Source organism: Microtus oregoni, unplaced genomic scaffold (assembly GCF_018167655.1).
Source record: "Microtus oregoni isolate MIOR12 unplaced genomic scaffold, Mior012 000048F_ref0000485, whole genome shotgun sequence".
NCBI lineage: Eukaryota > Metazoa > Chordata > Mammalia > Rodentia > Cricetidae > Microtus > Microtus oregoni.
This window is the reverse complement of record NW_024543222.1, coordinates 10581087-10725265: the sequence shown is the minus strand read 5'-3', so window position 1 is coordinate 10725265 and position 144179 is coordinate 10581087. Positions and strand designations below refer to the sequence as shown.

The 144179-nt window shown below is 47.0% G+C and overlaps 1 protein-coding gene and 1 pseudogene across 2 annotated transcripts; one reads left to right on the top strand and one right to left on the bottom strand.

The window, feature by feature from the left end:
* Positions 1-55315: 55315 nt before the first annotated feature.
* On the bottom strand, positions 55316-119576 carry Rgs9 (regulator of G protein signaling 9). 2 transcript variants are annotated; one of them, XM_041636142.1, is made up of 19 exons: positions 119385-119576; positions 107864-107960; positions 103429-103479; positions 102535-102641; positions 102299-102350; positions 101993-102051; positions 100191-100267; positions 96616-96697; positions 88272-88343; positions 80925-80954; positions 79944-80005; positions 79061-79174; positions 77372-77487; positions 72643-72730; positions 70327-70465; positions 68207-68292; positions 65291-65408; positions 56983-57467; positions 55316-55703 (listed from the first exon to the last, which is right to left on the bottom strand). In XM_041636142.1, the coding sequence occupies exons 1-19, from the start codon at positions 119439-119441 to the stop codon at positions 55553-55555; spliced, it is 2043 nt and encodes a 680-aa protein (XP_041492076.1). In that variant the 5' UTR covers positions 119442-119576; the 3' UTR covers positions 55316-55552. The 2 variants fall into 2 exon arrangements, with proteins under 2 accessions (XP_041492076.1, XP_041492077.1); XM_041636143.1 differs by having other exon boundaries at positions 88281-88343.
* Positions 108696-108951, top strand: LOC121436308 (annotated as a pseudogene).
* Positions 119577-144179: the final 24603 nt, after the last annotated feature.

Genomic DNA, 144179 nt, shown 5'->3' with positions numbered 1-144179 from the left:
AAAGGTAGGAGCTTTAGAGTAAGGACTGACCCGGAATGAAGATGTGTTGGCCGCTACCGCTTGCTCCGCTTCTGTGGGCTTCCATTTATTCCCAGGTAAAACAGGATACTTTGGAAGCTGCCAACCCTCAAGTAAAGTACTTGGTCCCCATAGCACCTGCCAAAGATGAGAACCATTGTTAAGGTGTACTCAGACCATACTCTTGATGGGCAGAAATCAGAGACATTGCAACTGCTCTGAGCCAAGACTCATAAGCTAAGTAAGACCTATGGTGCCCTCCCAATGTTGCTTCCCTGCTAGAAACCAGCATTCTACAAAGGGTCATATCTGAAAGCTCTTCAGAGCCCCTCACATCTAGGGGTACTTTCTTCTTCCTCCACATGGGGATCCAGGGCTAAGTCCATAGAACTTAATCCCCAGTTTTTGTTAATATATTGCTAAATTTTATATACTAAAATAGAGATCTGATTACAAAAGCCTGATTCCACACATCCCCTCCTCTGACAATAGCCATCGTGTTCTCTGATCTATAGGAATGTTCAAGATGGGGTAGATATATGTTTCCACTCTCTGGTCTACCCTTTTAGTCCCTGATGGGGCTGGTTGAGCTTTTCCAGACAGGCTCTTCAAGAGTGCCTTGCCAGGTTCTCTGTTGTTGGTTCTGGGAAAGGTGCTCAAGGGTCCCAGGTTTGGATCTTGTCCTTACACCCCTAGGTAATTAAGAAGCTTGTAGATTGCTTGAGGCTTCCCTGGCAAGCCAACAAGGGCTGGGTGCTTTTAACTTCAGAAACAGACTGTCTTATCGCTCTAGGGCTAGAAGTTCAATGTCAAGCCTGGGCAAGGCTGGTTTCTTCTGAGGCCTTACTCCTGGGTTTAGCTGTCCATCCTCCCTTTCTGCCTTCAAGCAGTCTTTGTGAGGGTCCCCATGCCCTAATGTACTTTTCTTTTCTTACAGAGATACCTGTCACACCCAGTGAGGACCCAACCCAGGGACCACCACTAAATGCCTCTTCAAAGACTTCCTCTTCAAATACAGTTATAACTTGGGGACTCAGAGGTTAAGACTTCAGTATATGAATGGCGACAGGTGATGGAACCCAGCTCAAAACCCTGATAGGATACGGGGGTGGGGAGGAGGTAGCCATATGCTATTACATAGGATGAACTATTGAAATTAAGTCTGGTGTGGGTCAGGGTCTTTGTCATTCAGCAAGCTCTCAAGCCAGACGTGGTGGCACACACTTGTAATCCCAGCACTTGAGAGGTAGAGGCAGGAGAATCAGGAGTTCAAGGCCATCCTTGACTATGGCAAATACAAGGTCAGCCAGGGCTACCTGTCTCCAAAAATTGAAAACAAAACAAAACAAAAGTTCTATTAATGACATCCTCAGGGGTCATTCAGTGCACCAGGAGATGAGAAAGGCTTTTCAAGGACTTGGTCCCATGAAGGACATTTACTATGGAGCTATGGCTGAAATACCTTGAAGACTACCTAAGCTAGAAGCCCTGCCTACCACCTGTAAGTGATGAACTCCAGCAATGGCCTAACTCCCGTGTTAGACCGCAGCTCCTTCATACAAAAGGCAGGAAAGTTACAAGCCCGCTTCTACAGAAAGTACAATCCATGCAATCTATTGTTTACTTTCGGATGACTTCTGGCCAGGTCACAGCTGGACTGCAGGCCTGCGTTAAGTAGATATGTTCTTCAACTTGGGTATTCCTTATTCAGACTTTCCCTATGTTTTTCTTCCCAAGGCAGAATAATTCTCATTCCTTCAGCCTTTCTACATGGACGGGGCCCAGTTTCCATCTCTTTGAGTGTGTCTGTGGCTCTTGCCTGGATCCACTCCAGCTTCTTCAAGCCTTTTCAGAAGGGGGTGACACAGACTCCACTCGGCATTGTAATGAGGAGCTAACTGACATGGGACCGGCGAAGGGGATGACTTGGGTCTCGTGGCACATCGTGGCCCTTTCATGTGTGCGGAATCCAGCTAGCTTTGAAGCAGGCAAGGCGCTTCGTTGACTACCACCAGATGCCCCGGATTGTCTAGGACAGGCTTCCCGGGGCTGGTTCAGATTTTAAGTATCTACTTGACTGACGCCATAAACCAGTAAAGCGTCCCAGAAGTTCTAACTTTTCTGCCCCACACTGGAGGTCCCAAAGTACCGCCGACACATGAATGAGACACTACATGTTCTCCTACCCTGACAAGGAGCAGATGACATCCTAACATGGTAAGGTCACACAATGGCAGTCCTGGAACAGGAAGGCTGCTCTGTTTCAGGGCTCTTTTCCCTAAACGAACTGAAAGTCATGCCTCATACAAGACTATTCTAGTGGGCTCCAGAATATTCTAGTTAGTTTTCAAACTCAGAAATGAGGCTCCCTCGCATAATCTTGCTCATCTGTCCTCAGCATGTGGTCACGATCTTCACCAGTCTCTTTAGGGTGACTCTGCCAAATTTTGGCACAGAATCTGGGAGGGACTCACCTGCTGGTTGCTGACCGATCATTGGAAGCTGGACCTGTTTTCATCCCTGACATATGGTGGCTGCTTTTAGCTGTATGTCACCTTATAATTGTCCTATTGAATTTCATCCGGTTTCTGTAGGGCCATGTTTTCAATTTGTCACGGTTGTTTTGAATTTTATTCTTGGCTCACTGAGTGTGAGCCACCCCACCAAATTTAGTATCGTGTGAAGATCTGATGAGCACATCCCCCATCCTTTTGTTTTAAGGCATTAGACGGGCCCAGCAGCTAATCCCCAGAGAAGAAGCACTCTTTCAAGTAGATGTTTCATCACCGATTACGCAATAAGAGTGATCTCCTCGGGAGTGTAGACATGTGTGTTCATTGGGAACAGTGCTGAGTGCAGATAAGCCCAAGCAGGAAGTAAAAATCATTTGTGTTCCCACCAGGCAGATGTAAGAACTGTCATTTGGTGTGGATCTATGTTAAATATGTATAGATTAATCAGCATGGCTTAAGGGGCATGTATTGTACTGACAGGGTTATTTATGAACCTGATAACGTAGCATGTCCAGATAGCTAGTTACTCACGCTTGACTACCATGCAGATATCCCAAGTGAAAACTTTCTTTCATATAATGTTTGTATTGGCAACTCAAACTACATTCCCCAACTGCTAGCTCTGGGAAGCATCTAAGAAAACAAGGAGGGCACAGTTAGTTTCTACAAGAATAGCAGTGCAGGTGGAGTGTGGTGGTGCACACCTTCAGTTCCAGCACTTGGGGGGCAGAGACAGATAGATCTCTGTGGGTTCAAAGCCAGCCTGCTCTACACAAAGAGCTCCAGGCCACTGAGGGCCTCACAGTGAGACCCCATCTCCAAAACAACAAAATAGAAGGACTTCTCAGAACGAGGAGACGGCTCAGGAAGTAAAGTCACTTGCCACCAAGCCTGACAATAGGAGTGTGGTCCCCAGGATCCATATGGTGTAAGGTGAGGAACAACTCCTATAGGTTTTCCTCTAGCCTCCACTCAAGGTGTGTCATAGCAATGCCCACCTGTTCACACACACGTGCACACACACACACACACACACACACACACACAATGTAACTTAAAGGTTTTTGAGTTTTCACTACACTGGCCTTCATGAGCACCACCAAACCTATAAACTAGTCATAGCTCTCATCATTTCCACAGTAAAATAATAATGATTAATAGATGAAAAAAAACCCTCTGGTCGGTTTCTGATTCAACACTTCCCAAATTTAGTTATCTATAAAATTCTGTTTCTAGAATCCAGGTCCATTCCTTTGACAACTGTTTGGAGAAATTCTATAGGGGATTATATCAGAATAGAGTGACAATGATTTTTAAATTTTTATTTCATTTAGTATTATTGTTGTTGCTGGTGTGTGTGTGTGTGTGTGTGTGTTCATGGTGGGCAGAGGGTGTGTGTCATGGTGTATAGAGGACAACTTGATGTGGTTGTCTCTCCATCTTTACGTGGAGGCTGGGGAGCTGACTCAGGCAACCAGTCTTTACCCACTGTCTTGAGCTATGATAATTTTTAGAAATATTTGACTTAAAGTCAAGAGATAAGTCTCTACCTTCTCCTACTCCCCATGAGTAATAACTCTGAGGAAGGTGGTGGTGGTTGGTTGGTGGTGATAGTGGGTGGTAGTGGGGGTGGGGGTGGTAGTGGGTGGTAGTGGGGGTGTTAGTGGGTGGTAGTGGGGGTGGTGGTGATAGTGGGTGGTAGTGGGGGTGGTGGTGGTAGTGGATGGTAGTGGGGGTGGGGGTGGTAGTGGATGGTAGTGGGGGTGGGGGTGGTAGTGGATGGTAGTGGGGGTGGGGGTGGTAGTGGGTGGTAGTGGGGGTGGGGGTGGTAGTGGGTGGTAGTGGGGGTGGGGGTGGTAGTGGGTGGTAGTGGGGGTGGTGGTGGTAGTGGGTGGTAGTGGGGGTGGGGGTGGTAGTGGATGGTAGTGGGGGTGGGGGTGGTAGTGGGTGGTAGTGGGGGTGGGGGTGGTAGTGGGTGGTAGTGGGGGTGGGGGTGGTAGTGGGTGGTAGTGGGGGTGGTGGTGATAGTGGGTGGTAGTGGGGGTGGAGGTGGTAGTGGATGGTAGTGGGGGTGGGGGTGGTAGTGGATGGTAGTGGGGGTGGGGGTGGTAGTGGATGGTAGTGGGGGTGGGGGTGGTAGTGGATGGTAGTGGGGGTGGTGGTGATAGTGGGTGGTAGTGGGGGTGGTGGTGGTAGTGGATGGTAGTGGGGGTGGGGGTGGTAGTGGGTGGTAGTGGGGGTGGGGGTGGTAGTGGGTGGTAGTGGGGGTGGGGGTGGTAGTGGATGGTAGTGGGGGTGGTGGTGATAGTGGGTGGTAGTGGGGGTGGGGGTGGTAGTGGATGGTAGTGGGGGTGGGGGTGGTAGTGGATGGTAGTGGGGGTGGGGGTGGTAGTGGATGGTAGTGGGGGTGGGGGTGGTAGTGGATGGTAGTGGGGGTGGGGGTGGTAGTGGATGGTAGTGGGGGTGGGGGTGGTAGTGGGTGGTAGTGGGGGTGGGGGTGGTAGTGGGTGGTAGTGGGGGTGGGGGTGGTAGTGGGTGGTAGTGGGGGTGGTGGTGGTAGTGGGTGGTAGTGGGGGTGGGGGTGGTAGTGGATGGTAGTGGGGGTGGGGGTGGTAGTGGGTGGTAGTGGGGGTGGGGGTGGTAGTGGGTGGTAGTGGGGGTGGGGGTGGTAGTGGGTGGTAGTGGGGGTGGTGGTGATAGTGGGTGGTAGTGGGGTGGGGGTGGTAGTGGATGGTAGTGGGGGTGGGGGTGGTAGTAGTTGGTGGTGGGTGGTGGTAGGTAGTGGTGGTAGTGGGGGCGTGGGAGGGGTTGGGTGGTGGTGGTGGTGGTAATGGTGGTAGTGGGTGGTAGTGGGGGTCATGGTAGTTGGTGGGTGGTGGTAGATAGTGGTCGTGGTAGTGCTGGTGGGAGGTGGTAGTGGTGGTGGTGGTGGTGGTGGTGATGGTAGGGGTGGTGATGCTGGTGTGCATGTGAATTAAACTCCTTTCCTAGTTTTGACCTGCTGTGACCTCCCTGAAAATGAAGGTAAATTAAAATGAACTTGGTTGTGATAATGAGATCTTAACAAGGCTTTTCACTTCCTTCCTCCTGTCTCATGGTGATGTCATGCTCCACTTGGCACTACCCAAGCTGACTCACCCATGGCTTATAACTTTTTCATGGCAAACAGTAAGCATTAAAGGGGTTAATGTCACTTGCCCTACAGTCACGTAGCCAGTGGCATGGTTAGGGTTCATATGCTAAGGCCCCTGTGCTCCCCTGGAGGATGCTCCCACCCACACATCTTGCCAGGAGGAGAACTTGCCTTCAGAGTTCCCCAGTGTCTTTTTTAGTGAGTGGTGGAGGCCACACAGGTTTGTAGCCCGTGTCTCCTGATGACCTGGTCCCCTGCGTATGAAGTAACCAAGTTCCCGTGGTCACAGGATACACGTTATAGCACAGTGCACTCTGCTTCGTCCATGTGGATTAATGTTCAACAAGGTTCCATAGCAAGTGACAGTTCTACCATCTGTATGGTGGGAGGTACGGGTCTCCTGGACTAGCGTTTAAGTGACCCAACAACCCTGTGATGGCATTAGACGTTCAGTTCACAGACTAAGAAGGAAGTGGAGAGACTGCTGCCTTCCCCAGCGTCCCACAGATAGTGCAGTTAGGATGGGGATGGAGACCCAGACCCTGCCATCCTGAGACCTGTGCTTTCCTCTGTGCCTTTGCCCTTCCCCAGTTCCATACGGAAACGGCCTTCTCTTGGGACCTCCTTAACTTGCTGGCTCTCCTCCACTGTGCACTCCTGTTCGTCCCTCTGTCCTTCCACACTTCGCCGGTCTTCACTGTTCCTCTGATCTCTAAAATGTCCCTCCTGTCTTCTCCCAAGAAGGCAGAAGGAGCCCCCCAAACAGTGCTCAGGCAGCCCGGGACAGGTTTCAGAGCCTGCCTCCTGCCTGGTTCATGTCACCTGACTGTGTAACAGAGCCACCTACTGGCTATCCTAAGCAGAGAACCCCGAAGACCGTGGAACCTACGGAGGTCCTTTAACCCTGGTACAGAGAGCGATTTTATAAACCTTCTTCTTTGTTCTTCCCTGTTCTTCACCCAAGCTAAGAAGACCTTTGTCTTTCCTCCCATCCTGCCCTAAAGACAAAAGTCAAAGGAATGGGATAGCTTTGATGACAAAGCACCAACCACTGTATGAAGTTGATCATAGCTTGGCCCAAAATGTCCAGAAGGCCCTGAGCAGAACCATTTACAGCCAGATGAACAAAGAATGACTTTTCTGGAATGCAGATGGAGGAACAAGATGGTTCAGGGCAGGTCGACCTGATGTAGGCTGTGCTCTGAATGGGAAGACCAATCTTCCAGGGCCTGCTGTCTGTCTCCTTCCCCTTGATGACAGTTTATAGCTTTTTCGTCCTGTGCCTCTGATGCAGAGAAGTGAGCCTCGCCGTTCCAGTTAACTGATGTCCCATCATTCTGGTTAACTGATGTCCCACTGTTCTGGTTAACTGATAAGATTTGGCAGTTTGAATACTGAACTATCGGGAAAAGGGGAACAACCACATCCTAGGAACCAAACTCACTTTAAAACAAAATAGACAAGAAGGTAGTCTCCCGGATGCCTTGACAAAGAACAAATACCCCACCCCCATAGCCCCATTATTCCTCTCTATCCTCAGAGGAAGACATCAGAGCCAAGGCAGGTTATTCTCAAGGGTGATAGACTACTATGTCTAAAGAGAATCCACCCTCTGCCTAGCCATCTTGAACCACCTCCAATCTGATTCATTCTTCTTCCTGGGGCTCCATTATTCATTCATCCAACTGGTAACCATCATGGCTCCCAGCAGTACCATGGGCAGTGCTGAGAAGTAATGACAAGCTAAGAATCAGGATGGCCACCACTGTCTGAGCAGCCTGTCTAGTGGTGGGAAATGTAGCCATAGACATCAATCAGTCCCATTGAAAAGATCTTCACCACCCAAAGAAAAACATATAGGCATCCTCCTGAATATTAACCTTCATCAGGCGATGAAAGGAGACAGAGACAGAGACCCACATTGGAGCACTGGGCTGAAATCTCAAGGTCCAAATGAGGAGCAGAAGGAGAGAGAGCACAAGCAGGGAACTCAGGACCGCGAGGGGTGTACCCACACACTGAGACAATGGGGATGTTCTATCGGGATCTCACCAAGGCCAGCTGGCCCGGGTCTGAAAAAGCATGGGATAAAACCGGACTCGCTGAACATAGCGGACAATGAGGACTGCTGAGAAGTCAAGAACAATGGCACTGGGTTTTGATCCTACTGCAGGTACTGGCTTTGTGGGAGCCTAGGCAGTTTGGATGCTCACCTTACTAGACCTGGATGGAGGTGGGTGGTCCTTGGACTTCCCACAGGTCAGGGAACCCTGATTGCTCTTCAGGCTGATGAGGGAGGGGGACTTGATCAGGGGAGGGGGAGGGAAATGGGAGGCAGTGGCGGGGAGGAAGCAGAAATCTTTAATAAATAAATAAATTTAAAAAATATTTAAAAAATTAAAAAAAAAAAGAAAAGATCTTCACCAACCCCACACCAGACAGAGGTCTGATCTCCAAAATATACAAAGAACTCAAGAAATTGGTCATCAAAAGAACAAATAATCTAATGATAAATGGGGTATAGACCTAAACAGAGAACTTTCAACAAAGGAATCTAAAATGACTGAAACAGCCGGGCGGTGGTGGCGCACGCCTTTAATCCCAGCACTTGGGAGGCAGAGACAGGAGGATCTTTGTGAGTTCGAGGCCAGCCTGGTCTACAAGAGCTAGTTCCAGGATGGGCACCAAAAACTACAGAGAAACCCTGTCTCGAAAATCAAAATAAATAAATAAATAAAATGACTGAAAGACACTTAAGGAAATGCTCAACATCCTTAGTCATCAGAGAAATGAAAATCAAAACAACTCTGAGATTCCATCTTACACCTGTAAGAATGGCCAAGATCAAAAACACTGATGACAACTTATGCTGGGGAGGAACACTCTTGCATTTCTGGTGGGAGTACAAGCTGGTACAACCCCTTTGGATATCAGTATGGTGATTTCTCAGAAAATTAAGAAACAAACTTCCTCAAGACCCAGTAATACCACTTTTGGGTATATATCCAAAGGATGCTCAATCGTGCCACAGGACATGTGCTCAACTATGTTCATAGCAGTATTGTTTGTCATAGCCAGAACCTGGAAACAACCTAAATGCTCCTCAACTGAAGAATGGATAAGGAAAATGTGGTACATTTACACAATAGAGAACTACACAGCAGAAAAAAAATAATGACATCTTGAAATTTGCAGGCAAATGAATGGAGCTAGAAAACATCATATTGAGTGAGGTAACCCAGACACAGAAAGATAATGATCATATATACTCAATCATAAGTGGTTTTTAAACATAAAATAAAGAAAACCAGCCTACAAATCACAACCCCAGAGAACCTAGACAACAAAGAGGACCCTAAGAGAGACATACATAAATCTAATCTACATGGGAAGTAGAAAAGGACAAGATCTCCTGAGTAAATTGAGAGCATGGGAACCATAGGAGAGGACTGAAGGGGACGGGAGAGGCAGGGAGAGGAGCAGAGAAAAATGTAAAGCTCAATAAAATCAATAAAAAATAAATCAGTGCCATTACTGAGACTTTGCACAGCTCTTCATAGATCTAGAACACAGAAAGACCCTTCACAAAGACATGGGGAGCAAAGGAAAGCCAGCACTCATGATTTTCCTCAAGACATTCTCAATTACAGTTGTCTAAGTCACCATGGCAACTGGAAAGGCTTCTAGGAGGAGGAGAGATTTTGGTTTTTTATTGAAAAAAAATATTTTATGCAATTTATTTTGATCATGTGTTTTCCCTCTCCCAGCTTCTCCAGGATCCTCCCCTTCTCCCTACCCACCAAACCTTACGCTCTTTTTCTGTGTTTATATTTAAAACCAACCAACAAATAAACAAAAACAAGAAACAAACACACACAACAAAAACAGAAATCAAAATAAACAAGTGCAAGACCAAAGACAAAAAAAAATCCCAAACAAAGCAAAATGAGACAAAAAGTCTACAAAAATATAATTTTTTTGCTACCTGGAGGGATAGCTATGGGTGCTGGGAACCGAACTCTTATATGTTTGGTTGTGAGCCTAGCCTTTAACGGCTGAGCCATCCCTCCAGGCCTACAAAAAAATCATTTTGTCTTGGCCACATACTCCCTGCCATGGGGCCTGCCTTGGGCTATGGTTAATATTGTCCACTGAGACTCCATTTGAGAAAACTGGTTTTCCCATAATCCAGAGGTATCAATTGCATTTAGCTTCTCGGGTAGAGCTGGGAATCCATGTTCACATCCCCCACTCAGTGTTGGGACGTCGACTACGCAGGCCTTGTACATACTGCCACAGTCTCCATGAGTTTATATGAATGTCAGTCTTATGTTTGGAAGACACTGCTCATCCATCGTCTCTGGGTCTTACAATCTTTCTGCCTCTGAGGAGGAACTTTAAAAGGCCTTCGTGGGTTTGACAGTTAGAAATGAGAGAATGGGTGGGACAATGAGAGAATAGGGACCCGTATGATTGGAAGAGGAGGTGAAGTTAGGTCTCCAAATGCCACAGCCCTGGCTGTAGGCTGCTTGTACTAAGTGGTGAGGACCCAACCGGGCTTCCTTGGTGCATCAGGAGAGCGCAATGGATGCCTCTTTTCGATGGAGGTTTAATGGAATCCGAGCATCAAACCCAGAGTTTTCCAGAGGAAGAGACAGAAGCCAAGAGCAGGGCCGAACACCTCATGGGGGCAGCTCTAGGGAAGTCACACAGTAGGACTGTGTAACCAGCTGTCACAGAAATTTGGGTGCCCATAGGGTGGGCCTACATGGTGTCCAATCAGTTCGGAGGGAAAGGCCTGTTGACTGCTCCTCCCTGGTGTTTTGAATAGGATAAAATTTCAAACGTGAGGTACTTCTGAAAGGAAAACGGGGACTAAGGTTTGTCAGTGGAGTGCTGCCGGAAAGACACGGAGTGCTCAGAGGCTGAATGGAAGCGGGGACACAACAACCTGTCCATCAAGGCTATTGTTCACCATGTAGGAGCATGGAGGTGTCATCTGAACCTTCTGGTGCCACATTAAAACGAAGTAAAAAAGAATTGGAAGGATGCCTCAATGAAGTGTCGTCTTGAAAGAATGAGGACACAGGTTCCATACCCAAGACCTACAGAGAAACGAAAGTCTAGGCATGATGGTATGGGCTTACAATCCAGTCCTGCTGAGACAGAGGCAGGCTGATTTCCAGTGTGTGATGAGTCACACACACGCACGCACACACACATACGCACACACACACACGTGCACATATGCACTCATGCACATACACCGCACATGTGCACACATGCATACATTCACACACATGCACACATACACGCACACAAGCACACGCATGCATGCACACACCCTCACATACACACTTTCATAAGGATAACCTTCTGCTCTTTCTCTTCCATATGATGTTTTGAGCCAATGAGAGACCCTGACTCAAAAGGGTAAAATGACAAGGTGGGATTGAAGCGATTACACAATGGTAACAATCATGTCCTGCTCTTGCAGAGGACCTGAGCTCAGTTCCTCACACCCGCATAAGTTTGGTTCCCACCAACCATGTGGAGCAGTTGTAGTTCATAAATGCCACTGACTCCAGCTCCAGGGAATCCAACTCTGGCCTCCTCAGGTGTGCACAGGTGCATGCAAGCACATACACACACACAAAGGAACACGCATGCCCACACATCCCCACCTAAATACACCTCAACACACAAAACCATAGAAAGATATAGATAAAATGAGCGTTGTAGAATACTTGAATTAGTCCAGTAGATGCAAAAATAGTGTCTCAATAAGGAATCAATGCTTTAACATTGTCTCTGAGTTGTATTACATATATCTTCAGACTGACTGACCAAAGTCTGTGTGTGTTTTGTTCTTAGAACACCCATCTCAGGTTGGACCAGATCTGACCCACGTGTGACTACTGGCCACAGAGCAGAGGGTGCTAACCTCTATGGCATTGTCTTTCACGCCTGAACAGCTTCAGCCCCTGGGAACCGTGGGGACAGTTAGGGTGCTCATACTTCAGAGTGAACGGTGCTATTGGCCTCTTGTGGGTAGAGATGAGGTGTGCACAGGACAGACACTCCACAAGGAGTGATAAGGGTTATCCATGTCACCAGGGAAGTCAATGCTCCCCACCACGCTAGAGGATGATCAGGGCCCTGTAGCCAGGGCGATGCCTCTGCAGACACTCCCTCAAGAACCCGCCTCAGACAAGGCAGGCTTCCAGGCGCCACTGTCAGAACTTCCTGGTGCTTCGTGATATGGCACAGGGCTACACCCAGAGCCACTCAGATAAGCCAGATTGTGTCCGTAATGATTACAGTCCTGCAATTACCCTCACACCACCCCACCCAACTTCAACTTGGCAATTGCCGTACACTCTGGCTCCTGTGCAGGGCAACCGTTTGATGGAGAGCGATGGGAACAGGACAGCCTGCGGTTGGAAAGCCCGCAGCCTATATAACTGTGCACAGCAGCTACACTCCGGGAGATAAGGCGCCATGTTTTCTCGTCACATCGTCATTCTTGGCCGTGGCTGCATTCAGAAGTCAAGCAGCTGACGACCAGACATGTACCAGAAAAGAGTCTCTCACTTTCAACTGGGGAGCACAACCAAGAAAGGGTTATATTGTTAAGATGAGGGGCCAGGTGGCTCGGCAGGTAAGAGCACTTTGTCATGACAGCCTGACCTCCTGAATTGGGTCCCTGAATCCTACATGGTGGCAGGAGACTCCTGACTGGCTAACACTCCGTAAAGTTGTCCTGTGACCTCGGCAGGAGGGTATGATACTAGAGTGCCAGGATTCACACACCACACACACACACACACACACACACACACACACACACACACACAAACTGTTCCCTCCTCTCATTCCTGCAAATATTGATCATAATGTAAAATTGTTAGCTCATAAAGCAATCGGGTAAACAAAGGCAGAAAGATCAATGCCTGTTGTACGGCCAGCTCTGCAAGAAACTGAGATAAACTTAGAACAAACCATTTCCAATAGAGCCAACTCAGTCGATATTAACAGGTGACCCGATTTAAAGCAACCATCATAAAAAAGGGCATTTCCGAGGTCAAGTGGGGTGCTCACTAGCTGAGTCTGAAGCCAGACTCGCAGATTAGATGCTCTCTTCCCTTACACTGTAGCACACGCCTGTCATCCCAGCCCTCAGGAGAAAGGCTCAAGCAGAAAGACCCCGAGCTGAGCTCTCATTGTGAGATCTTTTCTCAATAAAAATAAAGAAGCCCCCAACCCTTGCTCTCTGTGTCACAAGTTACTGAGGAACCCTGTGACTCAGTTTCCCTGCTTGCAAAGTGGAAAAACAGCCATTCTTACCCCAGATGATTATAGGGGGAGTTTTTAACAAAGCCGGTATGTGTTAGGAGCCCAGGATCATACTTTCTAGAGTGAGCATTCAATGAATGTTTGTCTGTGCTGTGTTTAAAGATAGGTTTGAGTTTTGTTTCCCAGTGCAGAATTTCTCAGAGCCTTCAACAAGGCTAAGTTCACTGTGACCCCCTCCTTCCAAGCAGGGAGTAGGGGAAAAGCTCATTGGTTGCTAATCTCACTTGACCACTATTTTAGACGAGGCCTTCTAGAAAGCAAAGTCTGCAGTTCAGTTCCCACTGAACACCTCATGGAAACTTCAGGAATGTTCCTGGAGATGAACTTTCTTCAACAAGCTGCAGAAGAATCTCTGTTCCTGTCTCCAGTTGAGTGGCTGAAGTCTCCTTATCTGTGGTGCTCCTGCCCTCCCCCCATGCTCCCTAAACACAGAAGAAAATGCTGATACTTTGTTGGTGAGATGCAGGCTCAGGACAGCACAGGGAAGAGAAGGGAACCCAGAAATGGGTGCTATGCCTTTTCAGTCAGGTTGCCCAGCAGTGTGCCCACTGACAATACAGAATCTGTCCAGAACGGCTCCAACCTGAGAAGACTTCAGAGTAGAGGCAAGATCTGAACTCAGGTCTGGGCACGAATGTACAGAGAAAGTGAGACAGACATTCCAGCTGGGCATGAAGGGGCGAGTTGTCCGCTGGTCCTGACTTCTTCCTTTCTCTGGTGGAGTGCCAAGCTACACTGGATGGACTCAGAAACTCACGATGGGGGTCCTGAGGTCTGAGAGCAGACCCACCCATAATGAGAAAATGACTACAGGCCTAAGAGATGAACCAATTGCCCCTGAGGTTGGACTAGAATATACTGAGCCACAATCCTGTGGCTTCTTACTGAAGACATCTCTAGAAGGAACCCTCCCTCCCACTGAACACCTCATGGAAACTTCAGGAATGTTCCTGGAGATGAACTTTCTTCAACAAGCTGCAGAAGAATCTCTGTTCCTGTCTCCAGTTGAGTGGCTGAAGTCTCCTTATCTGTGGTGCTCCTGCCCTCCCCCCATGCTCCCTAAACACAGAAGTGGGCGCTTTTGCCCCTCCCTCCATAGTGCTCCCTAAACACAGAGGTGGGCATCCCTGCCCATTCCTGCCCCGTGCTCCCTAAACACAGAGGTGGGTGCACAGAAGACAGCTTTGCTGCAGAATGCTGGGGTCGGGAACTTGGAGAAAGAATGTCAAATATGAGCAGGCTCTGCCGACAGGATTTAAGATGTGGGTGCCCGCGAGCCACAGGGGATTTTAGCTGAAAAGGGTTTCTGAAGACACTTCCTCAAGGTCAGTGACAGGAGGGTCTGGGCACATCTCATGACGCTTGCCGAGAATTCCAGAGGGCAAGACCCCCTTCTGGCAGCCAAGGTGGGAGCAATTCTCATGGAGACCCTTGATGGGGGGGCAAATTCCATCTCTACCCATATTTTCCTCTCCTAGAAATCAAAGTTCAAGGACACCCCAGCTTGAGGTGGTGAAAACGGGGCTCTGGCTCCCCATTATAAACCATGTGGTCAGGGGCAACCGTCTCTGAGCCCACTTCTCCAGCTGTAAAGGTGAATGAGGAGAGGGACACGGGTACTGTGTCACAATGTATGTGTAGTTGATGCCCACGGTCGCCTCCCCCTTAGTCTCCACTGGCAGGGCATCCGGCAAGACCTCGCATGGCTGTGCTTTGCTAAACACCTGTTAAATCACTTCCTCAAAAAAAGGACCAGGGATAACTATATGTTTTTCCTTGGGTTCCCCTTCTTACTTAGCTTCTTTAGATTCACCTATTGTAGACTCCGTGACCCTTATTTATGGCTAGAAACCAATTATGAGTGAGTACATCCCATGTTCATCTTTTTGGGTCTGGGATACCTCACTCAGGATAGTGTTTTCTATTTCCATCCATTTGCATGCAAAATTCGAGAAGTCATTGTTTTTTACCGCAGCGTAGTACTCTAGTGTATAGATATTCCATACTTTCTTCATCCATTCTTCCATTGAAGGGCATCTAGGTTGTTTCCAGGTTCTGGCTATTACAAATAATACTGCTATGAACATAGTTGAACAAATGCTTTTGTCATATGATAGGGCATCTCTTGGGTATATTCCCAAGAGTGGTATTGCTGGGTCCTGGGGTAGGTTGATCCCGAATTTCCTGAGAAACTGAAACACTGACTTCCATAGTGGTTGCACAAGATTGCATTCCCACCAGCAATGGATGAGGGTACCCCTTCCTCCACAGCCTCTCCAGCAAAGATTATCGTTGGTGTTTTTGACTTTAGCCATTCTGACAGGTGTAAGATGATATCTCAAAGTTGTTTTGATTTGCATTTCCCTGATTGCTAAGGAAGTTGAGCATGACCTTAAGTGTCTTTTGGCCATTTGAACTTCATCTTGCATATCATCATAGAATCGTCAACTGGTGATGGATGGAGATAGAGACAGAGACCCACACTGGAGCACTGGACTGAGCTCCCAAGGTCCCAATGAGGAGCAGAAGGAGGGAGAACATGAGCAAAGAAGTCGGGACCACGAGGGATGCACCCACCCACTGAGACAGTGGAGCTGATCTATTGGGAGCTCACCAAGACCAGCTGGACTGTGACTGAAAAAGCATGGGATAAAACCGGACTCTCTGAACATGGCGAACAATGAGGGCTGATGAGACGCAAAGGACAATGGCACGGGGTTTTGATCCTATGTAATGTGATGGCTTTGTGGGAGCCTAGCCAGTTTGGATGTTCACCTTCCTAGATATGGACGGAGGGGGGAGGTCCTAGGTCTTACCACAGGGCAGAAAACCCTGACTGCTCTTTGGACTGGAGAGGGAGGGGGAAAGGAGTGGGGGGAGGGGGAGAAGGGTGGGAGGAGGGGGCGTAGGGTGGGAGGAGGGGGAGGGAAATGGGCGGCTGGGAGGAGGTGGAAACTTTTTTTTTTCTCCTTTTCTCAATAAAAAAAAAGAAAGAAAAAGGACCAGGGAGGTGCAAAGTACTAGTCTTTGGACCAGGACCTGAGTTCAATATCTGGAACCCACATTGGCGTGGTGGCATGCGTTGAATCCAAGCATTGGGCAAGTGGAGGCAAGTGGATCCTGAGGCCCACTCCACAGCCAGTTTAGTCTAGTGGGTGAGCCCCATGTAAATGAGAAATCTATCTTTAAAAAAAAAAACAGCAAAGATAGATGGCACCTGAGGATGGTACTCAAGGTTGACCTCTCACCTACATCTACATTGACACATTTGTGCACCTGCACATACATGACTATGCACACACACGGGGGTGAGGGGTGATAAGACATCATTGTAGATATAGACCTCACTACCAAGTGGACTAGATCAATAAGATTCCTTCCTTCCTTCCTTCCTTCAACCAACAAAAAGTTATCAAAATAACCTCTATCTGCTGGTCAGTATTGCAGGCTTGAAAGATTGGGTGATGAGCCACCGTCCCAGGGAGCTTGTGTCCTAAAGGAAGGAGACATGAATAAATAATCAGATAGATAAACATATGTATCAATGATGAGTCTTAAGACAAAGATGATTCATGGAGCCGAAAGAAACATAAAAGGACAAAGGTGGCCTTTTAAGTAGGGATAGCATGAAAAGTCTCAAATGGAGCAATCTTTAAGAGAAGAGAATAAACTGAGCAGCAGGACAGGCAGAGATGCCCAGGGGAGCTGGCCAAGTAAAGAAAACCATAGTTGAAAGTCCATGGGCACAAGCAGGCACCACCAAGAAACCAGAGTGGCTGAAATTTGAAGAGCGAATGGGCCAGGGGTAAAATCTGAGCTTACAAGGCTGTGGGCCCATAGACAGAGGTGTTGTTACCATAGAAAGTGCCATGTGTGGCCTAGGACCAATTGTAGATGTTGATAAATAATGTTAATTGGGTTATTGCTGGGTATTGGATGAAGGGCTTCACATAGACTTAAGTCTGACAGAGCCTTGTAGGAAGATCATTGCTGTCTTCCATTTATACATAGGGAAGCTTAAGTATAAGAAGGAGGATTAACTGGCCTGGACCACCACCCACAAGCTCTGGACTCAAAGTCTTTCTTCCACTTTAGATCACCTTTCCATCGAGCCCCCAGTGGTCCAACTTCCTTCATTATTGTCAAAGATCATGAAAAGGCTCGTGTTTAGACAGAGAAAGGGATTATCAAAATGCCTCTATGAGCCAATGCGCAAGGGCCAGTGGTCAGCAGAGGCTTGGAGAGATGTGTGGAACAGAGTCTCCTTGGTTTAATTTGCCAGTGCTTTGATTTTTGGGCATCTGGCCTCCAGAGCACTGAAAGAATAAATTCTTGTTGGTTTAAGCCTTGTGGTGGTTTGTTATGGCGGGCCAAGGAAATGAATACAAACTTGTATAAAGTAATGGAACCAGCCCTCTACCTAGAATCAAATGACTCAAATTTGTAGCCTGGCCATAGACTTCCTTGCTGCGGGTCCTTACACAGCTCCCTTATCCTCAGCAACCCTTAGCGTCTCCCTCCATAGAGAAATAGTGTGTACTATTGCCCGGCTCTCTGTGTTGTAGAGAGAATGAGATGGAGTCCGAAGGTAGCAATAACACAGGTTAAGCCATCTGGAAGAGTTGGCAGAACTACTACACAGAGGGTGGATTTGAGGGAGGAGGCAACAAGCTGGAAACCCCAGTGCTCTCAGAAGAGGGGTTGGAAGTAACAACCCCCAAGCATTGGCTTCGGAAGGCACCAGTGTGGAGTTGGCAGAATGGCTCATCCTGACATCACCCCCTGCAGAGGGAGAGTCCAGCTCCTGGCCAGGCAGAAGTAACCATTTGGAGAATGAATCAAGGAGCCCTGGTACTTGAATATTGAGTCATTACTTCCTGCCAGGAGTCTGGGTGTGTGTCTAGGAGGGAGTCTTGTGCCAAGGGAGTCTTTGGGCTTCAAAGCCAAAGCAAAGGCAATTAACTTTATGATGGAATTAGTCAGGAAACTGTAAACCCAGGACATCGCCCCTGTACAGTAGATTCTTTTCAACACCATCTTAGAACATACTGAACCGTCTGGGCCATGCTTCCAAATTTGTCTCTTAAAATCTATATTTAGAGTCTAGACAAGCTCACCATGATTTCTTTGCCACCCTGGGTCTTCACCACGTTAGGGCACATGTCTGGTGATAACCCATGATATCTCACATCCTGGACCCCTAACTCTCACTCTAGCTGCCTAAGCAGTGGCCTCTACTAACTCCATCCTTGGGGAAAGCACAGGGTGTAGAAGGGAGATGGTAGGTTGCAGAGTCCATCAGAGTAGACTGGGTACCGCTGTCACTTAACCTCCCACAATGACTCAGACTCATCCGCGTCACCTGTCATCTCAATGATCAAAGCAGACATAGGCAACCAGAATGATGTCTTATAAGCCATAAACCAGGGACAACATGACCATTTTTTAATGATAAAAGGATCAACTACTATCCCAAGAAGATATAACAATTCAGAACATTTATTCTCCTAATAACAGAGATTCAAAATACACGAAGCAAAATCTAACAGAAGTATAAAAAGAAAATGCACAAATCATCATTGTAATCAGAGATTCAATACCTCTTTTGCAAACATTGATCAATTGTAGTTATGGTTTAAATGAAAAATGTCTCCCACAGCCCTATGTGTTTGAGCAACCAGTTGGTTGAGCTACTGGGGAGATTGTGAACCTTTAGGAGGTGGGGTCAAGCTGGAGGAAGCAGTTGATATAAAGTAAGCCTTGTGAATTATGATCCAGCCCTGGTTCCAACCTAGACTCCCTGATGTTCTGGCTACTAGCTTCATGTAACCAGCTGCCACATGTTCCTAACACCACTAAACTACCCACCACTACCCCTCCCTCCCTGATGAAATATACTCCGTACATCCTTCCTCCATGACAAGAAAACTAATAGCCCCCAAATGATACTGAGAATGGAGGTAGTTGCTAGGATACACCTCGCCATGTGGTTCCTGGGCCGTTGGAACTGTTTTTGGGCAAGAATGCAGAAGAGTTTGGAGACGAAGGCTAGTGAAGTCCTAATACGCTAGAAGCAGAGCTCGCTGAGTCACTCCGGTGGGAGTGTGGAGGACTAGCATGTCAAGAGAAATGCAGGAAGCGAAGGCCAAGCTCAGGAGGTTTCAAAGGAAAACCAGGACTCTGTCAGGGATTTGCACTACTGGCCATTTGTGCCACATTCTGGGAAAACAATCTGGCAATGTTCTGCACATATCCTTAAAGTCTGGGTAAAGCTGAAATAAAATACAATAGGAAAAGTCATTTGGCAGAAGAAATTTCAACACAGCGTAACATCCAGGCAGTGGCATGGTTACTGCTCAGCGAATTTAATGAATTTTATGTATAGTGAGAATTCAAATGAGAACGTAGACCAGAGAGATGTGAAAATTGGGCAGTTTGATGAGGAAAAATGTGTGAACAAGGTTAAAGTTGCAGGCACAATGCTGGTTCAAGCGAAGCAGCATAATTGTTAAAATTAGTGCAATTAATTTTTCATCTCACACTCTGCACTGGGATATAGGAAAAAGAAAGACCTCATCCACCGAAAGTTCCAGGTATAAATCACTTGAAAAAAATTACCTTCATTTACAAAAAGAATACTTAAACAGACAGCACCTTCAGTTTGTTTTGTTCAAGCAGGAAATGTTTTCTCCCAGGAAGAGTCTCAAAGGCTGCTACAACTGTCTTCCAAGGGACCAACCAAGCTGCATCTCAAGCTGGCAGCAGATCTTGATGGCATCCACCAGGTACTGGCTTTGGAGGCATGCAAGATGCAAGAGCAAGGAGACTTGGGTCATGGCTTCAGAAAGTCAATGTGTCAGAGTCCATTTCTCTGCATGGAGCCCCTGTGTGTAAAACTGTAAAGGTGAAACCTGGCTTTCAACAGAGTCTCCAGAACAGAGGTGCTGTATTCAGGAAACCTGACTCAGATGAAAAGGGAATGAAGAAATGACAGAGACACACAGAAAAACTGGGATTCTGTGGGTTGTGCAGCTTGAAAACTTTAGAAGGTAAATACTTGATTATTCTGACTAGTATATTGAGTTCTCAAATATGGATGGATGGATGGATAGATAGATAGATAGATAGAGTTAATACATTGAGTTTTATGGCACACACGCTTGCATAAGTGCACTCATAAGGTATACATTGTCAAAATTTGTCTAATTGTAGACTTTATGTATAGTTTATTGTATATAAATTATTCCTCAAAAAAGTCATTTTTAAAAATGTCTTTAGACTCTAAATAGAATGATAAGAGAAAAATCACCCTTCAGAACCTTGCCTTGGAGGTCGTATAATTTATCCGGCGTCCAAATTCTCATTTCCTACTCTGAGATATCAGCCATCAAATGCAAAGGTCTAAAATCTTGGCTCAGAGTCAGTTTCTCTGGGGCAGGTAAATGTCAAGGGTCTTGAGTAAAACCACCTTCCAAGAAAGAATGGAGAGTTTGCAAGCAAGCGCAAAGATCGTATTGGGACAGAGTGACAGCAGGCTTCAGATACTCACATCGTCTGGATGTTCAGTGACCTCCCTCACCACATGGCCCCACCTGGGATGATAGAAGAACTAAGGCCCTCAACTAAGGGTCAACTTGAAACGGAGGGGCTGGGCCCCTGAAGACTCGGTCAGTCTTGTTGGAGAAATTCAGCCAGAGGAGTTAGACTTCGTTCTGGGTCCTGAGGACCAGGTGAGTGGTCCTGGATAGAGTACGCCACTCAAGAGCCCCAGGTAATACATGGCCACTGAGAAGCAGAACGCTTGCTTGTTTAGTGTTTTAAGGCATTGGGGGTAGGGGTGTCTTACCATGTAGCCTAGGCTAGCCTCAAACCTACACTATTCTTGCCTCAGCATTCTGAGTACTGTGATTACATGTCTCTATCACAACCAGCGAGGCATATTTTTAGTGAGCTGAAGAAAACCTCACCCCCTGACACTAAAGCTTGTGTTCTACACCGTTCACTGCTTTTATTTCCTACACAGGCTCTGAAGATCACTGACCTTGGGCTGACTCCAGCCCACTGCCATCTTTTGTAAATAAATTTTTATTGTTATGCAGCCCTACCCGTTCATTTGCATATACTCCAGAGTAACTACGTTGCCACACTGCAGTTGCTCAGTTGTTTGACTACCACAGAAGCCAAACCGTCTGTGAAACTTAAAGTATTTACTACCTGGTCCTTAAAGATAAGATTATGGATTCCAAGCCTATATTACAGCATTAATAAAGCATTTAATTAAGTAAACAACAATATATTTCATTAAAAAAAGATAAGCAAGGCATGGCAGGTTATTCCTATAGTCCAAGCTTGTTTGGAACCTTGGGCAGAAGGACTGCTGTGACTTTGAAATCAGCTTGGGCTATTTAGTGAGTTTGAGGCCACCCTGAGTGAGTTACAGAGTAGGACTCTGTCTCAAAACTATAAAAGAAAGAAAGAATTGAGTGGCTACCAAAATAAGACACAGACACACGGTGGGATACTACTCAGCCTCGAACAGAAAGAAAATCCAGACACAGGCTACAACATGGATAAATATTGAAGACATTCTGCTGAATGAAATAAGCCAGTCACAAAAAAGACGAGTCTGACCCTATGCACACGAGATCCGTGCAGTCTGATTCTAATAGACAAAGAGGAGAAGAGAGTGGTGGCTACCGGAGGGCTTAGCATGGGGAGGTAGGAACGCAGGGGCCAGTGTTTACTGGGCACAGAGCGTCCGTTATGCAGGATGAGGAGACTTCTGTGGGTAGGTGAGGGAGGTGTGTGTATAATGACATGTATGTGCTTACCACTGTGGAATTGCACAGCCATGAATGGTTACAATGGCGAGGGTTCCACCATGTGTATTTTACTACAATTAAAAGAAAGCGAAGATGCCTTAGACTGAATATAATTTTCCACACTTTTTAAAAATTACATTTTATTTAGTTATTTATAGTGTACTCCATCCACATGAACCCTGGCACATTTGTTGCAGTCAGAGGATAACTTTGGGGAGTTTGTTCTCTCCTTTGACCATGTGGGACCTGGGGACTGGACTCAAGTCATCAGCTCTGGTGACCGTTGCCTTTGCCGGCTGAATCATCTTGTTGATCCTCCACAAACATTTGACAGTAAAATGTCACATATCGAGGAATCTTCGGACACCCTCCCCCTACTCCATATGAAAGGCAAACAGATGGAAGCTTCTAGAAGCACCAAGACATAGAACCAAGTGGCAAGTGGCAACCTTCCTGTGTATTCTAAAGGGTAATCATTTGACCACCTTTCTGTCTGCCAAAGACAAGTTCCCTCCCTTCCGGGTTTAAATGAAAGTCATGAAGCCTAGTGTGGGGGTGGGGTGGGGATGGGGAACAGGGGTAGCTGAAGGAGGGACTCCCTGAAGGGAGCTGCCTAAAATGGTTGATATTCAGGTCCAGGGTCTCTCCTGCTCATGCCAGTAGGGATCTGTTGGAAGAAATTAAAAAGACAACAGCAGTAGAAGTACATAGGGAAAATCCTTTTTTATTTTATTATTTTATTTTTTTAAAAAAGCATTTATGGGGGCTGGATATTTCTCCAGCCTCTGAGGGTCCATCTGTTTGTGCAGGTGGGGCAGATTCACCAGCGTGGGCCAGGGTTCAGCGAGCCTCCGAGCAGGCCACCTCTCTGCCACCTGCTGCTTTGGTGACCTTTGGCAAGGCCTGCCATCGATCTGCGCCTGTTTCCTGTGTGTAACTGAGACGCACCGGAGTACCTCCAGGGTCGTCACGACAAATCAGGGCAGTGTTGTATAAAGTTCCCCATGTCAACCAAAGCCGGTGTTCTGTCCCCAGCATCTGCTCAGGACCTCCCAGGCCCGCTAGCTGGTGCATGACAGGCAGGTAGCATACTTCCCTACAGACCACTCCAAAGACTGACCTATCATCCCTCAAAACCAGGGAGGGGGCTCTTTACCAGGAGGGTGGTCTGAGAGGGGTTAGCGGACACCTGCTCAGAGTGCCAGGATGCCGGCATCTGTGTAAACGCGCCCCCATCCTATGCCCATGGCCCGGCAGGGTGATGAGTGAACCCATTTCAAGACATCTCACAGTTCGGCTGACTTCTAAGTCAAAAAGGCCTGGGTGGCGCAGCCTAGGGCAGAGTTGATTATTGTGGCAAACTGATCTGCAGGCTGTCAGGGAGCAAATGCCACACATTTGTCAGGATGGAGTCGGTCCAGCCAAGAGAAGACAGGAGAGCCTCTAAGAAGACAAGCTACCCAACTGCATGGACTTCCGCAGCACAAGACACCCCCCTCCTGGCGTCTGGAGGGACTGCGGCCTACGCAGCAGCCTCAGAGCTCCCAGGCCTGAAGGGGTCCCTGGCGAATGTTCCTTTCATAGAAGCCCTGACTCCATTGCAAATAGAATGAAAAGATAGAGCTCGGGGCCAAGTACTTTAACCATTATCCACTGCATTTGTGATTTCTCCTTTGTCCGTGAAGGGGTCCATTCACCACTCCTTTGTAGCTAAGAACGGAGACGCCTCATTCTTGCAAGATTTACGGGACCTGGCTGTAATGAGGTTCCCTTCCGGTGGAAGCTGGAGTGAGATAACATTGGGCTACTAAGTTGGATGGGAGAGATGGAGAGAGACAAGAAAAGCCCCTCCTTGGGCATGCTTCTGTGTTAGGAAATGAAGAACCCTTAGTCTTCATCCAGGGTGTATGAGGGTCCTTCATGTTGGAGCTAGAGAGATGGTTTTGGGTAAAACACTTTCTGTGCAAAAGTGAGGATCCGAGTTCAAGTCCCAAGAGCCCACTTAAAGTTGGTGTGGCTCCCCAGAACCCACAAAGCTGGGTGTGATACCCTGCAACTAGAATTCCAATACTTCTATGGTAATATGGGGACAAGTTTAGGGGACTTCCCCAGAAGCATGCAAGCCCTCTAGCCTGTCATACAATGTCAAACTGTCTCAAAGTCGACTGACTTTCAAAATTATCCTCTGACCTCCACAGATGTATGGTGGTATGTACATGCCCACATTCACACACCACACACACCACACACACACACGCACACACACACTTCATTTTGATCTGCTTAGGCAAAGCAGAAATCACAGATGCAATGGGTAAAGTACTTGGCCCTGAGCTACATCTTCCCATCCCATTTACAATAGAGCCCGGGCATCTATGGAATTCGCTTTCCTCTCTCTCAATACAGTTACGTTGTCACGTGACACTTCACTGACAATCTTAAAACCCAGAGGTCACCCGAACCCGGCTTAAAAGCAGAAGACATTACTTTGTCTCTGAGCAGTACATATTTGGAATATTAACATGAATTATTTGGTGACAGATTTGCCTTCTTGGCAAAGGCAGACAGAGTGTTTGAAGGGAGGTCTCACTTTACCTCTTGACAAGTGTTAAGAAGAGTTACTCTGCATTTGAGAGACCAAAAGAATACAAGTCAGCTTGTAGGTCAGAGCAAGGAGAGAGGACAAAGAGACAAGACTAAATTCTGGAAGAAAGTGTCTCACTTGATTTCTGCCTCTGCTAAGTTCTCTCTCTCTCTCTCTCTCTCTCTCTCTCTCTCTCTCTCTCTGTCTCTCTCTCTCTCTCCCTGAACAAGGAAGGAGTGTCAGGGAAGTCCCCAGATAATTCAAGTGACACCCACACATTGATTGACACCCAGGAGTCTTGCAAGCAATTCTCACTTCAAGGAGAAGGAAAGGTAACAGGGTGGGGGATACCTGAACACCTGCCGTTACCTGGCATGAGGGTTGGCTTTTCAGCATCAACTTGACTCAACCTAGAAGCAATTGAAAAGAAAGCCATCTTTCTAGATCAAGCTGTCGGTAGGGGATCGTCTTGATTTTTAATTGATGTGGGAAGACCCAGCCCACTGTGGGCACACCATTCCCTAAGCAAGGGTCTTGAACTGTGCCAGGGAGGAGAGAGCAAGCAAACACAGGGCCTTCACACATTTATCTTTGCTTTTGGTGGTTTATGTGAGGCAATTGGTTACTTGCGGCTTCTGCCGTTGACTTCTCTGCTGTGATAGATGAAAACCTGGAGTTGTTAGCCAGATGTGGTAGTTTGCATGTGATTGATCTCCATAATCTCACAGGGAATGGCACTGTTAGAAGCTGTGACCTTGTTGAAGTAGGTGTAAGCCTTGCTGGAGAAAGTGTGTCTCTGTGGGGATAGTCTTTGAGGCCTCTTGCTCAAGTTTCCCTCAATGTGACTTCCAGACCATTTCCTGTTGCCTGCAAGATGTAGGACTCTCTCCAGCTCCAGCACCATGTCTGCTTGCACTCGGCCACGTCCCAACACGATGATGATGGACCAAACCTTCACACTGTAAGCAAGCCATCCCAATTAAATGTTTTCCTTTATAAGAGTCGCCATGGTCATGGTGTCTCTCCACAGCAGTAGAAACCCTCACTTATACACCAGATAAGCCCTTTTCTCTCCTAGGTTGCCTTTGCTCTGAGGGTTTTACCACAGCAATAGGACTGAAACTAGAAAAGCCGGCTTGGAAAACCCACAGAGGACTGTCAGCAGGCCGAATCTAGACCCAAGGGATCTGGCTGTAACCACACTCTGAGTGAGGGAGTGGAGGAGATGAATGCTACGTCTTCAAGCAGCTTTCCCTGATACCCATGTTCTCTCATGGACTCCAGACTCTCACCACCCGGAAGAAAAGGAGGAGAGAAAAGCAAGGCGCTAACAGGGCACAGGTGCCACCTGCCTGGAACTTGGCACTGAGTCCTCCCCCGACCGTTGTCACAGGTGTGGATAGGGGAGTTCAGGAGAGCAAAGTCCTCTGGTGAACAGAGAGGACCTAAATCCAGCCAGAGCTTCTGGGACTCGCATTCTTTCTCCTCACACAGAAAAAGCAGAATGTGTTCTTCTGGCAAAATGGGGGGAAGAAACAGGAAGCTAGCCTGGCATACACGGTAGTGAACAGGAGACCCTGTCTGGTCCGGCAAGCGTAGAAGACAAGGACTGACACGGGAGGTTGTCCTCTGTGTCGTGGCATGGGTGCACTTGCATTCTAACACAAACATGTGCACTTGTGTGTGCGTGTGAGTGCACACATGCAAACGCGCATGCACGCACGCATGTGCGCGCGCGCGCGCACACACACACACACACACACAGAGAGAGAGAGAGAGAGACGGGGGTGAAGATTTCTCTATGAGATGTCTAGAAACACGAAAGCCACCCAGCCAGGAAAGAGATGACAAAGAATGAGTCTGGGCCAAGAACGCTATTGACAAATCTGTGCAGGTTCTGTCTAAATGGGATGATTAAGGAAGATGCTAGAGAGACCAAGACCAAGTCTTGATGCTTCTTAAGCTCTTCTTAGGCCCTGCTGATGGTCTAAAGCCACAGCCCAAATCCCTCTCCATGGCTTCTTAAAACCAATCCATAATTTACGTTCCATCTAATTCAGCTGTTGAAAGTGTACAGTTCCCTGTGGAGTGCATTCAGGAGGTTGTGAGATTTCTGATAATGACAGGACCTTTTTATTGCTCCCAAAAGACATCCCATATCTATTAGACATCATCCTACTTCATCCGCAACCCCACAGTCCTTGGAAACTACCAATCCCCTTTAAGTTCCCAGGGATTTGCCTACTCTTGACCTTCCCTATAAATGCAGTTGGTTGTGTCTGGTTTGTTTGTTTTTTTTAAAAAAACTTTTTATAATGTTTTCAAGGTTCACCAAGTAGTACAAAAGTACTCTTTCCCTCTCTCTGTCTCTGTCTCTGTCTCTGTCTCTCTCTCTCTCTCTCTCTCTCTCTGTGTGTGTGTGTGTGTGTGTGTGTGTACGCGCGCGCGCGCATGTTTGTGTTTGAGTGCTGGCATACACCTTCCATGGAGCAGAGGACAACCTCCAGGATAGTGTCAGTCCTTGCCTTTTTGACACAGAGTCTTTTGTTTACCACTGTTTACACCAGTCTAGCTTATAGGCTCATGAGCTTTGAGGGGTTCTCCTGGCTCCTCCCACACTCCCCATAGAGGCACAAGCTCTTTTATGTAAGTTCTGGGGATCTAAACCCAGGACTTCACATTCGAATGGCATGCATTTTACCCACTGAGCCATCTCCTCAGCCCTCATTTCTTTTTCTTTTTATGACTTAAATTCATTTCATTATAGATATTACTACATCTTTTTAATTCCGCAGTTGATGGATATTTGAAATTCAATTGTCCTGCAAGGCAATGGTCCCACAGAGGCTAATGAACACCAACAGGGCCCTGACTCACAGAGACTGGTGAATGGCATAAGTGCCTCTATGTGAGTCAACACAGTAGGTGAGCATTTTGTGCCTGTCTGACTTTATTACATAAGCACACGACGGTTTTCAAGTACAAGTAGATATAGTAATAAGTAAGTCCATCTACCAATCTGTAAGATGCCACGGGAACCTTCTGGTAATTCAAACCAGTTCTCATCTGGAGAAATATGGAAGACCACTGCTTTAGAGTCTTCCCATGGGAAAAGAATGGGAGAGAAAGGTATTAAATGTGGTCACTGGATAGTGGTTTGATATAAATCAAGCCTGCAGACAGAGGTTCTCTATACTGCATACTGGTTGGCATTCTGAGGTGTGATTCCCCTCTGTATACTATAAATATGTTTTATTACCATTGACTAATAAAGAAGCTGCTTTGACCTATGACAGGACAGAATATAGCAAAACGGGAAATCCAAGCAGATATAGAAGAGGAAAGAAGGCAGAGTCAGGGAGACAGATGAATAGAAATGGGTTAATTTAAGATGCAAGAGCTAGCTAGAAATACGCCTGAGTCATCGTCCAAGCAGTGTTGTAATTGACACAGTTTCCGTGTCATTATTCAGGTCTGAGAGGCTGGGAACAAGAGAGTAGTCTCCATTTACAGTGTTCAGTTCTTCTGCAACCAGGCAGACCTATTGCAGCTGTCTTGTGATATTCCTAGTGCAGCAGTTTAACCTGATCCCATGCTCATGGACCCCCAGAAATGAAGGGATAGCCTCCACTCTTACCTTAATTTCCTTTCCAGTGTGGTGATAAAAGACCCAAACGAGAGCAACTTAAAGGAGAAAGGGTTTATTTGGCCAAAGCTCCAGGTTACAGTCCTTCGTTGCAGGAAGGCGGGAACTTGAAGGCGCTAGTTGCATTACGTCCACAGTCAGCAGCAGAGAGCAATGCAGTCATCCATGCTTGCTTGTGCTCACCTCACTTTCTTCCTTCTCATACAGTTCAGGATGCCCTGCCTAGGGAATGTGCCACCCACAGTGGTTGGGTTTTCCCATCCCAATAAACACAATCAAGTTAATCCCCCAAAGACATGTCCACAGGCCAACCTGATCTATACAGTCCCTCATGGAGAATGTCTTTGCAGGTGATTCTAGACTGTTAAGCTGACAGTCAAAACTAACCATCATAGCTGCTGCCTTTTTCTGATCATGTAGAGAGCCAAAACTATTAACCCCTTCAAAATAACTACTTTAGGCCGGGCGATGGTGGCGCACGCCTTTAATCCCAGCACTCGGGAGGCAGAGGCAGGCGAATCTCTGTGAGTTCGAGACCAGCCTGGTCTACAGAGCTAGTTTCAGGACAGGCTCCAAAGCCACAGAGAAACCCTGTCTCTAAAAAGAAAAAAAAAAAAAATAACTACTTTAGTGATTGTGTTGATAGCAATTATTTTATGTGTTATGTGTAAGTGGTATGTATGTATGTGTGTTTGCATATGTGTGTGTGTGTGTGTGTGTGTGTGAGCATGCATGTGAACATGTGTATGGAGGCCAAAGGTTGATATCAGGTTTCTTTCTAAACTGTTCCCCATTTTAATCAATGAGACAAGGTCTTCAGTTGAAGCTGGAGCTCACAAATACAGCTAATCTGGCTAGCCCATCTTCTCTGGAGAACCCCGTCTCCAATTCCTGAGTGTTGGGATTATAGATAGGCCGCCATACCCACTTGGCATTATATGAACAACAAAACAAGAAAATAATCAATGGTTGCAACTTGGGGAACAACGGGTAAGTGACCGGACACCTTCCTGTTGGACATCTGAAGGGTACTCTCTGCCAAGTCTGGATGATGATTCCCAAAGATAAGTTCCGGCAGTGTCTCAGATCCCAGACCCCATGGCCACCTTGATCATGTGGGATCAGAAAACCAACACTTGTACACCCCCTCCCAGCCCCAACTGCAAAGCAAATCCTATACATCTGCCCCGGCAGAGCCCTGGCAAGCAGCTGGTAACAACAACAATAAAAATTAGCTGAGCAGTTACATTAGCCTGTTCATGTGAGTGAGCCTCAATGGGATTTGGTCACCAAACTTGGTTTTGAATGTCTGTATATTGTATGTTTTTAAGAAAGAAAGGAAAAGGGTTAGGGGTGGTATGGAAACACACACACAGGGGCGGGGGTCAGAATGCAAACATCTCATTATCTCATCTGTAGATGCTATCCTCAGGGTAAAAATCGCCCAGGGATCTTTCCCTCTGCCTCCTTTCCTTCACTCCCTCCTCTCCCCTCTTTTCCCACCACTTTGTTTTCTCCATGCACCCCTTGAGTCCACCTGGCCTGGGTCCCGCCCCTACAGCTGCCTGCAGAGCAGAGAGGGCCGACTCCATCCCATGTCACCCCCTGGGCAGTCCCTTGGCAGAGATTTGAAACATTTCTATTTAAATGACATTTGAACAAACGCGGAGGGGTTCAGCTCTACTTCAATCAAATGCCGTGGGATCCAGTTGGGAGCCGGTCCCTGTGGACAGTGTGCGGGGAGTTCCCTGTGTTTTCTGATTTGAATTGCTTTGTTCTCCTTCCAGCAAGGGGGAAAGAGGGGGATACATTTGGCCGAAAATGAAACATTTCCCTTTTAAGTCACAAACTTGAACATGGCTTGGAGGAGAGAGTTTAAGATCCATAATCCCTAGTCCTGAGCAGAGCAGAAACACGCCTGCCATTTCCTCTCTGGAAGGGAGAAGCCAGGGAAATAGCTCCTGGGTAGGGCAGCATGGGAGCACTCAGGGAAGCTGTATTTCACAAGCTGTGGGTGGGGGCATCTCTCAGAAACCACCACGTTCTGCAAGGCAGCTGGACCCGATTCCTTTAGAAGTCCACACAGAGCTGTGTTGTCTTTCCAACTGCTGGGAAATGGAAGAGAGAAAAGAGGGAGGAAGCAGGAGAGGCTAGGGAGAGATGGGGAAGATGGGGGGGAGAAGGAGGGAGGGAGAAAAAGGAAGAGGAACAATGGAAGCAGGGGAGGAAGCGAGAGTGTGGCAGAGCGGCAGAGACTGGATACTTTCTCATTATTACGTCACATTCCTGACAAAAATCAGCTTGAAGGAAGTGTAGGTTTGGGTTCATAGTTTGAGGGGATTCTCTCTATCCTGGCATCCTGGTGGGAAGGCATGGCTACAGGGGCAGTTGGCAGCTGGTCGCATTGCCTCTGTAGTCAGGAAACAGCCAGAGAGGAAAGCCGGTGCTCTGTTTGCTTTTTCCTTCCCGCACCCTTTATTCAGCACGAGGACCCCAGCCTATGAGGTAGCAGAGCACACATTCAGGTTCCATCTTCCCTCTTCAGTTAAGCCTCTCGGGGAAATATTCTCGTGGGCACACCCCCAGGTGTGTCTCCTAGGTAACTCTAAATCCATGCAAGTTGTTGAAGATTAGCTGTTGAGGATGGAAATCCCAGGCAGCTGTCCTGTGCCCTTTCACCTTTCTCCCTACTTCCCACACCTGAGTGGGCACCCAGAGTGCTCATTACCACACCAGCTCCTTCTGGTCTCAGTTACATCAGCTGCCTATACCTGGAGGCTCTGCCCATGATCCTCTTAGTCCAGGACCATCAGCCACCACAGCGCTAGTGATTCAGGTACCACCTCGAGAGTGTGATGGAGGTGGGTCATCTGTCTATCTGTTGCTTTCATTGGTTAACTAATAAAGGAAACTTCTTGGCCCTCTAATAGGGTAGAATTTAGATAGGCGGAGTAAACAGAACAGAATGCTGGGAGAAAGAAGCTGAGTCAAGGAGTCGTCATGATTCTCCCATCCGACACAGCCGCAGGTTAAGATCTTCCCTGGTAAGCCACCTCGTGGGCTACACAGATTATTAGAAATAGGTTAGATCAATATGTAAGAGCTAGCCAATAAGAGGCTGGAACTAATGGGCCAAGCAGTGTTTAAAAGAATACAGTTTCTGTGTAATTATTTTGGGTATAAAACTAGTCGTGCCGGCAGCTGGGCGCCAGGAACATAGCCCTGCCGCTCATACTTCAACAGGAGTGAAGAGAATGGCAGGTCTTTAAGAAAACCCCAAAGTTTGGATTTTTAGGGGACAATTGAACCAGGCCACTCTCTGCGGTTTTCTTCATTCTGAAACTGATTGGAATCATCAAGTAATGGTGTTCAAAGGAATGTGCTTCAGTAACTCAGCTGGATCCCATCACTTTGCGAACGATAAAGGGGGCACCTGGATGGACCTGATCTTCTAAACAGAAAAGTACTCTTTTAGCTTGACCTTGTAGCCTAACCCTGTTTCTTAGGAAACCTTATATTTAGCCCTTGGATGGATGGATGGATGGATGGATGGATGGATAGAAGAAAACACCGTTCAACTAGACAACTATTTTCTGTCCTTCCCGGGCTCGCAGTCTGCTAACCCTACCTTCCCATTCCCAATGGTGAACCTACCTACCAGCGTGCCTTAGTAGGCAGGGCCTTTGCGAAATGATTAGTGTTGAAGGAGGCCGCTAGTTAGTTCCTGGCCACCTAGCCCTGAAATAATCACACAGAAACTATATTAATTAAATCACTGCTTGGCTCATTAGCTCTCGCTTCTTATTGGCTGACTCTTACATATTAATTTAACCCATTTCTGTTCATCTGTGTATCATCACGTGGTTGTGGCTTACTGACTAAAGTTCTGGTGTCTGTCTCTGGTGGGGCTACATGGCTTCTCTTTCGTCTCTGCCTCCTTCCTCCCAGCATTCAGTTTAGTTTTCCCCACCTACCTAAGTTCTGCCTTGCTATAGGTCCAAAGCAGTTTCTTTATTCATTAATGGTAGTCACAGCATAAAGAGGGGCATCCCACATCAGATTAGATCATGAGTGTGGAGCCCTGCTGAATCCTCAAACAACAATTCTGCCCCTTCCGCTTCCACCATTGGAGGACAGACTTGAGACCACCATCCAGGAAGCAGACAGTAGGGTTGACAACTAATCTGCTGGTGCTACATTTGCATAGCATCCGGAACTGTGGGACATAGTGATATTTACAAGCCACAGTGTGCAGTATTTTCTTGCAGCAGCCTGAAATGCTCTAAGACAATGGAATGATAAAATTGGCCAGAAGTAACTGTCAGAAACGAAGCAGAATCAACCCAGAATGCACCATCTGAAGTCTCACTAAACCATAACTCTCTTTCTTTAGGGCCCAGTCTTGATTCACTTTGTGCACTCAGAGGAGGAACACTTTCTGCAAGGATTTCATGTGCTTAGAGCCTTGGAAAAAATTCCAAGGAGAACTTTGCAACTTCTGATTAGATGTCTTCACGTTCATGTTTATGTGTGCAACAAGGCGTATTAATCAGAACACTTTTGCTTATCAGAGACTAACAGCTTACCTGAAGCCCCGTAAGAATTTGTCACTATACATAAACCAAAAGCCCAGGGATAAATTTGGGTCTGTGTATAGCTGAAATAAAATCTATGAACAGCACAGAAGCTTAACTTTTTTAAAAACTGTATTTTATTTTGTGTATGTGCATGTTTTGCCCGCATTTAAATTTGTGTAGCCTTTAGAGGTCTGGAGCCCAAGGAGGTCAGAATACTGAAGGCATGGGATCCCCTAGAACTGGAATTACAGACAATTGTGGACACTATGTGGATGACCACATAGTGGTCAGGGATGGGTAGAAAAAGAATAAAAGAGTTTGACCAGTGCATGGTATTTGCATGTCTGGAACTATCCCACTGAAGTCGATTGGTGTGTACAACAAACACATGCTAATAAACAATTAAAGAGCAAACTCTGAGGGCTGGAGAAGCAGCCCACTGGTTAAAGGCACTGACTGCTCAGCCAGGGGAATTGGGTCTGATTCTCAGCACCCACATAGTGACCACAGTTGTCTGTAATTCCAGTTCTAGGGGAACCAATACCTTCAGCATTCTGACCTCCTTGGGCTCCAGACCTCCAAGGGCTACACTGATTTAAATGCAGGCAAAATACACACTTACACAAAATAAAATACAGTTTTTAAAAAAGTTAAAGAGAAAACTCTGTCTGCCCCTCCCCAAAGTTTGCTCCTCTCAGCGTGGCCTTCTCAGGTGTGGTGTTAAGCACACAGCCCTGAAAAGATGCTGCATAGCAAATAGCACTGAGCATTTGGTCCTCTCAGCCAATGACCGTGGTGAAAAGTATAGGAGTCTTTCTCAGTGGCTCTCAGCTGAAGTCTCACCACTGACTCTATAGGCCTGGCTTGTGTCAGGTGTCCATTCCTGAACCAATAACTACAAGAGAAAAAGTGGAAGGAGTATTCTGATTGGTTAGGTCAGATCAGTGGTGATGGTTGATCAAGGATGAACAGGGAGTAATGAACAGGATGAGAAAAGGAAGATGATGCACCATCCAGAAGGTGCATCACTTACATGTTCTACCTGTTTCTTTCCAATTCTCCCTGTGTATGTTCACCTTCACAAAAGCCATCAGGACTTAGGAGCACTGTGAGTGGAGAGAGCTGGGGCTCTAACTCAGTGGTAAAAGGATTCCTTAGCATACATGTGGCTTTGCCTTCAAATGCACACACACACACACACACACACACACACACACACACACACACAGAGTCTGCTAGGAAGGTGAAAAGTTCTATGTACTGAAAATTGACAGAGGAAGTTAGAGATGACACAGAGAAATAGAAAAACCGTCCATGTTGACAGCCTGGAACACTTAATATTGTTGCCACGTACATATTGCCACCTAAAGAAGTCTCTAGATCCAAGGCGCTCCCTGTCAAAATTCCAATAGCATTTTCCATAGAAATGGGGGGGGGGGGGAAGCAACTGTAGAATTTGATCGTAACCAGAAAAATCCTGACTAGTCAGAGCAATCTGGATTAAAAAGAGCAAAGCTGTTAATTCCATACTCATTGATCTCAGAATCTACTAGAAAACTACTGTAAGCAAACAGTATGCTTAGTGGCCCACAATCACGAGGTGACAAGGCCCTGTTGCTGAAGATAACGCACATTTTGGGTGGCAGGGCATAGAGGAATCAAGCTGGAACTGACCTGGAGACTTCTTCCCCACAGTGCCGGAGGTGCTATAAACCCTGGTAGGAAAGCTAAGTTATCAATGGTCGCATCCAGGGATGGTCCATTCTAGTTTTCTATATGTTGCTGCAATAAACACTGTGAGCAAAAGCAACCTGGACAGGAAAAGACAAATTACAGTCTATCTCTGAGGGATGTCGTGGCAGGAACCCAGCCGGAGTCAGGAACTGAAGTAGAGATATCTTAGTTATGTTTTCGTTGCTGTGATAAAATACTATGGTTTCATAGAAGGAAAAGTTTATTCTGGTTGACAGTTCCAGAGAGAGAGAGAGAGGGAGAAGGCCAGGGGGAGAGAGACAGGGGGGACAGGGAGATGGGGTCAGGGAGAAGGAGAGAATTAAGGGAGGGAGGGCATGGCAGCAGGCAGCTGGAGCAGGAAGATAACATCTTCACCTATATAACGAGAAACAGAGAGGGGACCTAGAAGTAGAGCAATGCTATAAACTTTTCAAGCTCTCCCGTGATGATGTGCTTCCTCCAGCAAGACCGGACCTTCTAAAGGTTCCATAACACCCCCAAGAGCATCACCAACCTGATGTTCAAAACCTGAGCCTATGGGTCACATTCCTCATCCAAACCACTACAAGAGACTGTGGAGGAACAGGGCTTACTGGCTTGCTAGCTCTAGCTCAATATATATATATATATATATATATATATATATATATATATACACACACACACACACACACACACACACACACATATCTATCTATCTCTTTAACTCAGAACACTTGCCTGAGGAATAGCTCCACCCACAGTGTGCTGGGCCCTCCACAATAATTATCTAAGACATTTCTCCATAGACAAGGCCACAAGCAATTCCGTAATTGAGATTCCCTCTTCCTAAATGGTGTTAGGTTGTATCAAGATGACAATAAAAACAAGTGCATGGACCTTGCATGCTACAATACCAACCTTCCAAGCAATGTGTGGCCAATTGATGCAATAATGGTGTGGTTGTTATGAGGATAACCAAATGGCTTCTGATTGATTCTGAGGCCTATTAGATAAGATAGGTGAGGCCTAGTATCTGGCTAACCAGCCATGACTAGTGAGGTCATAGTCCCTAGGGGAACACTTATTACTGTTGTTCTTATAAAAAAAAACTTGTCAAACTTCCTTTTAAATATGTATGTTTATGGGCTAGAGAAATGGCTCATTCATTAAGAGAATTTCCTTTTTCTTCCAAATGACCCAAGTTTTCTTTCCAGTACCCACATTGATCAGGTCACAAACACCTGTAACTCCAGCTCCCTCCTCTGGCCTGCACAGGAATGTACACATATGTAGCATACACTCCTAGAGACAAACTTGTGAATAAAAAAGCTAAGGAAGTAGACATGTATGGTCATACCAGTATATTAGTGCTTCCTCAATCACGGAGAGAGGAATTTCTTTTTGCTGCAGACAACAGCTAAAACAGACTCATAAATGGGAAGAGTTCTGAGAATAAGTGACTATTGAGTACTTAGTTCTAAATGAAACACATCAATACCCCCACTGCACCCCCAATACTCAGGGAACATCTTAGAAGAGGGGACAGAAAGAATGTAAGAGCCAGAGGATGAGGAGGAGTGCTGGGGAGTGCACTCTTAAACAGGGCAAGGTTGATGCACTTCATGAACTCGAAGCAGCTATGGATACCTGAATAAGACCCACATAAGATTAAGCCATCCACAGGAGACCACTTCCTAAATATAACCCCAGCAGCACAGACACTGAGAGAAACAATTAATAAATGGGAGCTCCTGAAACTGAAAAGCTTCTGTAAAGCAAAGGACATGGTCAACAAAACAAAACGACAGCCTATAGAATGGGAAAAGATCTTAACCTACCCCATATCAGACAGAGGTCTGATCTCCAAAATATACAAAGAACTCAAGAAATTGGTCATCAAAAGAACAAATAATCCAATAAAAAAAAATGGAATACAGACCTAAATAGAGAACTCTCAACAGAGGAATCTAAAATGGCTGAAAGACACTTAAGGAAATGTTCAATGTCCTTAGTCACCAGAGAAATGCAAATCAAAACAACTCTGAGATTCTATCTTATACCTGTAAGAATGGCCAAGATCAAAAACACTGATGACAACTTATGTTGGGGAGGATGTGGGGTAAGGGGAACACTCCTGCATTGCTGGTGGGAATGCAAGCTGGTACAGCCCCTTTGGACATCAGTGTGGCGATTTCTCAGAAAATTAGGAAACAACCTTCCTCAAGACCCAGTAATTCCACTTTTGGGTATATATCCAAAGGATGCTCAATCGTGCCACAAGGACATGTGATCAACTATGTTCATAGCAGCATTGTTTGTCATAGCCAGAACCTGGAAACAACCTAAATGCCCCTTGACCGAAGAATGGATAAGGAAACTGTGTTACATTTACACAATGGAGTTCTTACTACACAGCATAAAAAAATAATGACATCTTGAATTTTGCGGGCAAATGGATGGATCTAGAAAACATCACTTTGAGTGAGGTAACCCAGACCCAGAAAGACAATTATCGTATGTTCTCACTTGCAAGTGGTTTTTAAACATAAAGCAAAAACAAAACAAAACAAAAAAAACCTACAATTCACAATCCCAGAGAACCTAAACAACAATGATGATTCTAAGAGAGACAGACATGGATCTAATCTACATGGGAAGTAGAAAAAGACAAGATCTCCTGAGTATATTGGGAGCATGGGGACCTTGGGAGAGGGCTGAAGGGGAGGAGAGAGGCAGGGAGGGGAACAGAGAAAAATGTAGAGCTCAATAAAAATCAATTAAAAATATATTTAAAAAGGTTAAGCCATCAACATCCTAGCATAGATGGAAGAAGGGCTCTTGAGGCTGCCCCTCTATATGAGGAGATATTGGCAGCTGGTGGCTACTGAGGAAGGGAGAATAACCCCTCAGTTAGGTTTTCCTAGGGGAATGCTCCTGGTAGGTTATCCATGCCTTAGTAGAGAGTTCCATGTAGTAATAGGAGCGGCGGGCTGCAGCCTGGCTCCCAGCTAGCTTTACCCGAAATAATTATACAGAAACTGTATTCTTTTAAACACTGCCTGGCCCATTAGTTCCAGCCTCTTAATTGGCTAATTCTCACATCTTGACTAACCCATTTCTAATAATTTGTGTAGCACCACAAGGTGGTGGCTTACCAGAAAGGATCTTAACCTGCCTCCATCTTGGAGAGGAGAGCTATGGCGACTGCCTGGAGAGGAGAGGCATGGCGTCTGGCTCACTGCCTTCTTCCTCGCAGCATTCTGTCCTGTCTACTCCGCCTATCTAAGCTGCTGTCCCATTAAAAGGGTCAAGGCAGTTTCTTTATTAACCAATTAAAGTAACACATAAACAAATGACCCCCCTCCATCAGTTCCAGACCTCCGTGCAGGCAGGCAGCACTCACTGCAAAAGAGCACATGAAGGTGGGAGGCTTGTCAGGGGCATCTAGAGGGAGGGGGTTTAGGAGTGGGTACGATAAAGATACATGATACACATGAAGGAATTGTCAAAAAATAGATGAAAAAGGAAGCTTTAAACAAAGCAGCATGGTATTGACACAGAAGAAGATAACATGAGCTAGTGGACCAGAACAGGGGCACAGGAGCCAGTGCACGCATATGATTTTTTTTTTTCTTCATAGGTTCTGGAGAGCATTTTCTTGTTTTCTTTCTGAAACAGGGTTTCACACTGTAGCTCAGGCTGATCTGGAACTCACTATGTAGTTCTAGGCTGACCTTGAACTCATGATGATATGCTTGCCTCACCCTCCCAATTGATTTTTGACAAGTCTGCCAAGAACATACAGTGATAAAGTACAATATGCTGGTTGATTGGATATGCACATGCTCATTTACGGTTTTATACACTTGCTGAAATCGAGGCTTAAGAGAGAAATAGAAAGGTGTGACGGATGGGATGGGGGCTGCTATGGAAAGACACACAATGAGAGTGCTTGCCTCTTGCAAGAAGAGCAGACCTGAGAAATTGCTGCTACCAAGAAACCATGTGTAATGCTGTTATTTTGTTCTTCCCAAGCTGTCTCAGGCTTTATGCGGATGCAGTTGTCCACACTTTGGCACCATTCCGTAACATGAGGGCTGGGCTTGTTGGGGTTTATGTCCTACCCAGTTCCCACAGCCGGTAAGCCCTCAAAGAAAATCACACAGAGAGTCTATATTAATGATAAACTGATTGGCCCATTAGCTCAGGCTTCTCATTAACTCTTGTAACTTATATTAACCCATTGTTCTTATCTATGTTAGCCACATGGTTCAGTACCTTTTTCAGCTGGGCAGGTCACATCCTGCTTCTTCCGTGATCTGGGCAGGACTGGGAGGAATGGGCTTCCTTCTTCCCAGAATTCTCCTGTTCTCATCATCCCGCCTATACTTCCTGCCTGGCCAATCAGCATTTATTTAAAACATGATTGACAGAATACAGACAATTCTCCCACACCACTACTCTAAAGTATTAGACGTCAGGGTCATGGCTACTTTTTAAAGGGAAATATTATTGGCTGAGGACCCAAAAGAGCTGGGAGCTCCTTACAAGAGAGAGTTCTCTTTGTGGAGAACCCACCAAGCTGTACTCAGTTTGTTCTGTGCTCTCTCTCTCTCTCTCTCTCTCTCTCTCTCTCTCTTTAATCTATGTCAGATTTCAATTCAAATGTCCCTTTAAAAAATACTGCCTGTTCAGAAAGTACACTGAGCACATCAATGTTGCTGTGATTCGTGTGCCTTTGCCTTTTAATGACACTTCCGTTCTTTCAGAAAAAATGGTCCTTTCATTGCGACATCAATGTCAGCCATCAGGCACGGCTGTCTTTCCCGCCCTACAGACAGCTGTGTCCTCCAGCCTCACGCTGACCAGCCCTTTGTGTGCATTCTGTTGTTTATCGGCAGGGCCAGATCTGCTCATTTCCAGCCGCTAACCCCTTCCCCAGTTGCTTTGGCTAGTTTGTGCTTAGCAGATAAAGTTCGGCTGATAGACAGTGGATGAAACAGAAAGATCACAGGACTCCAAATCTCACACCTCCTGACTCTCCACCCTGGATCAGTTGTTTGACTTTTTTGAGTCTCCAGTTTTTTCTCCATAGAATACAGTAACGACCTTATCTATTCCACCCAGCAATGCATCATGGATCCATCCCTGTGTCATCCCAGAATCTTTACTAACTGCATACCCATGCCCTTCTGCAGAGACAGCGTTTACTTTGCTGTGCACGGTGTTGGAGAAATACTTGTTCCCAAAGGTCTATGGCTATAAACAACACATCAATAAACATCCCTGCTCCAGCCATTCAGAATGTCACTGGGCTTCGGTCTGAAAGAACTCAGTAAGATTGTATATGGAAAGTATCCAGAAAGAACATGATGGACCCAGGATGATGGAGATGGCTAAGGCAGAGAATAAAAGCAACAGAACCTGTTTTATTTTATTCTTGAGACAGAATTGGACCAGCTTATAGCCTTCAATTCACCACATTGCTGAGACTAGTTTTGAATGATTTCTTTATTCTACTGCCTCTACCTCCTGAATTCTGGGACAACAGGAGCGCACCACCGTTCCCAGGAGACAGCAGAACGTCTTATAAATACATGCTTTCCTCGAGATAAAACTTCACGTTTACACTTTGCAAACTTCTAGTCATCTGGTAAATAATTCACTTTGCCCTCAGCACCACCCGGCCCAGATCCCTTCTGTAGGCTGACACACCATCTCCCAGCTGTTGTGTGTGCTGTCTGTAAAAGGCTCAGGGCTTCCCCACTGTTGTCTTAAAAACTGTCATTGGCCTAAAGAATAGGTAGGACATATCTGGAATGTCACACATGCGTGCAAACATGCGTGCAGACATGCGTGCACACACACACACATGCACACACACACCAGCCCTAGTAACCACAGGCATCAGATGATTGGTACAGAGTACATAAGACAGCCCCCTTCCAAGGGGATCACCATTCATTGCAAAGCTCCCATGCAGCCAGGGAAAGATCTGACATCACTGGAGTCTTCTCTTAGTTGGGTCCTCTGTTTATTCAACTTCCTTCATGTCTATAGAGGTTTCTTGCCCAGAGTTGCTCTCAAACCATTTGCATGAAAATCCCTGTTTTGAGTGAGTGACTCCACCCTCAGAATATGAAGTGTATGAGGCTACAACGATGTCCCTTGTCCCTCGTGTCAAACAATACAGCCCAGCAGCTTGAGGACAAGATGCTATAACACGGAGTTATCGGTCCCACCACACCCTGCTTAAAACACCCTCAGATGCACAGGCTTCAGATATCTTCATCCAGCAAAATCGGAGCTTGGGAGGAAGCCACGAAATGACCGATAGTAATCCAATGCTGAAAGGGGAGTATGTCGATCCATGACCCAGCACAGAGAGAAGCCAAGCCACCTAAAGAGGCCCCGGGGAAGCCAGCGTGACTTGCAGGGCTGGCAGGTTGGAGGCAAACAGATATCATCAGGACAAAGTTCAGAGCAGGGCCAAGGTGAAAAGCGAACTGTCTGACCTGGTTCACGGGCATCAGCTGGACAAGGACACTCATTGATACGAGAGCCACCTGATGCTTGCCCGGTACAAATCATAATAATCAAAACACCTGGTACCGCCTTTGGGTGGAGAAGCCAATGTCTTTAATCTCCCCCCCCCCTTTCTTTCTCTTGCTTTTCCCCTTGATGACTGAAGTACCCACTCTGTGGGGCCTTCTGCTAGAGCCACACTGGTAATAGTGACAAGACTTTGATGTCCCCCTCATTCAACAGAATGTTGTTTAGTTCAAAGTGAGGAACAGAGGCAATTCTTTGCTTTTAAATTATTAGCTCCCTAAGTCTTCTGTAATGATATAGTTTGACTGAAGTGTACAGTTTATTAACTACATAAAGACGACATTATCAGAGCAGAGGAAGGCCGCTGTGAGTTTTGCCTTTCAGCCTAGCAGCAGGGGTTCCTGATACTTTGATCTCAATCAATGCTAAATGTCTTTGTGAGATAGAGGGAGCAGGCTGAAATTATCTTTGGCAGGGCGGCAGCATCAATTATTCAAGCCCTTTTCCTTATGAATTAAAGTGTTCTTCAACTTCTACCCCACTTGTGGGCTTGGGTGGTTTTTTTTTTATTGTTGTTTTTCCAGTTAGGAAAGGCACTTGGAATAAATCTCCGGGCAATCGCTAATCATACTCCGGCTGACCTTTGAAAGCCCACATCTCCTCCTCCTCCTCCCTAATTGCTCTCTCCGCCCTCAATCCCCGGCCCTGATCTTCTCCGAGGTGACCTAAAGGACTGTTCAGAGAAAAGAGCACCATTGTTTCCGCTGGGCTTCGTGCCAAAATGGTCAGCGGAGACCAGTGAAGCAGCCCCTTGACAAGAGTGTCAGTTTGAAACTCAATGAAGCAGCGGCGCCCACATGCCATGCCGCTGGAAGCCCTTCCGGCTGCCCTCAGCAGCTCGCTGTGGATCCCCGTCAACGGCTCCTCTCTCACATTGCCGGTGTGGGCCTGAGCGTGGTACCTTCTGGGCTGTCATCTTGAAACTACAGACAAACACCCCAGAGGGAATCTTTAAAACAAACTAGGAGGTTATGTTAGGGAAAAGAAGAAGGGGAGGAGAGGAAAGGGGAAGGAGAGGAGGGGAGGGGAGAAAGGGGAAAGGAAAGAGAGGCCAGAGTGCATTTGATGCTTAGCCATTCCTCAGTAGCTACAGGGACCTGCTCTTAGAAGCCACAGGATATCCAAATCTATGAATGTTCGAGTCCCATTTTTGTTTAAATTTGTAAGGACTCGTTCTGAGCCCTGCCCCCTAAATTAAGTAGTGTATTGTCAGAGCCTGCACACATCCTTCCAAAACCTGAAGCAAGCCTAACCCATCTCTAGGTAACTTGGTAAAATAGTGACTTATTTATTCTTTGTAAATTTCAGACAATGTACTTTGATCATATTTATTTCCCTCCCCAAATCTTCCCAGATCTTCCACCTCCTCTACCAACCTAAGTTTATTTGCTGTGTCCTTTTCTCTTTAAAAAAAAAAAAAATCCATAGGATCCAGTTTGTGTTGCCTGACTCCTCCAGAGAGCATGAGGCCTGACCTGGTGGGTGGTCACTGTATCCACTGTCTCTCCAATGAAGAGAACTGATTTTTCCCCTCTCCCAGCAGGTGTCGGTTGTGAACAGCTTCATGACTAGGGGGTGGGATTTCATAGCTCCCCTCCTTTCCCGATGCTAGGATTTCACCTGTCTTCAGCTTGTTCAGGTCTTGTGCATGCCGTCATGGTCTCTGTGAGTTCATCTGCCCTGCTATATCTGGAAAACAATGTTTTCACCCACACTTCTGGCCCTTACATCTTGGTTACTTCTATTACCCGATACAGTAGAAATACAGCGTGCATGCTTGTCCTCCATATTGTTTAGGGAGTAATGACCAGGAGAAGAATTCCACACATGTTCAATACAGGCACAGCTGTCTTCCGAGTGCTCTCCAGTTTGAGAGTGGTTGAATCTACAGACGCAGCATCGGCAGAGAGAGTTGCCTGAGCTCTGCTAAGTACGGGTCACTGACATTTTCACTCTGGATCATGAATCTTACCCTGTTTCCTGCCCTTTCAGGTGTGGGAAGAGGCCCCAGAAGATACTAAAGCGTGGCACGGGACTGGACGAGATGAGGCAAGAAGGGAGTAAAGGCAGCAGAGTGGGTACTGTTAGAGACGAGGCTCACCAGGGACCCTTTCTGAGACTGTGGGACGCGTGTCAGGACTGTCTCTTTGGAGGCGAGAAGGTTGAAGTATTGCTCCTCAAACTCCATCGTCTGTTGAGTCAAATCTAGTCTAGGTTCCAATGCTTGACATCGCAAAAACCAAATGTGCACACATGGCCAGAGACTTCCCTTGGGCAGGAAGACAGGGCCCAAAGCATCCCTGCCACAGTGCAGGGGAGTGTCTACCGAGGGGACACAGATGGGACACCCACAGCATTGTTGCTGTCACATGACTTCTTACCAAAGGTGGCAGGCAACAAACTCTCCCTCCTCTCTGAACTATGGATGTGACTAGCTGCTTCAAGTTCCTTCCACAGTGACTGCCCTGCCACAGTGGACTGTAACCTCGGACTTGGAACTAAAACAAGCCCTTTCTCCCCTTTCTCGCTTTCGTTGAGGCATTTTATCATAGCAGCTGATAAGACAACCTGTCAGTCACTTAGAAGCCATCCCCCAGCAATCACATGTGATGTCTAGGTTTTCCCAGTGCATGTAATTAAAGTACATTTCTATGCTCATCCACGTGAGGAGCCATTCGTTGAGAGTTCATGTTAGGTGTATGTATGCCCCCAAGCGGTCCTCACACCCACCTTGTTCGCTCTGGCTCCTGCTCACCTCTAAGACTCTACTACACCTCCTCTCTCCCCACGCCATCAGCCATTCTTCCTTTACACCTCCTCCCTGAGGAAATAGAACAGCGGAAAAGAGTTCTCCCGGGATGCTGCTATATGTTGCTCTATGCAGAGATGCCTGTGAGTTCTGCCTCCTCGATTTTCACGGAGATCAGTCTCTCTGGGCTCCAGCAAGGCCCACTTCCCCTTCTGCAGCAGCAGGTCTCATCCCCCTGCACACACTAAAGGACGTCACTACCCACTCTCTTTTTTTCTCCTGTATCTTCTTCTTATGCCTAATTATTGAGTCTTTCCCACCAAATTAAAAGCTTCTTGAAAGTTTTCTTGATGCACCATCTTCTGTTTCTCCCCCGCTCTCTTAAGAACAAAAGTCCTCTGGGCTATTTCATGTGTCTCCTGCTGCCACTGAACTACCATTATCAAGGTCACCAATGCCCTTTTCATCGCCAACCCATGGTGAATGGGTCTGTACCTTACCTGACCTATCAAAAGCACTGGACAGGCCTGATGGCATAGCTCAGTTGGTAGAATACCTATCCAGAATGAAGAGAGCCTTTGGGCCAATCTGTAACCGTGGTGGTTGCACACTCATAACTCCAACACATAGGAGGCCAGAGGATCAGAAATTCAAAGGCAGTGATTACGGAGTGAGTTGGAGGCCAACCTGGGATACATAAGACCCTGCCTTAAAAAATGAAAATAATTTTTTAAAAAAAGGAAGAGCCTTGAACACAACCTTCACTACCTCCTCTATGAAACACTACCTTCAGGAACTTCCAGCACACTGTTCTTGTGGCTCTCCTCCTCATCCACCATTGTCCCTTGCCAATATTGCTAGTGATCCCTGACCTCTGCAGAGTGTCTCAGGGCATCCTTGGAGACCCTTTGTCCAATCAATACTCACTTGGTGATCCTGTCTACATATGGGAAATTCCCAGGCTTTTAATTCAAGTGCAAAACACTCCTCTGAGCCCTGGCCTGACACTAACTCCCTTCCTGAGTGTCTACTGCAGACCCACATGTAACACAAAACTCCTGATCTCGTCTTCTTAATAAATGCTCTTTCTGACGCATCCCCACATGTCACAAAGGGCCAAGTCATGATGAGTGTGCTTCTGTGATCCTCCCCAAACTATGAAGTTACTCTTCAGCCTTCCTTGTGCTCGTATCCCATAGACAACTCACCAAGGGACAGCTTAGGATTTAACAACAAAATGAAGATCTGAGGTGCCAACTCAGTTGGTAAACGGCCCCAGCACATGCATGAAGAGTTCAATGTTGTTGAGTTCAATACCCTATAACCCGTGTAAAAAGCCCAGCGTGGTGATGCATGCTTGTAATCTCAGTGCTTGAGTGGAGGGGACAGGCAGATCCATAAGGAACCCTAGACAGGCAACCCAGCCTATTCAGTAAACTTCAAGCTGATGAGAGACCCTCTCTTAAAGAACAAGATGAGGGACAACTGAGAACTGAGCTTGAGGCTGTTCTCTGTCCTCCATACCCTTGTGGACACAGGTCCACATGGGTGCCCCCCCTCCCAGACATACCCTGCCCCTTCATTTGCCCGGCTGCCACCTCTCAGTTCTAACACACCATCGTTTCTCACTCTGGCATTTGGCTTGATCCCTGTTTCCACTCTGTCTTCACAGTCCAGTCTCTGCACGGCAGCCAGAGAGAGGGCAGCTTGCACGACTTTCCCCATGGCTTCCCTCTCCTCAGATCCAGAACATCTTTCCTCAAACGGGTCGTCTAGGAGATGTCTTCCCAGATCCGTCAACCAGAATAATCGTGCATGCCCCTATCTCTATCTCCCAGATCCCCTTCTGATATTTACTTTAAGTCAGTACTTGGTGTTCTGGAACTTGCAGAAGGGTCTTTTTTCTTGCCATGACCACATCTAATAGAGCAAAGGCATCCTGGGAAGGGGTACCATTTTTCACTTTGTACAAAGGCTGTGGGAGGAGACAGCAAGTTAAGTGACAGGAAGATTGAGTGTGCACAACCAGCCGCCTTTCTGATCTTCGCTCCCCTTGACTTCCTTCTCTACTGGAGATGAGTGTCCATGCAAGGAGTGGGCGGTTCTTGGAAGAATCTTTATGAGCTTCTAGAGTTCATCTCTTGTGTTCTTCACCCTTGCCTTCCCCATCGGCTTCTCCTAGGTCTGATTTCTATGTGTAGTCTCCTCTTTCCTATTACTCAGCTCCCCCACAACCTTCCAATGACTCCTCTATTCCTTATGTCCTTCAGTGTCCCTCAAGGCCCTCCCATCTCCAGCCCAGTTCCTTCCTGGAAACCAACTCAGCGTTCCCTAGCACAAGGCCATGAATGTGTCTCCCTAACATTTTTCTCCTCTGTAGTAATATTTATTTGTATTTAATACATAAAGTTTGCCTGAAGATCAGATAGTAAAACAGCCACCCTGGTGAGCCTTATAGACCAGGAGTGGTGACACACACCTTTAATCCCAGTAGCCACACTAGTTTGCCATAGAAACCTGGCCGTAGTGGTGCACGCCTTTAATCCCAGCCCTAGAGAGGATTTTAAAATGAGAGAAGACAGCCCTCACACAGTATCATTCTGAGGATTCCTGGAGGCAGGATGGCCATTTAGGACTAAGGTAGAGGTAAGAGCGAGTGGCTGGCTGTTCCGCTTTTCTGACCTTCAGGTTGAATCCCAGTATCTGTCTCTGGGTTCTTATTAATCATGCTATGCTCTTCTTTATTTTCTTCATCCCTTGGAATGGCAGCGCCACACTCCCTAATGGACCAGACCTCTGTCTTCCCTCTTTCCTGTGAGCCCTGTTGACAGATCCCACACTGTGGTCCCTGATCGCTGGCTTCTTCCCTTTCCAATTCCAAAGCTGTTGTGTCTTCCTAGTCCCTTCTGTCTTTGGTTCTACGGGGAGCTTTGAGTTTACTGCCTCTTCACATTTCAATCCAGCCCTCATTCTGCTGCTGCATCCTTCCCCTGAAGTCTGGCTCCAACCAGCCACTGTCTGGCTCAAAATCCCCCTTGTGGCTTCTTGTCATCTGTCAAACTCAGCCTCTTCAGTTCTGAGATCACCTCAATGACTGCATTCTCTCCTAGCATCCTGGTAACGCACTGGCTTCCGCGTGGTCTAGAACACATTCTGTTCTGTAGCTGACCACTGCCATGCCACACCTTTCTGTTCTGTGTAACTGGAATGCCTTCCTCTCTTCTCGATGCCATCTATGTTTCGACCTAAATGTGCCCGTGAAGACTCAGCCACACCAGAGCATTGCTTTCCCACTCTGAGTTGCTACATTTTCCTGCAAATGATCACAGTCTGCATGGTATCATTCCAGAACGTACTTTAGTTCCCTTGGCGACTAGGAAAGTCCTTGAGAGTTAGGGTTGGGGTCATGAGAGCCATTTGCATCTCCCACCATGATCACACGTGTGTGTGTGTGTGTGTGTGTGTGTGAGAGAGAGAGAGAGAGAGAGAGAGAGAGAGAGAGAGAGAGGTACTTGTATATGCGCATGTTCATTATGTGGAAACCGGAGGCTGACATGGGTTAGCTTCCTCGGTCTATCCACTTCCCCTTTGCCTCTTTCATGTAATTCACTGATTCTTCCAGACTGGCAGGCCAGCAAGCACCAGGGTCATACCTGTCTCTGCCTCCCCGTGTCTGTATTATGGACGCCATCTCACCCAGCTTTTTGCTGTGACTCTGAACCGAGCCGTCTCTCCACGGCGGGTCAACAATTAGTGATCCTGAGACTTGCTGAGCCAACCCACACGCATTTAGAAAGCCCTCCCTTCCTTCGCACTGCTCCTCAACCCACACAGACATCTCATCTGAGCTTGTCTCTCATCTGTGTGAGCACATCTCATTACAGAGCCATCTGACCTCCCTTCCTTCACCCTGATTTGCTTGCCCTCAAGGGTTTTGAGCTAACTCCTTCAGATTAGAATCTCAGGGCTGAGACACTTCTGAGGGTCTCCTCCGACTGCCCGTCCTCAGCTTTCTGCTTCTGAGACCGATCTTCAGGCTCTGGAGTAAAGGCACAAAGCTTGGTCCCAAGGCAGTGTCCCCTCAGAAGCAGCCAGAGAGCAAAAGAAACCCCCCCCCCTTTCCTGAGATCAAAGCTTCCTATGGCAGGATCGCTATGGCCGAATGTCATGCTGCCATGGCAACATGAATTTTAAGCAGTAACCAAAGGAACAGGTCCTTTCTATCTCAGCAGCCCTCAGAGCCAGCCTCTCCAGGTGGGACTCCCCACAAGAAGGGACAGGGTGGGCCCCAGGCATCTGAAGCATTTTCTGAGGGCAGGCCAGCTCACCTCGCGGCTGACATCTGAAGCCTGACTGGATAGGGGAAAGGTCTCTCCTTTATGTCTCCAGAGCCGCACCATTACTAGGGACGATACAGGGGCACCAGCAGTCTCAGAGGCAGGACCCCAATAAGGAGACTGATGATAGAGGTCCCACCTCTCTCCCCTCAAAAACAGGATCTTCTGTGTCTGTGGGGTCTTCAAAGTCTCTCACCTCAATGAGTCCACGCTCTCTCGAGGAGACGGACAATGTAACTGGCATAACAAAGATCCTCTGCCTGACTGTGGAGCTGGATACTGGGATCAAGGATGACAGTGACGCCTAACACTCACCCAGAGCCCCACCAAGACTGGGTCATCTCTGTGGGCTCAGATGCCCTTGTGATTGGAGTGCAAAATGTCCCCTACAGGCTCATGTGTTTGAACACTTGGCCCCCTGAGGGCAGCACCATGTAAGAAGCTGTTGTAAGCTTGAGGAGGTGGAGCCTTGCTGGAGGAAGTATGTCACTAGGGGTAGGTAGGCTGGGAGATTTTGTAGCCTGGCCCCAGTTCTTATTCACACCATTTCCCTGGGGGAATGAAATACAACCAGCCAGCTTCCTGCTGCAGCTGCCATACCTAGCCTGTCTGTTACCACGTCTTCTGTCCATGATGGAACGCTCTGTAAACCAATGAAACACCCTACTCCCCATCCCACCCCCACCTCACTCCCACTCTACCCCCATCCCTGCTAAGTCTCTTCTTGTATTTTGCCACCATAACAAAGAAGAAACTAATGCAGGGGCTCAGAGGATACACAGAGTCATATGGCCAAAAGTCTCTTAGGAGGACACTCGCTATGTCCTCCTAAGGCTAAGAATTGACAGGGGGACCAGGACCCCTAGCGTTGTTGGCTTCTACAGGGACATGCCCAAGCCCAGGTTTTTGCATGCTACAGTAGATGCTGGTACAATGTAGTAGTGACAGTTCTGACCAAGATGTAAGATACCAGTTCCCCTCACATCTGTCATTGGGAGAATGTTAGTATAGATTTCCAAAGAGGCAATTTGCCGTGGTGGCTTGATTAAAACAGGCAGGACTTTTGACAGCTGCTGATCCTTTTTCTTAGTTTCTATCCAGGGAAGACACAGAAGCGTGCACAGAGATGGTCATTGCAGCATTATTAGTTTCCAGGAAAACCTGGGGACGATTCAGCACTCGCCTTTGAGAGGATGATGAGTTGGTGCCACGAGAATATTGCATTCATCTCCCAGAAACACCCTAAGAAAGTGCCACATAGGAGGCAGCATAAAACAACAGGAAGTTATTCTGGAAGATGAGAGAAATCAAAGTGTCCATTGTGCACAGCCTCCTGGCCAGTGTGTGTCTCTGTCTTCCTCCCTCCAAACAAGGCTGCTGGCCTTAGCCTGATGACCCACCCTGATCCAAAATGGCTCACGGCTCACAACAGACCTTGGTCTGATGACTCACCCTAGTCTAATATGGCTCCTGGCTCATTACAATCACCATAGGAATTTTATTTTTTGAGATAGTGTCTTGCCCATGTAGCCCTGGCTTTGCTTAGTACTTGTTATGTAGCCCAGACTGGCCTCAAATTCATGGCAACCCTTCTGCCACGGTTTCCCAAGTGCTAGGAACGCAGGCATGGATCACAGTTAGAGGTAAGATTTCAGTGGCGCCCACTGAAATGTTTCGGGGATTAGGCAGGGGTCCACAGAAAGCAGTAGAACCGGAGGCGATTTAGGAAGGGAAGAGCACGTCCAATGAGGAAATGGCTTAAAGCTGAGAGAGAAAGTTCGAGGCTCAAGAGCACCCTTACCTCTCAGACTGTGACCTTTATGGCTCATTGGTATAGTGCCCTGGCCATTTCTGCACCTGCTCTGTTGCATGCCAGTCTTGGGTGGGGAGGGGTTTCCAGTTTTGTTTCTTTTATATGGGAGTTTTATCCTCACTTGAGCCTGTTTTTCTGTCATACCACCATGGTCAGCTTAGGGAATCGTTTTTTTTTTAAAAAAAAAGATTTGTTTTTATTTTATTTCTCTCCCCCTGCCTCTGTGTGTGTGTGTGTGTGTGTGTGTGTGTGTGTGTGTGTATACTCTATGTGTGCATGTAGCCTGAGAAGACAGCAGAGAGTGTTGGTTCCCCCGGAGCTGAGGTTACAGGTAGTTATAAACTTCCATTGGAGAATTTCTATGATGGGTGAGTAGAGAGGTCATGGCTGCAGCATAAGGCCATAGGGTGGTGATGCTGTTGTCTCATACTGTAATGAGAAATAAATGCATCTGCACAGGAATTCATGAGGGGCTTTTGCAATCAGCCTACAGGCTGTTTGGTCAGCTCCCTAACTCTCCAAGATCAAGTCCCCGCAGGACAAGACTGCTTGGGAATTCCCCACAGGTGGAAATGAGGGACTAGAAGCCAGAAGATGGGCTACTGACAACAGTTCTCTCCTACACATTCTGTGCTGACAGATGCTGTCATCTGCTCAGGACTGGACCACATAACGCCATGGTCACCTCAGCTGAATCCCAGGTCACCTCAGCATCTCCCTTGTTATCAGTGAGTTTCTAGACTCCCGACTCAGGCTCACCAAGTGCATGTTGGTGCCCAGCTTCATCAGCAAGAGTGACTGCTGTCTTTCAGGGTACTCTTGTCTCTTTAGAGAGCATATGAATCTTTCTCCTTTTACTGCTGCCTAGGGCTCTGCACAGCATCACTGCTGAAGCCAATACCAGCTAGGTTCACAGCCACAGCCTCCCACACAGGGGACACATCGGTACTCCATGTGTGCATAGACAAGAAAGCCAATGTACACAAGCCTCCCCTGTGTAGGGGCTTGGCAGGGGCTCTGAATTCTCCTCCTTAAGAACAGAATAAACCTGCACTCCCCAACCCTCTCTTATACAGGGAGTTCCTCCCATCTGCTGAGAACATGTTTTTCCACTGTTATTGCGCTATGCCGGCCTGGTTGCCTGACTATCCCAGTCCCCCGGCTTCCTTCTCAATAGAAGAACTCGCATAGCCCTCAGGCTGGGAAGTCAACCATGAAGGAGACTCTGTTGGTCTTCAGTCCAAGGCATTCAGGCTGGACACAAAGAAATGTTACCCATCTCTCCAAGGCTGGGCTGCTACTGGGGAAAGATGAAGGGAGTTTTCTTTCTGCTGGAGATTTTCCAGTCCTCCACTCTCATCCAGTGACACCAGGGATGGAGTCCCCCCCCCCCATACTCTATGTCCCAGTGGTAAGGAAGCCCTGCCGGGGCTGGACCAAAGCCCAACCAGCAGCTTCCTCTCATGGATTTCCCTCTGCAGCTGATGGCAAGGGCTCTAGTGAGGGAGGACAAAGATGACGGAGTACACTGCAGAGGTCATTGTCCCTCCTCTGAAGAGAACAGACAACTCTTCATCCCTCGTCCTCCATTTCCAGCACAGAACTCTGAACAGGAGAGGGGAAATCCCGACTACCTCTTTTCTGGAATCTGTGAGCCTGAGACTCCCTCTTCTGGTGAGCTGTGAAGATGGATACCACTATGGCAGGCTGGGCTTCTGAGTCAGAAGTTTTCAAGTGTCCCCAACCCCCTCACCCTCCCCAGACAACCCAGAGAACCTGAAACATGGCCACCACAGGCTCCCTGCATTCAGCTTATTTCTAGCAAACAAGGACACCATCCACTCAGCTCAAGGAATTCACGGTTTTATATGGACCATCCAAAGGTCCCATTCCCAGAAGGCAAAGGGACTATTGCTTTGGGGCCCCCTTGACAAACTTGCTGTGTTTGTAAGTTGTCAAGAGAGGGACAACAAGCATCTCTCTAGGGCTCTGGCACATGGGATTACATACTGAGCTCTTCCTCTGCCTCTCCTGCTGGGACCTGAAAACTAAGACCACACAGGAGGTGCCGGCAGCCACCTATCCCCTAATGCCAGTAGCCACTTGTCCCCTAATGAGCAGGCCTAGCCAAGACGGAAGTCTAGAGTTACTCACAAACTCATTCATGGAGAAAGAGGTGCATCACCCTCTCTTGTGTCTGCTGAGGAGACCATTTATATACCTCCCAGCAATCTTCTACACCTCCAAGCAATGCCAGTGACACACCACAGCTCACGAATGAGCAAGGTGAAGCAATGTCCCAAGCTGGAAAGAAGTCAGACCCCGTGCTTCATCAGAGACTCACAGGTTCCAGTTCCCCACCTGGCTCCAGAGCAAGGACAGAAACTGGGAGTACCCAGATGCGCGCTCTCTGCGCCATTCCTGCCGGACACAGAGGAAGTTGGACTCCCCATTCTTGAGGTGTGAGTTTCCCATTACAACCATTAAAAATATAATTGTTATTCTTAAGCTGGCCTGGTTATTTACCATATCGAGCTAACTCACTACAAGCAGTTCCAAGAGGGATCAGGGGGAGACCCTCGCTCAGGGTTTGGCATCCGACAAGTTTTTATGCAACCTAAGTTAGTTAAAAACCAGCTATGCTGGTCAGAATTTGTTAACTTGACACAAACTAGTGGTCCCTGAGTTTCTTCCCTTCCTTCGACTCTTCTTGCCCTCAAACTCCTGTCTTTGGGTAACCACATGTGTGAGATGGAAACTCTTTATACTTGAACCACCTCCTACTTCCTAAGGTCTGTATATGACTGAACTATATAGACCAGCCTATACTGGCCCAATCAGTAGATTCTGGAGCCTTCTGTCATTGGTTCTGGGAATCCGGATGAGCTTGGTTCTTTTCAGGATCATGAGGTCTTAAAAGTGTTGGCCTCTCCTCACAAATATCCAAACCCAGACTCGAGATTTCCCTTGTTTCTGGACACACCGGTTGGTGGTAGACTTTTGGTCTGCATTGGCCTCACCTGTAATCTCATTTTAAGGTAGTCCTGCAAATAAAGGCATCAAATAAAACTGGTCCTCGCCCCCTTTACCTTCAAAGGGACACCCAGACTATTCCAGAGACAGTAGATGATAAGTAACTGCCTCGTGGGCCTGGTGGTGTAGATTTAGTAGAATCCAAAATGAGAAACAGTCCCGAAGAGATGAAGCATTAATGGTTGCCCTACAAGGACTGGCAAGCCCAAGTTTTGCTCACACGCCGGCCCAATATTCATTTTTAAAAGTGTATGCATGGAGAGACTACTGAGCATTCCCAGTATTTATGCCCTACGTATAGTCAGTCAACTGTCAGAGGCTAAAAGCAAGTCAGGGGTGCGTCTCTGCTGACTGAATTCCAATGCACTTGAAGGTTAAAAGGGAAGAACATAAGAAGTGATTTGATAAACCACTGGAAGTTTCTTCTCCTTCAAGGACTTTCTATATGAGGTCAAGAGCTGCTCTATTCAGCACTTAGTTCTCAGTCTTTGTCCACCCCCCAATTTTTTTCTTTTCATTTTTTCTTTTGGTGAAAATCAGAAAAAGGAGATGTATTCAATATGGACACATTGGGAAGAGGGACAAAGAGATTGGGCTGTGGTGTCCCCTCCTCACCCCCCAATAAGACCCAAGGTGTGTCAGCAGTGGTGCCCCTGGTAATTTGGACAGATAGTCTTTTGTTAGGAGCGCTGAGCATTATGGGATACTAAGCAGCATCCCTGGCCTTTCCTTCACCTATTAGCTGTCAGTAGCAACGCCCGCTCCCTACTCCAATCTTGACCTTCAGAATTGTTTCTTGGCACTGTCCAACATCCAATGGAGTGAGGAGCAAAACTGACCTGGTTGGGCACCATCAGATGACTCCACAGAGCTGGTACGGTGCCAGGCACCTAGTAGGGACTTGGTTATAAGTACCTGCTGGGAGAGCACATGGAGGGAGAGGTGGGCTGAGCATACTAAGAGCCACACCTGTGGCCTGGTACAGTGGATGAGAAAAACTGAGTGTTTCACACTCTTTCTGCAAGGACTGGATGGTTGAAGACCTGTTGCTGCAGCATAGAACCCTCCAGCAACCCTGCAGCTTCCAGTCAAGGACCATGCACAGATGAGGACCAATACAGGACCATTCTTAGGCCCTACACAGCTTCTCTAACAAAGATTTTTGACTCGAGGATGCCCTACAGATGGCCTATCCAAAACAATTTTTTCTTTTTGTTTTTCAAGAGAGAGTTTCTCTGTGTAACATCCCTGGTTGTCCTGGAACTAACTCTTGTAGACCAGGCTGGCCTCAAACTCACAGAGATCCAACTGTCTCTGCCTCCTGAGTGATGGGATTAAAGGTGCGCACCACCACCTCCCAGCCCCAAAAACGTTCTTGAAATTGACCTTGTCCCTTGCATCAAGACCAGTAAACCTTCCCTTCTCCCCCATGGTTAACCTGCAATATCAACTTGATGGAAATGATGAGAGGATCCATGAGAGGAGCTCATGTTAAATAAATAAATAAATAAATAAATAAATAAATAAATAAATAGTTAAAGAAAGCTTAACTGAATGAGGAAGAGCAAGGGCAATGTTGCCCCATAGTCTGGGATCCCGGATTAAATAAAGAATGTGAGCTGAGTTCTGCCATCCAGATCTCTCTGCCTTTTGGTTCCCAGCTATAGACACGATGCAACCAGCTGCCTTAAACTCCTGCCACCACGATTTCTCCACCACGACCATTTGCATCCACAAACTATGAGACAAAATAAACCCTTCCTTCCTTCCTTAAGTTGCTTTGATCAAGTGTTTAGTTCAAAAAGGAGTAGCAATTATGGCCTATGGAGATGGCTCAATGGTAAGAGGCCTTGCTGCTCTCTCAGAGGACCCAAGTCTGGTTCCCAGCACTCATGTTAGACCGCTCACCAACACCCATAACTCCGGATACAGTGGATCCAGCGCCCTCTTCTGGGCTCCTCAGGCACGTGCACTCGTGTTAGCACATACACATGCAGAGTCCCACACACATATATACACATAATTTTAAGAAAGGAAGGGAGGAAGAAAGGGAGAGAAGGAGGTAGGGGGATGGAGGGAGGGAGGATGGGTTTATTACACCTGCTTTACCCTCCCTAAACAAACCCTATCTTGTGAACAGAATTCAGTGTTCCGTGTGACCCTTGTTCTTAGCTATTGTCCTTTCTATTCAGGGCCCCTCTGGGAGACGGCCATGGACCTTGATTAATGAAATTGTCATGTTCTATCCAGTTTAGACAGAGGGAAACCCTTTGAAGGGGCTCAGTGCCCCCTTGCCCCCAAAACTAAAGGCATGAGTTTAACTCACAAGTAATAGTTTAGGAATACTAACAAACCAGGCACATACCAGTACCTCAGCCCAAGAGAATCTTTCAAATGACCCTTTTATTGGTTTTAAGGCAGCAAGGGATATCTTCTGGCCCACATGCCTTTCTGGCCAAGCAAGGGAAAGTCAGGAAAGGGGAAAGGTGGCCACTGGGAGTCGGTTAGAGCACGTGTCCCTGCACTCCGCCCCGTCTGCTCCTTCCAGTCCTCCAATATCACTCTAATGCACTTGGGTCGGAGCAAGTGTGCCCCAGGTCTGATGGTCTATGCCAGGACTGTCTTCCCAGCCCCAGGGTCTGCTCAGCCTGCCTTTCCTTCGGCCAGGCTCTCCCAAGGGCAAATGACTTCCTTTTCCGTGGTCTGGTCACCAGATTCTCCTGTCCCCGTGTCATCGGAGTCCATCAGGCAGGGCCCACTGTCAGTAGGCATTTCCATTTTGATCTGGAAGAAGCTGCGGACACAAAAGCAAGTGAAGAGAGAGGAAGGGCAGGCAATCCCCACATGATCCCTGCAGTCTCAAAGACTAGCATGCCTGGGACGCTGGCCCACAGTGACACAGCCACAGGCTCTGGGGACTCCTTTGACTGGGACCTAGCTTTTTCTGTGGAATGAAAGATGATCCCAAATATGCCTTATTTTCGATTTTAAGTCTTTATGGTTTGGATGAACTCAGCCTGCCCCTGTAGTGTGTTGGCACACCAGTATTTAATCCTCAGCCCCTTTAAAATGTTTATTGAGGACACTGGAAAGGCAGCCTTTTAGAAGTCTCATTCCCACACGTGAAGTGGGACCGTAGCTGAAGAGCTAGAACAGTCTGTCAGCAGAACCAGCTGAGGAAAATCAAAAGACCAAATCCTCGTCGTTTCCTAAAGCAACAGAGCCAATCTCCTCCTCCAAGCCACACAGGCAAGAAGCGGATAGTAGCCAGTGCTCCCTGCTGTACCCCCCACTCACTGCACTGAAGAGACCATACTCTCTGGGCCTCTGTGGCAGTCTAAGACTTCTGCCTGGTGCAACTTTCTCCAAGCTCAGGCAGGGCCAAATGGAGGACTATGTCAATTGGTCTGGAGGTAACTCTGACTGTCCCCTCCAAATCCCAGGAAACATGAAGCTGCGGTGGGCTCTCTGCTGTGGGCCCAGGCACTCTGGAGCACTCCAGACTCTGCTCTGCACATAGCGACTGCCTCAGGGCACTTGAGGTTCTCAGATTTTAGACTTTTATAGGTACCCAAAATGGAGTTTAGAGGAGCCACTGTAGCTCTGGTGGAAGTTGGAAATCATTATTTCAGACCACCCTAGAAACAAGTATCTTTTGGGGACCCTTTAGGATAGCAGACAGGTATCTGTGAGGACCAAGGAGACCATGGCACTTAGGGTATGGGATGGAGAAGGGCGGGAGCTCCTGGGAATCATGTCTTAGCGACATCATAGCCTGTGGTTACTGCTGAGGCCCTTCACAAATGCAGTGACTAGTAGCCTAGGGGCCGGGTAAGTGTGCGGAGGAGAGTGAGCAGAGAAAGAAAGAAACTGCCCTTTTACCATCTCTGGAAGGGGGATAGACAATGGAACTGAGTTTCTGGGGCACTGGTGACTTAGAGATGTGTCTGGTCTCCACAAGTCCAAGGCTCCATCAATATCACAAAGACACAGTGCACACCCACACCACTGTCCATGCCCACACCCACACACCCACTGTCCACGTGCACAACACCAGCCCTGTGGCTTCTTACTTGGCTACTTTCTTGGCTTTCAGCCTGGGCAGCTGTTGTCCCATGTCCCCCAGAGGCTGCACCTTCCCATGTGAAACAGCAGGGCACTTGGGGGAGAGCCTGGCAAACACCGGGGATGCCAAACAGCCCCGTCTCAGGAACCTTCCAAGGGACAGAGCCGCACGGGTCTTGGGAGGGGCCCTGGGCTGGCCATGAGGTCTTGAGTGGTCAACAGAGGTATCACTGCTCTCAGTGGCTGAGGGCCCACTGTTGGCACCAGACCAACTGGTTTCCCCCTTGGGCTCCAGGCCTGAAGAACTCTCCAGGGCCACTCGGATGGGTGAGGGGCAGATGGCAATGCTGGGCCGTCGGATGAAGCGGCTTGGTGAGGGAAAGGGCTTCCTGGGGGAGCGACAGGCCGGGGAGAAGGGACCAGAAGGAGAGGGAGGCACGCAGGTCCCTGTGTATACGGCCAGGTGAGGGCTGGGAGCCAAGTGCTGACCTGGCTGTGGAGAAGGAAAAAAAAAATCAATGAGGAGTCTCCAGCCACCAGGGCTGAGGGTCCATCCTCAGCTTGTTTAACCTTCTTCCAACGGCAACAGTGCCCACCTGCTCTGGCTGCCTCCTGGAGGAACTGATTTAAAGGTTACCCCGAGGTACCTGTGATAATGGTATAGCCAAACAACGCCTCTTGCCAGGACTTATTTGTCACAAACCAACCTTCTTCCAGTCCTGGGATGATGGAGTGTGACCATGCTGAACTTGGTTACCCCTCAACTCAATCTCCAAATGCCTTTGTCCGTTCTACCCTATGTCGCTTCTTCTTTCTTATTGACCACAGGTTTAGACCTGGAGGCATTTGACACTATTTTGCTGTTGTTTGGTGTGTGTGTGTGTGTGTGTGTGTGTGTGAGTGTGTGTGTGTGCACTTTGCTGGGAATCTAACCCATGACGTTGCCCATGCTGGGCAAGTGCTTTGTCATTGTGCCATATATCCACCTGGAAGGCATTTAACGTTTTAACACAGTGCTGCACAGAGAGAGACCTGCAATGGTGCCCTACTGAGATTCCATGCCTGACACCACAACCATCCACCTCCTGTGTCCACCCTGACAATGCTTTAGGGGCTGCAATCCTGGGACCTGCCCAGACCTCTCCTCAGACTGTGTAAGGCAAGCTGGGGCGGGGGCTGAGTGTAGATCCTCAGAAGTTTGCAGTAGAGAGACAGGCAATTCTAGAGGAGGTGGCTCTGTGATTCTCGGAGAAAAAGGAAGTATCTCATTGCCTTAGCCACCATGGCCCCAGAGTCCAGCGTGCTGGGGCAGAAGAGGAGAGTCTGGTATTAATTTACTCAGCTCAAGAAACCCAAAGGAACTTTGTCCAAGTTGAGCAACGGAATTAAAGCTGAGCTCTCCACTCAGGCTCTTCACTGTCACCTCTTCCTTTGCAGGCCACAAGAGTCAATGGGAGGAGCGGCTGGGTTCCTCGTGAGAGCTTGCTATGCTTACATACGACATGAAAGCCAGGCATGGGCAGAAGTTCTGAGGAGAGGTGGGTGGTGTCTTAGGGATGGCAGAGCCACTACTGCTTCCAAGAGAGGCCTAGAAAGGATCACAATGAGAAACAAACCTTCTCTGCAATAACCACATAGCTCAGCCCTCAGACCCTCAGACTGAAGGAGGCTACTGACTTCAGAGTGTGGCCTGGTCTCAAGGTCACTCAAACGATCCAGGTCCAGTGTAAAGTGAGGTACACTCAGGGACCACTGAGAGGAATGAGCTCATTTGTTACGCAGCAATAGCAAGTTAAGACAATGACTAAATGTGCTTCTGAGCCTAGGTGCCTGACCCCAGCGCCCCTGGGGTTCCACTAACATGTGCTACCATCCCATTGCCTGTGTGGGTTCTATGTTCTGGGTGGGGTACCAGTGAGGTCCCTACTGAGTTCACGTCAACCTCACTGCCTTGGAAAGTTCACAAACTCCTGAGATCACCTCGCCTTCAAGATAAGAAGTTTGAGGCTCCGGGAGATCAAGGGACTTAACCAAGACCATATGGCTTGACCATCCCTTTCTCCTCCTCTCCCCCTCCATCCCACTCCTTCTCCAGAACCTTCTCCTTTTCAGGATGAATGACAATGTCATTGCCTTCCCTTCTCACTTACTTAGGCAGAGATGGTCCCTCCTGGGCAAACAGCCACTCTCCCAGTTGGTTTGGTTTCGTTTGGTTTCTTGCTTTTTGTTTTTTGTTTTTTGTTTTTCTCATTTCTTCTCACAAGGAAGCCGTGAGTTCCCCCCACTCTGTTCCTGCTTGTGCTCTGTAACCCAGCCCTCCGCCAATGGCATGAGCAGCAAAGCAAGAGGCATGCAAGACACGTGGTGAAGAAATGCGACAGGAAACAGACGAGCAGAACCAGATTCAGATTTGTTGTGAGCAGCTTGTTTTATTGTGCGAGGGAGCCCAAAGAGGGAGGGCAGGAGCATGAAATGAGATGGTACATTAACAGGCAGACACAATCACAGGATGTTTAATGGAAGGCAAAGCAGATGGTGCAGCATCTCTACTCATTTTGTTCCATCAGAAACCGGCTGAGAAATCAAAGACCTGTGGCCACGTTCAGCATGCAAGGATCCAGGCCCCCTAATGTCCCTTCCTGTTGTGCCCGTCCCCTCTTCCCTAAAAGCAAGTAAAGTTGGTCTCGTAAGGAAAAGTTAGCATAGTTGAGGACATCATTTCTCTGGTTAGTCACCCCACCGAACACAGTCTGGCATAAGACCTTCCAAGCTGGAAATGACCCTCGCTTCGGTCATAAAACTTGGGGTCACGGGTTCTGCTGGTCACTACCCTGTTACTAATCAGCCTTCTCTTAGAAGCTAGAGGACATAGAAATATATTGTATACCTCGAATATAACCTAAAGCTGTCTAGAGAGTGCAGAGGATGCTGAGAGAGTGAGATGGTTTGAGACAATCATGATTTAAATATTGCTAAGGTAACACCTAGACAAGAAAGAATAATGGGTGATTGTGTTGAACAACACTGACAGAAGAAAGCAGGTGCTTACTTCAAGATGATGAAGGGTCTAGGGAGTTCAACGATAATGGTGGTGATGATAATGATGGGGATGGAGATGATGCTTATGGTGATACTGATGGTAAAGATGATGGTGATCTGTGGTGGTGGTGGTGGTGGTGATGATGGAAATGGTACTGATAATGGTAAAGATGATGGGATGATGGTGATTGGGATGTGGTGATGATGGGGACTGGTGATGATGGTGGTGACAGCAACGATGATGACGGTGGCCGTGATGGTAAAGGTGAGGACTGCGATAATGAGAAGGTGGCAGTGGCCAGCATTTATTGAGCATTTATGACGCGCTGGGCATGGTTCTAAGTGCTTTACTCTTATTTCTCTGCCCCTGGCTCTTGTATCTTTCACCTAATACCCATCACGAAAGTAATGATTTCTAAAAAAATCTAACAGGAAAATGGAATTCTACAAAGGAAATCCTAGAGCCTTATAGAATAATATAATCCAGCATAGTAAACTCCATGGGCAGAGAAGCTTGTTATGTGGTTAAATCCTATTACTAAGAAATGAAGACGGTGTCTGAGAACGATTTAAATATAGCAATAACATTATCTAAATATTATTGAGATATAAATGGGCCCTGAGGGGCTACTGTTTGTTATGTTTGCTCCTGGTGACTAGTTAACGTGAGCCTCTGCCCCCATTAGAGCTGTGACAGCAGCCACAGATGCCCTTTCAGCACCTCAGAATTGGAAAGAGCCCTCTGGCCCCTTTGCTACCAAACCTGTGAATCTCCTTGTAGATCTCAGGATTTGAGCTGGCACTGTCAGACTCTGACACTAGGAACAAGGCAGGAGTGAGAGAGGAAAAGAGCTGACGTCTGGTGTTGAGGTAAAGGGATGCCACACAGACAATAGAAGTCCTACAAGCTAGATGATGAATAGAACCTTCTAGGATGGGTGGTCCAGGCTGCCCGTTGGTCTTAATCATGTACACCAACTACCGAACCCAGGACCCCTCTAGTCTCCTTAGAGTCTCCACCCTTCCGTAAGCCAGTGGTTCTTACTATCACCCCCCAAAGCATCATGGGACTTCCCTGTAATTCTACTGGCCACATTCTTGTCTTTCCTGTTAACTGTCTAATGGGGGAGGGGTTGTCTTTCTCCTCTCCTCCCCCCTGCCCCCTCCACCCCAGGCCCAGACTGCAGCACCTGGACGATGCCCAGCATGTAACAGAGGCTGACTATCACTGCGGAATGTTGACACACATTCTTCACAGAAGAAGACTTGTGCTGATGCCTGGCCCTTCTTTTTGTTTGTTTCTTGTCTGTTGAGAGAGTCTCACTATGTAGCTCTGGCTGTCCTGGAACTTCTATGTAGACCAGGCTGGCCTCAAACTCATAGAAATCTGCCTGCCTCTGCCTCTTGAGTGCTGGGTTGAAAGGTGTATACCACCATGCTTGGCCTAAGCCTGACGCTTCTAACCATACATCTTCCAAAAGCTTCTCTCAAGCCAAACTATTCTCTCCCAATCTTGGCAGCTCTCACATGTTTAACTGGTAGCTCCCTAACCACACTCTGCCTCATGGTACAGCCATTTGCACCCACACCTTCATCAACCCATGAGGGAAAAGACTACTTTGCATATTTTTATCTCCTGCGGTTCTTCTACTGATTCTTATAAAAATCAGCATTTGGGGAACATATGTGGTAGTATATGCCTTTAGTCCCAGCACTTGGGAGGCAAAAGCAGGCAGATCTCTGTGAGTTCAAGGCCACACTAGTAGATACAGGGAATTCTAATCCAGCCAGGACTACATATGAAGACCTTACAAATATATACATACTTTTCTGGCCTCTACTTGAGTGCACACACACACACACACACACACACACACACACACACGACACACATCATGGATTGTTATAGCAATCCAGAGTGAAGCCATTTCTCTTGTACCTTCCTTTGTATGGAAAATGTTCGGATCTTTTTTTCTTCATTCACAGAAGTGAATGCTCACCGACTGTCTATTGCCTGTGGCTCTCACTGAGGGCAGGACCTAGTGTCTCAGACACTGAGTAGATTCCCATGTATGTGGGGAAGAACCCGAAGCAGCACACTGTGGTCTTTCAGAGAATGAAGGACTTGGCAAGCACAAGCCTGGGGAGTGGGGTTGTGGATGGACAGGCCAAAGATGAACCAGATCTAGGCATGGATGCCCTGAGGAGTGCCTGAAGAACCCTGTGGTTCTAACACCCTAACCACCACGCTGCTGGCGTGATCGCAGCTCACGTGAGGTGATCAGAAGGGGCAGCAAACATTCTCCAGTTTCAAGCTTCTCCAACTTTCCCCCTAAAGTAGGCCAAACAGCAGGAGAGCCGGGTAAACACACATCCCCCAGGAGTCTTAGGAGGGCAATGCCTGAACCTGCAGAGCAGAGCATGAAATGACTTTGATGTCTCCAATGTCAGCCTTAAAAATTCATGCGCATTTTGCATTCCATTTCATAATATATTTATGGTTGTTTGAATGTAAATTTTTAAAAATTACCTAAATCTCCTCCTATTCTAAATATTCAAGTAAAATTGCTATCCTAGTTCCAGAGCTGATCTTCTGACAGCCCCTCTTCTCACAAATAACTAAGCAGAGAGGTCCTGTGAGTTGCTCAAGACGACATGGCTTATGTTAGAACTGGACCAAGGTCTAAGAGGCGTCCTCCGAATCGGGAGCTCTTTTCATTCATTCATTCATTCATTCACTCACTCATTAGCTCATTTGTTCATTCATTCAGTCATGTAACACACATGTACAGAACTTCCTAATTTTGGGAATTAGATTTCAAGCAGTAAGCTAGATTTTGCCCCTCCTCACCTTCCACTCAGTTTTTTTTGTTTTGTTTTGTTTTTGTTTTCGAGACAGGGTTTCTCTGTAGCTTTGGAGCCTGTCCTGGAACTAGCTCTTGTAGACCAGGCTGGCCTCGAACTCCCAGAGATCTGCCTGCCTCTGCCTCCTGAGTGCTGGGATTAAAGGCGTGCACCACCACTGCCCGGCTTCCACTCAGTTTATAATGGCTCATAACCTGAAGCTTCTGCCTGGGGACTCCAAAATTCCTCAAAAGAAAATTTAAAAACCATATCGGTGGTGCCATCTCAGAGGAACTCGTGGAACTGGGAAGTGTTTGTTCCCCTCTGGGGTTGGGATTATCTTGCTAGCAGGAAACCAATGGCCATGAGCTACTTATATGGGCTTAGACAGTCTTCAGTGACGTGGCCCTGCCCACCTCTCTCACCCTGCCTTGTACCATGTCCTCCTCACCCACCAGGCTCCACCCACCCGCTTTTCAGTTCACTCCAAACCCTTCCCCACATCTGGGGCTTTGTCCTTAGAGTTCCTCTCTCTATGGGGCCTTCTCCTTGCTTGGTCCACATCCCATGATGACTATTTCTCAGCCTCTGTTCCTCCATCACTGCTTCAAAGAGGTGCTAAGTCTACACAGAACACAACTTCCTTATCATGGTATCAGATTCATTTCCCTTAGAACTTATTCAATAAGCTTTTAATCCTATTTTTAGTTAGCAATTCCTACAATTAACTCAATTCTATACCCTTCCCTGTATCCGCATATTTTTAAACAGACTCTGACATATTTTTACTAAAACAAATAGAGTCTACTTCCCTACTTCTTTCCCCCTCATGGACACGGGGTCTTATGTAGTCCAGGCTGGCCTCACATTTAATATGTATGTAAGCATGACCTTAATTCATAGCGCTCCTGCTTTCGCCTCCCAAGATCTGGGATTGCAGGTGTGCACCACCCCGCTTGGTTCTATGTGGTGGTGGGGATTGAACCCATGACTCCATGCATACAAGGCAAGCACTCTACACACTGATCCCCAGCCCTGTTTCTTTGCTCCCTTTTCTAGGAGGAATCTGTGACTTTCTCTGGCCAAGAAAAGATGAATGAGGCCATGGAAAGCCATATGCACTTCTACCTTCTCCCTCGCAATTCTGCCACCACCCTAAGGCCATGCCTGGGCAGGGCTGCTGGAAGAGAAGAGACACATGAAGCAGAGCAGACACGTCCCACTTATCCCAGCCCAAGCTTCGGTAAGCCAAACTCCAGACACAGGAGGTAATCAAGCAAAGAACAACAGAGCCACCCAGATGACCCCTGTGTATGAACAAAAAATGCTTATTATTGCATATCACTCTGGTTTATGGCCCAGTGCTGCACCATAAAGGCTACCTGACTGTTTAATTGCTTTGGTCAGTCCTGGACCACAAGCTCTATTAGAGAAGAAAAATGTCATTTTTGTTCATCCATGCCCTGCACATAGAAGGAACTCAATAAGTTTGTGAAATGTGTGCCGGTTCCTGCTTTAGAAGACTGCTCTCCTACACTGGTCTCTTTCTCTTTTACATACAGGTATGTGGGGTTACTTATCCTCAAGAATAACCTTGTTGGCCTTAAAGTCATAGATTGAGCTGAATTCTCCCCCGAACATTGAGAGAGCCTAGTCTATAGTGATAGAGAAAGGTAGCATCAAAGTCTATTGCCCAAAGGATATCTGATGTCCACAATCCTTCCTCCTGCGTACAAGCACCAGTGCCTTTGTTCTTTAACCAAAGAGATAATCTCAACAGGACATTTCTCCTTGCCTCCTCTGGACTGAGTCTTTCATTTCCATAAGCTATTTATCCATACATTATACACAAGGGGATGGGAAAATAGAGACGTAACCGTGGCTAAGAACAAGCTCACTAGGAACCGTGTCCCGGCAGTGCCTTCTTAGGCAGGTGTAACAGAGGAGACCAGGGATGGGCCCTGTGGAGGGATCTCAGGTTGCTTTGGAAGTGGCATCTAAACTGGAGAGCTGGGTTTGAGAAGTCTCACAAAGCTATTCTAAACAAACACTCCTCAGAGAAGTAGCCTTGGAAGATGGATGGTCAGTTTCTTGATAAGGAAGTATATAATATAGCCCCTTTTTCCTATGCTTCCAACCATACGAGCTCCCTAGAGCAATGTGGGTGGGCATGGCTACTCGCTCATGTGACAACCTTCTACCATCACCAGCCCTGCTCCTTGGTGACTTGGAATAGGAAAACAAAGCCATGTAACTCTTGGTCTAGAAGTCCACTTGACCCTACATTTTGCTGATGGAGAATGAACTTTCTAAAGACTAATCCTTTACGTTGTTGCCTCTCCCAAGCGCACGTGCCCCACCCCAGGAATCAGAAACTCATTTAGGAGGCAGCTCCTTTCTGAGTAGGCTCCTGCGGTCCAGCTTGCTCATGACCTGGGTGATGTCCACTGTGTTGGCCGCTTCGCGAGCTTTCTCTTCCTCTTCCAACTGCCTCAGGATGACAGGGCTCGGGCTGGAGCGCAGGTGACGCCTCATAAACGGGAGGGTGGAGCTACAAGGAAAGAGAGATGAGTGCTTGATAGAAAAATAGACAGCTTGCCTGGGGACGCTGACACGCCATGCCAGACACGCCATGTGACATGCCTGGTGGAGGCTGGGGCTAGAAGATCAGAATTGGGACATAACCCCTCATTTTGCCAGTGAACTTCAAGAGCACCTTCAGAACCATGCCCAACCTTCGTTCTTTCCCCTCATGGAGGATGGGGCCACAGCGAGTGAGTTCAGCTGCCACCAGATTTCAGGTGAGGCCCTAGGAAGACTCTTTGGATGATGGTGGTGGTGACAGACATGCCTTCTACAGTGTTTAGAATTCAATATGTTGTGTCAGTGCATGGTCGTCAAGATCTCAATGCCCTCTCTGCACGATCTTCAAAGAAGAGGGCATGGGGGTTGGATAGTGGGTACAGCAGGGTTGGATGGTGGGCACAGCAGGGTTGGGTGGTGGGCACAGTGGGGTTGAATGGTGGACACAGCAGGGTTGGATGGTGGGCACAGCGGGACTGGATGGTGGGCACAGTGGGGTTGGATCGTGGGCCCCTGAGAGCTTGAGTCTTGAGGAAGAGTCATGCCTCAGAGTATGTGTTTAAAAAGACAAGGTATAAGGGTGTGGAGATAGCTCCCTTGACAGCATACGGACCAGAACTTGATCCCCAGGAGCATGTAAAAAACCCAATATGGTGGTACACAATTGTAATGCCAGCGCTGGGAAGAGAGACAATGTGGAAAGTGGGTGCTTGTTGGCCATTCAGCCTGACCTACTCGATTAGCTCCAGGCCAAAGAGAGGCCCTGTCTCAAACAATAAATAGATAGATAGATAAAAGGAAGAAAAGGGGATGGAATAACACCTAAGGTTGTCCTCTGACCTTCACATACACGGGGGAGGGGGGGGGAGAGAGAGAGAGAGAGAGAGAGAGAGAGAGAGAGTCCCAAAGGCTGTCTGATCCCAGAGGAAGTTTCCTCAGAGGCTTAGTGAGCTTCAGCCACCCTCCTTACATTCCATATCTCAGGACAAATTAGAAACTTATTCCGAAGCCAAATATGGATTTCTGTGACCAAACTGGCTACCACATTCTAGAAATCAGGACAAGGTTTGAAGGGCTTAAGTAACAGAGCTGAGACATACAGCCTCAGGACTGAGGGATGGAGTACATAGATTTGGGGAGCTAGCATTTCTGAAGAAACAACAGACTAAAGACAGAGGACCAACCCCTAATTTCTGGACTGTGTGAGCCCCAAGCTCTTGTCTCTATGCAGAGAGGCAGGATACTCTCAAAAACACACACACACACACACACACACAACTGGGCACTAACTAATGCCACCAACTCTACCAAAGTTCGGAAGGCTTGCACCTTAACTTTTAAAAGATTCGCGTCTACCTGTGAGCCAAGGAATGGGCTCCTCGCACTGCGTCCCCTCCATCAGCACACACCATGCATGCAAGCATTCACACCTGTTCCACCCACAACAGGGTGACTGCACTCCCGGACTGTGATGTCCCTTGCCAAAGTCAAGTACAACCAGCAGAGGTCTCTGCCATCCTCAAGGCACTCCATGCCCCAGATGTACCCAGGAAGGAGCCTCTCTGAACTCCCATGCCTGCCCTAACTCATAAAACATTAGGATGGAAGTGTGAGACAATCTATCTCCTAGCCCACCCCCACCCTTTCTGAATCTCTGGACTCACTGTGGCCTTTATTGGAGTTCCCAGGGCCACTGGACTCCTTTCTTTACTCAGTAACCTGTGAACAGTGCCACAAGCCCACTTCCTCTCACAAGACTGCTGCCCTCAAGGACAAGGTGGCACATTCTTTCATTAGCTCCTCTGATAAAGGGTGCCCACCTCCCTCCCCCACACACTTTGAACTGACTGAACTGAATATGGGCCCAGCACTGGCTGAACAAATAGGAGCATTTACTGACCACAGGGGCAGTTTCAAAATAAAACCTCTGCCAGAATTTCCAGTTTTGTTTAAGCTGTTATTTCTTTTAAATCTTTTTTTTACCCCGAGACAGGGTTTCTCTGTAGCTTTGGTGCCTATCCTGGAACTACTCTTGTAAACCAGGCTGGCCTCGAACTCACAGAGATCTGCCTGCCCCTGCCCACCCCCCACCCTGAGTGCTGGGAGTAAATGTGTGCGCCACCACCGCCCAGTTGTACTCTTAAATCTTTAAATAATCTTTATGGCTCGAGTACCCCTCCCATTTTCACCAAAAAAAAAAAAAGTTTACTTTGTTCCTTGGAGTATGACATCACCCATTATCCCAGTGTCTCCGTAAGACACTGGACGATAGAAATTACCAACTAGTTAATGGACTTCTAGAAAGTCGTCTCCAGAGGCACCAAGAACAGTTGGGGTGTTACTGTTTGCCTCTTTCAACTGTCTAGCCTTTTCTCTTGGTGTACAACCCCCGCCCCCAGGTCTTGGAACAATTGAGATATGAAGGGTGTGCCTAAATTAGCTCCTATCCATCAGTTTGGAGGTAGAGAGGGAGGGTAATTTAAAAAAAAAAAAATGTTTCCACTTGTGATAGTCATAATTACCGGTCTGATAATCAGGGCCCTTTAGAGCCGGAATCAAGGAAACAAAACTTACCGGAGGCAATTACTAGGGGAATCTTGCTGGAAGGCATTTCTAAGCAAATGAGGCCCATGTTCACTGCACACCACTTTCCAGCCCCCAGCAATGCCGTCGAGCAAATCTCCACTCCTGTCATTTGGCTACATGGGGCCCTCACGTCTCTACAGTAAACAGCGGGCGGCCAGCGATTAAAGAGACTCCACTTGCCTTCTCTTGGTGGTTTCCTGCGGCTCGATAGCTTTGGCCAGCATTTCTTTATAGATCGGAGACTTTAAATAGCGAGCATAAGAATCCTGGGGGGAACGGAAAGAAAACAGTGGTGATGAGCCAGGGAGAGGGGATGCATCTGATAGAGTGGAATATGGCTGTCACTTCCGAATACTGTCCCCTGGTGAGACAGCAAGATAAGAGAAATCTGTTTCCCTGCATGAGGCATGCTCGGGAGATGCTGCGAGCCGTGGGTCTCAGGCGTGGAGCTCAAGACCAGGCAGGGCCAAGCTGTCCCAGAGGACTCAGAAATGTACGTCCTTGGGGTCACCCCGGTCCTACCTAATCATGACCTCCAAGGGTGGGACAACTACCAGAGCTATAGGACCACAATTCATAGCCCCCCAACACTAAAATCCTCAGAGCTGTGAGCCTGTAAAGCCAACAAGAGATATGAAGACATTAAACTCTCACCCTTAGTGGTCGTGGAGACGGAGCCCACTTCTAACCCCATTGCCACCCACTTCTCCCTGGAGTTCAGGGTAGAAAGGTAAGATAGGACAATGCAAGATAATGAAAGGACCGGGACTTAGGCCTCTCTTATGGGGGTGCCTCTCTTATGGAGGAGCTGAGCAGGGTAGGGAAGGTGCTACCTGAAAACTCCACTCTCAGCTAATACAGGCAATGCTCACCACGGCAACCCAGCAATGGAGAACAGTCTCAAAGGTTTGTTAAATCCTAGAGACTAGTTGGTAGTAGTAGCGGTTATGAGAAACAGGGTGGAATCTGGGAATAGGAATAATAAAGCCATCGGGTCATGTGGAACTTGTCACCACAAGAAATAGCCTCTAAGAGACATAGCATCAACTCCAGACACACAGCGTTCTTTTGTAAAGAACCCAAGCAGACATACACCCATCCACGAGAAGCCTCCGCTTCATCCTGGCCAGTGTGCACATGTGGTGAGAAGGTATGTGAATCTGTGCACACACACACACACACACACACACACACACACACACACACGCAGTAGTCGACACCAAGTGTCTTTCTCGATCATTCTCCACTTTACTTTGGTAACACGTTTCTTGATGAGCCTGGAGCTCATCTGCCTTGGGTAGGGGGAGAGCAAGCCCCTGGGATTCTCCTGTCTCTGTCTCCCAGCTTTTGACGTGGGGTGCTGGCCACTGGATCTCAGGTGGGAGTTTTTGTGCAGCCAGCAGGATGGTACATTGAGTAATGGTGATTGCCACCAAACTGAGTCTGATCCTAGGATTCACATGATGGAAAGAGAGAACAAATGGACACACACACACATACACACAGTCAATTAATTTTAAAAATTTAAAAAATAATTAGGTATGTCTGGGCCAGGATGGTGGCTCGGCGGCTAACGGTACTTGCCAACAAGCCTGATGACCTGGAAATTCATATGGTGGAAAGAGAGAACACAAAGTTGTCTTCTGACCTACACACACACACACACACGTATGTGCATGTATGCATGCACACACACAAACACACACTCACACACTCAAAGGAATGGGGGAAATTTAATTTCTCGGAATTTTTTTCAGAAAGTTATTTTCTCTAAGACTCATGACAATTCCTTGGAAGTTTCCACCCTGCTACTGTCTCACTAATGATCCAGAAGCTACCTGAATTCTCACAAGGTTTACCTGCCAGGCCTCTGGCTCTGTCAGAGCAGAAGCTGGCGTCCTATCTCCGTCCCCGCTGAGAGCTTAGGCCAGCCAGACTTGGAGGAACCTCCCCGGGGATCTTTTTGGAGACAAGCTGTCTTGCTTTGCACAGAGACTGTGCCTTATAAGTTTTCAAGAGCTCACAGCAATTATTTTCATCTGTCTTACTGTCGCTGATACTACCTGCAACCTAACCGCAGAACAAGAAGCCCGTAGACATAGACACACTGCTTCTATGGTGATGTCCAAGGCCAGAGGCTAGGGGGTCAAGCAAGGTCTAGCCCGAGGATAAGAGAAAGAACCAGCAGGCCACTCTACCTCATGGGATCTGCAGAGCAGTTTCCATACCCACTCCCCCGCCCTTTCCACATCCAAGGATCTTTCCCGGTCTCTGAGCATCCTCAGCACAGGCCTGCCTACCTTCTTCATGAGCATATAGATGTGCGTTTGCGCTGCATCCAGCACGTAGCGGTGGGGATGCCTCAGCCCCTTCACGGTGATGTCCATGGTTTTGCCATCTATGTTGATCCAACGTCTTGCACCTGGCGCCAGGAACAGCCTGGGAAGAGAAGGAAATGTCCATCAAAGGAGCTAACTCGGGTGCACACATACACAGAGTAAAGGGCCCACACAACAGGCCCAGGTTAGCTAAGAAACGCTGAAGAGTCTGAAATTTGCCCATCAGTTTTTCCCAGAAGCCAGAGTAAGGTCATGGCAGCCTTGGGAATGGAGTGTTTAACCTTGACATTCTAGGAGAGCAAGTCAGAAGCTGGTGGAGTAGACCTAGGTGGGTGAGGCTTTTGCAGTTTGGGGGGAAAGTCAACTTCTAGAGGGGCTAGAGAAATAGCTCAACAGTTAGAGCACTTGTTACTCTTGCAGAGGACCGAGCGTTCAATTCCCAGAACCCATACCGAGTGGCTCAAAATTACCTGGAACTCCAACTGCAGGGAAGTCCAGAACCCAATTCTGTGTACTGCAGACATTTAAACACACACGTGCGCACACGCATGCACGCACACACACACATGCACTCACACGCACACACACACACACACACACTTAGAAATAAAATCTTTTTAAAAAAATCCACCTCCAGCTTAACCTTCCTCCTTACTCACTGACATCCTAGGGCCAACCTGAGACCTCCAAAATGGCATTCTGAAACCTCTGCTCTCCCATGGCCCGCACTAGACAAGTCTGATGATGAACCTCAAATGCTGAATAGCAAGGGAGGATAGCCATAACCCCAGTTCCCACGGTGTGGCTGTCTCAGCATCTAGGCCAGCAGCCCTAAGATTGATCAAGTTTTTCAAGTCCTAATAGCTGGTCTAGGATTTGGCACAGGGGCATCCCCCAGGCTACAGATAGAAAGACTCATGGGGCATTTGCCCACACTCCTAAGCTATACATCCAAATTTTGTCAATCAAACTAATATTTATGTAAGTGGAGGCCCGGGTGGTGGGAAGCTGACATGCTGTGAGGCTAGTGAGCTACCTCCTAGCTGAGTTTTAACCTTAGGAGCTGTGGGATGTCGTGAACCAGGCACGTGCCTGCTGCTCTACAGAAAGTGGCCATAGGTCCCCACCCTTGCATCTCATGGGACACCTCCCTGTGGGGAGCTAGCCAGCTAGGAGAACACACAGGTCTCCAAGGAGAAACAAAATATCTGCTCTTCTCTGGAAATCTCACTCCTTTCTGAAATGTGGGCTGGTCCATCTGAGTCATGAGAAGGGAGGACACCGAGGAGAATATTGGGTACTTGGGTGGAAAGGTCTGGCTGAGCTACTGCCTAAGGATCAGTAACAGAAGCCAGGGCTACCAAGGGCTGCTTCCCATCCCATGGGGAGAAACCTGGGGGACCAGCGGCGCATGTGAGTGGGAACGAAAAACACTGTGCCCTCGGAGCCCTAGACTGGTGGGACCATTAGGGAAAGGAACAGCAGGACAAGGGTACACACAAGCTTCTAGGATGAAGGCCAACAAGGGAGGACTGTCGCGTTCCACAACCTCCCCATCCTCTCCACCTGGCCCTTGGGAGCAGATCTACCACAGTGAACCACCCTTGGCTCTGGGGTGACTTAGAAGGGCAGGGCTAGACAGGGATATACTGTTCCTAGAGCCATGAGTGGGGATAAGGTCTGTGCACACTCACAGCCTCACACACGGGAGACATCCCATTCCTTTATTGTGGATGGCTTGTCGAGTAGATTCTCCATACCTCCCCTTCCCTCCCCCCCCTCACTCCCCTACACACATACACACACTCACAAAAAAAAACAGGGAAAGTCAAACACAAAACACAAAAATTTGCACTGTGGTAGACTATGGTGGCGCACGCCTTTAATCCCAGCACTTGTGAGGCAGAGGCAGGCGGATCTCTGCAAGTTTGAGGTCAGCCTGGTCTACAGAGCAAGTTTTGGGACAGGTTCCAAAGCTACACAGAGAAACCCTGTCTCAGAAAACCAAAAACATTGCACTGTGGTTCTGGGTAGCTTGCTTTCATTCATGGACAACAATCCCATAAGAACAGGAGAATGTCACTGTCCACCTCACTTGGATTCCTTCAGAGGAACCCTCAAATTTTCCAAACCTCAGGGAGGAGTTTATGAAATGGCAGGGCCAGTGGTTGGTGCTAGCCAGAGCCCAGGCAGCCACAGGATGTGGGAGCCAACCCTCAGCCCCATTCCACCCCCACCCACGAGGGAGGCTTTTCCCCAAACACAGCTAATCCTCACTTGTAAATCTCCTCGGCTTTCTCCTTGACCTTGGACTGATCTCCGTACTTCAGGTCCTCACAGGCTTCCCAGAATCCCAGGTTCTCCCCTGCACAGGGAAGGCAGGTCCACGCAGATGAAAGCCAGGCGGGAAGTGAGTGGAGAGAAGAGGAGATAAAGATAAAGGTCAGTGGGCACAACTCACTTGTTGAGCATCTTCCCTCAAGAAGAGACACTGAGCACCGGCCCATCAAACACCAGTGTCACTCGAGAGAGGGAGCTACTTCTGGGCTGTGGGAGGATTTGGGACCCAGCAATGGTTCATTTTATGAGTATCCTCTGTCAAAAACCGGACTGGCCTCCACCAGGCTTGAGGCGATTATCCATTCACGGAGTGGATGCTATCCTGCCCTTCAATAATACACAGGACAGAGCTAATAGCCCACTCCCATGGGCTGTCACGCTCTTCTTCTAAATGGACATTTGTTTGTTTATTGGGGAGAACACAGGTGTGGAGGTTAAAGAACAAAATTGTGCAGTAGGTTATCATCATCACGTGGGGGTCCCAGGACCGACGTCATCAGGCTTAGCCCAAAGAGCCATCTCACCAGCAGTTCCCATACTCTTCCTGGATGAGAGCTTATCTTTAGCAAACCCTTCCTGAACAGTTCACGCGGGCTCGTAATTATCTAGGACTCCACTCTTGAGCCTCCTGCCCTCTGCCGTGTTTCGCGGCCGTGTGACTTCTGCCTGCTTTATTTGACTGTGCACAGGGACCCCCACCTTCTGTATTCATTCCCACGCATCTTCCAGGCAAAAAGTCCTTGGAGTCTTTGACAGCTGATGGCATGGGATACATGGGTACAAAGGGCACCCAGTGTCACAAGAACCAGAGGGATCTTCTTCCTCTAGACTGAGAGAGCGAAGAAAAAAACAGACCCTTGAAATCCTTAATCTTTTCCCAGTTTCACAATCATTTCCCAGTACTTCAAATACGTTGGTAGAGTGGTTCCAAGTACCTGGGAGATTTTACCTGAGCAAATAACAACAGTGTCACTAATGAGTGAGTGTGTGTGTGTGTGTGTGTGAGAGAGAGAGAGAGAGAGAGAGAGAGAGAGAGAGAGAGAGAATGTGTGTACACACATGCACATACACACTCTAAAGTGTTGTGACGCTATTTAATGAACAAGAGAACCCTTTCCTCTGCATCCACAGTATTTCCTGAGAGCTTCCAGTTAGGTCAGACTGGCAGAGGCTGTACAATTCTACACTAGCTAGAATTTGCTCCATAACTCCTGAGGCGGATCATCTTCAGACAGAAGTCACAAGCCAACGACTTTCTTCAACAGCCAATTGGTCTGACATCAAGACCTCTTGATTATGAGAAGAAGAAAAAAACAGTCATTGCTTAGGACTAAAATTATGTGAGCAATTGTTTACAAAAGACAAAAATTGCAAATAACTCGAAATTGCCCACGGAGGAGAAATGGGTAAACAAATGTGGTATACGTTTGCCATGGGATACCGTCAGCCATAAAAAGGAACAGAGAATCTCCTCATTAGTGTCAGCTACCAACTGCTTGTCTGAGGGAGTCTCAACTGGGGGGATTGCCTCGATCAGACTGGCCTGCGGTGGGTCTGTGGGATATTTTCTTGACTGATTATTGATAAAGGAGGGTTCAGTCCACGTGGCTGGTGCCATCCATGGTTGGATCAGCCCTGACTAAGAAACCTAACAGGACAATGGCCTAGAAGCCAGTCAGTTACACAGCGTTCCTCCATGGTTTCTGTCTCAGTTCGCTCTTGAGTCCGTGCCCCAACTTTCCTCAGTGCTGGGCTTTGGCCTCGAAATGTGAACTCAATAAACCCTCTCTTCCCCGAGTTGCTTCTGGAGGTAGTTTTTACCACAGCAACAGAAAGAAGACTAGAATACGATGTGGCATGAATGAACCTTGAAGGCACTATGGTGGTCTTAACGAAAATGGCCCCCAGGGAGAGGCACTATTTGAAAGGATTAGGAGGCCTAGCCTTTAATCCCAGCACTTGGGAGGCAGAGGCAGGCGGATCTCTGTGAGTTCGAGACCAGCCTGGTCTACAGAGCTAGTTCCAGGACAGGCTCCAAAGCCACAGAGAAACCCTGTCTCGAAAAACAAACAAAAAAAACATTAAACAAACACATTAAAACAATACAAGAATGTTCACTGCGGTATTCATGAATCCAAAGGTCAATACAATTAAAATTCAGGAGTTGGAGAGATGGTTCTACAGTTAAGAGCATTTTTGCTCTTTCAGAGGTCCCAAGATCGATTCCCAACACCCACATGGCAGCTCACAATCATGTATAACTCCAGTTCCAGGGGACCTGATGCCCTCTTCTGGCCTCTGTGAGTCCCAGGCATGAACATGGGGTACATATATATTTGCAGGCAAAACACCCATATTCACAGAATTTTTAAAAATGAATAAATCTTTAAAAAACAAAACCTAAAATCCCCATAAACCAATGGGGGATGAGCAAAAGTGGTATGTATGCTCATACAGTGGAATCTGTTGCAGCCCTACAGAAGTGTGCAGCATGCTAAACAGGAAAGGGTCACATATTGTAAGATCCCCAACGTAAAAATAATATAGTACACTCAGACTGATATGGACAAGGAGAGTAAAGGGTGGCAAGCTGGCCAGGAGAGAACAGGAATTACTTACAGGGGGATGAGGTGTTTCTCTCGAAACTGTTCTAGATTAGCTAGAGCTGGCAGTTGTACAGCTCCGTGAATGTATAAAACAAAACCAAATAGCAACAAAACCATTGAATTGGGTTCAGGGTGCTGGGGAACATAACTCTAACACTTCAAAGGCTGAGACAGAAGAATCATGAATTCAGGGCCAGCCTGGACTACACGGAGACCTCCTGTCTCAAAACAAAACAAAAAGAGAAATTAAGAACACTTGGAAGACAGAGGCAGGGGGATTTGGACATCAGGATCATCCTCAGCTACTCAGTGAATTTGAGGTCAGCCTGGGTTACGTGAAACAATATTTTAAGATGGGAGGGGATAAATTTCACACTGACCATATCTAAATTTTAAGCTTTTAATTAAAAAAGAAAATTACTTGTTTCTACTGCACATTCACACATGAATCCTTATGAATCTCCTGCAGAGACATCGATAATGTGGTTTCGAAGATGCAAGGAAATTTTTCAGAATGCTTGATTATTAAAAAATGGTGGAGAAGCTCAGCATGCAGTTTATATATTGGTCACTAGATGGCACTATTTCCCCTTAGTCACCAGTCGCTAGCCACACACACACACAGACACACACACACTCCTTTCCACTCTTTTCTGAGGGTTAGTAGATTAAGCAATTAGGATTGATTACAGAGAATGATCTACAGTGATCCATGTTCTAATGCAATGTCCTGTGTGGAGTTGTCATCCAGACTAAAGGCACGTCTAGTAAGATTTCCTTCAGGAGCAGGCCCATAGTCCTAGAGTACAAACCCAATCAAGGCGCTCCCAGGGGTGGGGCCCCATAAACAGACAAATGAATCCCATAAAAGCCAGTATTTCAGCAAAGGTGGTGACGGAATTGAATGTGTAGTTGTTTCTAATCTGGCCTCATCGTGTTTCCAGATGTTTCTCAGTAGATGAGACATTCAGAGACAGGCCTCCGCTAAAGTCCACACCCTCTGAAGGCCTGGAAGAAACCATGGCAGCGTACACTGTGTGTCTCAACCACTGTGAGTCACCTGCAGAACTTTCTAGACCACAGGGATTGCAACTCAATCCAATTTTAAAAAGGCGTCCCTGGGCTGGGTCTAGGTAAACACGAGTTTAAGGACATCCCTGCAGGACTGAGAGATAGCTCGGTGGTGAAGAGCTCTTATAGCTCTTCCAGAGAACCTGGGTTCAATTTCCAGCACCCATATGACCACTCAACAACCCTCCGTAACCCCTGTTCCAGGGAAACATGACAACCCCTCCGGCCTCTTTGGGAATGGCATGCACATGGTATACAGACATACATGTTGGCAAAACACTTACTCATATAAAGTAAAAATAAAGTAAATCTTAAAAAAAATGTTGGGTTGAATCTGCAGAACCTCTAAGATAAAAGCAGTAGGGCTGGGAGAGAATCTGGGGAAGCTAGCTCGCCTGCCTTCCTGACCTCTGAGTTGTACTGACAAGAGGGTAGAGGGTCAGAGGTCAGGAACTGGGTTAAAGGAACCCTGAGCAAAGAAATGAGGGAAGCCAAGAAGGGATGGAGCTCTGGGAACTGTGAATAAGACTGACGCAGATTCTAGAAATGTGACCCCTGTCCCCTCCAGACTGCAGTGTCCTTCTGAGCCTATGAAGAGGGAACGGTGTTGGACCCAGGTAGGACACTTACATCTGGAAAAGCAAGAAACCCTAGTTAAAAACCTTCACAAGACATGGGAACACCCACTGGGAAACCCTAGACTGGACATTAAAGGGACAGTTGCTTTAAAAATTAAAAAAAAAAAACCTCAGGTTGGAGAGGCAGCTCAGTTAAGAGTGTTGGCCCAGGGCGCACGCGACCCTCAGGACCTTCGCATCTCAGGACCCTATTAAACCAAGCTGAGTGTCTCATGCCTGTAACACCAGCACCTGGGAGAAAGTCGGGAGACTCAAGAATTAAAGGTCACCTTCAGCTACATAGAGAACTCAAGCTAGCTGGGCTATATGGAATCCCGTGGGGATTGGGAAAGGAAAGAAAAGAGAGCTCACCACTAAATTCCTTCTTGAGAAAGTACTGGAAGCTCTGTCGACCCTTGGGATCTCGAATCAGCTCGCTGAAGTTGAAGGCCCACCGCTCGACCCGCATCTTAGTTGGGACTTCCACCCTGCAAGGACGGTGAGAGGTTAATGCAACAACACTCCTTGGGAGACAGGAGCTGCGCTCGGAGCTGGTCTGGGTGGGAGCGATGGGCATCAGCCTCCACCCACCGGCATGAGGTCCTTGGCCAACGTCGCCACCTGCTCTCCATTTGGCTTTACCCTTCAACCTCTGCACAGACACAACCCAAGTAGCCACTTGCCAGGGAGATGCAGCCTCTAACAAGTCTCCCGGAGGTCACATCCAAGATGTGGCCTCCCAGACGTGAGGGAGGGCCACCCTGTGGAGCCCTGTGCCAGAAACCTTCAGGGGCAAAGAACTCAGACTGGAGACCACCTGTGAAGGTTCAGGCTGCCACCTTCAAGCCAGGATAGCACTCCAGTGGCATACTAGTGAGAGATGCTGTGGTCACAGCCAGCAGCCAGGCACCTGTCACTCCCCAAGACTTCCCTTTCACCCTGAAAATACATGAATGTTTGTGATCGCTGCAAAGCTAGGAAAGCCCGAATGTCCTTCGGCGGACAAATGGACGCGCAGGCAACATAGCCACACAGGGAACATCCTTTATCTGTAATTGAAACAAAACGCTGATGCATGTTATGACGTGGACAAACTTTGAAAGTCTAGCGTGGGGCAAAAAGTGCCTAACAACAGACCCCATAACCTAGGAGTTCGTCTGCAGGAAAAACAGGAGAACACAGATAACCAGGATATCGATTGACTGAGGATCATCCAAGGAGGAGCTTGAGGGAGGGGTTGGCACTAAAGGGCACAGATTTCTTTTAAAAATAATAGTAGCGATTACACTACTCTCAATATAACAAAAATTTAATTGTATGCTCTAAATGGATAAATTGTATGACACATGAGTTACAACTCAAAACTGAAAAAAAAAATTGAGACAGGGCTTCACGTTTACCAAGTTGGCTTCGAGTTTGCCGTATAGTTTAGGAACCTTGAATGTCGGATCCTCCGGCCTTCCAGGGGCTGCAATTATAGGCGTGCACCATCATGCCTGGTTTATACCTGTGTGTGGGTTGAACCCAGGGCTTTGTGAACTCTAGGCACTTACAACCTAAACTACAATCCGTCCTAAAAAAGAAGCACATTTTGGGCTGGGGAGATGGCTCATCATGGAAGTATGAAGACCGGAGTTTGGATCTCCATGTAAAAATGAGGCGGCTATGGTAGCCACCTATAATGGCCTCTCTTCGGAGGCAGAGACAGGATCCCCAGGGGAGGTGAGCGAGCTGGAGAGGCCAAAACTGGAGACCGTGCCTCAATGACTAAAATGTCGATGGGTCAGGGAAACACCTGACTCAACTTAAGGCCTCCATACACATGAGCGTGTGTACCCACGCACATAGAAACACTCCTCCACACATGAGCGTGTGTACCCACGCACATAGAAACACTCCTCCACACATGAGCGTGTGCACCCATGCACATAGAAACACTCCTCCACACATGAGCGTGTGCACCCACGCACATAGAAACACTCCTCCACACATGCAAGCACACGCCACACACACACACAATATAAGCAGATCCATTAAAAACCCAACATTTGAAATACATACAGTTTGGCATTTAAATCCCAGAACTGGGTATCGTCTGTTATCCAAGGATTGCTCGGGAGGCAGCCTGACATGATGGCGTCACTGGATGAGAACTGCTCACTGTACTTGACAATTCTGAAAAGCAGACAGAAGAGGGCTCCTAGCAACGCAACCCAGAGAGACCAGATAACCCCTCGGCTAGTTGTCCAGCATGGCATCTCTTCCGGCATTGATTTAGTCTCTGAGAAACATCCAACAGCTCCTGGGACAGGCAGCTGTTTGGAAAGACCTGTTCTGTTACACTTGGGAAGTAATGCTGTTGTCACCCAATCCTGTCCCCTGGTCAATTTTCTGTCCCCAGTTCAAGCGTGGCCTTTTCATGTGTCATCAGATTTTACATTCCAAAGTTGACTCAGTTTGTCCGTGTCTTGATGGCCATCATAGAAGCTGTAACTGCCACAGATAAGCCAAGGCCACCGACCCTGTGGGTTCCGCCTCTGGCAGGATAACACCTGTGCTTAGGAACTTCAAGTCACTACCCAACCCCTTTAGGACCTCAGTGGGTCCTTAAGTAGGACCTTCTGAGTTAATGCATTTCCTGATGTCGATCTAGGTGTGAGGAAGGACCATGGGTTCCTGCCACAAACTCTGCCCACAGCCACAGCCACTCTTTCAGGGAGGATGTCACATTTTTTTAAACTGTGAATTGGGGAGGTGTGAAACCTATTCTTTCAAGAACCTGACCCCTGGCCTAGAACTGGAAGTAAGCGCGGACAAAACACGATTCACTGGAACCTAAAGTCCTTCCAACCACGGCTCGTCACATTCGACTTAAGCAGACATTCTCTCGCGCACCTGTTGCTCACGCTTTAGCTTTAGCAAGGCCAACAAATCGGGGACATACCCTCCAAGGGACACTGAAGACTTCACTGTGGACCTCATTAGGGCCTGTTGGTAATACATGATCTGGAAGAGAGACGGTTGTTAGATGTCTGTGGCTATTGGTCATGACTGTCCTCTTGACATGATCTGCAATCCCCTGGGAGACACACTGGGCATGTCTATGAGGGGGTTGTGGATTGGATTGAGATGGGAGGATCCATACAGGTGAACAGCACCTGTCGGGCCAGGACTGAGGAAAACGGGAAAAGTCAGCTGGGCAGTCACATGCATCTCTGTTTCTTGACTGTGGATGTCATGTGACCGTCACCTCCTGCTCTTGCTGCTATGCCTTCCCCATCCATGGTGGGCTGTATCCCCTAAAACTGTGAACCTGAGCAAACCCTTCCTTCCCTAAGTGGCAATGAAAAAGATGACTAATGTGATCTCCAACTCCCCACCCTTGAAGGCCATTGACCACGGCATTACACACAGATCCAAGAACACAGGTGCTCCACCCCTTCAAGTCAGCTGCCTCAGTGACAACAGGGCTCAGGCCCACACCTCACACTCCTACTTAGCATCTTCCTTAACCCATCATGTATCAGTTGAGAAAAGTTGATAGCTGGAAAAAATGCCCCAAGGAACACTGAAGTGAGATACGGAGATATATGCTTAAGTCCTGCAGAGACCAGCCAAAATGGCGAGCCCAGGACAGATTCCAGATGGATTTGTAAGAGCAGGGTCCAGCTCAGGGATGTGGACACTCCTCCCTGACCATCCCTCGGATGTGTGGCTTCAAGAGACATTTCATATCCTGAGCGTCGGCATTTGACCCATTCCCACCTTCCCAAGGATCCTTTGCTGTTCGTTAATTTGGCAGCAGTTGTCTGAACGCTACACATGGATTCCATTTCATTACTGAGTGGGGAGCATCAAGCCAAAGTACCCATAATTTGTTAGACGATTTTAAAGTCAAGCACCACTGGCAGTGGAGACTAATTACCTCTTTTCTGACAGCAGTGATCGTTTGTTTCTGGAAAACAAAGAAGAAAATCCATTAAATCGGCACCATTAAATCCACACAGTTCAAATGTCCATCTGAAAAATAAAAACACTCTTCATGAGAAAACTACTCATCTTCTCACACTCAGAAAGTAGCATCTCCTCAGCAGCCACCTCCACCCCCCTCCAGAAAGCCACTAGAGATGTGTGGGCCAAGGGAAGGAATTTGCCACTGTATCTTCCTTCCTAAAAACCAATGTGAATAAAGGGCCACATTTGGGGCTGGCCCGACTCTCCCGTCGTATCTACAGAAACAGCTGAAAATTGGGAGATACCAAGGGAAACCCCGTGCTGAGATGGCTCAGTAGATAACAATATTTACCATCCCAAGACTGACAACCTGAGTTTGATCCCTAGAACCTATGCAAAGATGGAAGGACAGAACTGACTCCACGAAGTTATCCTCTGACCTCTACAGAGAAGCCATGTGTCGCGGTTGGTTGGTTTGTCACCTTGACACAGGCTAGAATTATCTGAACGGAGGGAGCCACAATTGAGAAAAGGTGTTTATCCGATTGGCAAGACTTGTAGACAAGCCTGTGGGGTATTTTCTTGATTAATGATTGATGTGGGAGGGCCCAGTCCATTGTGGGCAGTGTCACTCCTGGGGTGCTTCACTCCAGCACTCCTGCCTTGAGTTGCTGCCTTGACTCCCCCCAGTGACGGACTATGACCTGAGAGACTTAAGCTAAAATAAACTCTCTTCTCCCCACGTTGCTTTTGGTCATAGTGTTTCATCACAGTAATCGAAACCCTAAGACACCATGGAAAATGTCTTAGACACGCACGATAAAAATAAATAAATGGATGGATAGATAGATAGATGGACGGACAGACAGACAGACAGATAGACAGGCATTGTTAATAAGGGAAGCCACCTCTCACTGAGACATAGAAGGAGGGATGAAGATGGAAGATGGAGAGTCTAGCATGGACCTTGGACATTTGTTTTTCTCATTAGGAGGAGTTTTTGAATGAATTGCAAAATTCACTCTCAGGCGTTCATAACAATTTGACTGACACCAAAACTGAAAAAAATAACATAGCCATGTTTCTAAAAATCACACAATTAAAAAAAAAACAATAAAAAACACAGCCAAGTCTCAGAGCTGGGCTGTAATGTGGGAGACCACATTGGACCCTGTGCCCTTGTGGAAAGCAAGCTCACATTCACGCTGGGGATCAGCCACAGGGTGTTCTCTGGACCTCCTGAGTAAATACAGAGAAGGATGGGTCCGCAACAGGCTTCTCATTAGGCTCTTGGGAGTCCCTGAGACACTCAGATCAATCTCCAGCTGAAATCCCCCAGGAACAGGCTACCTTTCTACCCCATGCAATCCTTTGAAGTTGGACACTGTGGGAATCCCAGTCTTGGTTTTCTTACATGTGGTTATGTCCAGGGGCTGTTTGGTGCTGACTCTAATCCTGAAAGATGAGCCTCGTAATTCCTGGCTGCCTACTGTTGATGCTGCTAAATTAAATCAAATCTTCATTAGAGATAGGGTGAGGCTGCGTGGTGGTGGCACACGCCTTTAATCCCAGCACTCGGGAGGCAGAGGCAGGTGGATCTCTGTGAGTTCGAGGCCAGCCTGGTCTACAAGAGCTAGTTCCAGGACAGGCACTAAAACTATAGAGAAACCTTGTCTCGAAAAATAAAGACAACAACAACAAAAGGAAGTAGGATGAGAAGGACCCTGCTTCTCCTTAGCCAGCGCAAAAAGAGCCATTGGTCCATTGACTCAGAGGTACAGGAGGTCGTAAGCCGAATATGGAGTGTCAAGAACACAGTTCTCTCTCCTTCATGCAGGGTATCATTTTCCTTCATTGGATTGCTTTCGATCACTGCTTTTCACAGGAAATCTATGGATTGTTCCTGGGGCAGTGCAAATGGGGGCAGTATCTCAAGTAAAGGCTAGAGAAGCCTCTCAGCTTTTAATTCCCACATTTGACCTTCTCTCTCATAGGTCATCACAAGTTTTATTTATGTAACTATTTTATAGTGTACACGCCACCATCAGAGCACAGCTGCGTCCTTTAGAATCCTGCCTCACACAGGGTAGATCCTTGACAAACATCCAACCGAGGCTGGCTTTGGTGTGCTTAGGGGCTTAGAAAGATAAAGACCTTTTGTAAATGTCCTCTTATTAAAAAAAAAAATCTGAAAACACTCAGCAACTCTAGAGACTCTAGAACAGTAGTTCTCAACCTTCCTAATGCTGCAACCCTTTAATACAGTTTCTCACGCATGGTGACCCCCCCACCATAAACTGCAATTTTGCTATGTTATAAATTGCAATGTAAATATCTGGTATGCAGGATGTCTGATGAGTGACCCCTGAGAAAGGGTCATTTGACCCACAGGTTGAGAACCGCTGATCTAGCGTCTTGGCAATCAGGGTAAGCACGCCTATCCTTGCTCCCATTCTTTCTCCACATGGGGCTTTGTTATAGAAGACAAGCACTCTAGACAGAAAGGGACCAGGGGACCGGGATAGACTTGCAATCAAATTACTATAATCAAATGTGCTTGTTAGAGTTTTCTTGAAGTGGTTCCTCGGAATAGTATCTAACAACATAGGACCTCGGCTAAAGGAGGAGCTAGGCTCTTGCACGTGGTTATTCCTCTGCAAATACAGAGCAATCTACACTTCTCTGAACTATTAAAAAGCTCAAAGGAGAAAGAGTTTATGACTGACTTTGTGCTGAGACGATAAAGGCTCTGGCTGGTCGTCGGCATTAATGCCTGCCGCGGTCACTTCTGGGCAATCGTTGACCAAAATTCAAAGCCACCTCTGCCATATACAAGGCTGAGGAGCGAGCCACGGGAAACGTGGGCCTGTGGCCTCTCTCGGCCTCGCCTGCTCTCTCCACCACAGCCTCTCTTGTTCCTAGCTGCAGAATGAAACGTTGTCCAGCCTTTCCATTTACAATTGAAACAAATAGAGCAAAATCCCCAGCCATGAGATGAGATGTAAGGACAGGAAACACGATTCATCCCACTAATGGCGTAAAGACCAATCCACAGCTAGTTCGATGCCCAGCGGCCAGTATCTTAGACACCCTCTTTCAGAGACCCTAGGATCCCCATCAAACTTCCCATCATCCACTGCTCCACAGCCAGTCCTGTGGCTCAGGGATCCTCAGCACACACACACCCAGAAGAAAGGAGTAGGACTCTGGCTGTCCTGCATTCTCTAGGCCCCACAGGGAGCGTCGTTGGAAGTGACAGCCGCACGCACACGCTCTGTTTCTACCTCTGCTGATCTCTCTGTGGCTTCACACGTTTGCCTGTGGAGCCACTGTCTCCATATTCAGAATTTTAACCATTTTTACACGTCATTCACTTTCTTTGTTTTTTACCATCTTTTCAGAACGCTTCCCCTGGTGCGGTTTCTAGTCTTTCTTTTGGTTCCTAGAATTAGGAGTAATTTTCTGGGGTCTGGCCTTCATTGCGCCCTCCAGCATGGGGGAGGGACTGCATGCTCCAAAGAACACGAGCAATTCTGATTTCAAATTTTTGGAAATTTACCCATACCTGATGAGGAATCTTGGGGACGAGACTCAAGTCTAACCAGAAAATCTAATTTATACTTTGTCTATACCCTCTACGCATAACCTAAGTATAATTTTATAAGATATTCCCAACAATTTTGTACATAAAATAAACTTTGTGTTTTGAGACAGGGTCTCGTGATATCTCCCTGGTTGGCCTAGAACTTGCTATGGAGACCAGACTGGCCTCAAACTCACGGGGGTGCTGGAATTAAACCACATCCAGCTCAAACAATGGTTCACAATGTAAGCTTTCCCACCTGTGACATCATCTTAGTGCGCTAAGTTTCACACTTGGCAGAATTATGAGTTGGGGATGGGGGCGGCGGCTAAACAGAATAATATAGGCAGTTGGCATATTGCAGAGACTCAATATATAACGGCCATTAATTAGGGTTAACATTACTGTTGCTAAAATATGGCACATGCAGGATGTGACATCAGCTCTTGTTACAAGACAGAATATTGTCCCAGGCAATAGTCAGGACATAGTTATACTGAAAGAGACATCATCACTGTTTATCTGAAATCCAAATTTAAGTGTTGTTTGCTAAATCTTGCAAACCTAGCTATCAACATTATTATTATTATTTAACCAAAAGGTCATAAAAACATCATGCTAAAATTATTAAAAATACACACACCCACACACACTGTGCAGTTCAGAGGCAATCACCTGGTGACAGAGCAGGACAACCGCAAGCTCTTTTTTTAACCCCGGAATTCTCACGCACGCACCCTCCTCTTGGATGTGGCCTCTTCTGGAGCGAAGCCAAGTCTGTACTCCCACTTAGAGGGCTACCCTTCCCCACACGGAGGCTACGCTGCCTGGGGAATCTGAGTGATCTCCATTCCTGACAATCTAACAACTTGTTATCTTTCCCAAATAGCGACAGACTTGTTTATACATCTCGTGGCCCTCAGAGGCTAGGGACAATTTGTCAGGGAAGGTTCGAGGGGTCAGAGCTATGCCTGAGAAGCCCTGGGATCCCTGCCAGACAGAAAAAAGGGAGCCAGAAGGCAGTCAAGCAGAGAGCTGAGGATGAGGTAGCCTGGCAGGAGTCTGTAAGGAGATGTGAGGGAACACTAGCTGGGAAGACAGCGAGGACACGAGCAGAGAGAGGGGTGGGGAAGAGGCTGCAAGCTGGGAAATCCAGAAACTGAAATTGTTAGAACAATGTACACACAAAAGAGAGCAAGGGCAGCTGTCGGGGAAACCAGGATTTGAGGCTGGGACATCTGAGCAGATACTTGTCTGTCTAATACTTCCTGAGCAAGGAGAGGCAGGATCACCCACTCACAGCCTGCATGGCCCCAGTGCAAAATGAAAATGCCCCTGCTCCAGAGAAAGAGAATTAAGAGCGTGTGTGTGTGTGTGTGTGTGTGTGTGTGTGTGTGTATGTATGTGTGTGTGTGTGTTTGAAAATGTCATACTAAAACCCATCACTTTGTAAGCTAACTTTAAAACTTAACCGAAACTAAACAGAATAATGGCAAAGACATAAGTAAAGAAGATACCCCATAACCCACCTCCCTCACAATATCATAACGTTATGATGGTAAGAATAACACCCATTCTTAGATGCCTCACATGTTGTATATTGTTCTAGACACCTCTACAAATGATCCTGCATAATCTCCTAAAGAACTAATGTTGGGCATATTTTATAGATTAGGGAACTCAAGCTATGAATGGCCCAGGAGTTTGACCAAAACTGGAAGAGCTGGCTGGGTTCCTTCCTAGGGCCTGGTGGCCGCTCATCGCTGGGGAACAGTGTGACCCTGTTGTCGTGAGCAGCACTAGATGGCAGTGTGACCCCTCCTGGGGCGGAGGAGAACCTGGGACAGAAGGGTTTTAGTTCAGAGCACAACAGGGCCCAGAGGCAGATTCAGTCTTTTTTATGACCTTTTTGTGTTCTTAAGGTATAGGAACTGAAAGGAGAGACAGACAGACAGACAGACAGACAGACACACACACACACACACACACACACACACACACACACACACACCAGATCCTCCCAGGGCTGGGAAACCTTACCACCCAGTGTTCATGTCTGATGAAGCTGACTACCCAAGGCCCTGGACACCTGCCAGCCTAACAGCCTCCATTCTCTTGCTCAATGGGCTTTTGCCTCCGTTGAGGAGAAACAGATGTCAAGAATTTCCTCGTTCTCTGAAACGACCCTGTTCTTCACTGTGAGTTCCCTGAACTGAGATGAAAAGCAAACCTTTGCCTTCCTCAGGCCTCGTGGAAGATGCTCCAAGCTCTCTGTGTGACCCTCTCCTCTCAGTGCAGGTAAAAGAAGAGGAGGAAACGGGGTCACCTGCTCATGAGAAAGTCACAACACTCATCCCCTGCCCCAGCCCCGCCCTCCACAAGGGATTCAATGGGCCCTGCGCTGCTGGAGAGGGAAGGGCAGCCCGTGTGATATTTCTTCTTACTGCTCCATAACGGTCAGAGTGCACACACAGGAGAAAGAGAGCTGGTGAGAGGGAGAGGAAGAGGGAGAGGGAGAGGGGGAGGGGGAGGGGGAGGGGGAGGGGGAGGGGGAGGGGGAGGGGGAGAGGGAGAGGGAGAGGGAGAGGGAGAGAGAGAGAGAGAGAGAGAGAGAGAGAGAGAGAGAGGTGAGTACACAGCAAAAAAGACACAGCCCATGCAGAACCCGCCACCATGAGCCTGTGCTATGCCACCCAGTCTGGCCTCTACTTCCCTGCTCAGAGCATTGCCAACGGCTGGCACACCCAGGTTTATGAAAGCTGGAAGGCACAGCTCTTTTACTCCCGGGTGGCCTGTGGGCATGAAGATGCTTCCTCAGGGAGAAGGCCCATTGGCCACACTCCCCAGAAGTCCTCCAGCTATGGCATCTACAATGGGCTAGCACAGCTCCAAGGCCACCCCCCAAAACAGACAGTGTGAAGGCCCTATTCTCACCTCCCCACACCCCACATCCACACAGCTGAGCCTCAGCCAGTCCCCACACCCCACCCACGTCAGAGCCAGTGAAGGGCATGCTGCTTCCACCCCCCTCCTCCACGGGAGAGAGGTTTCCAGACAGTACATTATCCATTAACAAAAAAAAAAAAAACCTCTCCCACCCGGGTTCTGTATTTTACTAGATGGTTCTGTCTCCATAGCAACTGAGCCTACAAGACCTTGGCAGTGATCTGCTATCTGACAAGAAAACGTGGAAGAGGCTGCTGGGAGAATGGTAGCCAAAAGCTTGCTGATGTGCCCCAAACGTATCAAAGGAAGGGTCATTTTGGACAAGAGTCCTAATGATGTTCCCAGGTGATGCTCTCTGGGGACTCTTAAGTCCCTCTCCACACACTGCAGTGTTACCTCAGCTACTTCACGGCTGCATCCTGCTCTTTTCACCTCCCCCCACCACCCAGACACACCCTTCCAGGTCACCTTCTCATGCCTAGAGGCCAAGCCTTAGCAATGACACACTGGATTGAAAATCTCATTCGATTTCCAAAGTGTGAGTGATTCGGGCATCACATGGCCTGCTCTACAGCCTTCATTCATTCACTGTGACCACTCTCTACCCAGGACCCTTGCAACGGCCTCCTCTTCCCTTGGCCCCCTAGGCCACAGAGTCACAAATCAAGACCCTGATACCAGCATCAGTCTCCAAGGAGAGATAACATTGCCTCACAGACAGATAGACGTGGGGATACCCTCCCAACCTCAGAACCTCCCCAGACTCTGGCCAGAACGCATCAAACTTACCTGGTTTACCTTAACTTCGTTTGGATTGGTCACGCGGTCCAGGCCGTAGTCTAGCACATTGTTCATCCCAGGCTGAACGGAAGGAAAACAATAAAGGGTCACCGCAGGAAGAGTCTCTAGTTTCTGATCAACTTTGGATCTTTGCCAAGCTGACAATTAAGAGGCAACGCTGAGAAGGGTTAGTGGTCTAGCCCAGAAGGAAATGTGAGGGTGTATGAACCCCCAAATGAGCTAGAGAGCTTCCCCAGGACTATTTGTAAGTGCAGATACCCAGGACTCAACACAGCGGGAAGGAGGGAGGGAGGGGAGAGGGAGAAAGAGGGGGGAAGGACAGATAGATGTTTGTGCATCACCGTAGGAGAATGGATAGATGGATGGACGACAGATGGGATGTGCATCGTGGACAGACAGATGGATAGATGGATGGATGGACGACAGATGGGATACGTCATGGACAGACAGATGATGGATAGATGACAGATGGCATAGATTATGGATGGATGAAGGGCCCTGAAACTCAGTAAGACCACTGAAATTGGTACATGAGACTCCCAGTTCCTCCTAAGGATTCTCCTTCACCACACTCTGCAGCTGCTGCCTGGGCCGAGTGAGAAGGACGCAAGAAGTGCGTGAGTCGTGCACTACCCCATCCCAGCTCCTAGATTGCTGTTTCCCAGATGTGCCAAACCTCTAGAGCTGCGGTTCTCAATCCACTGGAGGATCAAACGACCCTTTCCCAGGGATTGCTAAAGATCAACGGAAAACACAGATGTTTGTATTACGATTCTTAACAGTAGCAAGGTTACAGTTACGAGGTAGCAACAAAAATAATGTTATGGTTGGGGATCAGCACAACATGAGGAATTGTACTAAAGGGGTGTAGCATTAGGATGGTTGAGAACCACTATCCTAGAAGGTACTTCACCCGGGGTTCACTGGCCCAGCCACCTGAGAAGCAGAGATCATGCCTCCCACCTGAAAGGTACTTCTAGGATTTATCAAGATAGAATATGACATAGAACATGACACCATCGACAGAGAGTGGTTGTCACTGAACAAGAGCCTGGACTGTCGTTTAAGGTCACGCATGCGAAGGTGGAACCAAACCTGCGTCAGCAATCTGTCAGTGCCCACTTCCTCTGGTTAACCCCCCGCCCGGCACCCAGTCTTACTTGGCCTCTCTCATGTACTTGAGGCCAGCAATTGAGGTTTTTCACTTCCTTCTGTACGAGCAAGTGTCGGCACGTATTATTAACGAGGCTGACTTCATGCGGCAGCGAGACGGCCCTCTCGTCATCAGGTCTTAGCCCATCAGCAGAAGAGAAAACATTTTCAGTCAGAGGTCAGGCTGCTAGATTACAATCTAGGACATCTGGTTAACTTCAGATAAACACAAATAATTTAGATTCCCAGCCACTTTGGAGGAGTCGAGACATAAATTGCTTGCTTGGTTGTTATTTTTTGGTTTTGGTTTTGGTTTTTGGAGCATGGGAAACAGTCTTTATGTACCAGGCTTGCCTTGAACTCACAATGCAGGGCAAATCAGTCTAGAACTCACAATCCTCCTGCCTCAGCCTGAGCTTACAGGCTCATATCACCACGCCTAGGTCCAATAATTTTACACTTATTGTATATCTATATTAAGACCATAAAATAGATCTTGATAGAAAATAAATTCTGATATCAACTATTTATACAAAATAATTGTCACTGAGGCCAGGGAAGTGGGTAAAAGTGCTTGCCGCACAAGTCTGAAAACCCACGCTCACGCCCTAGGACACATGTGGAAAGTCCGATGGTGTGGTGGTGCACATCTGTAATCACAGCCCTCCTCCAGCATGACGGGTAGCAAGTACAGGAGAATCAGCCCAAAGCTCACAGCAGGAAACCTAGGGTGCATACCACAGCTACGGGAAGAGACACAAGATAGAAGGAGAAACCCAGCTCCAAATGTTGTCCTCTGACCTCCAAGCCCCTTCTGGGGCAAGTGTGTGTGTCTGTCTGTCTGTGCTCACACACACAATATGAATGATTAAAAAATGGATACCCTGTATTCGACTTGCTAAATACCACATCCTAGCTCAGCAGGCTACCAAAGAGGCAAATATGGGGCCTACAGACTGACTATACAAGGAAGAGGTGAGAAGCAAAACACAAGATGTGTGAGAGGAGGTGAGGAAATGGAGTCCCCACCCTCACCCCACTACCCGTGGACTCAGATCAATACTACCTATGTTCTAGACACTGGGCTAAACCTTGAGAGGATAGTGAGTATGACCCGAGACTCCTGCTTTGAGGGTACCCCCCCCCCAAGAAAATATACAGGGACATTTCCAGTCTTGGGGATGGGGAAATCCCTTAGTCGTCATAAGAGGATAAAGGGCAATAATGATCAGTGTCACAAAGGAACACCACAGAAGTCCCAATCGTCTCCCGAGAAGATCTAACCTCATCTGAAGAAGGGAAGGATGTGACCATCCCACGAATGCTTTCACCTAAAACGGCCTCCAGGGATTTTTTTCCCCCAGGTCTGCTACGGAGACGCCCCCACCAGTGCCACTGAAGACGGATTTCACATACACACACACTTTCACAGTGTTTGGTCTAAGACACCGACACGCCCCCTCAACTTACACACTGACACTCATCTACACATGTTCTCACACATGTGCCCATATTCATACATGCTCACTGCACACTCAGAGCTCACCCCACAGTGAGTGACCTACAGCCACGGTCCAGCCCCTTTCACGGGCACCAGCTGCCTCAGTAGCCCCATGGGGTCATCTGCTCCAGGCTTGAGGTGGCTGTTTAACTGTTCCTTTGAACTGGCCCCACAAACGGCAGCAAATAGGCAGCTGGGGCCTCAGTTGGATTAAATGCATAGCTGAAACATGTTCCAAGGCCACCTCTGCCGCCCAGACTCAAGGCCACATCTGGCCTTTATTGCTCTGCCACCCTCTCCAGTTCCTGCTCACCACCATCCCCCACCCCTGCAGATTTCTTCACCAGCTCTACCAAACAGCCAAACATCTTCCTCTGGCTGTACTCTTCCCTTGGCCTCTCTGTGGGCAGCAACCCCTTAAGTCCAGCTGAAGAAGCTGTAATCCCAACCACTGTCTGCCCAAACTCCCCCCAGAAAGCCTCCGAGGCTCGCTCATCCATCCATTCATTCATTCATTCATTCATCTATCAGGCAGTTAGTATAGCCTTTATCCTACTGTAATGACTACCAGGGCTTCTGCAGATACACACTCTGGTCCATGGGTGGATATTTAATTTAAGGTTATCCAGAGCTCATTGTCCATGTGTAAGAACTAAAGGCAACCAGTTGAGGCGCTGCCCGCAGATGCCTTCTGCCCTGGTGTCTCTGCACGGAAAGTCCTTCAGGGATGCTTGAGCTGTGAGCTTCCCTCCTTCAACGGGAGAAGCTGTGAGCACCAGATGTGACGTCTCAATTAGATCCCTTAGGCATAAACAAAAAGGGGCATTTGCTAAATGCCTGGTAATCTGACAATGACATCAGCAGGAATCAGCAGGCCAGGGTGGCACCAGGACAAGGGTCACCTATGACCTACCTAGTCACCTATGAGCACCTTCTAGTTCTCTCTCACAGGGCAACCCCTGGGTCAGAGAGGATAGACAAAACACTACTTGTTTTATAAACAGAGTGAAGCAAGGAATGAGGGGAAGAAAAATGAGGCTGAATGGGGAGGTGGCTTTAGGTTGGAGAGTTAGAAAAGTCTGCTCCAAGCACACTCGGCTCGGACGTCACTTCCATGCGGAGGTGTCTCCTGGCACCTGGTCTGATGGGAGATTCCTTTCTTCTACAAGCTTGCACAGCATCCTGTAGGTTATTCCTTCATCTGCATAACAGATGTAGTCACGTTTTCCTTCATTGTCCCTGAGACCATGAACCACGTCCATGGCTATCCAGCTCATAAGCCAGACATCCCCACTGGCTCAAGAACACCAACCATAAAATAAACATCCAAAAGTTGTGTTGCTTTTTTTAAATTGCCACCAGCATCTATCAAGTGTTCTACACAGTTTTATGATGCAGCACTGTATTTCAGACTATTTCCCCGAGTTAATGAATGAACTTTGACACTATCATTTAAATAGCTTCCCAATGTCCCATCACATTGGATATACCTTAAATTATTTTGTCGCTCTCCACTGCGGGGCATTTAGCTCAACCTCAGCAGGAAGTGGAGAGCAGACACCTTCTTAGTTGGTAGCTATGTATGTGGCTGTAATGAAGACCGCTTTGTTGAATGTTTATTCACGTGACAACTTGCCTTAGAACACAAGGCCACAAAAAGGCCTCTCCGCAGCAAACCAGGCCTGAGTAATGGGGCTGTACCCTCAGAAGACACTGAGTCACCGGTGGTGCCCAGGTGGCTCAGTGAAGACACGGGGAAACCTCGAAACCGTTTGTGCAAGAAATCACATCTCAGGCTAGGGCTGTAGCTCAGTTGGTAGAGTGCTCGCCTAACATACATGAAGAGCTGGGTTCCATCCCTAGCAATGCGTAAACTGGGTAAGAAAAGCAGGCAGAGCAGTTCAAGGCTGTCCTTAACCATGTAGGGAAATCATTTCTCCCTGTGCTCATTTACACTGTTTGTATCATGCTTAAGTCTGTTTTGAATCCATGTCCGATCTCACCCTCTGCTAGGGATGCTTTTCTGGGGACAGCATCGAAGAGATGCTCTTTCTTCACAAGTGCACAGTACGGACTCAGTGATGTCTAGCTGGTATTAGATGCCCAACACTCCTTTCTTGGTGGTCGAAGCCCAATAAGGAATTTAAGGCTTAAGAACGAGAGAAATGAGGGGCTGGGGAGATGCCTCGGTAGTTAAAGCTCTTGCTGAGCACACATGAGGGCTCAGATCTCGAGACCCACATAGATGATGGATGGGTGCAGCAGCCGGCCTATAATTCCAGCTTTAGCAGACAGAGAGGGGATCCCTAGAGCAAGCTGGATAGTGAGACTAGCGACATGAGCGAGCCCTGGATTTGACCCATGCCTCAACGAATGAGATGGGAAAGCAACTGAGTATGATTCTGATGTCAGCCTCGGGCCTCTATGGGCACACATACACCCGTGTGCCTCCCACACCTGCAAACAACAAGCATATATACAATATACACATGTGCGCGCGCACACACATGCACACACACAAACATATATACAATATACACATGTGTGCGCACACACACATGCACATGCACACACACAAACATATATACAATATACACACGTGCACACACACATGCACATGCACAAACATATATACAATATACACACGTGTGTGCACACACACACAAACATATATACAATATACACACATGTGCACACACACACATGCACACACACACACAAACAATGTAAGCATACAAGAAATTGGAAAGAATAGGAAAAAAAGGTTACAGACTAATGTACAAGTAAACAGCTCATCTGGTAACTGTGGCCACATCACACTCTAATCTACCAGGTGGCCACAGTGGGTCCCCAGAACTCCTGCTCAGCAGCTACGGAGCCAAATGCTCGGCTTGCTATAGCTGGCTCTGTTCCCATAGCGCTGAGGGTTTGTTTAGGTCTCCTGGAGGCAGTCTGGCAGTCTGTGGGCTCCAGGGCTTCCGAAGCTTGTCAGACAGATTGCTCTACTCCAGGCAGAGATGTTCCTTGGATAGAACACAGTCTTCCCTGGGCTGGCCAGCAAAAGGTGAAGAGCGTTCTAGGGGTGTCAGGGACAGCAGGCCCCAGATACAGTCCTGCCTCATTCCTGAAGAAGCCAGCAGTGAGGGGGACCAGACAGGAGGAGCGTTTTGTGTCCTCCACATTTTTTTAAAGATCTATTTATTTATTTTATACATGAGTGCTCTGTCTGCATGTACAACTTTATGCCAGAAGAGGGCCTCAGATCCCACTAGAGATGGCTGTGAGCCACCATGTGGGTGCTGGGAATTGAACTCAGGACCTCTGGAAGAGCAGTCAGTGCTCTTAACCTTTGAGCCATCTCTCCAGGCCTATCCTCTGTATTTTAAGACCGCCCCAAGCATATCAAACTTAGCTAGAATTCCCCCACACTAACAAAGTGGCCAGGCTTGTTTGAACACGAATGTTTACGTTTATGGAGCACCAGTGACTCAGGACGTTACAAGCAAACTAAAATACACAAGGACATCAGGCGACATTGTCACAGGAGGCAAAGGGAGCATAGGGACTAAGAGACAGCGCTCGTAGTTAACGAAGTGTGTGGATTCAGATCCTCTAGCACATATGAGAGGCATAGGTGGACAGAGCACAACATCCCTGAGCCTCAGTTTGTTTATCAGTAAAAAGGGGAATAACACGCCTTTCCACACAGGATTGCAAAGAGTAGATAAAGGAATGAGAGCGGAATATTTGGTGAGATGTGAGTCGTCAACTCAGGTCTGCCATGTTGGTCGCAACAGGGATGACGGTAAAGGTGGTGGTGATGGTGATAACGTGGTGGTGATGCTGGCGGCAGTGTTGGTAATGGCGGTGGTGATGACGGTGATGGTAGTGGTCACCGTGGGGGTGGTGTATGGCGACACTGGTGGTCATGGTATTAGTAGTGGAATTGTGAGGTGAAGGAGGTCATGGAGACAAGATATATCATGTTGATAGGGATGGGAGGAGGCAGGGAAAGGTGCTTATGCAGAGACCACATCACATGGACTCCTGTATCTGGCTGTGAAGAGCCCCTCAGACACTTCCCCAGTGGAGGCTGAGAGCTTACACCAGGACAATTAAGGAGGACCTAGATGATCTATTATGCATTTCTCTCCTCTGGCCTTCTGGGTAAGGAGACCAAGGCAGGGGGAAGGGTCCTGTGCAGCTCACTGAGTACCCTGCTGGGTGCTTTGTAAGGGCTGCAGCCACAGTGGCCTCCTCCTACCCAGGGAGGAGCACACAGGAAGTCATTCTCACATTGAAAGAGAGAGGGTTCCCTCGGCTTTGGTGCCACAGGGCACAGGGCCGGCTCAGTAAGTGTGAACCCACCCTTCCCCCTCATCCTCAGCAAGCTGCTTTAGAACACACTAAGAGCAATGTGAAGTTCACAAAACCATCTCACTCCAAAACCTCCGATGGGGAGACACTGAGGTTCTGGGACTCTGTGCTCTGTCATCCATACCCAACCCCCAGGCACCCGCAACAGGCACCTAAGATTTGGTTTTGCCCTGAAGCAGAGATAATCCAGATAAGCTACTTGAGAATCAAGCCCAGAACCTTCGCTTCAGCCACACAACAACACCCAAACCACGCGTCACAGTGGCAACACCTTCAGAAAAATCAGTCGGCGACACACAAAGGTAAGTAAATAACCAGACTCTGGTGGGTTGATGGCGGGTTTCAGCAACATCCCTGGCTCCATTCACTTCCTGTTCTGAGCATCTTAGCCATTTCAGGAGGTAAGGTCAGTAAAAGAGGAGGAAAAAGGACGTTTGGATCTCTGTCCCCTCTCTCCCACTTTCTGTAACCCCAAGGGAAGAGCATGCGACCTTGACACAGGAGGACACTGAGGCAGCAGAGATCACTCTAGCGGGATGCTAGGGAATGAGACTGCCATTTCCTAAGACTGAGCTGGGACAGGCTACATCCATTACACATAGCCTATCTCTTAGAACTATTAGAAGTCCCAAAGTAGGGTGAGAGAGATGGCTCAGATGGTCCAGAACACTGGCTGCTCTTACAGAGAACCCAGGTTCTACTTCCAACACCACAGGTTGCTCAGAAACATCTGTAACTGCAGACCCACAGGACTCAACACCTTCTTTTTACCTATGAGGGCACCAGGCATGCACCTGGTACACATATATACATGGAGGCAAAACATTCATACACATAAAATAAAAAGAAGTCCCAATGCCAAAGAAGCAAGGTGCTCCAAGCAATGAGATGCCTGAAAGCCTGCTTAGTCCTTCCATCTTCCTCTCATTCCAGCTGCTGACCTGAACCAGGGGAGGAAAAGATAGAACTGCAGTTTTGGCTCTGCAGACCGTCTGTTCTCACAGATTTTCTTCTTATATTCTTTTCCCAAGGAAGAAACGACAACAATGAAGATGTCTAAGTCCTAGTAAATGAGTTGATTCCAGTGACTCAGACCAGGGCAACACTTAACCCTGATCGACAAGCCACAAGCACCCCTCCAAGACACAGCACAAGGCCTCTTCATCCAGGTCGCCCACACTGAACAGATCCTCTGGCTAGTCCAGTTCTAACCCTAGTGAGCGGGGCAGCCAGAGGTAGCTGGGGCAAATTGGGGAGACAGGAAAGTGGGGAAGCTCAGAAGGAATGGGAACCTGTACTCACAGGGCTACGGTGCACCAGCCAATACGCCTTCTCCTGGCAATCCAGTGCGTACCTGTCAGCTTTGGTCCTTTCCTTACCAGTCCTAAAAAACAAAAAAACAAACAAACAAAAAAAGCTATATTCAAGGCTAGGAGTACTTCATATCTCTTGGTTTAAGATAGCATCCGTTCCTGATGCCTTAAACCACCTTCCCCGTCTGCTCAGACAACTCCCAGGAGCCATAATGACAACAGACAGCAAGCATTGCCAACATCACGGGTACCACGGTCACCATCTTCCCTATTGTGGGAAGCAGCGATGATGACCATGTGGGCCAAAATGTGACCTCCCTGGCTTCAGATTGGGTTCCTTGCTTTGACCAACAACATGATCAAGATGGGGACAGGCAGATGCCAGTCCACAGCAGAGATGTGGTACAGCAATGGTGGTCTCAGAGTGTCCCATTTTCTCTCTACCTGTTTGTCCTTCTCTGTCCCTCCAGTGAGTTGGAGACAACTCAGCTTATTTTCAGCCCTGCTGAGGACTTAAAGGTTATCCTGTTTTGTCTAACCATCTCCTCCTGGCCGCTGCAGGAGGAAATAATGCAGGCCGCCTCCTCTCAAAGGGGCGAAGCACTCATTACCACACCAAGGGCACCGTCCAGTCCCACTTCCAGGACTAGCCTTGCTCACATTTATTAACATCTGCTTTACCAGGCAACGGGCAACGCGAGATGACGCACGCTCCCTCCTCACGACAGAGCCGGTGGATTTATTTCCCCATTAATGTTCTGTGAATAACATAATAGCATCCAGAGAGCCAGATGGGTGAGCACTGCCATTTCGGCATGGTGTTTTACCAACCTCCTCTGGAAATTAAATAGAAACAATGTTGCCCCCGTTCTCCCATAACAACCTAATGGGTTTTCCTCCAGGTTAACCAGGCTGACTCCTCAGGAGGATGGACCCCGAGAAGCCTGAGGCTTGCACAGTTTCTATAATGCTAGCTGGTCTTGTAAATAGAGCCAGTCTCTAATGCTCCCAGCAGGCGTTTCTGGCTTTGCTCAACAGCATCTATGTGATATATACGGTGGCAGGAGAGCCGTGACAGACGCAATTCAAAATAGCCAGTAAACGAGAAATTCATTCAGGTGATCACGTGACTTCTCTCCACAACAGCATTTGTTCACCTTTCATTCATTCATCGATTTATTGATCTCCCACTACGTTCCAATTACTGCGAGTCAAAACAGCCCCAGCCTTTGAGTTTCTTTCAGTCTAAGCATTGCACGAACACTCAAGAAGTAAATAAAGACTTGCCTACCGCCTTTTTACTATGAGAAACTATAAAGCAAAAACAAGGATGGTCTCTGTGGTGGTTCTGAACTATGTCTCCATGCCATTTCCATTGGTGGAAGGGTCTAGTTCCCCTCCCCTGAGAACCAGGTGGGATTTGCGCTGGCCTTCACCAACAGAGGGTCAGGCTCAGCATGAGCAATGGCTGGGCCACGAAAGGAAGAGCTGCCACCCTGCCACAAGAGGAAAAGAAGAGGAGGAGGAGGGCAGAAGGAGGGGCTCAGCATGACAGAAACCACCCCATGGGTCAACCAGCACTGCCCATCTCGTTTTGTGGCAGGGTCCTAAGTCTGAAATCAGAGGTAGTCTTTGAGTTAAGTCGTGGAGTCAAGGGGAGGCTGGTGTCTCCGAAGAAATAAACCTTTCAGGAATTCCCCCATCCCACTGCACCTGGAAGTGAAGAGGGGAGAGAATTTCCCAGGAGTCTGGGTACTCAGAGATTTATCTAGAGTTGGTGGAGGAGGAAGTGGGAGCCACTGAGAACTGCCTCTGAGCTGCAGTGCCTGCAAGGGTTATGTCAGGGTGTGTGGGTGGCTGGGATTATCCCAGTTGGAACACGGAAGTAGAGGGGACGGCATGGAGGGCTGGGGAGATAAACACAATTCCATCTCTGTATTCCTGGGACCAACTTAGGAACCAGTTTGGAACCCACTAGGAATGCAAAAACTGTACACCAAATAGAATTTAATAAATAATTCCAGACCAACCGAGTAAGCTTGATCAAATAAATTTAACCTCTTCAAGCCTCCGTTTCCCAACTTAAAAAGATGAAGAGAGAAGATAACCATGGCTGACACATTCATACCAGGCACATCTTATATAAAATAAGAGGGCACCTGTGAACACCACATGAAGTCTGGCAAGCAAATATCAATGGCGTGTTAGCAGGTTCCCTCTGTGTTGCTTTGTCTCAAACATGTCAGGCAGGAACACATTGGAATCTGAAGGAGTAGTGAGATCTCTCATCAGTACCCCACAGGGGCACGGCGGTGAATCTTTAATTGCCAACGCCACTGGATTAGAATTACCTAGGAGGCACATATCTGGGTATAACCGTGAGGGCGTTTCTAGAAAGGTTTAACTGAGGTGGGAAAACCCATCCTGTAGACGGCACCATCACATGCGCTAGACCGAACAAAGAGGCAAAAGCAAGCCAAGTACCAGCATTCATTGCTACGTTTCCTGTGTGTGGGTGCGATGTGACCAGCTGCCTTGGGCCCCTGCCACCATGGACTAGACCCCAAAACTGTGGGCCAAAATCCTTCACTCTCGTGTACTATGGTCTCACTTCAGCTCCTAGGTTTGTCATTCTGTGTCCTGAGGTCCGAGAAGGCGTGACAAAGCAGCAGATGACCTACGGCATGCCCAAAGATGGGTGAGAAAGGAACCCTGTGAGCCTGCGAATTGTCGTGGGAACAGGCATTGCCAGTTCGACACTCCACACTCTGCTTCAGCCACAGAAAATACCTGCACAGGGCACTCTCCGTCTTCTGCCTGCTTAGAACACCCCCCTCTCCCCCTCCACCCACCACCAACATCCTTCAGAGTTAAAGGATTCTACTTCCGCAGCTCCCTCTACAGATCCGGTCACATGACCCTCATCTCACGGTACCACATCCTACTGTGTCAAGTCTGCCTGACATGCTGGGCTGTGTCCTCTGTTCCCTAGCCCTAGCCTGGACTTTATCACAGACACGCTCACCGTGGGCTGGCTTTAATCAAAGGAAACGGTGGGATAAGACGATGCATTCATTGGTAAGGTGCTCGCCTCCCAAGCACGGGGACCTGAGTCTGACCCTCCAGAACCCACATAACTACATAGATGAATATTTTTTTTAAGCTACACATGGTTTTGTATCCTTGTAATTCTAGCACTGGAGAGAGAGACAAGCAGATTCCTGAAATTCTCAGGCCAAACAGCCTGGATCACTTAGAACTGCAGAGTCCCAAGCCAGTGAGAGGTTCAGTTTCAAGGAATAAGGGAGCTAGCACCCGTGCATCACCAAGGTTATCTTCTAACCGGAGCACATAGACACACATCACACACACACATACACATCACACATACTACACACGCACACACACACATAAACCACACATACCACACAAACACACACATACACACCACACACGCACACACACATACCCCCCCTGAAATTTAAGCTAAATAACACAAAAGGAAAGAAGAAGGGGAGAGGAGAGACAGCCCATAGACAAGACGTGGGACCACATTCCACTCACCGGTACTGCTCTTTGGCCTGCATAATGACAAAATCCCACTTGTAATTAATTTTTTTGTTCAGGAAATCATAATTTTCCTAGAAGAGAAAAACAAAATGAGGACAGTCTGTCTCCCAGAATGGGTCACAATGCATCAAGTCAGCAAAGGATACCCTGGCTCCCCACAGCCCAGTGTCTCCCATAGCTTCACTGTCCTTGGCTTCATTTGCTTTGTTTAAAATGAATGTATCCCCCCCCCCAAAGAAACAAATCTAGGCAGTAGTGGCGCACACCTTTAATCTCAGCACTTAAGAGGCAAAGGCAGGCAAATCTCTGAGTTTGAGGCCAGCCTGGTCTACAGAATGAGTTCCAGGACAGCCAGAGCTACACAACAAAACTCTGTATCAAAAATAATAAATTAAATTAAAATAAGAGAAATGTATCCTAATCTGATTATGGAGAAAAAAGGTGGAGGGTGGCAGTAGAAATTATATTCAACAACAGAATCTAGAGAGTGAGATTGGCCCGGTGGCACAGGCCAGTGATCCCAGCTTCTCAAGGGGCTGAGACAGAAGGATCATAAGTTCAAGTCCAAACCAAGTAGTACAGTGAGATCCTTTCTCAAAACAACAACAACAACAACAAAAAACTTTTAAAAGAGCTGAGAGTACAGCTCAGAACTTTGCTTACTACAAGGAGAAAGAGAAGGAAGAAAGGCCTGCAAACTTTCTGAAACTATCACAATGAAATCCAATATTTTGTGCTATTAATATATGCTAATAAAGAATTCCCAGAGATTAACCCTGACTTGATATGATGGATGGATGTAATTGGGTAAGGACAAGTTTTTAAAGAATTAAAACCCATAAAGATTATTGCCCTCTGCCGGATATGTCACCCTTATGTACTGAGTAAGCTTTTGTGGTCATCTTTACACCACTTAGAGTCACCTGGGAAGAGGGAATCTCAACTGAAGAACTGCCTTGATCGGACTGGCTGGGGCACATAATCTGTGGGACATTGTCTTACGGGACTGTTAATTGATGTATGAATCCCAGGCCACTCCAGGCAGTGCTATTCCTAGGCCGGTGGTCCTGGACTATGTAAGAAAACCAGCTGAGCATAAGTCAGTGAGAAAGAGAGTAAACAGTAGTATTCCTCCACGGCTTCTACTTCAGTTTCTGCCTCAATTTCCCTCAGTAATGGACTGTAACCTGGAAATATAAACTTAAATAAACCCTTTCTTCCCAGAGTTGATTTTTTTGGTCATGATACTTATCACAGCAACAGAATAAAACTAAGATACCTTCCAACGTTTCAGACATGTTCTTTGGGAAATCTGACTCACTATGCCAAAACTGAAAAGTTTTTCCTATTGTTTTGACACCATAAATTTAAGTTTGAATTTGTTAATCCAGGGTTTGTGTTACCAGGTATATTAAGTTACATCATTTGAGTACAACAAAAAAGAACAGAGTAGCCTCAGTATTCCCCAGTAATCACCAAGGCAAGGGCTTAAATCACAGCAGGGGAAAACAGAAGCGACACATGAAAAAGAATGTTTCAGTAAGTTGTAATCAAATCAATGAATGGGTAGATGAATGGACGATAGGTGGAAGATGGGTGGATGACAGATGATGGTTGGGTGGATGGATGGATAATGGTGGATGATGGAGAGATGGATGTAGATGGAAGGATGGAGGATAGATGGGTAGATAAACGAATGATGGACAGATGTAGTAATGTAGGGAAGAGAGAATAATAGCTTATGACTACATACATTCCATTCCATTATAAAACTCTAGTTGAATATGCCTCTGTACCTTTTCATATTCTTCTAAAATCCCTTTCTTCTTGATATTCCGCTTAGCTAGATAGATGGCTGGAAAAGAAAGCAATGGTATTTCTTATCGTTGTCATATTCCAAAACCCCCAGGTAGTCGAAAAATATGTTCAGCCAACTAGGTCCCTTCCCATTTCCTCATCCCAGCCTCCGGGGATACTTCCAATACAGATGTGAACTGACATAAAGGTCACGATGACAGCTAGACAAATGTCACCCAAATGTAGCATGCAAATAAGCAGCGCGTTAGGCAAGGGCAGAGGCATACAAGTAGTGAAGTATTTACCGTAGTCGGTGTCTTCAGCTGGCCACTGCTGAGTGGGCCAGAAATACGGTGTCTACAAAAGAAAGCGGAAAACCACGGTTACCCACAGGGCTGGAACCCCATGGACCCTCAGCTCTAGAATGAGAAAGATGGCACTACCTTAGCCTGCTGCACCATTTCTACATCCCTGATCTGTGAGAATATAAGGCCAACTGGTCTACCCCACATTAGCATCTAAGATCAAGGTCAAAGCTCACCTGAAACCGGTAGAGACTGCTGTCAGGCTTGAGGATAAGATTCTTGGGATCTTGCAAGGGATAGATGTAGCCGTACTTGACAATAAAGTTGCCCAAGTTCTGTGCCTCTGGGGAGAAGAGGTTTCCAGATAAAAGTTAGGAGTGGGGCCAAAACTCGAATCTCATGGCTCAGCCGGCCCCCCAAACTCCAAGAGAATACCCTATCCTTACAACATAAGACCTGAAGACTGGGAAAGAGGTTCTTTTTCAAGGATTATTTGATTTTTTTATGTGCATGTATGTATATGCAGTACATGAGTGTGTGAGCAGGAGCATGTACATACGTGTAAGTCAGAAGCCAACATCAGGTCTCTTCCCCTATTGCTCTCCACCTTACTGTTTTCAGATAGGGCCTCTCATGGGACACGGAGCTCATCATTTCAGCTAGAGTAGTGGCCAGTGAACCCACAAGGCCTCTCCTGCCCCACTTCTAGCTCCCAGGGTGGGGAGGGAATAAATAGAAGGAGAAACCTAGGCTCAAGGAAGACAGAAGAGGGAGGAGCGAGAAAAGGAGGAGAGGAGGATGCCAGGGCCAGCCACCCAGACACACAGTCAGTCATGAGTAAGAAAGAAAGAAATATATACAGAATAAAAAAAAAGGTAAAAAGCCCAGAGGCAAATACAGTTAAAGAAAAACAGGATAATTTAAGCTAGAAAAGATGGCTAGAAACAAGCCAAGCTAAGGCCGGGCATTCATAAGTAAGAAAAAGTCTCCATGTATTTATTTGGGAGTTGGGTAATGGACCTCCAAAGAGTTAAAATAAAAAATAAAATAAAAAAAAACCAGCTACACTACTTTTTGGTTTCCCCTCTAGTACCCTATGCAATCAGTAATTGCATAGGCCAAGGCCTCACCCAGATTAGAGATCCAAAGGCGCTGGATGATCCACTGTAGAACATCACCTCCTGCAAAACAGAGACGTAATTGATCTATGCCAAGACCTCTCAGCATATGTAGCCCAGGACCACAACACTCTCCTCCACGCTGTGCCTTCTCACTAGTGGGCAATCCTATTCCTACTCAAATAACTCAGAACAACTCAGATCCACTGTGAGCAGACCCCACCAGATCTGCAGCTTAACCTCCACTTTACATGGTCTTTTATCCATTCATTTGCTTGTTTTTATTGTGAGGCAGTCTTAATAAGTTGCCCAGGCTGAGAGTTAAATCGCTCGATATAGTCAGTGTCGTCTTGAACTCCTAATTCTTGTTTCCATCTCCCGCTCCGTCTTTACCTCATTCGCTATCTTTATCTTTTTACCACAAAATCATTTAAAGACCACCACCCATCAATTAAACAGCAAACAGACTGAGTCATCCTACTTGGGAAGAAAAAAGAGGTCCGCGGTCAGCTAGGGTTCTGAATGGAGTTTGTACACACAAGAGTGAACCAGAACCTGGGGTTGGAATGGAAGAAAGGTGGAGAGCAGCGGTGGTCCTCCTACATCCAAGTTTCTAGGTATAACACTTAGGAGCCAGAGAATTCTAAATTCAAACCTTAAAGTGTGTGCAAAGGTACTTTTATCCCAGTGGAGAAGGGAACCTATTTTAGTAACATTTTGTAGGTTGATACGAAACTTTGGAAAGTAAAATGTGGGCTCCCTTTGTGCTCTTTCCTCGGGCCCTGCACGTCTCAGGTTATGGAGGGGCACTGCACAGAGCTAAGACTGTGTAAAACGAAAGGGAGGAGAGAAAGAGGCAGGCAGAGATGAGTCAAGAGAGACAATGGACCCATTTACACATCCCCGAGCATTTAGGTTTATCTAAGGATGGAGACAAAAATAAGTTTGGAGAAGTCTGGAGCAACGGTAGGACCTGTGGGAGCTCTGAGCTCATTTCTCAGCCCGAGGCCTCTCGTCTCACTACCAGACACTCCTTGTACAAGAGCAGTGGCAACTCCAAAGAAAAACAAGGTGCCCGGAACCAACCCCCCCCAACCCAGACACTACCTGGTAGATGCCAATGGCCACATTCTCCACATCCTCAGCCTGATTCCCAAAAGTTAAGAGTCTGGTCCCTACCCGCATAGGTACTGACCTATGCATGCCAAAGGTCAGAGCTCAAGGTCCTGTCATTGGCATCTTTGCGGCTAGCCGTCACAAATGATACTTCCCTCTTCAGAGGTAAGGAAAGGACATTTCTTTTATAGCCTTCCAAAGAGGTCCATATGACCTAATGTCTGGACCTAACTATCTGACACAGTTGTGGTTAAGTATAAACAACCTGTACCTCTTCCTTATATATTCTGTAGGCTGCGATGGATAACCAACCATTCTCTGTTGGTACCCACACGCCACCACTGCTGCTTCCAACGTCTTCACCTCCTGTGACTCTCAGCTTTGACTCACCCCCAGTTGGCGGTTCCCAAGCAAGACGCTTCATCATCTAAAATCCTAGGCCTCTGTGTGTCAACCAACATTCCGCTCCATTCCTCTCTTTAAAGGCATGCAGCTTGCAAGTCTGCCTCAGGCAGCCATCAGGCTGGTTAGCACTCTCCACTAAGGAGCCCAGGGCTTTCTCATCCACTTAACTGCTTCCTGAAATAGACCAAACGAATTTATGGCGCCACTAGCATCTGCACCTCGGGGACTGTGCTGGCAGGCTGCTGTGCAGACTCCAGAGCCGACAGTTCCCAGAAGCCCTGCTTCCTGCCGTGGAAGAACCTGGATGCACATTTGCCATCACTGGCTCTGCCTTGGCAGGGGAGGGGGGGGGCTCCTCCCTCATGATCTGTTTCTACAGAAGGTAGAACTCAAGAGAAGACAGGGCAGATGGGTAGCCTCACCCAAATCTAGAAACCACGTATAACCTGTGTCCACAGAAAGAAAGTACACACAGAGAGAGAGAGAGAGAGAGAGAGAGAGAGACAGAGACAGAGACAGAGACAGAGACAGAGAGACAGAGGATAAGATGGAGGCAAATCTCAAAGCCAGACTCAAATTCAAGGTCCCTCATGAATGGGCTCAGTGCTTTGGGGCTCAGTTCTTAGCCTCTTCCTTGTTTCAATACTGGGGATTGAACCCAGAACCTCCGCCATGCTAGGCAAGAGCTGTACCACTGAGCCACAACTACAGACTTCTTTATATATCTACAGCCCCTTCTATAAAACAGGGGTTGTCATACCCACCCCTAACTTTATCCTGGTTGTTGGCAGACACAGAGAAGGAAACTGCCAACTTTCCCAAGCTGTGAATCAGCGGCCACATGCTGGGCCCTTGAGCAGCAGAGTCTCTTTCATCCCTGCACCTTGTCTCAGACAGGGCTTTCTGTAGCAGCTCTAAAGTGGAAAAGGCAGAGAAGGGCTAGGAAAGGTGTATTTGAGGGATTAAGCCCCAGGTGTCCCACTCACGTCTAGGGCTCTCTGCACAGCTAACTCAGAACTAATCCACATCCTCAGTGAGCTTTTGTTAGACATCCTTACACCGACTACCACGCCAAGCACTGGGGTTACCAGCCAGCAAGCCAAGAACTTCCCACTGAAGGGTCCTCTAGTCCAGAATTAGCAAATTCAAGGCAGAAATGACCGACAGTCACTGGGATGCCTTCAAGGACAGCTGCCTCTTAAAACAATGCAAAGAACAGAGATACCCAACAAAATCCTACCCTGGGGTCTCCACTCTTTAGATGCCCAGGGCCACTCTAGTCCCACTCTCCCACGTGTCCCTGAACTGCTCCAAAGCACTCCAATCAATTCCTATTTTGCCCCAACAAGTCATAGTGGGTCTTTGGTTACTTGCGCGGGAGAAACCCCTGACGATACATTGCTACCATCCTGGGTTTCTCACTGTAACGCATGAATGATGACCTCTGCCTGAGAGATGGCTCAGATGTGATTGAGCTAGTGCTGCCCTGGGGTCCTGCAGCCAGCAGATGCCTGATGAGTAGTGAGATCACCCGCCAGTGCTCTATCCCTCCCCATGTCTCTTAGCACCCGTAAGGTAGGACAGGTATGACCACCCTGGTGGGGTTTTTTTGCTTTGTTTGTTTTGCTTTTAATCAGGGACACATTCAAAGCCATCAGAAGGATGATGGAGACAGCATATCTCTACAACGTGAGGGCATCTTATATGAAGAATATACAGTCTAGGGGCTGGGGACTGCTCAGTTGTTGAAGTGTTTCACACACAAACATGGGGACCCGAGTTTGATTTGCAACACCCATTTTGGGGTGGTTGTTTGTTTTGTTTTGTTTTTAAAGCCAAGTGTGATAACAAGAAGGTTGGGGAGATACACAAGCAAGTTCAAGTCCAGTTAGGGTCCCTGTCTCAAAATACAAGGTGGATGACCCCTGAGGAACAATAGCTAAGGTTGATCCTTTTCATATATGTGCAGAGAGAGAAGGGGAGGGAAGGAGGGAGGGAGGGAAAGAGGGAGGGAAAGAGAGAGAGAGAGAGAGAGAGAGAGAGAGAGAGAGAGAGAAATACGCTCAGATCAGATCATGGGTAGGATCAAGAGTGCAGGTCCACATATCCCTGGCTCAGAGACACAGTTGACTTCTGCAGGCACCAGGCCCTGCCATGACGTCTTCTCTAATACAAACCCTGATCATAGAACATAGGTAACAGACCAAGCAAAATGCATTCTCATGCTCAAACCCAGCACCCCCAATACACTACTCTCCCCAAGTGATGCTCCAGAGTACCCTTAAAACTTCTGCAAGGAAGAACTAGAGGCTCCATCCCCATGGGAAAGCTCCGAAGGGTCTGGAGTAAATTAGAAGGAAGACAAAAGCCTTGGTTTCCAAGCCAAACAGTAGTAAATATTTTAGTTTTGTAAATCTAATGTGGTCTGAACACAGCCATATATCACACCTTTGCAGCTGGAACAACAACGCAGCTGTCAATCACACATAACAGAAATGAAGCCTTACTTAGAAACACGGGCTGTGGGCAGTTTGGCAGGTGTCTTGGTTAGGTGTCTACTGCAGTGATAAAAACACCTTAACCAAAAGCAGCTTCAGAAGGAAAGGGTTTGTTTGGTTTATATATCTCAGCTCATAGTCCACTGAGCAAAGCCAAGACAGGAACCTGGAGGCAGGAACTGAAGCAGAAGCCATGGAGAAGGGCTCCTTACTGGTTTGCTCCTTATGGCTTGCTCAGCTTGCTTTCTTATACAGCTCAGGACCCAGGGATGGTACTGTCCCCTCTCCATGGGCCAGGCATGTTCACATCAATCACTTAACAAGAAAACGCCTTATAGCCTTTTATAAGACAGAATATGGGCGCAAGGTTGCCGATCCCCTTGTGGGTTTTGTTTCGAATCACCACCTAAACCACAAAGCCACCTCACCTGTCATGGCGTGAGGGACGCTGGTGACCAAGACCCTCTGGTTCTGCATCCTGACTCCTGTCTCTGGGTTCTGCATATCCTTCACCAGAGCTTCAATCTGCAAGACAGAACAGGAAGAGCCTGGTGAATGGAAAAGTCATTCCAGAAGCTCCCCCACAGTGCAAGCAGGATCCGAAGATGCAAAGGGAACCCAGGGCTTCCAACCTGGCCCAGGAGCCACGTGGGCACTGAGCAGCTACGGTACAACAGGAACCACAAGTGAGTTCTGCAAACAGACACCTCCCTCGCTGGAAGGCTTCAAAGGGATTTGGCACAGGAAATGTGCAAAGGCTCAAGATCACATTGCCCTCAACAAGAAAGATTCCAATAGACAGAAAGTGAGGGAGGCATGGGTGGGGGGCAATGCCCAGGGACTTTGGGAGACAGAGAACAGAGGGAGAGGAGGTGCTGTTTGAAGCTGGAATGGCAGGCAGAGGTTGGGTCATAATGGGCTTTGCACGCCATTCCTGAGTTAGGTTTTGGTCCAGCAGCTGTTTCTGGGGAGCCTTTTGGAAATGTGCCCATAATAAAGACAAAAACATGGAGGCAGAAAGAGGTTTCTCCAAGGTAGAAAAAGACGAGGTGGTCCATGGTCTATTCAGAGTTACTGCAACCATCCAGGAATAATTTCGTGGGGCTCCTTCCCTTGTCACCATACCCTAAAGTCATCCCAGCCTGAGAGTTGATGAACCACGGATTCCACTAGAACGTTTTCTAGGATACGTTTCTCACTTTTTCCTCTTACTATTTCGGGAGGTTGCCTTTCCGGCAGTGATGACCTCCCTATGAGAACATGCCTCTCGCAAAGGATCTCCTTCATCCCTCTCCAGAGGAGGAAAAGAGGAAACACAAGAAAAAGCGCCTGGTGCAGAGCCCCAGTTCCTACTTTATGGATGTGAAGTGCCCAGGATGCTATAAAATCACCACAGTCTTTAGCCGTGCACAGACGGTGGTCTTGAGTGTCTGGCTGCTCCCCTGTCCTCTGTCAGCCTTCAGGCGGGAAAGCAAGACGGACAGAAGGATGCTCCTTCAGGAGGCAGCAGCACTGAAAAGCACCGGATTCGAGATGAGTGGGAACCATCCCAATAAACACATTTTGGATATATATATATATTTTGGGAGGTCTACTCTCGCCATCCTACTGAACGTTACAACTTTACACCCTCAGATCTCCTGGTCCCCAGTGATTTTTCTATAGCATTCAACTTCTGTTTTGTTCTGTTTGTTTGGTTTGGTTTTGGATTTTTTTTTGGGGGGGGGGATGTGAACTTTTTTGATTGTAGCACCACACTGATACTCAGAAAGCTCCTAATTCTGGAGTGTTTGGTTTCATATTCCTAGTGTTTGGTTTGGTTTTGATTAGGGGTGCTGGGAGCATAAGCGGCCATGCTTATATTCATTTACATTAGTAGCATGCATGCAATTAATGCATCTTTGGAACTTAGCAACAGGTCTGTGCTTAGATAACCCAGGGACAAAAATCCAACTTTGTAGTCAAAGGCCAGTCATTTGTTTCCTGGCCACCCAGACCTGAAATAATCACACAGAAACTATACTATTACTCATATTTGGCCAATCACTTAAACATATTGCTAGCTAGCTCTTGTATCTTAAACTAACCCATTTCTATTAATCTGTGTATCACCTACCTGTAAGGTTCCATTCATCCAATGTCTGTCTCCTGCAGTGGCTACCTGGCCTCTCATTGACCCCACCTACTCTCTCCTCCTCTATCTGCTTGGAACTCCTTCCTTGCCCTACTCTGCGCTGCAATAGGCCCAAAGCAGCTTCTTTTTTTAACCAATGGTATTCACAGCAAATGGAGGGGAATCCCACATAACAACTCCACCACCGAAACAAACTCAGGTGTTTATTGAGCTCTGGCAGGGTACAAAAAAGTGGAAGCTATACCCTTAGACAGCAGAGATACACCACTAGTCCTCAGAAAGTGACAGAAACAGTTACACGAAAATGAGTTTACTAGCACCAAAGCAAAAAATCTGAGTGCGGCGAGAGCCCGGTTCAAAGCTCTGCTCCAGTCTAGAAGTGAGAAGTCTTAAGTAATTGCTAAGTCTGGGGGTCAGTGGTAGAGCACACGCTCATCCTAAGTTGACACCCAGAATCCAAAACAAACACATACAAAGCTGAAGTCGAACATTTTCTTGATTTATTTGACTCTCCATAAGCTAAAGCCTACCATCTACATCATCATGAGGATACCGCAAAGATTCGATGTGGTTACGCATTGAAAGCCTTAGGATACACTGTAGTATTTACAAGATCAAAATTACACACTGAACTACAAACCAAAAAATAAGGACAATGCTGGTGGATTAAGAGCTGGGAGAGGAAGGTCACTACCAAAACTCTGTGAGGAGGGCAGGCAGAATTGCCCTTAGTCATGAAGACCAGGCTGCACTCCAACAGGCTAAAGGCAGTGAAGAGCACTGAGCCTCTACAGGACGACATGGGGAGGCTGTCGCTTGTACTCTGGTGATCACAATGCTGCTTCAGACAGTGGTATAGGCATTGCTCAACAAAATCAAAAATCGACTTTAAGGACCTCTGTGATCCAGCCATTCCACCCCCAGATAATCAAGTAAAGAAAATGAAATCAGGATCTTGAGAGGAAATCTGCACCCCACCCCCAAGTTCACCCCTTCATTATTCACAATGGCCAAGATGAGGAAAGAATGTAGGTAGCTATCAATAAGTTAAAAGATAAGTAATATGTGATGTACACATGCCAGAAGACAAGGCTGCAATAGTTAAGGATTCGGGTGAGCAGTGGACATTAATTCATCTTGGTAAATAAAAGAAGTCGGACACAAAAGTAGACAGGGCACTCATATGAAGAACCGTTTAAAGACAAAGGCAGCCTATAGACTGCTGGATGCCAGGCACTAAGAGAAGAAATGGGGATTTGCTAATTGATGGCTATAAAATTTCAGCTAAGAAGAGGAAGTCTTAGAAACATGCTGTATAATATTGGGGTCATTTGTTGTTAACACTGTGCACATAAAAATTTAAGCCAGGTCTCATGTAAAGTCTCACCACAATAAAATAAAATAAAGAGAGACTAACCCAGCCGCTGCGGAGGTTAGAGATCATCCAGGGAAGCCCTGAACTGCAAAGTTCTCCCCGCTACCACCCCCTCAGCTACCTTGCTCTGAAGCTGGAGGGCCCCCACCTTCTCAAGAGCGTGGGCCTATGTCCTCATTCAGCACTCAGGGGTAGCGGGTGCTTTTCATCTTTATTGCAAAATTAGCATTTGCAGCTAAACGACCATCTCAAGACACAGGCTGGAATCAGGGGTGTGCCAAGGCCGAAGTTCAACCTGAAGGCGAGAGCCAGCAGCATCAGGGTCCGCCCCTGCACTACACATTTCTGTCTGCAAAGACATTTGCCAAGCTCACAGTACCATCAGGAACAGAAATTGCATTCCAGGGACTGGGTAGATGGCTCAGCCTATAAAGTGCTAGCCCACAAAACCACGAGGACCCAAGTTCAATCCCCAGAACCACCATCCATGTAAAACTCTGGGCATGTAATCCCAGAGCTGGGAAGTCAGATTCCCCAACCTATCTTAACGTGTGAACCCCAAGTCCTAGTGAGAGACTCTGTCTCAAAAGCAAGGTGAATGGGTCCTGAGGAGCAATACCCACGGCTGACTTCCAGTCTCTACACACACACACACACACACACACACACACACACACGCACACACACACAAACACATCTGCTCATGCACAAACACACAAACACGCACCTACATTTCAGATCCACCCAGAGCTTCAGTATTTGGCCTTCAGTGGGGTAAGACCTTAGCAATGTCTCAGGCCAGAGGGTCAAGTAGCAGAGACAAAGAGAATCAGAGGCCACAGTAGAGGTTGTGGATGGGGCTGGGACATAGCTGCCGCCAGCGGAGCTGGTCAGGGGACCAAGGAAAACATATGAATAGAAAGGTGTAGAAACATGGGAGGGGATCATAACATGTGATGCAATATTATTAGTGTGACTTCCCAGGGTTCTGAGCTGTGCATCTCAAAAACCCAGAGTTCTCTTCAGTTTTCTGAAGTCAAAGCCCAAGACTCCTTTCCCTCATGTTAGCTGCAAAACTGAAAGGCCAGATTCACTTAAACTGTGTGTGTGTATATACGTTTGTGTGCAAGCGTGCATGCACGCATGTATGTTTATGTGTGTAGGTATATACGTTGTGAGGCTAAAGGACAACCTTGGTTGTTGCCCCTCAGACACACCCACCTTGTCTTTGAGGTCGTCTCGCTCACCAAGCGTGTTGAGCTGAGTCCTGGCGATCCACCTGTCTATGCCTCCCCTTACAAATTACAACTGTGTGTCTCCATACCTGTTTTTTTTTTTTTAAGATGGGTTTTGGGTATCGAACTCAGGCCCTCACGCTTGCAAACCAAGCATTTTACTGACTGAGTTATCGTCCCCACCCTCAAAATCATTTTGTTAAATGAAACAAAGTTGTTTCATGCAAACGTGGGCCCACAAAGTGGAGAAGAGGCCAGATCCCACCTTAAAAGTTAGAACCTGAGTGTCGCCGGCAGTCTTTGCATAAAAAAAAAAACCTAGTTATTAAGAAATTGAAAATAACCTTCAGAGGAGGAATAATGAGAGCTATTTTAAAAGCCACAATGAGGGAGTCAGATTTCTTTCTAGCAGGTGTGACACTCTTCACAAAAAGGAGAAGGCCGAGGGAGGGGGCTCATCACACTCGCCTCAGGGAACATTGTGAGGAAGTTAGCACACTGGGATTCCGATCAATTTTTCTCACTTTCCCCCTCAGAAATCCCTCTGAGGGGTCTCCCCCATCACTTAAAACTGACAGAGTTTGTCAGCTGGTGGTGCCAACTCCGAGAGACTGTAGAGGTTGAAGACTATTCCCCAAATTCATATGTTGAAGTCTTCAGCCTCACCGTCTCTGAATATAGTTGATTTGAGAAGTGGGGTCTTTTAAAGAGATGGTAAGGGCCGGGTGTGGAAGGACATGCACGCAGTTCCACCCAGTGCTCTAAAGGCAGAGGCAGGAGGATCAAGCAGCTGGAGTCGGCCTACATTACACAGCAAGACCCTGTATTAAAAAACCAAGGGCTGGGTCTGGCAAAATGGCTCAGTGGGAAGAGGTGCTTGCAACCAAGTCTTAGAGCCCAAGTTCAGTTGCTGGGAGCTATACGCTATGAGGAGGGAACTCACTCCCAAAGGTTGTCCTTCTGCTTCTACATGTGCGTGCAGCGAAGGTACACCTCCACAAATAAACTAAAAAATGTAATAAAAAGAATATTTTTAATGGAAAGAACAAACCAAGGGCTAGTGGAAGAGCATGACCTAGCTTTCATAAAACCTTGGATTCAGCCCGAATGACCACCACACAAGCACACACACACACACACACACACACACACACACACAGAGAGAGAGAGAGAGAGAGAGAGAGAGAGAGAGAGAGAGAGAGAGAGACCAAATGAGGTCATACACATAGGTATTGCTCCAAGATAATTGGTGTTCTTATGAGAAGAGGATTATGCCCTAGCTGAGAAGATGGTACGAGGACAGAGAACAGCTATCTACAAAACAAGAGGAGGGACGTCAGAGGAACCCATCCCTGCTGTGGCTGAGCTCGGATTTCTAATCTCAAGGACTATGAGAAAGCGTGTTTCTGTTATTTAAACCACTCAGCCTGCATGGGGCTTCCGCTGTACAATTTCACGCTGCCCGGCGTCTCTCTAGACCCTGCTCCCCGGAAGATCAGCTTCCAGTGCCTCTCAAGATAAAGAAACATCAGCCTGGTCTTGTTCCCAGGCAACACAGAAACACCATAAAACCAGGCCACTACTGGGGCCCTGAATGACCCTGAGTTGGCCTCCGAGATGCACATGTCTCAGGATGAAACTTGGCTGCGGGTGAGCCAGGGACCCACGGCATCATAAAGGGATCCGAAACAACGGCTTTGATGGCTCTGACATCCCACCTACCACACCCACGCCGCTCCTCAAATTAAGGAGCTGTCACTCACAGGGGAAGATCTCAGGGGCAGGAATTTTCCTTTGCACTGGAGAATGCTCCCAAGGGGGCAGTCATAATCAGTTCTTTCCTTTATTGAGATGGGGAAAGTGACCCAAAACCACAGGGTGGTTTTTCTAACCAAGGAGCATGTGATCTTGCAAATAAGCCATGGACAGCTCAACTCAGTAGATTAAAGACATATACCAGCACCCTGTGCCTGGCCACGACATGGTGGTCTTGACCCAAAATCTGCTCTCTCCACCTTCCTCTTAGATCAGCAAGGCACTGCAGGCAACCCCAGCTAAAGACAGCAGTGGCCAGCTTTTATTGACTCTGCTTTTGTGTCTTGCACATCTCGTGCACTAAATGCTGCCCCAGTGGAAAGTCCTCCACCCCACTCTGGACTCTGGTCTCCGCCTTAGCTGGTCCACAGTCTTCAGGGTGTTCTCCAGACTATCCTCCTAAGTGATGAGCTTAGGTCCATACTGCCCCTTAAACTAAGAAGAGTGTCCCATGAGCATTTTGAGTGGGATCATTATTTGTGGTGATGTGTCCAGTGCCTGATAGAGTACTAATTAGTATTCCATGCTAGTAAAATCCCAAATTGGGTACCCATAATATATCCTATTGCTGCCCAGTGTCCCCCAGGGGCCACTTTTTCAAATGTATGTTCAATCCACCTAAAAAGCTCTTCTAGAAAGACGAATGCTTGGGCTGGGGATGGATCTTAGTTGGTAGGGTGCCTGGATAAAACTCCTGACTCCCAGCAGCACACGAGCTGGGTATGGTGACACACCTCTGTAATACCAGCACTTGGGAGATGGAGGTAGGAGGATCAGAAGTCTGAGGTCACTCCCCACTGCTTAGGGATTCTTAGGCTAGTCTGGGATGCATCAGCCCCTGGCTTGGTGTCAGCATTTCCTGAGACGCAGCCAGTATCAAGACACACTCAAGCTCTCTCATCAGAATCACCCCCGTAGCATGTAAACTAACCCGCCGTATTCATCTCTGGTTTTAAAGACATCAAACGGCATCTCATTAAACACAGGAAGCATCAGAGCTTCACCATGTCATGTGACGCTCCCCAGCTGTGAGCCTTTCTTACCTCCCGCCTTCCCATCCACCCACCGCAACTCCCACCCACCCCATGCCCCTCTCTGGCCTGGTGATCCGGCCTCAGGGTGTCTTCCACACTGACAGGCTATCCTACATGTCTGTATTTTCTACCAGCCTAAGATGTTGCTCATCTTCCTCTCTTCCTGGAAAAAACAAAGCATTAATAATTTCCCTAACTTGCTTACGAGCTTCCTTAGGAAACCTGACTCCCCCCATCCCAGGCACAGCTTACTTCTTCTACACCGGTGTATCCTCCAGCAACGTCTGTCACAGCCATGCACCACGTGTCTCCTTGTTTATTCAATATGTCTCTCTCACTGGACCCAAAGCTCTTTGGTGTCCCTGGCACCTGGCACTCGGTGCTTCATTTTGTATACCAGAGACAAAGGATGGCATGAGAGAGTGGTACCTTCCTCCGCCTCGGTCTCCTTGATGCCTCTGCTTCTCAGTCCCTGCTAAGCAGAAGGGAGATGCCAGAAGCCACAGAGAAAAGCCAAGTCACCTAACAGAGGGCTCCTTGCCATGGCATCGAGGAATCCCCGGGTCACTGGCAAGTGGAAATGACCAGGATGGTGACTATGGCAACACTGAGGTATATGGGTCAGAACCACAGTAAGGGTCATGGGGCCACAGGGACTCACTGATGCTCTTCAGCTCACCACATGCTGTCGGCTAATCCCACGGTAAAGGCCTGGCACGTGGGTCTCCACCTTTCTGTCATGCTTATCTTTTTGAGCCAAGGTCTCATACTCACTACGTAGCTGTGATAGCTAGTTTTTATGTCAACTAGACACAAGCTAGTGTCATTTTGGAAAAAGGAACCTTAATAAAGAAAATATGTCAATAGGATTGGCCTCTAGGCCAGTCTATAGGTCATTTTCTTGATTAAGGGTTAATGTGGGAAGGTCCAGCTCACTGTAGGCAGTGCTAGCCCTGAGCTGTGGGCCTGGATGCGATAAGACATCAGGCTGAGCAAGCCCTGGGAATCAATTCCATGTGCAGTGCTCTCTACGGCCTCTTCTTCAGTTCTTGCCTCCAGGTTTCTTGCCCTACCTCCCCACGTTGCTTTCGGTCATGGTGTTTTATCACGACGATAGGAACCCTAACTAAGAGAGTGGCCAAGGCTGGCTTTGAGCTTCCAATCCTTCTGCCTCTAACCCCAAGCGTTGGGGTCCAAGCATACACCACCATAACCAGTACGGAGGAGTAAATCCAGGGCTTCATAACACTGAACAAACATGCTACTGACTGAGCCACGTACCCAGGCCTCAGCACACCTTGAACAAGACCTGATATCCCAGATGAGTAGCAACTGGGCTAAAGGGCATTCTCTGTAGACACTGCATTGAGCTTGAGGTGGAGATGGACAACAGAAACCCTTGAACTCACAGGAGGAGAAAAGGTCCCCTGAACAGCATCATTTTCCCTGCCTGAAGTTATGAGGGGTTACAGAGACCCTTAAATTGGCTCGCTTAACTCAGGGGAAAGGAAGATAGCTCGCTACTCATCTGGCTCACCCCAGTGATCATCTTAATTACCAGTCAGCCATGTCACTTGTCTGGTCCAAATGTTGCCATGGTTCCTCGGTGTTGAAAGGGGATCAAACTGCCTTCGAGGCATCCTAAGGGCGTGTCATTGTCCCCTCTGTCTCCTTCTAACTTTCTATCCCCTCCTGTGCCTTAAAATATGTCTGCTACAGAACAACATACCCTCAAACTCACCAGATTCCCTGTGTCTTTGTGCCTCCGCATCTTGGGAACACATTGTTCTCTGTACCTGCTCTCTCTCTCACTCTCACTCTCTCTCTCTCTCTCTCTCTCTCTCTCTCTCTCTCTCTGTCTTTCTCTCTCTCTGTGTGTGTCTTGTTCTCTCGCTCTGTCTCTCTGTGTGTCTCTGTGTGTCTCTGTCTCTCTCTCTCTCTCTCTCTCTCTCTCTCTCTCTCTCTCTCTCTCTGCCTGCTTGTCTAGACTCTCCCATTTATCCTTCCCTTCTCAGCTCGGTGTCTCTCTAGCACACAGGCCTTCTCACAAGCTCCTCACCTGTCCTACACCATAGGAAAACTCTGCCCCCTGTATCACACCTGCACAGACCGGCCCACTCCTGCATTGTTTCCAAGTTCCACCTGTGATTGTATGGCTGACAAGTCACCTCACCTTTCTGAGCCTCAGTATCCTTCTCTGTAAGGGAGAGTAGCCACTGTCTGACAAAATAAATGAGATAATGTGTGGGAAGCTTCAGCCACCTTGGACTCAGCACACTTCATAGTACACACTGAATGGGTGGGGAACGGTACCTGCACCTGGGTCCACATTCTGCTGGTCCGGGCCTTCCTCTAAAAGTCTGGTTATCTAGCTCAGGGGGAAATGGCTGAGAATCTCCTACCACAGGCTCCTGAGATTCTGTAGGGCTCTACCCTGTCTGATGACCTAAGGGGTTCTGTGATCCAACCCAGGACCCAAGTGTACACCAGACAGGATGCAGACAGGATCCTTGCCAGCACGGGGCATGCAGGAAGCAATGCTGTGGGTGAGGAGGACAGAGTCCGTAGACCCAGAGAGGAAAATCGCTCTCGCTGGAATCAGAAGATCCTGCTTCACAGAGGGGTGGGAGTCGGGCAGAGGGGGAAAGGGATGTTCCCATGGATGTCTGGAAGGGTATGGGGTTCCTACAGAAACAAGAACATCCATGAGTGGCCACTCTGAGTGCCAGGGCTGCTGTGCTCTTACTCTGGGAGGGCAGGAGTGGGAATTGGGTGAAAAGCAGAGCCAGAAAGATGGTGGACTAGGGACCTTAAGAAGCCAGGCTGCAAAGCAGGGTACAGTATCCCATGAGCCCAGGAAGCCAGTAGGGAGGACCACGTGAAAGAGGTCACTCAGTTTGGGAGAGAAAAGCAATGTGTATGAAGGACGTCACAGAGGAGTGGGGAGGCAATGGCTGAGAGCAGAGGCTGTGTTGAAGAACAGGCTTGGGTGGGGGGTTAGGGTAGAGGTAAATGGGAGATGAAATAGAGGCAAGGGGTTGAGATAGAGGTGAGGAGGTGGAATGGGGGGGAAAAGAAGACAAACTGGAAAGGAGGTGAGGGGACTGGGGATGGGGGTGAGGAAGGCTGGGTGGAGGTAAGATATGCTGAGATTGGGGGCATGGCGGTGGAGAACAAGACTCCACTCAGAAAGCCGAGGCAAAGGATGCTTTGGATTCAGTGGGCATGAGTGCTCCAGACAGGTACTCTGAGCCTCCAAGCCAGGCTGTCTTGTCTTGCATGGGAGAAGACAGTCCTGGGGCACAGTCTAAAGGTGATGCTTTACTTTTGAACGGCAGACTTCTTGTCCTTTTAGGCGCTGGGAACTGACTGTTTACGCGTCGGAGTAAGACAATAATGCTTTCTGTTCTCAGCATGACCCTCACACCTGCCTACCTCTGCTACCTGGCCTCCTGAAGACAACTAGGTATGACGAATGTCCCCATGTTCCCAGGACTGTCCTGCTTTTACCATCTTGTAGATTAGGACAGTTAGTCACCAGCTGCACCCAGTTGCTAAGCCCCAGGGGCTTAAGGCAGAACCCAGCTTGTCACAAAGCATTGGGCTAATTCTGCTCAATAGGATAATCCTATTTCACACGGCACCGTGAAAAGTGGCATGAGCCAGAAGGGGGATAGACAAGTGACCTGGGACCTAAGCCCCTGTGTGTCCCTTCCCACGCTTTCTAACTCAAAAGCCCAGAACAAAATGAACCACTTTGTCCCCAGACACATCACTCCATAGTGCGTTCCACCTCCCCCATGTCCATCGTGAACAGACACCCTGTGCTGGCCATTTGCCATCGACAGGAAAAGGTTCAGACTGTACAGAAAATACACCCTCAAAGTGGGAGGGGGGCTCTCAAACCCTCAGATCACAACATTTCCCTGGTCTTTTACACACACACACACACACACACACACACACACACGGGGAGGGGGGATCCTGCTGTTCAGTATTGGGGAAAATGCTCGAAATATTCATTTAGTAGCTGATACCTTGTAACAATATCAGCTCTCTCATATCCCCGCGCAGCCTCAAGCACCCTCCTCTATGAGTAACAGGTTGTTTTCGGCCTCCAGCCGACCATCACGGCTGCATTCAAATTCTCTACTATAAACAGTTTACGCGAAAATCATTATAGTTTTTAAATGCAATCACATATAGCAAAAAAAAAAAAAAAGTCATGTAGTACAATTGAGCAGTGTGAACCCACCTAGAGGGACGCCCTCTGCCCCTGCCCAATCTTCTCTTGGACACTCCACAAATTGGGTCCCCGCCCACCTGCCAGGGTCCAGATGGGGACACCCGGGGTACCTTTTGGAGAAAAGCCATCCTCGGCCTGTACTGCTGGCCTTGGTGTCGTATCGTCATTCTGGACCCTGGATGAATTCACGACCACAACACGACTGGGAACGAAAAGGGAAAACCCCCAAGTTCACAAGCCAGCCTGGGCGTGGACCGGGAGGTGCCGAGAGCTGAGCGCCCAGGGCCCAGGATGCTCGCCGCCCCTCGACTCTGCCCTCGCACCCGCCGACATGCAAAGCAGCTGGAATTCGCGCCAACCAATCAGCGAGCAGCGCCACGCGCTCATTAGCATGCACCGCGCGGGCTCCTACTTGCCACCAGGGGGCGGCGTCCCGCTCCACCTGGACCAAGCATCAGGTAAGAAGGGCCAATTAGGGATGCTGAAACTAGAGCATCTGTCCCAAGGTGTGTGAGCCTGCTAACCTAAAAGGAGTCTGTAGAGAAGTGAGATGAAGCACTCCCCAACAAAGCACACCAGAAACGGGACTTTCCCATGCCGGCTTGCAGAAGAGTTGGGCATCCTTGGATAAGTTAGCGTTAACAATTTCTTCATGGGAGTAGCAACATTTTAAACAGGTTCGTGATATCTGGTATAAGCGTCCATTGAGCATTTAATAGATGAGTAACGCTGGGGTTGTTCTTAAATAAATATTTAAGAAAAAAATAAGATGTGGACTTTTATTTATTGACCCCAAAAGTAGACTAATTGGTAAGACATTGATTACAAGAGGGGAAGAAGCAGCCGGGTGGTGATGGCACACATCTTTAATCCCAGCAAGTCTCTGAGTATGAGGCCAGTCTGGTCTACAGAGCGAGTTCCAGGACAGCCAGAGCTACACAGAGAAACCCTGCCTCAAAGAAAGGTCGGGTGGGGGTGTGGCCGGAAGTGAGGAAAGCAAAGGAAGTCTGCACGTACTCATTAATATGTATCCTTAGGAAAATCACATTTTATTTCTCATTCCTCCTAATTGCATTTGTTTGCCTTTAATAGACTTTTAAGAGTACTTTTAAATTAAGCTAAAAATTGAGCAGATGAAGCAGAACAGAGGCCTCGAGAGTATCCGTTCACTACACACATTCATAGCCTCCCTATGTGCTGCCAGTTGATGGGCCTATACTAACACATATCTAGAAAACGAAAGGACAAAGCCCCTGATTAGTCATCAGGACCTTTCCAGCTTGGTCATGTCGTCTAGTACTTTCTCTTGTCTACACAAGCAGGATGGACATCCAACGTAGCATGTAACATGTCTAACTTGGAAGAGAACAAAGAGATTTGCCCTGGCGGGACTCAGTCAACTGCCGTTAGCATGTAAGTCCTTATCCATTCTTTTCTTTCGGGTCAGATTAACTTGTAAGAATCTGTTGAAAGCTATGAATACTCTCGGAAAACACGCTCACATACATACTCACATAACACTGACTCAAGTTTGCAAACAATGTCAAAGGGCTCGTGGCTGGTTGCCCTTGGACCCCTTTCAGAAACCCCTTCACTGGAGAGGATTTGAGCTCTCCAGGGGTCGGCTGGTGCAGAGGACCAGAGTTCCTGCCAATTAAAGCAGACCTCCAAGAAGTGTGTCCCTTCTATGAGCCAGGATCCCAGGAAAGAGCTGGACTGTCTTGACTTTTCTTCATAGAACGTCTTCTGGGGTTAACGTTACACAGAACACACACAAGCAAACAAAATCCGAGGTTCCTCCCAGCACCAGCATGCCTTAATTCTGTAATTTCTGAGTAGAGAAAATAGAAGTGACTTCCTGGAATGAAGGATTGGGAACTTAAATTGTTCAGGAATAAAGAAGGGCAAAAACACAAGGAATTGTTCCCAGTTCTAGACTAGAAGAGGGCTTAGTCTGTCTCTGTCATTTCTTCTTCTATCAGGGTTCTCGCCCAAGCAATCACATTTCAGAGTCCCTTCCCTAGCTCCCTGGACCAGAGATACTCAGAAGTTCTGCCAGAGGCCACGCCCCAGCCTGTGATGTGCTTCCGCAAAGTTTAAATTGAGCTTGTTGGATTGTTACCTTTGCAAATGTCAACTAAGGTCAGATAAAATCAAGACAAGAAGAATCCGAGGTGGACTGCAAGCTGAATTTAGAAGGAGTTAGAAAGGAAAGATGAGCAGAGGAAGCCAACAACAACAAAGATGAGAAGAGGAACAGTACAGACAAAGAGCAACAGAGGGGCCGTGGGGCAAGTGAGAAGTCTGTTGGGGCACAGCTGGGACGGAGCCTTCCCGAGGGCAAGGATGTCTTTGTGAATCTCCTACATAGCTGCATCTTTGTGCCTTGCTGTCAAAATGATCCAATATGTAATTTGATAGTAAAGGTTTAGGTAAAGTCCTGCAAAAGAAATAGACGCCATTAACCTATTTAAACAGCAATTATATCATATGCCAGGCATTGCACTGAAAAGTCTGGTATTCAGAGCAGACCATGATCCCATTTCTATCCCGAGGAGCTTCCAGTTTCATGAAGGAAAAGAATTACATAAAACCAGTTTAAAATGCAATATAGACATGTCAGAAACAAGATGACACGATACGGGGCTTTGGAAAGACCTTGCATCTAGTCTGAGTGGAAGACAATTGTAATCGGGGAGACAGTCCAGAGAAGGGGTCTTAAAGAAAAAGGGGGAGTCAATCATGATGCAGGCAATCGAAGACACCAGAAGAAAACAAGAAAGGATACAGAGGCAAGAGTCAGCATTATTGGGAGGTGGCAGCAAGGAGTTCGCTGAACCCCAGATCCCAATGCTGATGCGATTTGAAGGGCCTGGGGCTGGGGTGGAATGGGAAGGGGGAGAAAGGGAGACACTAAATGATAAAAGGGTTCTGTACTGGGGACAGCACCATGGGTAAAGCATGCTGTGCAAGAATGAGGTCCTGGGTTCAATCCCCAGAGTCCACGCTTCTTTTTTTTTTTTTTCAAGAAAAAGGAGCATTAAAGTATACTTGCAGCTCCAACATTCGATGGAGACAAAAAGAAGCAAACTCACCCAGAAGGACTAGAGGACAGGAAATAATCAAACGGAGAGCCCAAATCAACAAAATAGAAACAAAGAAAACAATACAAAGACTCAATGAGACAAGAGTTGGTTCTTCCAAAAAAATCAACAAAATGGACAAACCTTTATCCAAACTAGCCAAAAGGCAGAAATAAAGTGGGGGACATAACAACAGACACAGAGAAAACCCACAGAATCATCAGGTCATATTTCGAAAACCTGTACTCCACAAAATTGGAAAACTTGAAGGAAATGAACAATCTTCTTGATAAATATCACTTACTAAATTAAATCAACCCAGATAAGCAAATTAAACAGACCTAAACTGCTTTAAAAAAAAAAGAAAAAAAGATAGAAACAGTCATCAAAAATCTTCCAACCAAACAAAAAAAAGCCCAGGCTCAGGGGTTTCAGTGCAGAATTCTACAAGATTTTCAAAGAAGAACTAATACCAATACTCCTCAAATTGTTCCACACAATAGAAACAGAAGGAGCATTGCCAAATTCTTTTTATGAGGTTATAATCACCCTAATACCCAAACCACACAAAAACATTACTAAGAAACATTACTAAGAAAGAGAATTACAGACCAATCTCACTCATGAACATTGATGCTAAAAATGGCAAACCAAATCCAAGAACACATCAGAAAAATCATCCACCATGATCAAGACAGCTTCATCCCAGAGATGCAGGGATGGTTCAACATACAAAAATCTGTCAATGAAATCCACCATATAAACAAACTGGAGAAAAAAAACAAATGATCATCTCATTAGATGCTAAAAAAGCCTTTGATAAAAATACAACATCTCTTCATGACAAAGATCTTGGAGAGAGCAGGGATACAAGGAGCATACCTAAACATAATAAAGGCAATATCCAGCAAGCCAACAGTCAACATCAAACTAAATGGAGAGAAACTCAAAGCGACCCCACTGAAATCAGGAACAAGACAAGGTTGTCCACTCTCTCCATATCTATTCAATATAGTACTTGAGGTTCTAGCTAGAGCAATAAGACAACAAAAGGAGATCAAGGGGTTACAAATCAGAAAAAGAAGTCAAACTCTCACTATATGCTGATGATATGATTCTTTACATAAGTGATCCCAAAAATTCTACCAAGGAATTTCTACAATTCATAAACACCTTCAGTAATGTAGCAGGATACAAGATTTACTCAAAAAAATTAGTAGCCCTCCTGTACACTGATGATAAATGGACTGAGAAAATCAGAAAAACATCACCTTTCACAATAGCCACAAATAGTATAAAATATCTTGAAGTAACTCTAACCAAACAAGTGGAAGACCTGTATGACAAGAACTTTAAATCTTTAAAGAAAGAAATTGAAGAAGACACGAGAAAATGGAAAGCTCTCCCATGCTCTTGAGTAGGTAGAATTAACATAGTAAAAATGGCAATTTTACCAAAAGCAATCTACAGATTCAATGCAATGCCCAGTAAAATTCTTCACAGACCTCCAAAGAACAATACTCAACTTCATATGGAAAAGCATAATACCCAGGATAGCCAAAACAATCATGTACAATAAAAGAACTCCTGGAGGCATCACAATCCCTGACTTCAAACTCTACTACAGAGCTACAGTATTGAAAACAGCCTGGTATTGGCATAAAAACAGACAGGAGGACCAATAGAACCGATTCAAAGACCCAGATATCAATCCACACACCTACGACCACCTCATTTTTGACAAAGAAGCAAAAAATATCAAATGGAAAAAAGCATATTCAACAAATGGTGCTGGCATAACTGATATCAATATGTAGAAGAATGAAAATAGATCCGGTTGAGTTGCACACAACTCAAGCCCAAATGGATCAAAGACCTCAACATAAAACCAACCACACTGAACCTCAAAGAAGAGAAAGTGGGAAGCACACTTGAATGCATTGGCACAGGGAACTACTTCCTAAACATAACCCCAGCGGCACAGACACTGAGAGAATGGCCAAGATCAAAAACACTGTTGACAACTTATGCTGGAGAAGATGTGGGCAAAAGGAAACACTCCTGCATTGCTGGTAGGAGTGCAAATTGGTACAGCTGCTTTGGATATTAGTGTGACGATTTTTCAGAAAATTAGGAAACAATCTACCTCAAGACCCAACAATACCATTTTTGGGTGTATACCCAAAGGATGCTCAATTGTACCACAAGGACATGTGCTCAACTATGTTCATAGCTTGTTATAGCCAGGACCTGGAAACAACCTAAATGCCCTTCGACCAAAGAATGGATAAGGAAAATGTGATACATTTACACAATGGAGTATTATACAGCAGAAAAAAACAATGACATCTTGAAATCTGCAGATAAATGGATGGAGCTAGAAAACATCATATTGAGTGAGGCAACCCAGACCCAGAAAGACAATTATCATATGTACTCACTCATAAGCGGCATTTAGACATAAAGCAAAGAAAAACCGGTCTGCGATTCACAATCCCAGAGAACCTAGACAACAAAAAGGACCCTAAGAGAAGCATACATTTATCTAATTGACATGGGAAATAGAAAAATACAAGGTCTCCTGAGTAAATGGGGATCATTGGAACCATGGGAGAGGGTAGACAGGGAGTGGGGAGGAAACAAGAGGAATGGAGAAAAACATATGGCTCAATAAAAACAATAAGAAAATTTAAGAAAAAAAAACCCTATCTCTGATCAAAAGTACTCAATCTGAAAAGCATATATAAACAGGATGTATAGAGGTCCTGCCTGTGGTGGGGAGTATAAAACATAATAATAAAATAAAAAATAAACAGGATGTATGCCAGCTTGTGATGCTTAATTTAAAATGTCAATTTAATCAGAGCAAATAAGACCGGAGATTAGCATAGCATACGTCTGAAGGTATATACGATAGCATTTCTAAAAGATGACTAGGTCATAAGATGTAACTGGAGGTTTTTCTCCCACCCACCAGTTCCCAAATAAACACTCAGAAGCTTAATTGCAAATTGTTTGACCTATTAGCTCAGGCTTATTATTAACTAACTTTTACAACTTAACGCATTTCTAATATTCTATATTTTACCAAGAGGCTCGTGGCTTGTTACCTCACACCTTGCTTCTCCAGTGGCAGCCAGCATCTCCCTCGACTCTGCCTTCTTTTTCCCTTTATCTTTGCTTGGATTTTCTGCCTGGCTCTATTCTGCCTGGATGTTGGCCAAATCAGCTTCTTTATTAGCCAATGGTAATAAAACATATTCACAGCATACAGAAGGGCATCCCACATCAATTAAGGCTCTGCCCTAATGTATGAATGACTGTGATGGATTCATAATACGATAGTATTGAGGCTGGGGAGATGGCTTATTTAGTACAGTGCTTGATGCGCAAGCATCGCGACCTGAGTTTGCTCTCTCAGAACCCACATTACAAAGAAAAGAATGAGGAAGAGGAAGAGGAAAATGAGGAGGAGGAAGAAAAGCCTGGTGATGTACATCTATAATCCCTCTGGAAAGAGGACTGGAGGATCCAAGGGCTTGCAAGCCAGCCATTCTACTGAACCATCAAGCTCCACGTTTGAAGAGAGATCCTGCCTCAAAAAATAAGGTGAAGAATGATTAAGGAATACATTGAATGTCGACTTATGTTCTGCTCCACATCATAAACGATATGACAGTATTATTGGGAGGGGGTGAAAGGAAGTAGATGGGGCCTCATTAGAAAAGTAGGTCACTGGGGGCATGTCCTTGGGGCTATTTCTTGTCCTGATCACTTCTGATGTCATGTTCTTCTCTCTACTTCTTGGCCTCCATACTGTGAACATCTCTTATCAGTGCATACACTGCCCCCGCTATGATTTTCTGCCCAAGGGTACAGAGGCAAATGGACACAGCTAGAGCCCTCTGAATTCATAAGGCAAAATAAATCCTTCCTTCTTTCAAAAGCTGCTTATGGACCAACGAAATGGTGCAGTGGTGTCTGCTGCCAAGCCTAGCAACCTGAGTTGGATCTCTGGGGCAAACATGGCGGAGTGGAAGAACTGACTCCCACAAACTGACCTCTGACCTGCCAGTGTCTGCCATGCCACGCTTGAGTGTGGGTGCACTTGCACACACACATACACACGCTAAACAAATTTCTTAAAATGTTTTTTAAAACTATGTCAGGTATTATCACACCTATGCAAAAGTAGCTATTGCAATGTCCTCTGCTAGACTGACCCCAAGATCTTCCTGGTGTCCTCGGCATCTCTGTGACTCACACGGACTCCTTTAAGCCACCGTTTCCTTTGTAAGGAGCTGTGGTGGTTTCAATGAGAATGGCCCCCTAGGCTCATATGTTTGGTCATGAGTACCTGTGCTTATGTTGGTGGCTGTTTGGGGAAAATTAGATTTGGGGCCTTGCTGAAGGAAGACTGCCGCTGGGGACTGGTTTTGAGGTTTAGACTTGTAGCATTTTGAGTTCCCTTTCTGCCTCCTACTTGCAGATCAAAATGTGAGCTCTCAGCTGTTCCTGCCACCACACCTTTGCTCTGCCATCATGGATTCTGACCCTCTGAAACTGTGAGCCCACTCAAATGCTTTCTTTTATGAGCTGCCTTCTACTATGTTTTGTCACAGCAATAGCAAAGTAACTAAGACAGGAGACAATAGTTTAAGTAACAAGTGTCATTCTGACAGCTTCCCAGAGTGAAGTCCCTGCTCCTTCAGCTCCTTTTTCCTAGGTTTCTCGGGGGGTAGAAGAGGCAAGGGAAGATTATGTACCAGCGAAACAAAGAAAAAATTACTATAGCCTACAAGAATTTTCCTTTTGACAGGAGGGGAGGGTTGGTTTTTCATATAGGGTCTCATATAGCTCAGGAGATAATCTTAAACTCTGACTAGCCACCTTCTGATTCAAATGCTGAGATTACAGGCATATGCCACCATACTGACTTTTCAAAACTGGTATCTTAGTCAGTGCTCTGAAGAGACACCGTGACCAAGGCAAGTCTTATTAAAAAAAAGAGCATTTCACTGAGGGCTTACTTAGCATTTCAAAGGTTTAATCCATTATCACTGTGGCTGAAAGCATGGTGGCTCACAGGCAGACGTGATGCTGGAGAAGTAGCTGAGAGCCACATCCTGGTCCACTAGTGACAAGGGAGACTTGGTGTGAGCTTTGGATACTTCAAAGCTCACACCCAGTGACACACTTGCTCCAACAAGGCCACATCTTCTATTCCTTCTCAAGTATTGCCACTCCCTGATGCTAAGCATTCAAATTATATGACCCTATGGGGCCATCTTATTCTAACTGCCACAACTGTCTTGTTTCTAGAGACAGAGTCTCACTCTTCAATACAAGCTTCCCTAAAACTTCCTATGTAGCCCAGGCTTACGTCAAGCTCACAGCAATCCTTCTGTCTCAGCCTCCCAAGTACTAGGAATATAGCCCTACGCCACCCCACCTACTGTCCTACAAGAAAATGTTTGACATCTATTGCTGTGGGATCCTGAATGCTGTGACTATGTGTTGTTTTCATTGGTTGATAAATAAAGATGCTTGGGCCTATGGTAAGGCAGGATAGACCCTCGTGGCAAATCCAAACAGATGAAAAAGGGCCAAGTCTGGGGGATGCCAGTCAGCAGCAGAGGAAGTAAGACATATAGAAAATGAAGTAACACCACAGCCACATGCAATAGGTAGATTAATGGAAATGGGTTGATTTAAATGTAAGAGCTAGCTAATAATAAGCCTGAGCCTCTGGCCAAACATTTATAAGTAATATTAAGTCTCTGAGTAGTTATTCGGGAATTGGCAGGTGGGAGAGAAACCTCCGTTACAATCTATTGCTTACACTTGAGTTAGATGTTGAGACACTCCATGGCTAGACAATCTATTGAGCCAGACTCAGAAAGAATAGACTATATGAGAGATTCAAGTGAGAGACACTGAAGATACTTGAATAAGAGACAGGCATAATGAAAGCAATCCTCTAGGGAAAGTTGATTCTCTGAGATTATGCTTTTAGTCTGCTTGGTCACACCACCTCTGGGAGTTTACTTTCTCCATCTCATCTTTGATAGCCTTTTGATCTCAAAATTCAAATCATTCTGCAAACACTAAATTGACTCTTTTGAGGAGCAAGTGCTCTTAACTGCTGAGACATTTCACCAGTCCCACATTAACCCTCATGAGAGAAGATAATGAGTAGCCAAGACCTAACTGAAGGTAGTTAATAAAGACCAGTTACAACTCTGTAACTTCACACTCTATCAACTCTAATTGTTCCATAAACTGAACAGGTTATCTCAGGACCAGGAAACTGGGTGACTTTGGAGTAAATGTAGTTTTGATAGTTATGATCTGAGCGTTCTAAATGAGATTTGTAGTGATGTTTTCTTTTATGGTTTAACAAATAAAGTTTGTCTGAAGATCAGAGTGCAGAACTAAGCCACTAGAGACCAGGGAGTGGTGACACACACCTTTAATCTCAGGACTTGGGAGACAAAGGCAGAGGGGTCTCTGTTAGTTCAAGGCCTCCCTGAGCTACACAAGATTGAATCTGTCTGAAAGAGAAACAGAATCCACACAAAGGTAATCCCAGCACTTGGGAGGTGGAGACAGGAGTGATATGGCTGGGTGGTGAGAGAAATATAAGGTAGAAGGAGACAGTTGTAATCTGAGGTTTGGTGAGACAGTTGCAGTCTGAGATTTGGTGGAAACAGTTGCAGTCTGACGAGGCAATCTGAGAACAGGATCACCCCTTCAGTCTGAGCATTAGTAGAGGCAAAAGAATTCTAGTGACTGGCCTCTCTGCTTCTCTTATTTTAAGCATTAACACCCGTATCTGACTCTTGGTTTATTATTAATATCAATTAGAATTCATGCTACAGAGATTTACACTATGAGTGTTTTTATTTATTTGTTTGTTTGTTTGTTTATTAGAGATTTCTGCCTCCTCCCCGCCACCGCCTCCCATTTCCCTCCCCCTCCCCCAGTCAAGTCCCCCTCCCTCATCAGCCTGAAGAGCAATCAGGGTTCCCTGACCTGTGGGAAGTCCAAGGATCACCCACCTCCATCCAGGTCTAGTAAGGTGAGCATCCAAACTGCCTAGGCTCCCACAAAGCCAGTACGTGCAGTAGGATCAAAAACCCATTGCCATTGTTCTTGAGTTCTCAGTATTCCTCATTATCCGCTATGTTCAGCGAGTCCGGTTTTATCCCAGGCTTTTCCAGACCCAGGCCAGCTGGCCTTGGTGAGTTCCCGATAGAACATCCCCATTGTCTCAGTGTATGGGTGCACCCCTCGCGGTCCTGAGTTCCTTGCTCGTGCTCTCTCTCCTTCTGCTCCCGATTTGGACCTTGAGATTTCAGTCCGGTGCTCCAATGTGGGTCTCTGTCTCTGTCTCCTTTCATCGCTTGATGAAGGTTAATATTCAGGAGGATGCCTATATGTTTTTCTTTGGGTTCACCTTCTTATTTAGCTTCTCTAGGATCATGAATTATAGGCTCAATGTCCTTTATTTATGGCTAGAAACCAAATATGAGTGAGTACATTCCATATTCCTCTTTTTGGGTCTGGCTTACCTCACTCAGGATAGTGTTTTCTATTTCCGTCCATTTGCATGCAAAATTCAAGAAGTCATTGTTTTTACTGCTGGGTAGTACACTATGAGTGTTTTTAAACTCATGTTCTAATCCATCTTTTCCAACTATAACAATTTCTGAGTTTCAGACAAACATGTTTCCAAGGAAGTCTTGTATGGAGGGGAAATGAATACCGATGTCATTTGTCCAACATCAGCATCAGAAGATAATCATTACCCACTAGAAAGGACTTCTGATCTAGCCTGACCTTACTCACGTCTCAGAGCACCTAATAAAGAAACTCTCTTGCTGCATCTTAAGATCCCTCTTAGGCTGGAAAGATGGCTCAGTCGGCAAAGTGATCACCATTCAAGCCTAGGACCTGAATTTGGATCCCCATACCTGTTTAAATGCCAGGCATGGTGGTCCATCTGTAATCCCAGAACTTCAGGGAAGGGTAGAGGTAAGCAAATCCCAGAGCTCACTAGACCTGTCATTGACTCCTGGTCTCCACACATGTGTGTGTATGCACGCACACACATGCACAGACACACATGCACACACACATGCACACACATGCACACACATGCACAGACACATGCACACACATGCACACACATGCACACACATGCACACACACACATGCACACACACACATGCACACACACACGGAGGGGGAAGGGAGGGAAGAGGGAAAAGGGAGCCCTCTCTACTTTGTATTGTATGTATATATTTCTACACTGGAATTATTGGGCTCATAGTATGATAACTGTTATCTTGAGGGAAAATTTGATCTCTCTGGAAAGAATGGCTATTTTCATAATAATGTTCTCATCCACACGGGAAGAGAAGCTACAAACAGGAAAAGTACACGGAAATTCAGAAAACAAAGCTGAAGATGAATCTGTTTCTAGAAATCATGTGACCATACATGGCAGAGAGTCTGAGACTAAGAAAAAATAGGGTTTGTAATCCCCATGGATTAACCACTCTTTTGGTTTGATTGTGTTGTTTTTCAGTGTTTCAAGACAGGGTTTCTCTGTGTCATCCTGGCTGTCCTGGAACTCAATTTATAGACCAGGCTGGCTTCTAACTCAGAGGTCTGCTTACCTCTTCCTCCCAAGTGCTGGGACTGGTAGGATAAATCACTTTTTACAAGAGAATTTTCTAATTCCATATGGTTCTATTTACTTTTTAAAGATTTTTTTTACTTATTCATTTGTTCATTTACTGTGTGTGTTTACCTTCATGAGTTATATGTACTGCATGTTATCAGAGCCTACAGGGCCAAAATATGGTCCACATCCCCTGGCACTAGAGTCACAGGCAGCTGTAAGCCAACATGTGAGAGCTGGGAATCCATCCTGGCCCCCTACAAGAGCAGTAAATGCTCTAACTGCTAAGACATTCAGCCCCGTACTTATCTTTTGAAAAATAAAATTAGAGTGCATTGAAATTTTTTTTAAAAAAATTCCAGCTTTCCCTGGAAAATATATTATAATATATTATATTATAATATAATGATTATATTAGATTTTGATTTCATCTTCATTTTTGTTGTTGTTGCTGTTGTTTTGTTTTGGTTTGTTTTTTTGATACAAGGCTGTCCTGGAACTCACTTTGTAGGCCAGGCTGGCCTCGAACTCACAGAGATCTGCCAGCCTCTGCCTCCTGAGTGCTAGGATTAAAGGCAAGTGCCACCACCACCCAATCTCATTTCTGGTTTTGGTTTTGTTTTTTTTTAATGGATGGGCACTATCTCTGAAGTGGGAACTGTGTTTAAGACCCAAGGAATGTTTTGTTTCTTTAAGTGAAGAAGACATGGTCCTGCTCTCAGGATATTTCCAGTTGATGAAGAGCATGAAGCATAATTTCCTGGAAAATGCAGGAGAAGATACCGGAGCAAGTGGAGGACAAAAAGCACAGAAAGGCCCAGTGGTAAGAGGCAGGGGAAGCACTGCTCATAAAGAAACACGCGGGTAGAAAACAGCGGCTGCACGCGGGCACTCCACCTGCTTCCCTCACTTAGTCCACCCCACAACTCCATGAAGTATTGCTTCTTAGTGAACGAATCCACTGGCCTCGAGAGGCTATATAACAAGCTTAAATTCATGATCTTGCTGTGCTGAAGACAGGGTTGGGACCCTTCCAGCCCAGCTCCTCCCTTCCTGCTTTAATGTTTTTCCAGGCTGGAAAACTCTGATTGGGCAGGCCTGAGGCATATGCCCATGCTAGACATGCATTCGTAACTAACTGATTTCTGATAGAAAAGAAAATCTTTGTGTTAAAATTAGAAAAAAAAGCCTGGCGGTGGTGGCACACGCCTTTAATCCCAGCACTCGGGAGACAGAGGCAGGCGGATCTCTGTGAGTTCGAGGCCAGCCTGGTCTACAAAGGGAGTTCCAGGACAGGCTCCAAAGCTACAGAGAAACCCTGTCTCGAAAAACCAAAAAAAAAAAAAATTAGAAAAAAAGCAAACTGAAACTTGAGCAATCAAAATCAACATTTGTCCATTGTAAAATTTATATCAGAGGGCTGGAGAGTTGGCTCCATGATTAAGACCACTGGCTGCTCTTCCAGAGAACCAAGTTCAATCCCCAGCACCACATGGTGGCTCCTAACTGACTTAATTCCGATTCCAGGGGATCTGACACTCTCCTCTGGCCTCCGTCAGCACCAAGCATAGACAAGCTGCACAGACAAGCAGGCAAGCAAAATACTCAGATGTGCAGAATAAATACTTTTTCAGATACTTCAGAAATGTCGCTTTTCCTTTCTCTTGTATTGTTTGCTTCGAATAAATTTCCCATAAGTGGGAAGCCATGAGTAAAAGTGATGAGCACATTAATTGATGTTGCTCTAAAATGTCAAGTATCTTCTCAAGAAGTTTAGACATATTGACAACCCGCCGCCCAGATGAACTAGATTCACCACATTCTCTCTTGTACTGGATGCTACACATTCGTAAACCCAGACAGTTCTGTCTTCTCTGGATTCGGCAGCTACAGTTGTGTCTACTGTCCCTATTTTTAGAGTAGAAAATACAGATAACATATAAAAGTTGGCTAACCTGAAACGGAATCAACAGAGGAGCCACTGGGTGGGGCCAGGGAAGGAAGTAGAGGGACAGCTGTGCCGGTTCATGCCCAGGATGTGAAGGGACAATGAGGCTGGTTCTAAAGAAGAGTCCAGAGCAGAAGCGCAGCCCCAGCCTGGGTTCAAATCCAAGAGGCTTCACAGATGAAATTATTACTATTACTATTATGCTCTTATGATTATTATGACTATGAGTGTTTTCCTCCGGGTGTCGCATGAAAAATAGACTCCCCTCCCCTTACAGAAGATCTGAGTCTCATTCCAGTACCCACACCACATGGCCACAACCACTTACAATTCTAGCTCTCCAGCTCCAGGGGTCCTCTTCTGGCCTCGCGCGCAAATTAAAAATAAAATTTAAGCATGTGTGCACATACACAAACACATAATAAAATATAAAAAATTTAAAATACGTGTGCACATACATAAACACATAATTTAAAATAAAATTATGTCTCTGTGTGTATATATATTCAGGGAATGAGGGGTAGGGAACTGTTGACGAGTTAGCCCTACTGTGCTCCAGTATCGTCGATGTTTTTTGCTTTGTTTTGTTTTGAGCAGAAATGACACTAGTCTCCCATCCTCTCCAGACAGCAGTGCACCGGCATCAAAGGTAGGGAGTCCCAGGAGCTTGACGCGCGCTTCGTTTCCGCCAGGGAACCAAGAAGATGCTGAGACCTCCACACTCCTAGAGAGGACGCTTAAGCTCCGGCGAAGGATTTCCGCCCGCCTCTCACTTCCGGTCTCGCCTTCCCCCGCGCCGATGCTGTGCGTTTGGTGGTCTCGAGTCCTTGTACTGTCTAACCCTTTGCTAGGCTCTCTCTTGAGACTGTAGGTCGCGCCTTTCCTGAGGAATCTGCACCTTTGGGATTGGGGTGCAGCAAGGGAGTGCCGCATCAGCCTCCCTTTCCCTCGCCGCTGTCTTCCCGGTACCCCAAGATGTGGCCCTCTTCCCTTTCCGCTCACATCCAGATGGATTATAAAGAACAATGGTACACTCCAATTTAAAAGGATGTGGCTTGGGGCTTGTTTTTCGTGAATCTAAGACAAAGATTGGCTTGCCTTTAAATAAATAGAAAGCCAAGAAACTAGCAGTGTACTTTAGTTGAACTGGACATGAGCGAGGTCACGTGGGTCAACGATGATGAATTAGCCCAGAAGAATTGTGCAGACAGTGCGATCTACAAGGGCTGAAGGCAGTGAGAGTCACAGTACCTTAGGTATGGGAGAGGAGAGTGATGATGTTAAATCCAAGGTCTCGCCAAGGAGAAACGCAACTGCCATCAGGTTGGGTTATTTAGCCAGAGGCTTGCCTCAGTTTTATGTTTCCCAAAGCAGCCGCTTAGCACAGGTGCTAACTGCCTACCTAACCTTTTGTGAACCCGAGTGTCTTCAGTTTGAAATGAGATGATCTGCTTTCACGCCCCACTGTGCCTGACCGCATAGGGTTACATGTTTATGTGGGCACTGGTAGGCCTTCCAATAGTTTGTGAAGACGCTGTGGAATGCTTTACACAAAGAAGCTGAGCTGCGGCGTGGCCCTGAGAGGGAAATGAGAGGTGGACAAGAAGGCTTGAAGTCTGAACTAGAGTCTCCACACAAGGATAGGAAGTCACTCCTGGAATGCCTGACGTAATTAGAACTCACTCAACTCTGTTTAGTCTGCTGTTCCCCAAGCTTTCTCACCTCAAGCCTTTGAGTAATAATACCTTAGTAATATGGCTGCAGGTTTGGTTTTGTTTTGTTTCCCAGGAACAGATCTTGAAAGATGTTTGTATCTAGAAATCAGTCACCTGGGCACTTCCCTGTGCAGAAGGCATCCTCTTTTCCCAGAAGGCATTTCACATCTACTCTTGGGAAAGCATGTAACTGGGGTTCAGTAAAAATAGCGCCCATTTTATAAACGTTTAAGAGGAAGTACCACAAGTTATAAAACATTTAGAAAGGGACATGAGGGGCCGAAGAAGAGATGGCTCAGTGCTTAAAAGCACTTTCTGCTCTTGCAGAGAACCTAGGTTTGGTTCCCTACTCATGGTGGTTCGCACTCACAAACACGTGTAACTCCAGTTTCAGGGGATCTGATGTTCTGAAAGGACCTCTTCAGGCACTGCATGCACAGTGTGTGTGTGTGTGTGTGTGTGTGTGTGTGTGTGTGTGCATGGCCACACACACTCATACTGTACATCTACAGACAAAGGGAATGAACAAAATATCTTAGTTTTTCTTCCTCTTTGTCATTCCTCCTAAGTACATCACAGGCAGTAAATACCCGGTGTTATTGAGAAATACATAATTATCTGCAGAAAGGATGGAAATAATCACTGGGGGTGGGGGAGGGACTGTGAGCCTGACCAAGTGGAAATATTGGGTTTGTAAATGAATCAACATGGGATTGTTTTGGGAAAAAAAAATCTAGAATAAATCCCACTACCTCTAAGGATACAGGAAAAAATAAAATGAGCCAGGTGGTGTCACATGCTTTATCATCCCAGCACTCAAGAGGCAGAAACAGGTGGATCTCTGAGCTGGAGGGCACCTAGAGCCACATAAGACTATCCTGCTTCAGAGGGGGGCAGGGAGTCACAAGCTACAGAGCAGCCCTGAGAAAGTAAAGTCAGGGAGATGAAAATGTTTGGTCCAGCCCAGTTAGGACTGCATTCCTCTGAAGGCTTTGATGGAACTGGCGACTTCACTTCCAAGGTAGTGCTATCTATCACATAACCGCTTGGCCCTACTTCTACAACTGCAGGCAGGAGACCTCAGTTTCCGACCACATGATCCTCTTACACATCCTCACCACACAGCAGCTGACTCACCTGGAGTAAGAGAGGGAAACAGAAACTGTCATAGCCTTTGTAAGCTAGCCTCAAAAGTCATACGTCACCTCCATAGCCTAGTGAGGAGGCATGAACATGGGACTCAGAGATCACATGGAGGTTGGTTATGTTAAGATCATATGTCAAGCCAGGCAGTGGTGGTGCATACCTTTAGTCCCATCACTCAGGAGGCCGAGGCAGGCAGATCTCTGTGAGTTCGCGGTCAGCCTAGTCTACAAGAGCTAGTTCAAGGACAGGCTCCAAAACTACAGAGAAATCCTGCCTCTGAAAAAAAGAAATCATATGGCAATTTGTAAGTTTTCAAAATGTATTTATTCTTTTTTTACCCCCAAGACAGGGTTTCTCTGTGTAAAATCTCTGACTGTCCTGGACCTTGTTTTGTAGGCCAGGCTGGCCTAGAACTCACAGAGATCTGCCTGTCTCTGCCTCCTGAGTGCTGGGATTACAAGGGTGTGCCATCAACCACCAGTCTTAAAAATGTATCTATCCTTAAAGAATTATATATATGATACAATGTATTTTGGTTATATTCATCCCTGACTACTCCTACACGTCCCCCACCCACCCCCTCTTAACTTCATCTCCTCTTCTTCCTCCTCCTCATCTGACTGAGACCAGTTAATGCTCAATGTATACACATGGATGCATGCCGACTTTGTTGCCAAACATACTAGTCATGGCACAACCTCTAATTAATCAACTTCATCTCACTGGGAGAACTATACTCTCTGATAAGAAGCCCCATCTGGGGCAGCAGGATAGCTCAGTGGATAAAGGCACCTGCCATTAAGCCTGATAATCTCAGTTCAATCCCAGAAAGCCGTGTAATAGGAGCAAAGAAATTTTCACAAATTGCCCTGTGACCATATGGATGCTGTGGCATGTGTGCATACATTTAACATACATATATGCCCCCCCCCCACACACACACAAATATCACCCAAAAAAAGTCACAGGTTTGGCCATCTTGATAGGGGTCACTCTTTTAAGCATATATGATCTGTGAGAGCTATGTCCACATGGTGGTTACCAAAAAAGTATGGATGGCTGGGCGATAGTGGCACAATGCCTTTAATTCCAACATTTGGCAGATGAAGGCAGGCATAACTCTGTGAGTTTAAGGCCTCAAAAAGGAAAAAGAAAGTGAGGGGTGGGGGATGAGACTTTTAAGCTAGGCTGATTTCCAAATATGCCTGATATAGATCTCATTGTATCTGAGGTATCACCTGGAGAAAAGATAACTTGATAAGCAACTATTGATGCAAGGGATCCCTTAGAAAGGGATATCCAAGTCTGCCCTGACACCAGCTTCATGTTCTAACATCCTTCCTGGGCAATGGGTGGCAACTGTGGCTTCTGGAGGTGATGTCTGACATCTGTAAATAGAAAACTAGTCTCTGCTGGGCAGCAGAACTCAATGTCCTGGTAACTGAGGAGTGACAAAGTAGATGGGACAGACTCACCCTTCGTGACAAAGTGAGGGTCATCAATGAGACTACTGGAAAGTATGTGGTATGTGTGGCGGAGAGTCCCAAGACAACTCATCCTCAGTGGAAGATTCAGTACCTCGTCATCCGTGTGGCTATGAGGTGTTCCAGTGTGGCACGAACAAAATTAACAGTGAGAAAAGGCACATCTCGAAGCCAGTAGGTACAAGCTTCCAAGTGTCTTTGGTCAGTGGAATCAGGAAGGATACAGTTCACACTTCAGGCAATGGGTCCTAACAAGTGTGAAATGTCTACCTAAAAGCTTTTCAGCATCTCGGGACTCAGACTCACAGAGGGTGGAAGGAGGATGACCATAAAGGCACTGTTCACATGGCATGAGCCAAGACTACAGACTCCCAGAAGAAAAGCAAGTGTTCAACCTTGCACTAATAGTCTACACCGCAGTAAACACTTGTTGGAGACTCAAGGTACTCTTCTAAAATCCCAGCCTCTAAAGTGCAGCCTACCTCCCCATGCACACTAGGAATGGTGAATCCTAAACAGAAGCAGTTCAGCAAAGGCTGAAGAGAAATGATGCTTGGAACCAGTGTTGAAAACCAGAGCCTGCTGTACGTGGTGGCACACACTGAGCATCCCAGCACTCAGGAGGAAGAAACGGGGAGTCAGAAGTACAAGCTCAGACTCTACATAGTAGATTCAATACCACCTTGGCCTTCATGAGATCCTGTCAGCAAGAAAGGGGAAGGGAGGACAGAAGGAGGCAGAGACAAGAAAAGATGAGACATGAGATTCCAGCAGAGGGAGCCTTAACAGCAAAGTTGAAGAGGTGGAAGCAACCATGCGAAGCGTGGGTAGTTTGGGAGCGACTGGACAGTGGGAATGGGTGAAACAAAGTGAAGAGTCCAATTTGATGATGCTTTACTGTCTGTCTGCCACCTGTTATTCGGTCTTTTACATTGTCTTGCTGTATATTTAATAAATGCACTCATTCGGGACTGAATATGTGATATTGTAGCACCTTCTCCAGATCATACATAACAATATGCTAAAATAATTTCCTTCCAACTATCTTGACATCCATTCACCTAGCCAAGCTGGTACATAACATTAGTCATCATCATAGTAATGCTTCCATTCTGCCACTCTCGTGAACTCTTGTCAAGGCACAGAAGGCATTACTGTGTAGACTCACCTGCTGCATACATAGCCAGAGTTGGGTTCTCTCCCCAGGAACAGTCGCTCTCATGGCCTCAGCAATGCTGTCTCTGTGAGTACCAAAGAGCAGAAGAGACATCATCACCCTGAGGACGGCAAAGGGCAGTGTCCTTCTAGGGAATGGCTTCAGTCTCCCAGGTCCGGTCTGAGCCTGTGATAGGCTAGAGTCCGAAGCTGCTGAGTGTCAGAGAAAGCCAACCTCGGAATCAAGGCAGACACCTTCATCCCTTTCTGTCGCTGCAGTGATGGAAATGGGTGGGAGAAAACCACAGGCTGGATAAAGGAAGGTCCTGGTCAGGCTTGAGTGTTCCAGCTGGTAAGTCAAAAACAATCACTGGCAATCTGAGGCAAAAACACCTATCTGTGTAAGGGGGAAAAAGTGAGACATGGATTTAAAAACTGGCTAATCCCACAGGAGAGACAAAGCCCCATCATGGGAGTAGTTTTCTGATGACAACCCTCAAGAGAAGCACAGTAGTCGATAAGAGGAGAATCAGACACAACAGATTATGGACAGGGTCTAGCATTCATTGGAGCGTGACATTGGTGTGGTCACCAACCTGCTCCAAGTCTCGGAATCTTTATCAGTAAAATGAGGGATGTGGTCTGAGCAAGCTCCAAGGTCCTATCCAACTCCTGTTCCTTAAGAGACAGGCAGGAAAGGTGTATCCAGGAGGAAAGAGCTTGGGGTGCAAGCTGAGGAACTGAGTTCAACTCCCACCTCCCATATAAGGAGCCAGGCGCAGGGACTGAAGAGATTGCTCAGTGGTTAAAAGCACTTGCTCTTGCAGAGAACCCGGGTCTAGCCCCCAGTACCCACATGATGTTCACAACCATCCTTAAGTCCAGCTCCAGCCAATCTAACTTTTTACTCTGACTTCCAAAAGCAAAACATATGTGGTACACATACACACATACAGGCAAAACAGTCACACTCATACACAAAAATAAATCCTTTTTGTTTTGTTTGTTGTTGTTTGAGACAGGGTCTTATTATGTAGCTCTGGCTGTCCTGGAACTCACTGTGTAGACCAGGCTGGCCTTGAACTCACAAAGACGTGCCTTCCTCTCCCTGCTGGGATTAAAAGCTTGTGCCACCATACTGAGCAATAAATATAAAAAATTAAAATAAATAAACAACTTTTTAAAAAGCCAGAAACAGTGTCATACACCTGTCATTCCAGCTCTGGGGCAGTGTTGGCAGACAGATCCTTGTGGCCATCTGGCCAGCCAGTCTAACCAAAAGAGCAAGTTCCAGGGTCCTGGTGAGAGACCTTGTGTGAAAAACCAAGGTAGACTGTGCCTGAAGGATTACACCCAAAGTCGTCTTTACACACATGTTTGCAAACACCTTCATGTGCGTGCACACACCACTAAATAAGTTAAATGACAAAATTGGAGAATAATAGTGTTTTCTTTGCAGACTTGTGAGGAAGAGCGAATCACTCTGTAGAACTCTCCCACAGAGGCTCCAGCAACAATAGGTGCTTAATGAATGCCGAGTTGCTTAGATTTCATGTCCAGTCTTCCCTCCAAAACAGTTCAAGCCCCAGCTGCCAGATCAGGCAGCCTTGCCAGCAGCCTCCCTTGACCTAGTACAGGACACCAAGGCACAGCTGACAAACGGTGCAATCAGAGGGAGACCCTAATGCCATGCACAGGCCTCCGCTCAGAGCAGCCAGACTCCCAGGCTCCAGACCAGCTCAGCGAACAACAACGTGAAGAAAGACATGCTAATGAGGGTCACAGAGAAAGGCGCTTTCTCTATGGAGTGCCCGAGTGCCGGGGAAGCCAGAAGGCTGGCTGGAAGCCCCTGGCACAGTTTGCCTGAGCAGTGTTGAATTGAATTGAGGTAGGCACCTTGGCAAGATGGAAGAAAAGCAAGCCACAGATGGGGCAATCTGGGAGGTCCAGTCAAGAGAGCCACAGAATGAGAAGTCAGAGGCATTTCTTTAGGAAGCCATCTGCTTGGGCGGTAAATAATTTTGATTCTTTAAATACAATTTAATGTTTAATGTGTATGTGCCTCATTTTGTTTGTGAAAATCTGTTGGCATATAGATTTTCTTTTCTGAATGAATCTGACATTTTCACTTTTATATATTATATGTTATGTTCGTTATTATATTATAGATTATATGTTTGTTATATTGCATATTACCTAGGCATCCTAATACACGATGTGTTGACTCCCTCACCTATGTTCAGTGATTTCAATCAGTGCCCTTTTTCAGCTTCTTTGCCTAAGTGAGACGTGACGCTGGTCCTTAGTTGAGAATGTGTTGAGCAGCAAAGTGAGAAAAGAGAAAGGCACACTATTTTTATTCAGTATATTTTTTCTGCTGATCATGTAAAGCGATAAACAACAGCCTTCAGAATAATCTCTTAGTCACAGATCTTCGCAAGGAAAGTGTGTGACCCTAGTCAGAAACATGGACACGCAAGAAGGAATGAAGAGCGCCGGAAAGGGCGGATCCAAGCATGACGCGGATGAGCATGGCATCGAGCCAATAGTTAGGACACCTTGTAGAGTTTAATCTAGGTATAGAAGTAGGGCCGTGTGTCGACGGCACAGAAGAAGGCAATAAAGAACACTGAAGTGTTCTACAGCCTTTAGCAATACTGCGAAACTAACGATTGTCATCTTCGATATTAGACAGAAATGAGTGTATAAATCAGCATTGTTGTAATGCTGTGAATGAGAAACAACCCCATAGGCTCGGGTATTTGGTGGCACCGTTTGGTAGGTTTAGGGGGTGCAGCCTTGCTGGAGGAAGTCCATGACTGAGGGTGGGCTTTGAGAGTTTATACCCTAGCCCCACTTCTATCACGATCTCTCTGTGTCAGGCTTGTGGTTGAAGACGTGAGCTCTCAGCTCTAGCCACCATGCCTGCCTGCCTGCCATGATGGGCTCTGATCCCCTCCAGAACCGTATGCTGAGATGAATTCTTCCCTCTGTAAGTCGGTTTTGGTCATGGAATTGTATCAAACAGCAGACACATGGCTAAAGCAATTACACATTGTCTAATTGCCAGGACAATGACAAAAGGGGAAAAAAACACATAACCAAAAAATGAGGGAGGAAAAGAACAAAGCAGTAGGAAATGTTGATCCAAATGAAAGGAAGGAAGACTAGAATAAAATAGGTGGATGAAAAAGAAAAAACATGAACTGTCAACTGTAGCTTTTTTTTTTTAATTCTTTGGGAGCCCACCACCCAAGTCCCAAATAAATACATGGAGACTTATTCTTACTTATGAATTCCTGGCCTTAGCTTGGCTTTTTTCTAGCCAGCTTTTTCTAACTTAAATTAACCCATTTTTCTTTTATGCTTTGCCTTTGGGCTCTCTTTATTCTATGTCTTTCTTTTCTTCTTACTCCGTGGTTGGTTGGGTAGCTGGGTGGCTGGCTCCCCCTCTTCTCATTTTCTTGCTCCTCGCTCTTCTTCCTCCTATTTATTATCTCTGCCCACAAGCCCTGCCTATTCTCTATCCTACCTAGCTATTGGCCATTCAGCTCTTTATTAGACTAACCAGATGTTTTAGTTATGCAACCTAAGAGAATGCAGCATATCTTTGCATTATCAAATAAATATCCCACAGGATAAACTAATGTCACACATCTTAAACTAATATCCTACAACAGTCAACTTTTCAGAAACTAGAATCACCTGGAACCTGGGCCTCTGGACATCTTGGTTGTGTTAACCAAAGTAGGAAGACCCACCTACCTGGGTGGCACCTTTCCCTGGCTTGGAGGATGGGGTACCAGACAGGGTGAGGGCGCTCTGTACACCATCCCCCATACCTTTTGTTCTGCATAGCTTTCACTTGGCTGATTCTAAGTTGTCCCCTTTACAATAAATCAGTAACCATCAATAAAGTGATTTACTAATTTGTTCTAGCAAATTGCCAAACCTGAAGTGGGGTGTAGAGATCCTAAGATCTTGAGCCAGTCGCTAGAAGTATGAGTTGTCCCTGACTTGTGGCTGGCATCTGAAATGGGTGACAGCCACATTGGACTGGTCCCTTATACCTACCATATCTGATGTGAACTCGAGAGCATCAAAACTGGACTGAGGCAAATGGTTTCCTAAGGGAAGAAAAATAACTTTTAATTATAAGAACAGATGCAGCCAAGTGGGGTGGGTCATGCATGCAATACCAACACTGGGGATGGAGTCAGAAGCAAAAGGACCATACTTTTGAGAGACAAGCTTAGTCTATATAGTGAGCATCAAGCCAGCCAGGGCTACATAGTGAGATACTGTTACACACACACACACACACACACACACACACACACCCTGAGTAGAGATGCAAAATTATAAATAAAATATTAATGACTCAAACCAAGCAAACATGAGAGTCAGGCTTTATTCCAGGAATGCAATAGTGATTTAATATTCTAAATTCAGTCAAGTTGTGCTGAGGGTGTAGCTCAGCCACAGTGCACTCACTTGGACACACTTGAGCCCCAAGCTTCAATATCCAGCCCTGGAGAGAAAGAATCACCTGAAGTAGCTCATCACACCTGTTGTCTCACCTAGATTTTTTTTACTGCTGTGAACAGACACCATGACCTTGGCAACTCTTGTAAAGAAAACATTTAATTGGGATGGCTCACTGAAAGTTTCAGAGGTTCAGTCCATTATCATCATGATGGGGAGAGTGGCGGTGTGCAGGCAGACATGGTGCTGTGCAGGCAGACATGGTGCTGTGCAGGCAGACATGGTGCTGTGCAGGCAGACGTGGTGCTGGAGCGGAGAGTGCTGCATCTTCTAGGCAACTGGAAGTCAGCTGACTGTCCCACTGAGGGAAGCTTGAGCACAAAAGTCCTCAGAGCCCACCCCCACAGTGACACACTTCCTCCAGCAAGGCCACACCGATTTCGACAAGCCACATTCTAATTGTGCTACTCACTTTGGGAGCCATTTTTCTTTCAAACCATCACACTAGTAGAAAACTAAAATCACAAAATCATCTTGATGGATGCATAAAAACGATGGAGAACACGGTTCTCAGGACAGAGCAGGCAGCTCCTCTCCCTCCTCAGGGTTCTACCTGTGCAGTGAGAATTAATTTGCAGGAGAAAACTGTTGTCAGGCTATATTACAGCCAAATAACCTATTGTGCTTGTAAGGGCCCCTGGTTTCCAGAACCTTCTGTCTTTGCACTGACTCCTGGTGCTCGGTACCTTTTCCTGACACCTCATTCACAAGATAAAATATAAGAAAGCTAGCAAACAGGTATCAGTTATAATAACATCAGGTGCCCTGGTAAACCCTGGGGTAGGGGTAGGGTGTGCAAGAGTGAACCAAGGTTATAGAAGACTGAATAGCTCAGTGATGATAACTGGCAGGGCTGAGGGGTGAACACAGTCTGTCTGACTCCAGGATTCTTATCTCCTGACCAGTCTGTCACTGCACACACACAAGCAATCATAACGCTAAGCATGAAGAGTCAAATGGACCTAAATCACACACACTACAAAAGCCCAAAGGGAAGGGATTAATCTTCACTAGGAAAGGGTTGGTTCTGGGAGACTTAAGAAGAGTAGCAATCGGGGCCTGGGAAGTTAAGAGCACTTGCTGCTCTTAGTGAGAGGATCTAGGTTTGGTTCCCAGCAACCACATCAGGGGCTCACGCCC

Excerpts from the sequence above, each read along its gene's own strand:
- Rgs9 (XM_041636142.1), bottom strand. The coding sequence starts at position 119,441 with ATGACGATACGACACCAAGGCCAGCAGTACAGGCCGAGGATGGCTTTT. Across the intron at positions 77,488-79,060 it reads TGGGATTTAAATGCCAAACT|GGTGGAAGTCCCAACTAAGA; the intron begins GTATGTATTTCA and ends CCGTCCTTGCAG. Across the intron at positions 72,731-77,371 it reads TCTCAAGAAGGAATTTAGTG|GGGAGAACCTGGGATTCTGG; the intron begins GTGAGCTCTCTT and ends TTCCCTGTGCAG.